The following is a 119,387-nucleotide window of genomic DNA, read 5'->3' as shown; positions in this document are numbered from 1 at the left end:
GCATTCAGCCTACTTTCATCCCTGTTTTTCCAAGTCCATACTTCGCTCCCATACATCAGGGACGGGACCAGGACTCCGTTGTGAACTGCCAATTTTGCCTCTTGTGACAAGCATTTATTTGCCAAGGTCGATTTAAGTGCACCGTTCACTCTGTTCCCGGCACTCACCTTCCTTTCAATATCTTTCTCAGTCATTCCATCCCTAGTGAACATACTTCCCAGATACACAAATTCCTGTACTTGTTTTAGTATAACTCCATTCACAGTGATTTCACATTTAGTCATACTTTCATTTCTTTCAAAAACCATCACATTCGATTTATCGACATGCATCAGCAAATCGCTTCTCTTGCATACATCGTAGACCTTTGTTACCAAGAATTGCAGTTCCTCTTTGTTATTAGCAAGGAGTACAGCATCGTCAGCATACAAAAGACGATTTATATTTAAATCACCCATTTTTGCTCCCATTCTTAAGCCTTTCATTTCTTTCATGCAGTTATCGATATACACGTTGAACAGCCATGGTGACATAACACATCCCTGCTTCATTCCTTTATGAATGTCAAACCACGATGTGTATGATCCGTTTACCCTAACACATGCTGTGCTGTCTTTATACAGAGAAGCAATAGCACGGGTAAGATTTCCGCTTACTCCGTACTCCGATAACACCTTCCATAATTTTCTATGTCAACTCTATCAAACGCTTTTTGCAGATCGACAAATGCGCAGAAAAGCTTTTGGTTTTCAGCAAGAAATTTCTCTGTCATGTTTCGTAAAGCAAATATTTGATCCATTCGTCCTCTTCCATTCATAAAACCGCTCTGAATATCCCACACTCTATCCATTGTAACTTTTCTTACTCTCTCAATCAGTATTCTTCCATACATTTTGCCAACAGCGCTCAAAAGGCTGATTGCTCTATAATTTCCGCATTCTACTCTTGAACCTTTTCCCTTGTATAGAGGCATAACAACATCCTTTCTTCAGTCTGGATGAGTGTATTCTTCCTCTAAACATCGGTTGAAAAGTTTGTGCAGCCATACAAAAATTATTTCACCACCCGCTTTTATAAACTCTGTAACAACATTATCAAAACCTTGCGCTTTTCCATTCTTCATATATTTGGCAGCAATTCTTATTTCTTCCATTCTTATCTCTGTCGTACCATCATATGCATTTAAACTTACCTGAGGAGGTGCTACAGTGCTTATATTTCCTGTATGTGTTTCATACACCTCCTCAAAGTATTCCTTCTATCTTGTTTTTATTCCACTATCATTCGTCACCATTTTTCCATCTTTTCCTTTTCCTTTTATAGCTTTCATACATCCACTTTCATTACTGTCTCGGGAATTTTTCACCGCTTTCCAGAATATCTTTATATTTTCTTGGAAGTTCTCGGTCATTTTGATTCCCTCTTTTTCTTTCAACGATTTCTTTCGTTCACACACACCTTGTTTCACCCTCTTCTTACGTTCATTATATATGTTTTTTAATTCTGCATACTTACTACCAATCGCTTTATTCACTGTCAGCAGAGTTAACCATGCTTCCTTCTTTTCTTGCACTATTTTTTTTATTCCATCGTCCCACCAAGCATCACCATTCTTTCTTCCTTGTTTCGTTATACCGCATACTTCCATCGCAGATTCACACATACCATTTTTCTAACATTCCCACATTGCATCAATACTCATATTTTCCACACATTCATCAATCAGTTCAAGATTTACGGCCCTTTCAAATTTATCTTTTATGCAATCATTTTGGAGTTTTTCAACTTTGACTCTAGAAGGAAATGTCAAATTGATAAGCATAATTTGTGAAATTGATGCTCCTTACCAAAATAAATTATGTATTGCAATTTATTGTCAATTTTTAATGGAATTTTATTGTAACTAACATATTACAACAGAGATGGAAATCATATATGAAATTCCAGGCATTAACAGGGCTTACGATCTGTTATCGGTTAGTTTAAGTGGCCACTTTATGTACAGCGTAACACTTCAACTCTCAACACTTGCAACTCCAGGTACTCACAGGTCCTAAACGCAGTTCCACCTACCACCACAACTACCACCACCCATACCATCACACCTCCCAAAGTTCAATCCCGAATGTATAATGGAATGGACCGCGCACTATTCATTGTAGACGTAACCAAAGTACAAATAGACGGCGTCACCCCAACCAACTTGTACGATATTGACTTCGGTCGATTTCTTCATAGAAATAACATCCGGACTGCCTGGAACGGAATTAAGTCCGTCGGTCGTAACCGTGTTTCTGTGCAGTTTAAGACGGCAAACGAGGCCAATGCGTTTGTAACATCTGAGATAGCCAAAAAGGCTAATTACAACGTATTTATCCCAACTTTTCAAGTTACCAAACAGGGTGTTACCAAAGGCATCCCTTCGCACTGGTCCAAACAGGACATTGTGGAGAATGCTGAGGTACCTCATAGATTTGGTAAAGTAATCAAGGCTCGACGACTAAACTATAGATCGAGTAATGGTGACGTAGTCGAATGGAAACCCTCTAACACGGTGGTTTTTACCTTTGACTCGAAATCTCTACCTTCCTATATATCCATGTTTAATGTGTCCCTCCCTGTAGAACTCTATGTGTTCTCTACTATCCAGTGTTTTAAATGCTGTAAGTATGGACATACAAAAACCGTCTATAGATCCCCACCGCGCTGCTACAAATGTGGATCCTCACACAATGGGGAGTTCTGCACGGTAGCATTGTAAGATATAAAATGTCTTAATTGTTCCGGTAACCACTCTGCCACCAGCAAGCTGTGCCCTGAGCTGAAAAGACAACAAAATATTAAACATACGATGGCTTAAAAAAGCATATCGTACGTAGAAGCAACAAAAATGTTCGGAAAAGCGACGATTTCTTACGCAGAAATCGCCCCTAAAACAACGAAGCCAAAATCGATTCCTCAACCCTCCCCATCAACATCCAAAAACAGTGGAGAAAAAATCAAGGTCAAAAAAACCGTCCTCCAAACCCAATGCTCATCACGATCCCTCACTCCTTTTTTCCCCGAATGGACAACTTCCTTCGGGATCTAACGGGGGTGCTTTCCCCAGCACAGTACCAACATCAAATAACACACTGATTTCCACCATATTGAGTATTTTACTTTCACTCCTCCAAAACAACCCTCAAATACCGTCCAACGTCACCCACCAACTTCAAAATATTGCCTCTCTCCTTAACTACTGTCATGGCTCCTCAGGTGAAGATTCTTCAGTGGAACAGTCATAGTATCGTAAACAAAAAAGAAAATCTTCTGAACACCATTCAAGAAGAATCTATCTCTCTTGCGGCTATTTCGGAGACATGGATTTTTCCGGAATCTACCATTAGATTCCGGGGATTCCACTGTCTTTGGGATGACCGTGAGGATGGGAGGGGTAGCTCTGCCCTTCTCATCAGAAACTCCCTCCCTTTTATCCCCGTCAACGTCAAGCCTGAAAGGTGTTCCTTTCAAGTGACAGCTGCAAAGGTTAATGACTTGACTATTCTATCCATATACATCTCCCCATCTAATAAACCCCCGAAGTCAATGTTGTTATCCATGTTTCAAAAATTGACTCTTCCGTTCCTTATCCTGGAGACTTTAATGCTCACCATGCCTTGTGGGGTGCTCAGACATGCGACAGGATGGAAAACGACATTGATGATCTCTTAGATGAGCTGAATATGTGTATCCTTAATGATGGCTCCCCAACTCGCTTTCAACTCTCAAATCAACAACCCAGTGCAGTGGATTTTACAATTTGCAGCGCTGCAATAGCACCATCTCTACAATGGTCAATTAGTGATGATACTCTTGGTAGTGACCATTGTCAGGTAGTGGTTAACATCGTGTTCAGCCATAGATATTGCCAAAGTGGTCTACCCCACGAGGAAAGACGTAGACCGAGATACATCACAGAAAAGGTTAAGTGGAGGGACTTCTATGATGACATTGAACTCAAAGTGAAGGAGCTGCCCACTCCGACGAATAAAAATGTAATGAAATGCTATGAAGCATTATCATCATACATCGTCGATGCAGCAGACAAACATGTTCCTAAAAGAAAAAAAAGCAATGGGAATAAACCCCCTCCAGCCCCATGGTAGGATAGCGAATGTGCGGAGGCAGTTTCGAAAAGGAAAAGGCAAGCCAAAGTTTACTCTTCAAACATGAGCCTAGAAAACCTGTTAACTTTCAAACAGGTTGAAGCCAAAACAAAAAGTCTCTTGAGAAACAAGAAAAGAAAGGGATGGAAAAACTTTTGTTGTTCTTTGTCACGAGATGTGCCAATTTCGGCCGTTTGGAACATGATACGTAGACTTAGAGGCTCTTTTACTCCTTTAGTGAAACGTCTTGAGTCCCTTGGGTGGGTTGAGGAGTTCGCCAACAGGCTAGCCCCCCAGACCGCAAATAACTGGAATGAGTCTTCCTATTGGTACCAGTTTATTAATAGAAGCTGGTTGGATCATAGCTTTAGTTTAGATGAACTGAATACTGTTCTGACTCAGCTCCAAGGATTGACGGTATCCTATATAGTTTTATCCAACACAGCAGCGATCCTACCCTCTCTTACATCTTGTCACTAATCAATATGATCTTTGAATCAGGAAACATCCCCCTTCATGGAAAATCCAATCCATCATCCCTATCCTTAAACCCAACAAAGACCCAAATTTTGGATCTTCCTACCACCCCATAGCCCTCTCCTCCACACTGTTGAAAGTGGCGGAACATATGGTGAGACAGCGCTTGGACTGGTTTGTGGAGAGCTCGAAAACTCTTCCCGAATCTCAATTTGGATTCAGGAAAAGAAAGAACACTATTGAAAGCGTGTCAATTCTGACATCCGAGATCAGAGCCACTCTGACTAGGAAAGAGTTCTTAATAGGTGTCTGCCTGGACATAAGTGGAGCATACGACAATGTTATCATTCATATCCTAGAAACTAAAATGCTGCGAATTTGAATCCCGCGAAAGCTCACTTCTTTCATAGCAAATTTGATTCTTTCCAGAAAGGTAGAAATCAGTGTTCGCGGTCATGCTGCGGTGGAGAGAGAGTTGAGCAAGGGACTGCCCCAGGGGTCTGTTCTGAGCCCAATTCTCTTCAATATCTATACGCATAACATCAGCGGCATTGTTCCTATGGAAGCAAGTTTGCTTCAGTACGCGGATGATTTTTTCATGTATGCAAGTGGGAAGGACCCAAAGAATCTAGAAAATGTTCTAAATTTAGGTATGAGTAACATCAAGAATTGGTTAGTGGAACATGGCTTAGATCTTTCGACTGGTAAAAGTAACGCCATAACCTTTTGTAGACAGCGGAAAATCCCAACCATAAAAATTCAGCACGGAGATGAGATAGTCCCGTTTACGACCCAGATTAAGTTCTTGGGAGTAATTTTGGACACTCATCTTACATGGAGCTCATACATAAACCGTATAGTAAACAAGTGTCAAGCCGGATTGAATACGTTAAGAGCCGTCTCGCGAGTATGGTGGGGGAGCCACCCTTTTATACGGAGACTTTTTTACACTGCGTATATCCGGAGTCATCTCGATTATGCCTCGTTCCTTTTAGAACCGTGTTCAAAAAAGAATCTCCAAAGACTAGACCGGATTCAATCCCAAAGTCTGAGACTAGTCATTGGAGCAATGAAGTCCTCTCCAATTAACGCTTTACAGGTAGAGGCTTCTGATGCCCCACTCGGAATGAGAAGACAATATTTGGCGGATAGGTTTTTGCTAAAATGCTCCATCCAAAAAAGTAACCTACTCATCAAAAAATTAAAACTTCTCGCTGATTGCGTGACATCATCATCCTTTTGGTTCTATAAACCGCCCCCTTTACTAGTCAACCGTTTTAATTTTTACAAATCATTTGAAGTTAACATTAACCCTAAAGAATTTCTTCCCCTTTATCGTTTTCCATTTAATGTTTCTATATACGCCCCAAAAATTGAATTCACATTCGGAGTTGAAAGCCACCTACAGCCCCGGTGTACATTCAACCGTATTCGGTCGTCAAGATGGATAGGTTGGAAAATTATCTACACTGATGGATCTCGGTCAGATTCGCCATCCCACACGGGTGCGGCCATATATTGTGAAGATAACGACTCCCAAAGATTGTACAAATTACACAATAATGCATTTGTATTTACAGCAGAATGCATTGCAATCAGAGAAGCTGTCAAGTACGCTTTAAGCTCACAATATAGCAAGTTTCTTAAACTGTCGGATTCTCTGAGTGCCTTACAAAAAATCAAATCTCCCCCATCCTCTTATCCCGAGGACGAACACTGCGTGGAAACTCGATTTCTTCTTTCTTTATCAGAGGCATCCAATAAAAGTATTTTTATGTCTTGGATCCCTATCCATTGTGGTATTCGCGGTAACGAGAGGGTGGACGAGTTGGCAAAAGAGGCGGTCCATTACGGGGATCCTGCCTATAGTAATTTCCTACCACTAGGTGATCTCCTTGTTATGACAAAGTAGAAGTAACTTCGCACATGGCAAGAATATTGGGTAGCCTCCTCCCAAGCCAAGGGAAGACACCTTTTCCAATTGAAACCAAATGTAACAGAACAACCTTGGTTCTCCAAAGTGATTCTGAACAAATTCAAGACATCTTTTATATGCAGAATGCGCATTGGACATTGTTGTAATGGTTCTCATTTGTTTAGGATCCATGTCCGGGACTCTGCCATGTGCGAATGTCAGCTTGAGGAGAAAGATCTTAATCATATTTTCTTTGGACGCACCATAAATGATTGTTATCCTGAATTCCTATCTGACCTCTCCAAAATCAGCGTCCTATTCCCTACTAATATTTTAACTCTTTTGTCCCACATTCTATTCTTTTCTAATCTAGGGTTTCTCAGCAAGCACTTTGACAATAATAACCTTTTAGTCCATGCTAGCCAATTCTCAAAAGAACCAGATTTTAATTACCGCCTTTACAAATAAATACATTAAAATAAATCCATATTTACCTAAGCCGTTACTAGGTATTACCAAATATTTTGTCTATTTTTAATGTCAATTACGATTCGATACCACGGGTTAAATTTAAATGACCGAGCGGCGAATTACCTGGAATTCCAAAACCCTTTCTATTGAAAATAATTACTTTAACAATAAATATTGACCCATATGTTTCGCTGGGGAAAAACATAAACTTTTAATAATAATTCTCAAACCGATAGCCATTAAAATAATATTTGTACTTACCAATTTACATTAAAAAAATAACAAAATGAAAACTCGAAATAAATTCCTCAGTAACTATCTTCATCAAAATTTATACATCTTCTTACGGACGCGCGCTGATTATTCTAACTTGGCATATCGTATATAAACATAAAACTTCAATAAATTTCTACGCCATCATTTTTTTTATCCGTGCTCGTGGTACATAAGGCCCTGCACCAGTGCTCCACGTACCAACGATTAATTATATATGTATGAAGGCAAGATGGTCAGTTTTACGCTTCAGATTCCAGTAAAGGAACTATAAAAACATTGCAGCTTAGAACTAAATTTAGAAATCAATATTTCACATCCACCTTGTCAGGAATCGAACCTAGGACCTCAAGTTTGGTAGGTGGACGTGCCAACCTCTACGCTAGGAGGCAAATCATTTTTAATTTTTTAATTAATGATTCCTTTTCTAATCTTCATAGGTATAAGTTAGTTGAATGATTTTGTTTCTAAGTTTCGTGAATTTTTATTTTTAATTAATTGGCTTTATATTATATACATTATAGTCTTAGTAAATAATAATTTAGTTTTATAAGAATTATTATGCAATTCTAATTATTCATATTCTATTTGAAACCCCTTAAGTCGGATCGGAGTTCCGCAATCGCAAGTTGCCCTAGGCTAAATCTTATTTATATTTTAGACACGTATGTATGGCTTGTATCCATACGCAGCTTCTCTTGTCTGTGATTGTCTATGTTTTGCATTTTAACAAAAAAATATATATCAAAATTGTCCGTGGTTTTCAGGTAGTATAATCTGTGGTAATCTGCTTGCTGCCAGATTCGGTGTCTGAATTGCGGATTAGAAAGCTAATTTGCTTATTATTATATATTCGGCGCCTACTTTTAAATACGACACTTTTATTTATAAAAATAAAATTTCGTCGACCATGTCGAATATTTCGAAAAGAAGGAAAGATTTTTCACGAAATCGATATAGGGTAAGGATATTGCGATTTGGTTGTGACGTCAACAATCTAACACATTTTTTCATGTGATCAAAACGTTTCTTAAACAATAATTTCACAAAATTCATTATATCTAACGACTTTTTCAGATGATGAACGACCATAGCGAATTTCTGCAAAGAATAACGAAATCATTATACTACGGAAAACTCCCGTCTTTGCCCTGCTTGAGCCTTCCTGTAACAGGTGATTACAAACTACAAATAAGAATTGACAAAATTAAATTAATCTTATGTTTTTTTTTTAATATTTCAAATCAAATTAACGTAATGGATCATTATTACTACTAGTTTCAATATTTTCATAAAATATGGCTTAATTTATCTGATAAATTGAAATCCTGGAGTTATTGGCATTGCAGTAGTATAACTCCGCGTATATTTGTGAAATAGGGATTGTATTTTACAAAACTTTGTTAAGAATCTTTCGTCACTTAATGTTTTAACCATAAATAGTATCTTCAATCGATGAATTTTACTGTCAACGATCACTGAAATATAGATTATTTATGAAGAAATGGAAGAATGGTTGTTCAAACATAGTCAAAATTTAATCGGGTCATGGTCCTGTGGCTAGTGTTGCGGACTCACGGATCAGAGGTCTGAGGTCGAACCCCACTCTACCCCAACTTGATTTCCATTTTCTTACTTAGTTATTTATAACTCGTTGAAAATGGCCACCAAAATGGAATTTTTAATGTAAATTATAAGGACGCTAATATTTGTTATTTTTTTCAAAAATATTTTTTATAAGCCAAAAAAGCTTAAATTCAATCATGTATGTAACAAGAGCAAATAAGAATGTGGCTTCTAAACCAAGGGTTTATATTACATGCATAGGCGTACAGTCCATTAAAATCTTGAACAAACCTTTGCTTGTGTGTGCATAACTGAACATTTTCAAATAAAATGTTCTAGCGTGCCTACTTACACAAACAAAATTAGTATGTTTACTTGGTGCACTGACAGGCACTAACACATTACATAGGGTTAATAAACATTTGAAAACAACTTACATAGGTATGCTTTTACGTTTCTTTTATGTGATTTTTGGTGTTTTTATTTATTTTTTAAATCTTTTTTATTAGTTAGAAATTATTTAACATGAATTTTTAGTGATCACTGGTTCTCTAACAATAATTTGTGAAAATTCATTAAAGAAATGAATAAAAATTTGTCTTAATTTAATTTAGACGGATAGTTTAGATTTAAGGATGTCAGGAATGCACTTTAAAACAAATAAGCCACCCAGAAAACTAAATAACTTTGATAATCGGGTTGTGGTCCTGTGGCTAGTTTCTCGGACTCACGGCTTAAAGATCCGTAGTTCGAATCACACTCTACCCCAACTTGATCCTCATTTTCTAATAGTGAGTTATTTATAACTCATTGAAAATGGCCCTCAAAATTTAATATTTGGGTATATCATAAGAACGCAAATATTTATTTAAAAAAAAAAAACTGTAATTATGGCTACCGACACAAGCAGAAAAAAAATTAGGCGCACTTACGGATACCAGTAATTGAAAAAGAAACTCGCTGCTTTTTAATTTTTGTTAATAATTACTTGTGTTTTTGGTTTTGTAACATAATTTTTTCTTTCTTATATGTATATGTTTCATGTACTTAGGTTTTAATTTTATTAAAGAAGGTAAAATCCCCAACGTGTTACTAAAAGTGGCGTTTGGATTTAGCTAAAATAATTTCTATGCTCTATAGTCTATAGGTTATGATGATCTTTTTATTTATATTTTTATTGTTGATCTCTAGAATTGTCTGCAGAACTGTTCTCAGAAGCTCAAAAGGGAAAATCACTAAAACGTCTCCATGTGGATGATGCTGCTGAACTGACTAGAAATGCCTGTGTGTCTCCATGTTCCCTAGTACTTGCGCTCCTATACCTAGAAAGATTGAAATCCCTCAACCCTGAATATGTGTCCCGCATCGCTCCTTCCGAATTATTTTTAGTATCTTTGGTAAGCTATAGTTTCTTTATCCTTTTTTCTTTCTTAGTAAGTCTCAGAAATCTTTGTAAAAGAAAAGTATGTATGATAGGTGCACCAAAGTCAAGGGTCCATGTGGAATGCGCGGTTGAAATTTAGTTACATATACATAACATATAATATTCAAATATTGAAAATTGTACGTAAATTATAAAATAAAATGTTTTCAGATGGTTTCCAATAAGTTCCTCCAGGATGATGGTGAAGAAGACGAGGTGTTTTCCGAAGAATGGGCAACATCTGGTGGTATATCGTCGGAAGCTCTGCACCGCCTAGAACGGAATTTTTTGCACGCTATTGTAAGTGGGATTTTCCTCGAAAAGTATACTTTATATATTAGGTGCTTGCCTATGAAATTGTCATTTTTACAAACTGGCCAATTTGAAAGTGGCAACTTTCGTTAGTGTAGGAATTTCAAATTTAAATATATTTTGCCATATATCCATTTTTTTTCTTTGTTATTTATTGTTCAGATATTTTCATAAACTTAATTATCGACAAGATGAAAATTCACATTATTTTTTATGTAAATTCTGCTGCGATACTAATGCGTTGCAGACGGCACACAACATCAACGATGTGTACGAGCAAAACACCGCAAGCGAATGCACTGCACATTTTTGATTTGATAGTTTCTGTTTGGGAAATTTTGACCGTAAAAATGAACCCCATGGAAGATCAGAGACTAAGGTTGAAGACAGGGAATTAAACAAAACAATATCAAGGCATTTACATAAAGTCGACAAAGTGAAAACCGGGTATCCTTTGAGCTGAATGAACACCAGCAAGCTCGCATCTATGCCTGAATTGTTGAGCCGGCACTGCACAATACCAAGGAAATTTTAAGTCCGATCGTTACTTGCGATGAGACATGAATGTTGTACGACAACCACAAGTATCGTTGCAGTGGTTGGATAAAAGAGCTCCAACTAAACAATTTCATAAACGAAAGATTACCCAAAAAAAACTTATGGTAATAGTATGTTGGTCCTATGTCTCACAGTGAAGCTTACAGTAAAACAACCGGAGCTAGTCAATCACTCATCGTCACTACTGCTTCACGACAATTCCTGGCTACAAACTTCACGGCAGAAGGTTTCTAAGCTCCAAGAACTGAAACTGGAGACTCCGTCACCCACCATGCTCGCCAAACCTCTTTCCAACTATAATTTTTTTTTTAATTTGGATAATTTTTTACAATGGAAAAAATCCAACTCCGAAGAGTCATTTAAAGATGCCTTCATGCATTTGTTGACTCCCATCCACAGGACTTATAGAGCAAAAGTATCAACTACCATTAAAATGACAAAACTGTATAGATATGGGGCAATATTTCGATTAATTCAATGGGCCTTACTTTTTACCAGATTTATAAGTACGTATAATTATCATACAATTCATTTTTTTCTCTCTTCAAAATGGCAATTTCATAGTTAAGCATTTTCCTTTCAATCCCTAGTCAGTTTTTAGCATGATAAATTTAAATGTTTTGACACCAGTAATATTTTTTATAAATCTGATTACTAAAACAGAAGTATGAGCTGACGACAGAAAGTTAACTATGAGAAACTTTATAACCTAGTCCTATTTACAGGATTGGCGTATATTTATTAGCGAGGAGCGATTCGAGTCAGCATTGGGACGGCTGGAACATCAAGTGGCCATAAAGCAATCCAGAGTACGGGGATGGTTTACATATACAGATTTAACCAATATTACCAATAACATAGAATGTTTGGGACTAATGAAGTGTTTAATGACCGTTTATGTTGCATTATCAGTAAGTTATTTAGCGAGTATTACAACATTAGTAGCCTCATCACTGATTGTTTCTCATAGCTCAATGGCAATCTTAAACAGGCCTAGTTTATTGAATATGTTTAATGTTTACACAAGTAGCATTTTCAGTGAGAATGACATAACTAATTTAAACAATAATGAAAACAGTACCTTGGTCAATGATATTTTACACTTTGAAGAAAAATTAGAACTGGACATTGATTTCATTGATATAAACCAAAATAGTATAGCAAGCCCCTCCGATTCTAATACATTTTTCTATGACAATAATACTACAAATATTGATTCAAGTTATTTAAACAAATTTTGGTCATGCACAAAAAAAGATATTTTAAATACACTCTTAAATAATTTATTAGATCCCAGCTTCGCTAACTATTTTGCAACAATAATGAAAGAATTCATGTTTAAATATGGTGAGATTACGGATGACAATGTTCTTAAAGGTACACACCCCATAGCAAAGCAATGGAAATATCAAGAAAACAGATTTTATTCAATGTTAGGACATTTACCAAAGTCAGTGTCTATATCATGCTGATGGATAACATTGTATTTTAATTCTCAGCATTCTTAAAGCACAAAAGTAAATATGTATATTTCCATGTGACAAATGTTTCACAAAATACATACATTATATTCAAAACATGCAGATTCATGGGCACTTCAACAGTTACATTAGGTTCATACTGTAAATGGGTTAAAGTAATCAAATAACCCAACATATTATATATTTTTTTATTGGATATACAGACATATTATGTATGGTTACAAATAACAGTTTCACCTGTTGCAGTTCATCACCAGTCCTAACCCTTCCTGACAATATAACATATATATACACACCCTTCCACTACATAATAATAACATATTATGTATTTTACCTTTAAAAAGATTGTATTAGTTTAATCTAATAAGTGAGAATAGTTATCATCACAGTATATATTTGGTCCAACTGTTTATAAAATATTATTTAAAACTTTAATTGAGAAGTGTTAGGTGATTGATGTTTATGTTCTTACAGAATTATTTATTTTATCACAAGACAAGCTACTAAAGTTTGACCTCTGAAATAAAATGTATTTTTATTTAATAAACATCCTTGCCAACAACTAATATACATATTTTGAAAGTTTCTTTCTCAATGTAAATAATTATGTACTACTTATAAACCAGCCGTGAAATATTCTATTTTTGGATTTTTTATATGAAAATGCTGCGCATTTTAAATGAAAACATATTTTAATTTAAAGAAATGTAATATTAAGTACCTAGGTATCTATGTCAAATATAAAAAAAATAAAAACCCCTAAACCAGAAGAATTTTACTGTCACTAATAATTACTACCTACCTCAATTCTAAATGTATCATACATATTTCTTGTACTCTTAATATTATGGAAAAATGTTTCGATAAAAACTACATTTTAGTTGTTAAATGTTTTATTTTTAAAAGTAAATGTAAGATTACATTTTAAAATACACTATACATGTGTAAAAATAACATTTGGTAACATGATTTGTAAATAATAAGGTGCAAGTAAAAAAATTCAAATGTCATCTTAATTCACAGTGATATGTTAACATATACAAAAATATAAAAGGCGTTGATTTAGTTGTCAGTAAATCTTAAGTAGGTATTAATATTCATTAAAAATAACTGTCTAAATACATATAAAGATTGAAAATTACAATCATTTAACACATAATATATTTATTTAGAAGCTGCTTTAATCTCCGGTTGCAATTTAGTATCGGTTTCTATATCTGGTTGGGACTCCACTTTGTTTTTCGGTGTTGGCTTCGGTAGGTCCTTAATAAACAGGAGAGGAATCATTCCAAGTAAGCAACCAATAGTAATGCCTAGTACTCGACCCTGTAAAAATATTTTCATTTTATCCAATCCATTAAAATACTACAATTCCTGTATATCAATCAAGTTACACCTATTTTTGTGAAATACTTTTCTGCTAAAAGTTGGAAACTGAAAAAAAAACCCTTTTTCTTTTAATTATTAATTTGACATCATCATCATTATTCCCTTTCCGCACCTAATTATTATTATGGATAACTTATGTAGCGCCATTTTCGTAATATAATACCTCAAGTCATTCTATAGATTTATAAATTTAACAATTTATTTTGTTATCACATGCTACGGATTCATTCAAACGATTTAGAGAACAAGTGGGTTTTAAGTTTTTTCCGCGTAAGACAGCTGTCAGCTAGTTCATCTGGAATGCATAGTTCCCTTAGATATTCCGGAGCAGAGTTGTGCAGTGATTTATACATAAGCCAGCAGAGTTTGTATTCCACCCTCTGTGGAAAACGTAGCCAGTGTAATTTCCGAAGTAGTAGAGTGATATGACTGAACTTAGAGATTCCGAAAATAAGTAGGCGAGTCATTTTGTTCATTGGTAGACCTGCATAGATATTATTACAATAATCGACTCTAGACACTACAAACGCATTTATTAATTGACGGGCAGCATCAACCGGTGAATTTTTGTGTATGCATTTAATTTGTCTCGGCTGGTAGAAGCATGAACTTATCGTTATACTAATTTGAGCGTCAAGAGAAAGGTCAGAATTAAGTAAGACTCCCAGTAGTTTAACAGTTGGTAGTCTTTTTTTTTTTTACTTCATCCTCCCACCTCAGTCTAAGTCTTCCAATCCTTATTTTACCCCCTGAATGTCCAGTCATGACTCTCTTAGTTACTCGCGCACCAAGCATTATTTGTACGTGTCCAGCCCATCTCAACCTGAGCAGTTTTATGTGCGTTGAGATACTAGGGGCTGTATAATTCAGCATTTTGCCTAATGCGCCACTCTTCTCCATCTTTCACGGAACTACATATTCAGCAAAGAACTCTCCTTTCAAAAATATCCAGCATCTCGGCGGACCTTACTGTCAGGGTCACTGCCTCGCATCCATATGCCAATACAGTCCTAATAATGGTCTTGTACAGGGTTATCTTCGTTTTCCTATGGACGCTTCTTGACTTAAATACTGGCAGCAAGGAGAAATATGTTCTGTTGCCTGCCGATATTTATTTCTGCAGTTCCTCGTTACATTCCGTAAGAGAGCCTAAGTATGTGAACTGGTCGACTGCCTCAAAGGATTAACTATCTCTGAACTGCACGCTACCTCTTGCTCTGTTGGATGGGTTTTGGTAGTGATAAACATTGTTTTATCTTCATTAATTCTCAAGCCCACCTCGCAGTGGTTTACAGAGGGTAGAATATTTCCTTGACAGCTGTAAAGGATCTTACAACTATATTTAGGCCATCTGACTACCTGACTACTCTTGAAACATATATGGGAGCCAGTATCAATTAATGTTTTGCGGATGACATGTTCCAGCACTAAGTTAAAGAGAGTAGGAGCCAGGCTATCCCCTTGCATAAGTCCCTGTGTAATCGTAAATGCTTCCGTTAATTTCCCTTCTGCCTTAACTTGGCTTCTTGTGTTGGTTATTGTTGCTTGTATATACATCTGTAGACTGGTGAACCAGTCTTATTAGTTCAGGCGGGATATGGAATTTTAAGAGAATTTCGTACAACTTTTCCCGGTTTATACTATCATATGCTTGCTTGAAATCGATAAAGAATTGGTAAATATCAATGTAGAATTCCCAACACTGCCAAGATTTGACGGATTGTAAATAATTGATCACATATTATTTTACTATATAATTTAATTACTATCATAATTTACCATATTTGAAGCTCTACGGCTTGCCGGCATATCCAACTGCACAGGGCTAAGTGTTGGTGGTTGAAAACCGATACGTTCAGCAAATCTTTCCACATAGAAAGCTGATCCGATACCGATGACATCACTAAATGTGTTTCCGAGTGCGGCAGCAGCCATTGTAGACAGATAAATGTATGTTCCGAGGACATGGTCAATGTAGTCGCCCTGGAAGATCCATAAAAGTGAATAAATAATAATAATAAATCTAGATTGTTTTCTGCAATCATTAACATATAAGTTAATTGCTGTTTCTTACGATCTATTAACAATATTTTGTAGTTAAAAGGTGGGATATATTTATTGCAAGAATTTAAGAGAAAATACAGAACCTTAAATATAATATTAAAGTTAACAGTATTTTAGACATAAAAATATAAAGGTAGTAAAATACTTACAGCAACAATCATTATGAAGTTATCTAAGAATCCAAAACCAATAAAGGGAATAGAATTCGCAACAGCCACTAAAAATATTTAGAAAAATATAAAATAAGGTACATTGGTAATGTTGTAAAATTAAGAAAAAAAAAATCTGCCCCTCATATTTTTAACAAAATAAAAATAGAACAGAAATGTAGTATACATGTATGTGTATAGAAACAATAAGAAAAACCTACATCTAGAACAGCCCTGGCCAACCTGCGGTCATGTATGACGACTATATAAGAGAAATCAGAATGTATTTAAAATCACATTTAAGTTATTAAAACTAATAACATTTCTATAATTACACGGAATGCATATATTCTGCTGATTTATATTTTAAAATTTTTAATTATTTTTAAAATACAGTTCTCTATGTAAAATTTTATCAGATTTTTCATAAAGAAGCTACAGTTAGCCAAGTGTTTGTTAATTTGTCTCTACATAAGCAATATAAAATGGCAAGTCTTATACAACATCATCACTCTGCTTCTGCTGAGGACAAAATACTCATTTTTAATGAAAACTTTTACCAATAAAACCTATCAATATATTCAATACTCATTTTGACAAGACTTTGTCTTGTCAGATGACTGCTTGCAAGACTCATTAAAAACAGTAATTAGGATAAAATGCAAAAGTATAGCAAGTACTTTAAGCCTCACAAAAATATTTTTATTTCCCTTTCTGCTCAGTTACCAAAATATTAAAAAAAATTAAATGCCGGTGTATTTTTTTCTTGATACGTCAAAGATGCCGCTTTCTACATTAAATCATGTGAATAAAATAACTGGTGGTCATATTATGTTAACCGTATTCTGTAAAGGGAAAATAGTATTTTTTTCTTTAAATAATATTTAAACGTTTAAGATATGAAATAAAGTGACTTTTTTATACAAAGAAATAAGTTGCTGTAATCGGCTAGTTCCTTATTTTACTAGGAATGGGCTGGACATGCTTTATCGGTACTTTTATTTATTTTTCAAGTGAAACACAATCGCTGGGGACGATGTTTTTTCTTTTTCCATAAATACTGTTAGTATAAAACATTAATATTGATAATAACATATAATAGTAATCTGTGCACAATCGCTTATATCCACCATTCACCATTGGATAGAAGCCCCGGATTGAATTCCTGAGACGGTCAACATGAAACGGCCGTATCACCCTGTAATATTGTATCATTATTAAACTAGCACCTGAAGCATGAGACAGATCGCCTTGGTTTCAATAAATTCAATATTGATATTTTTTACTACTACTACGGTCATGCCGTTTCTCCGTAGGGGTAGGCAGAGAGAATGGACCGCCACACACGTCTATCTTGGCACATATTCCTAGCTTCTTCCACATTCATACATCTTGTCATACATGCCCTTCGGTTCTGTCTGCTTTTGACATGACCAGATTTAAGATTTTGGTTTATCTGATCATACCACATCTTTCTTGGTCGTCCTCGTCTCACGTTACCGTTCATTTTCGCCATATATACTTGTTTTACCATTCTTTCGTGGTAAGTTTTTATGATTATTTTTTGACATGTATGTTATTAAAATAATTCTTTTAGGTTTTTTCTTTTCTAAAAATTGCCTAAAATTTCACCTAGCGGCCTAGAAAAGATTTAGTAAGTCTTTTAATCATAAGTACAACTTCGCACATGGCAAGAATATTGGGTAGCCTCCTCCCAAGCCAAGGGTAGAAGCTTCCAACTGAAGCCAAATGCAACAGAAAAGCCTTGGTTTTCCAAAGTGATTCTGAATAAGTTTGAGACATCCTCCATATGCAGAATGCGCATTGGGCACTGCTGCAATGGTTCTCACCTGTTCAGAATCCATGTCCGGGACTCTGCCATTTGCGAATGTCAGCTAGATGAGGAAGATTTAAACCATATTTTTTTTGGATGCCCCATAAATGATTGTTATCCTGATTTCCTATCCGACCTCCCTGCTATTAATATCCCATTCCCTATTCATATTCTAACTCTCCTGTCCCCACCCAATAAACGTGTATTTAAAATCCTATGTAAATATCTAGTTATAAATTGTGTAAAGCTGTAAATATGTTATATTATTATATGTATATATTAAATACTAACATACTAACTTGTATATTTTATATTACTAACACATGTGTAAATATGTAAATAAAAAAATACTCGACACTGGCCAGAACACCCGAGTTGAGATGTGAAAAGGCCATGAAAAAACGAAGAATAAGAAATCGTAAGTAGTTTTATACAAATTTGTTTCAGAAGAATTGAAAAGATATAATGAAGTCTTTCATTTTTATAATTAACTCTCTCACCATTCATTCTCACATAACATTCAATAACAAACATGAATGTTTTGAATAAGAAAAAGATCACTACAATCCACGAGGACTTAGGATTTTAGTTTGAAAGAAAATGATTGTACATCAAATGCTCAAAAATATGGCAGCAGAAATGAAATGATGGATGAATGGTAACATTCTTAATATAATACTTACAGTGAAATAGATCATTAGTTGTTGGTTTGGGAACTGTAGCCGCTGTGAAAAAATAATGCTGTTTAGTAAGGTAACATCAAAGTAATATTTATGATAAAATCCTTACTACCTATTTAATAACAAAGGAGCAGCTAGTTCATAAATATGTGCACAACTAGCATATCTTTATTTCTAGTGTTGAACCTATGGAAATCTCTGTTTCTCCTAAAATCAGCAATCTTTTTATGTAAATACATCAAGTTTTCATAAATATATTGACATGTGACTGTCAATATATTGTTTTTTTAAACTTATCTCCAAGCGATTCTCTGGGACTCTTATTGTAAATAGCTCAAACAGCTCTCTTCTGCAGCACGATATCTGCAGCACTTCCCCACAGCAGTATACCATAAGACATAACACTGTGGAAGTAACTGAAATATACCAATCTAGCTGTTTCAACATCAGTAAGATGTTGAATCTTTTTAACAGCGTAGGCTGCAGAACTGAGTCTGTTCAATAAATCAGATATATGTGAACCCCATTGAATCTTAGAATCTAATTTTACGCCCAAAAATACAGTGGTATCCACAATATCCAGTTCTTTATCTTTGTTTGTTTATAGTTTGTTTGATATTATGAGTTACAAGTCTTTTACATTTAGTATTTTTTTCGTTCACTAATAAATTGTTGGAATTAAAGCGTTGTTTATATCATCAATAGCCAATTGGCGTCGTTTTACTTTAAATAGAATCAATGTATCATCTGAAAATAATACAATCTCCTGATTTTTATTAACAAGATGAGGTAAGTCATTAATATAGACGAGGAATAGGAAAGGTCTTGATATGGAACTTTGTGGTACACCCATTGTAACAGTTGATCCTTGAGATCGTGTACCAGCTACATCCACCCTCTGGATTCTATCACTTAAGTATGAAGAGAGAAGATTTAATGCAGAACCTCTAATTTCATAGTGGAAAAGTTTCCTTACTAATGTATCATGGCGAACACAGTCAAATGCCATGGACAAATCACACAATGTAAAATATGCCAATGGCATCGTGTGACTCTTCCCAGGCATCGGAGATATGTTTAATTAGTGCAACGCCAGCATCGGTTGTCGATCGACTCTGCGTAAAGCCGAATTGTTTTTTATTAAGCGAAAAGTGTTTTTGAAGTTTATTTAAAATCATTTTTCCGACACATGACACTCAATAACTCGTAACCAATGCTCCGTTATAGAAAAAATCCAACATTGTTACTATTAATGAACAACTCAATTTCTAAATATTTTTTTTTTCATTTCTTGGACACTTATTTTGATGAACCAGATTAATAAGCTTAATAAACTTTTAAGCTTTAATTAAATACAATTTTGATGAAATATTTCAATGTTATTTATGTTCAAACTATTAACTTTGTGGTCAAACATTTAGATGAATGTTAGTAAATATTGAAATACTTAAAAGCATGGGCGACGCCTTGCAAAAGAACAACAAATTACAACAGGGATGGAGAATACCTTAAATAAGGGAATATGGAAGTCAAGGCATTTACAGGGCTTATGACCCGTCATTGGCTGGTTTAAGTGGCCACTTTACACACTGTGTAACATTCACCATTTTGCCTATGTTTGAACATCTATATTTCTTCAATTCTTCCATCTGTTGATTTTAGTGAAGTTAAAGAGCTGAAACCTTTATTGTTGTGAAGAGATTCATCTGACTGAATTATTTCACATACTAGGCAACGCCTGAAAACAATTTTTCAATTTTTAAACTTTAACCACTGTGTGTAAAGTGGCCACTTAAACCAGCCAATGACGGTCATAAGTCCTGTAAATGCCTTGACTTCCATTTATTTAATTTATTTATTCAGATATTTAGAACATTACAGAAAAAAGACCCAATTCATTCTAAATACAATAATAGATCACAAATTACAGTAGATAGTTATGTTATTGAAATAATATAACAAAATGTAAAAAGAAAAATTAAAAGTTAGAAAGTGCTTTCCTAAGGGAAGGCCCACTGTCGTGAAATATGTCGACATCCGAGGCGATGCGATTAAGTAGCAAGATTGCTCTACCAACCGGAATAACCATTGGCAGGATGGTTCTGCATCGCGGTAGGTAAAACAATCGATGCTGTCTTTGTCGAAGATAGTTATCAGGTACGAACAGACCTACATCCATCAGAATTTCTGAGTTATGTATGCGACCACCGATCACCTGGAAAAAGTGAACACCCAAATGAACGTCCCTCCTCCTCCATAATGACTGATAGCTTAGCATCCCCAGTAAAAAGTCGGTTGGGAAGAGCCAAGGATAATATCCACACTTTTTTAGGTACAGATAGCGCAGAAATTTTTTCTGCACTCTCTCCACCATCAAAGAGTATCGAGTCTCATGTGGCGACCAAATAATGGAACTAAACTCCAAACGACTTCTTACCAAGGAATTATACAATGTCCTCATAATCTGAGTGTTAGAAAAGATCTTGGCATTTCTAAGAACAAAACCAAGCATTTTAAGGGATTCATTACATAGATTAACTATATGAAGATTAAAAGATAACTGAGTATCAAACAACACCCCGAGATCTCTGGGCGTTGAAGCCCTTTCAAGCCTTACTCCGTCCATGAGATAACGATAGAATATTGTTTTGGATGCTCTTGTGTATGCCATTACAAAACATTTATTTTACCCTTTGCCCCCTTTTTAGATGAAAAATTACTCTATGCCCCCCTATATAATATTTATTTTTTTCACTAATATAAAACAAAAAAATGTTGTGATTTTTTTACGTACAGATCTATGGTATCATAAATAAGATTGGCGGATACTTAAATTGTTAAAATATTTACTAAATAATTCTAATGAGACAAATGCATCTGATATGCTAATATCAAATTATAAGTTTTGCAACAAAAACTACAAAATTTGTAAATAATGTCAAAGATGCTGTAAAATACAATTATTTTTTAATGCTTTTTTAAATTATATTCCCTTATTTAAGGTATTCTCCATCCCTGTTGTAATTTGTTAATCTTAATGACCCCCGAGGGGAAGAAATCCAATCTTTTGTCTATGAACATTTGGACAAACTCAAATATTGTTGCAAAAGAACCTTTCTTGCACAGCACAGGTTTGTATTTTGTGCTGTTCAGCTCAGACTATACTGTCCGCGTAATTATAAGCATACAAGGTTTTGAGTTTGATTCTCGGTGAGGAAAAGTTAAATTAAAAAAATATTCAAATAATAAATTTCGGTATTCGATTTTCATTTTCGGACTTTATATATTTCGGTGTTAAAAATGCTTCAAATAAAGTAAAAACATTCATATTATTTGACTCGTACTTACATAATTAAATGTAGTAAAACATCCACGAGGACCAAGAGTGGTAAAAAAAAAAACCAATACAGACTATTTAACTTGTAAAAATCTTATCAATGTGTGTTTAGTCTGACTAAAGGTTGGATTCAATAATTACATAAAACTAAGTTTTGTAACTAGCCAAATTAAGAATCAACAAAATACGTACCATACTTCTTCTTTAGCCAATCTTCCGGCACAGGGCAGTATGAGCCTGTGGGGTCAACATCTCCCAGTTTAGGAACCTTGCTTGGCCTACCGAACTTACTCCTCCACCTATGTGCAGCCAATTGCCCTAAAAAATTAAGGAAATATAAAATAAATAATTGGGATTCACTTAAATTACGAAAACTAAGTATAGTTGTAAACAACCTTCACATTCTTCCTTGATACGGTTTGATTCGAAACCTTGTAGAGCTGTCAGCAAGAATTTTCGTTCGTCGGCGGTCAATTTGCGAACCAGATCCTGGGCTTGGAAGTCGTTAGTCAAGGTACCCGGCATTGATGATGCAGGTTCTGACCGAAATACACTACTCGTGACAACACTTTTGTTTTCCACGGAATTAACGCATTTCGTCGGGTTAAGGAATCGTTGCTTTTCGATTCTTTTCGATAGAGCCAAGAAATATCTATCTTGGCGCTTCGATATAATGAACGCGGCATTTGTCAACAGCCGAGTCTTGCTTAACATTACAGCGATATTATAAAAAGTATAAACTGATAAACATCTTTAATAAATCTTTTATAACATCAAAATCAATACGTTAAACTACTACCGAGATCCTATTGTGAATAATATTTTTTTCCGCACATAAAATAGCAGACAGCAAAGAATGAAATCTGCAAATCGTATAACTCAAATACCACCGGCATTTATCAGTGATCTCAAAATATTGTAACACAGAATCGAAAATACACAACAGCCGTCAAAGCACAAATTATACTCTTATACGTCAAAGTGTGACATAGAGCACAGATAAAGAGCGATGATACCCAGTGTTGCCAACTCGTCACAAGCAAATGTCGCTAAACGGAGGTTCAAATGTCGCTAGAAGTAGCTAGATTTTAAGATGTCAGACGGAGGGGGGTGGCGACGAAGAGAGAGGGGGTTGGTGATGGGAGGGGGGCAAGAATTTTTGGCGATAGTTTGCACGATTACCTTCAAGTATAATTAATACTTTTAAGTAATAAAGAAATTTAAATTTGTTTAGGTTTTTATTTCATAGAAATTAAACTGGTAAAAGTAAGTAAATGTAAGTGGGTAAACAAAATGTATATTCTTAGTGCTACTGATAAAAATAAAGTGAGTAGTCAATGATTAGTACTTTAATATTAATACCAACAATATTTATTTGTGACGAAGTACTCTAAATTTAAAAAAACAGACACTATATTTATTATATTCACACAAAAAAAAACTTGAAATTACGGAACGCTTTTTATGTGCAAAATAGTGAAATAGCATCTCTATAACCATGTACATTATAACAAAAAGGTATAAATACATTATATATTTTAATACCAGAGTAAAATAAAACAAATTGTAATTTTTATTAAAAGCAAGTAATGTCACATAATATCATATCGTTATAAATTTTAATTTATTATTGATGAAAAATGCTATTAATAGTTTTTTTTTAACATTCCAATATTTTAAAATTTTTATAAAAAGTACACTTATTATTCACAAAAAATGTCATATTGATGGCAAATATATTTTATTTTAATAAAATAAACTTGAAATGTCTGTCTTCCCATTCCTTTCTACATTTTTGGGAATAAAATGTCTTCATCACAAGTGATTCGTTTTACTTTAACGTCTTTACTTTTACTTTAACGACTTTAAAGTCACTATAATTTATTTGTGGCTAAAAAAATAAAAAAGTCGTTTTCAATGTCAAAATGTCGCTTAATCTAGCGACAAAGTCGCTTTGTCAACACTTATGGTACCGTACACAGACTACAGATATCTGTGCCGTACCGTCCGTATTGTACCAACAGCGATCTACATACAGGCCTGAACACATAAACAAAATGGCCGCCGCATGGGGCTGTAGTAAATCTGTGCAGGAGTACAGCTGTCAAATGTTACTAGAGACGAGTTGCAATGAGTTGAGTTAACAGTATTATAATGTAAACCTTAAATTTTTGACGGAATTAATAATAAATAATTTAATTAAAACAATACGTATATTTATATCCGTATACATATATTATTCATTACAACATATTTCAATCATTGGAATGGTTTCAAAAATAGAATTAGACTTTTTTACTGAGTACCTATGTAAAAAAAATACAATATTAATTTGATTTGAATTCATAAATAAACCAATGAAAACAGGGTCATTCAATTTATTACACACATAATAAAACTACGATATACATATAAGTAATAGACAAATAAAAAGGTGAAAGACAGTAATGACGGTATCTACAATTACATAAAATATATCCCACCTGCCAATGAATAAAACAAAAAATTTAAGCTGTTTTATAAAATCTTAAAAACATATATATATATATATATATATTTATAATTTTTTAAAAGAAATATTTGCGTTCTTATAATTTGCCCAATTATTTCATTTTGAGGGCCATTTTCAACGAGTTGTAAATAACTCACTATTATAAAATGGGAATCAAGTTGGGGTAGAGAGGGATTCGAACTACGGACTTTTGATCTGTGAGTCCGAGACACTAGCCACAGGACCACAACCTGACTCGTACATATAGATACACATACAGATCGTACATATGGACATAAATATACTTATGAGCGTTCCTCACATATATTTATAAAAGATTTTTGGAAAACAAGTACTGTATATTGGTAGATGGCGTAATAAGGCATATGAGAAAAATAATTTAAAAAAATAAAACACAGCAGGTATCTGGAAAAAGAATATTAAAGTCGAAAATTTCAAACCACGTTTGAAAAATGAAAAAATGGTGAATCGGTGAATTTCTTCTATTAATAAATAAAAAAAAACACGTGACGTGTTGTTGATAGTTATTTAACACATATCTAATTAATTTAATATTTTATTAAAAAAAGAAAAGATTAAAAAAAAAAAAAAACATTCGCAATACGCTTTTTGCATTATTGTTTATAAAATTTGCTGATAACAATAAAAAATATATATTACGGAGTATTAACGCAAGCACATTTTTTAATCAATTAAAATTATTCAACCACGAGGTACTGCCGCCAGTGGCGATTGTGGAAAACTCCAGAAATAATCATTTAACACGACAATCCGGTGTTTTGTTTTTGGACGTAGTCTTCAAATATTGTTGTGTAAATACCTTTAAAAAGTATATTACAATTGTGCATCTGTCAGGTAAATCATCCTATAATGTGCATAACATCACTGTTCAGTGTTTTTGAACAGCGCGTACATGAATGTTACCAGCAACACAATGAAAACGACAAAATATTTTTTACTCTCAGATTAGACTACTGGTATACTAGAATATTTTTTTTGTCTTCGGGTCGTTTTTATTTGCATGAAGTAATTCTTATATTATCTCCATGATAAAATATGAGCTCGCCGTCACTCATCTGGAAGGAAAAACGCAATAACGTGTTTTTTATTTAAAAAAAATATTTATTGAAAAAGAATCATGACAAAATAAGTACAAAATTACAAATAGTTTGTACACGCATAAGTAATAATAACGTTTTTACCTCTATAATAGAGCGAAAACTCGTGTTTAGAGAGGGAGTTTGTTTTTTATTTATTATTATAGTGTAAATGTGGATATTTATTACATATTATTAACATCGCATTTTTACTATATAAAACAGATTCCTTAAAATTAGACGTTGTAATATATTGTTAGAATGATTATTTTTATAGCACTAATTTTGTGAAAATCTTCACATGGGCGCTGCACAATAAACATCTCAACACGTCTTAATTGGGATTCTGTTGAATTTTAGTGACATACGTGAGCCAGATTTCAAAATGTCTTGCAGCTACAGAGCTCACGAGGGGTTTAAATCTAACGACCATACAAACTTTACAAAAAAGTGACTTAAAAGTTTTTAATTAAAAAATAATCTCATCATTTAAAAATAAGTGATTTTAACCAAATATAAACGTTGTCAGATTAAGAAAAATATTAAAAGGAAGATGTGTGCCCGGAGCAAGGATGAACGGTGCTGTTGGATGCTCGATACCTTCGACCTCGGGACTGTAAACAAGGCCTGCCCTCTCGCGATAGGCGTGTTCGAAGAAAACAGGGAACGTTTGATTTTAGGTAAACTAATTGACGTTATGGTTTTGAGTGTCAATCCTGGAATTAATGAAAGGAGTAAGGACTTACGGTTTCCTCCCTTTGGCACTGGTCCAGAAAGACACCTTTATCGTTTGCACTGGTCACTTTGCACGTTTTCTTATATGTTGGTGATTCGAAATCACTGTCACGCTCGCGGTACGGTTTTCGTTGTTGTTCGCGATACGGTTTTTTTTGTGTTGTCACGCGTTGCTTTCTTGACTCGCCGTCAGGGAGAAGTAGGTACATTGGGATTCAAAACAAGGACCACCGGAATCAAAGGAAGGAATGGCTTGACACTTGAATAAAAGAAAATGAATCTGAAACAGGTGCACTAAAATCAACCTTGGCAAATAAATGTTATCGCAAAAGGCATAATTAACAGTTTATAAGTTTCATAATTAGCAATTCAGCCTAGTGCTGACATTTATGCATAAGAGTGAGGTAATAGAATCATAAAAACAAAGACAAAAGTAAACTGATAAATACAATCTCTCAGGCGAATGTATGCTAAAACAATATATCAAAGGTGAACATGTTAATTTATTTATTGTAAATACAGCCTAAGTCAATTACAACAGTGATACAAAGAAACATACGAGTATATGCAAGAAACTGAACAAAAAGAACAGCAAACTATGTAGCAAAGACAAACAAGGGCAATACAATAGTGGAATACAATATATTTATAAACACAATAAGGTGGCCTCCATGGTGTAGTGGTCAAGACGCTTGACTCACGCACGGAAGGTTTCGGGTTCGATTCCCGGTGAGAACACAATAATTAAAATGTGATTTTTCTCAAGCCTGGTTGTTCTGTAATGTAATTCACCACTGTAATTGGGCCCCTGTAAGAAATGAAATAAACATGTAAGATTTCGAGCTAAACCATGCCAATTCATCTTCATCCACTGTTTTAGTGGCGACGAGATCTATGATAAGCTGGAAGATCTATTCCAAAAAATTACAAGTTGTGTGACGAATTAACAAATCTACACATTCTGGACATTGGGGCATAAAAACAAAAGTTGCTATTAGAAGATTTAATAAATATCATATTTCTATTTTGTCGAGATTCTTGCATTATATAAGGCTGAGACAGACATTATCGACTAAATCAAGATATTTGCAATATGATGGAGTGCTGCGTTTGTTTGGACATGTAGAGCGAATGAATGGCAAAAAAATAGCTTAAAGGATTTACCATGCGAATGCACATTAATGAATGAAGAAAATAAGGAAGACCGAAAAAGACATGACTTAACTTGAAGAAAACTGTCATTAATGAAAAAACTGTCACAGAATCTGTAATTCAAGTCAAAATTTAGGCAAAAACTGATTTTTGTTTTTCACTCACACTTTCGAATAGTATTATGTACGTGTGACAAGCATGGATTAGAAACGTAATAAAAAATCGACGTTGACTTCAAAATCGGATATCTACTCACTGATTTAGTACAAAAAATCACTTATCTGTCAATCAATCAATAAAAGGCCCGCATATAGAATTAAGAATAGTCCAGAAGAAGCGTAGAATCATATTTGAATACATCGGACTGTGTCCAATAATTCCCCAACCATGCCTTATTTTCACTGCGCGCATTCGTGATGTCACCGCGTAATGTTGCTTGACGTGGAAAAAAAAATAATGACAATCTTAATTGGAAACCAGGAATTAGAATACCAACCGTCTATGCGATCTGTAGCTACAAGACGTGCTGGGATTATTATTTACTGTACAGCGCCCTTGAGGTGATTTTCACATAAGTGGCGCTATACAAATTAATCATCCAACTAACATATATATCCGTTCCGATGACTATTAATCAACTTTAAACATGCTATATTATTTTGGTAATGTATCCAAAATAAAACAAGTTTATTGGATTATAATTCTACTTTATTTTTTATAAAATATACAAAGGAAATAAGGATTTTAGTAAATAAGGAAACATTGTAAATATTTAAGTTAGTTTGTTTGAAAATGTCCTAACAAGACGAAACGCGTCACAATATACCCTTTGTATATTTTATGAAAAATTAGGTAGAATTATAATCCAATAAACTTGTTTTATTTTGGATACATTACCAAATTAAATATGTAATTCTACCAATTGTCTGCATACACAATAAATATGCTATATTATATTTAGGTAACTTCTTGGTAATGGTTGATATCTAAGGAACAACTTTTCTATAAAAATAATACAGCAAGCGTTTTCTTTATTTCGTAAGTCAAGCAGATGACTATTCATATCAAAACAAACCCATAATGATAATCCTATGCATAATTTAATAAGATATTGTTATTTGTCATAATATGCCTTCTCTTCTATTAAAAAAATATATATGGGCTTGCCTTACTGGTAAACCTTTAGCACGCTACTGCCTCAGAAAGTATTTTCTGTTTTGTAGTAAGTATATTGTGGTTTAGTTAATTTTATTAGTGCATTTTTGTCTTTTTAAAAAATCATATTTTGCTATTTTTAATTCTATCGTCTATTTAAACAAATAAATAGGTACTGTTTATTTAATCTGTGTTGGTATCTTTTAAATCACTTATCACTTTTAAAGTAGTTCTAATCTGTAATATAGATATAAATAAGTAAACTGATTGAATAGACATTTACTTTGTAGCACTTCATGATGAATTATCATTAACATAAAAACTTTGTACACTGTGAGCAATGTACTGTAGATATAATTTTCGTTTTGTATCACCCATCGATGGGAGGAGTGTTCTCCCGAAAATGTCGTTGTGTTCTGTTAATATGGTAAACGTGTAACGCTAATTACTAAGTTGTTGTTTTTATAATAATATACATTGTTTCTAAAGTATATTAATATTTATTTGTAATTACTCCGTTGGTTTTATTATGCTATAAAAATTTTAAAAAAATATTGTTATTTTAAGATAGTTTGTGTTTTACTATTTATTTTTAGACATATTTTATGCGTTTTTTTCTGATGGCAATTGTACTGTTAAAATTGTTTTTTTAGATGTATATAATGTATATTATAGAAACTTTTATGTTACTGTTTTTTTTGACGATGTTATAAAGTCGCTTTTGAAAAAAGATAAGGTTTGTTTTAGAATACAAATAAAAAATATTTTTACACTATTACGACTCAATTCACATTTTCTATAACGGCTATTTCTGACTATTTGAAAATCTCCCCAAATTTGAATATTTGTGTATATTATAAGAACGCAAATATTTTTTATTTATTTTACAAATTAAAAGCAATTCTTTCTTAAAATTACCGACATTCATGATAAAATGCCAAATATATTTTTGAAAGAAAACTGGTAACATATTTTTTTAATTTGAGTTTTGATTTATGTATATTTAGTTCTCATCAAGGTTTATTATCAATTACATTATTTTTATTTGTATATATGAAATCTACTAAAATAAACCCTATTTTTAATTTTTTTATGGTTAATTATAATTTATATTAATATTGACCTTGTGGTGTTATGGTCAGCACGTTTGCCTACCATGCGAGAAATTTCAGGTTCGATTCCTGACATGGCTTATATGAAATATTTATTTAAAGGGGTGCTTTCACACTAGAATATTTCTTAGTCCCTGGACTGGCACCCGAAGCGTAAGACTGATCATCTTACCTTCATGTAATAAAAATTTGGTGAACCAATGCAGTACCCTATGCGCCATTAGGTATGGAAAGGGGATGATGATGATATTATTTTTGTTTCCCTATCTTCAATAAACCTTTTTGGATAATTAATTATTGTATAAACATAAAAACTTTGTTATTACACTATTAGCAATATTCTGTATTTATACTTTTAGTTTTGTATCACCCATTGATGAGAGGAGTGCTCTCCCGAAAATATAATTGTGTTCTGTGAACATAATAAATGTGTAACGCTAAATAACTAAGTTGTTGTTCTTATAATAAAAGACATTAGTTATTTCTTAAAGTTTATCAATATTTTTTGTAATTTTTCCCTTGGTGTAATAATTAAAAAAAATTATTGTTATTTTAAGATCGTTTTTTCGGACAAATTTTTTGTGCATTTTTTTGATAGTAATTTTATGCTAAAATTGTTTTTTAGGTGTGTATAATGTATATTATATAAACTTTTATGTTTCTGGTTTTTTGTTAGAAATGTGATTTTATTAATAAAGATGTAATATTTCTAATCTGTGTTTTTTTTCTACTTTTGTTCCTAATCATGAATAATTCATAATAAAATTATTTAATGCACCAATATCGACCGCGTCGAACAATAGCGATAGATTTGGACATCACTATTACATCGATATCGATGATTGAATTTGCAATGTGGCGCAACACTAAATCAGTTACTGCATAATCTATGACTAAGCGATACTAGCGCTTCGTGCGTAACAGTGTAACTATAATTTAAGTGTCCTATCTATATATTAGTAATAGTAATCTGTGGTAGAAAGTAGAAACGTCAAAATATACACTAACTTTTTTCCACTTGAATATTATTTTTCCAGAAACCTGCTGTTTCAATGATTTTTTTTATATAATTTATTACACCATCTACCAACATACATTGCCTGTCCGAAAATCTTTTATAAAATATATGTGAGGAACGCCCTTAAGTCCAGAGTCGAAAACTTTCGATTCCTAATGTAAAATACAATGTAAAGGAAACATTTTTCGCGGTGCACAAATTGATCCCGAATTCTGAAAATTAATACGTTGTGTAGGTATGTGTTTTGTTTAATAAATCTTTTAGACATAATAATTTTATTTCAGGTTCATATATATTTGCAATTTGGATTTATGTAATACATCAAGCCAAAACTATTTAAAAAATATTTTGAGCAATCATTCTAACATAAATATAATACTAACTCGCTGTGACACCATGAATATTATATATTTTGTGATCGGTAAATATCTTAGGTCTCTTATGGTAAATGCATATAATTACTATTCTTAATTCTATGGGTAAATAATTATTAAAAACTATATACCAACCTAAATATAAATTAAGTTGTTATTTTAATGACATGAGTTAGCAATTCGCTTCACCTTTTCATCTTATTGGGGGAATTTTTTTAGTAAAATGATTTTCACAACGGTTTTAGTAGGCACTTTTATGGATTACTGTATGGAGTAAAATATTTTAAATGCATGGGCCCAAGATCGCTTGTTATTGGTACTTACATTTAGGAAGTAAATAATGCTATACTATAACTAGGTATGTAATTATATTTTTCTTTAAAAGCGAATAATAATGAGGTTTTTTGTTAGTTAATTCGAGTCAGCTATGTTATATTACTGCTGGTCAATAAATTTCATTTTTAACTTTTAGGATAACTCACACCAAGAACCAGAATGTTGGAAGGACTTGTGGCTTGGGTTCTAAATAACTATTTAGGAAAATATGTTGAAAACCTAAACACTGATCAACTGAGTATAGCCCTTCTCTCTGGTAAGACATATCTTCTTGTATTTTATTCTAGAAATTGTCTTATCAACCATTGAGGTATCAACCGTATTTTGATACTTTAAAATATTACACAATATTATATGTTATAATTAAGGGCGCTTTATAAAGTGATTCATAAATATTTATTTTAATTTGATTTAAAATTTAAGTAGAACTTTCAGTAAAACAATTTATTTTGTCATCACATGCTACGAATTTATTCATATGATTTTGGAACTAAGTGGGTTTTAAGTTTTTTATGAAACCACTTTACTCACAGTTTTGCCCTTCTGCTGGGAGAGCATTCCATGCCATAGCGCCTGCGGCTGCAAATGTGCATTCACCAAATTTAGTGCGCTGGTTGCGTACAGGTATAATGACTTTTCCTATCGCCGTACATGTAGCTGATCTAAACGTGAGTCGTCTGTCGGCTAGTTCATCTGTTACACATTGTTGTTGACTCGCAGATTTTCTAATGTACATTTTTGTTATTTTAAAATAAAGTTTTTTTTATTCAGTATTTTCATTGAAAAAAAGGAAAAATACTTTAAAACATATTATTTTGTTTTAAAGTAATTTTTTAATAAGAATAAGGGTTTGTTGCTATTCGACAAGAGTGCGCTTTTGTAACAAATTTTAAAAATAAATTACAAATAAATATAAAATAATAAATGATTATATTCTTCCGACATAAACAAGTTTTATCTATATTTGTTTCAACAGAGAGGGAAAATATTTCAAGAATATAGGGGATATAGAAGTCTAGGCATTTACAGGGCTTAGTACAGGTCATTGGCTGGTTTAAGTGGCCACTTTACATACTGTGTAACATTCACCATTCTGCCTGCATTGTTGAAGTTTTATTCCACTTTATATAGACTTAACAATTTAATAAACTGCCCAGATATTTTCTGAATTTTGTGAAATTTCAAAATTGGCCAGTAAAAACGGTAGTTGTAAAACCTAATGGAAAAAATTTCAAACTATTGACGTTTTAGAGTAAGAAGTATTTAAATGCTTTTATTTATATTTAACATAGGAATTTGTTTAGTCTCCCACCAGTCTGAAGATGTCGGTTTAGATGAAACCCGGTCACTGATGAAAAAAATATAACTAAAATGTTGTCAAAACTAAATAACATATTATTATTTGTATTATAATTTCTACTAAAACTTGTATTGACCTCCCGAGTACTTTTAATTTATATCCTTTGATGGTATTATAGGTGAAGTAGAATTGGAAAATTTACCACTTAAGAAAGATGCTTTGCGACAATTTGGAGTGCCTATCCAGGTACAAGCTGGATTTATTGGCAAGGTTAAACTACAAATACCTTTACGACAAATCAGATCGGCTCCCTGGGTCATTGTCATTGAACAACTCTACGTAGTAGCTACGCCAGTTAATTTATCAGAGGTAATGTCATTTGTATCACTTTATAGCTACGCTACTTTATATCATGATTTTTTTTGCCAGGTTTTTGTCCATTAGAATTGTGAGTCTCGTACATTGATTACCATGCTCAAGGAGCTGGTTTCAATTCTCAGCAAGTGTATTTTTTAAACTACGTATATATTTTGGAAAATGGAAGACCCATATTACAATTAGATTTTAAAATCAACTAATATTTGTTGATGTGGTAAACTCAAAAGATTTCATAGGAAAGTTTAAATATTTGTAATATGATCTAGTATTAAGATTCTAATATGAAACTAACTGACAGCTGAAAAGTTTAAGCAAATATTTTAATTTTAGAATAGAAAATTAATGTTTTGTTCCATTGTGATTTAGGGCCTAGACTGGTATTCGAAGCTTATGATTTTTCCCTCATGTAATAAGATCAAATGCCCTTCGTAACAACATGATCAGATAAAATGGTCTCCAGATCAAACTCTACTTCATCTTAACTTGGTTTTTATTGGAAATTTAAATTTCAAAATAAATTGAAAGTTTTTGAAAAACCCAAATTTTTCTCGATGGATGAAGTGAAAAGTGTGATTACACTGAGCCTCAAGAGACAGATTGGTGTGGGGATTTGTCCTCCTGAGTATAAAGATCTCTTTTAATGTATTTTATTGTGTTATAAAGAAATAAACATTAATTTACAGTGGGATAGTGAAACAGAAGAGTATATGGCTCAAGAATACAAACTGAGCTTACTAGATGCTTTGGAAGCGCAATGGCGTGCAGATAACGAATCTCAACCTGATGCTGGATACTATGCTTCGAGTTTTTCTTCTTGGCTCAATTATGGTACTAGTTTGGTTACAAATATAATAGAAAACCTTCAGGTAATTTCATTGCACACTTTATTAGTTATAAAAATCCGATTATGTATAACGTTTATTTTAATTCTGCCATTTGATATATGTATATTGATTCCAGCTAATCTCATGTAATATTGTAAAATCACTCATTCTTTTTTTACAGCTGAAAATCAAAGATGTTCATTTACGATATGAAGATTACCTTACTTGTGGTGAGACTAATGCTTTCGCATGTGGTCTTATCATGGAATCATTTTCAGCAGAATCTTGCGATTCTAATTGGCTAAGGAGTTTTACGACTCTTTCATCTAGTCAATCTGGTGGTTGTTCTTTTAAATTATTAGAACTACAGAAAATGGCATTTTATTGGGATAGAATGTCATTGCCTAGTGATATGTTGGCTAATCTAAGTCTCGGAGAACTGGCTGTAAGATATTATATGTTTTTGAATTTTAAAATATCAATTTTGTTTTTAACTGAAATTATTGAATAAACTTTTTTTAATTACTTTTTAATGATGATTTAACTTTTTAAAAAATGTTTATAGATTTCTATGTGTAAAATGCAATCAACTGACCACAGATTTGTCGTAAGTCCTGTTTCGGCTGTAGCCCAACTTCGAAGAGAACGCTCGGAGCAACCTTTAAGATCTCATGCGAGACCTAGATTATCATGTCAACTCTCTTTAGATCAAGTGCCCCTCATTTTAACTAATGTAAGTTATTTTTCAGTTATACGTGGGTAGTAAATCTAACTTAACTGTTTTGTTTAAAATTATGTATATTTGTCTTCTGTTGATAAAGAAGTTTTGGTTTTCAGTGTCAATATAACGAGATGATTGGTTGTGTCAGAGGATTATCATTAATTGGAAGGTTGAGAGTATTTCGGGAATGGAGGCCAAATACTTCTGTTCAAAATAATCCACGAGCATGGTGGATATATGCAGTAAAATGTCATTTTCCAGATAGTAATTGTAAGTTTTAGTATGTTTTCAAATTTGGATCACGTTATTACTTAAATGGAGGAGATACAGGGCTAAAATATTTAGAATAATTGTGTCACCCAATAAATCAGCCTGTAAGTTCCTGAAACTTGATAATTTACAAATTAATCATTCATGAACATAATATTTCGTTTAATCGATTCATTTTAATAAAATAAAAAAATAAATAAAACAACTTTGTTTTTAACTACTTATTTTTCATTTTTTCTACCGACCGGTTTCAAAGCTATACAAGCTTCTTTATCAAGGTATACTTCACTAATGAATTCTATTTTATTCTATCAGTATTATGCTACACATATGGAAATATGGTATTTTTGTATTTTAATTATAGAAGCGGAATTTGAGATGGATAGGCTCAAAACTAGACGGGAGTGAACTAAAAGAAATATTGTTTATTTGATTATTTTTTTCTTATTATGAACTTATTAAAAGAAAAAAAGACTATTTATTTTTTCCATATGTGAAGCATAATACTGATAATATAAAATAGAATAGAACTCATTAGTTAAGTATACCTTAAAAAAAAGAAGCTCGTATATCTTTGAAACCGGTCGGTAGAAAAAATATAAAATAAGTGGCTAAAAACAAAGCTGTTTTATTTTATTGTAATGAGTTTTTGAATGAATTTTTATTTTATTATAAAAGTTAGTGCTCAAAATATAAAATTTACATGTAAACATTGTTTTAGTAAAAAAAATATTTCAACAAAATTTGATTTTTTCTAGTTATGGAACCTAAACCCACCTGGGAAAGTTGTTTGGGTAGAGCAAGACTGTGCAAGCGTTATGTAGATTTATACTCGAGCCTTCTTATCACTCCTAGTGCAAATTTGCCACCAGAATCTAAAAACCTTAAAGATCAAGTTGAATGGTCTTCACAATTCCAAGAACTGAAGTTATTACGGGAGGTTTGTTAATTCTGCTTTATTATTGATTTCATTTATCATATTATCATTACTCTAAGACTAGAAATGATTGATTGCGTCTGTCCTCCGTACGGGCCCATTCTGCCCGCGAAATTCAGCTGCAGGACCCCCGACCTCAGACCTCCACCTCACCCGACTGCCGAGTAGCTGGATTACAGAATTCGCCACGCTTCCAGACGATGAGATTGCCAAAAACTTTGTATATATAAGGTGTATATCGATCAAATCCTCACCCTTAAATTTTTTTTTTTTTTAATGTTTCAATTAACAGATAAAATATTTATATTAATTCCAGTAAAACAGTTTTTTTTCAATGAATAAAAAAATAATAAAAATCATACCTTATAAGATTGACATTTTTTTTTTTTTTGTTACAAATGACAGATAAAATATTTATTTTAATTCTGGTAAAACTGTTTTTTTTTTCATTACTTTTTGATACTTTTGTCGCTGAATGACAGCTGACAGCTGTTGATCGTTTAATAGTTTTAACTGTTGATCGTTGAATAGTTTTTATTTTAGAATATGTTTAAAGTTTTTTTTATAGTCTAAGTCTAAGACCTTCAATTGAACATTTTTAAGTTACTATAAGTTTTTTTTGTGAAATTATACTATAGAAAGTGTTTTTTCAAATGTGCATAATCGTTATACTATTAACAATTCAATGTTTTTTACAATAAATTCTATCCTTTAAATGAATAAAAAGGCTTAAAATTAATATCGTGAAATTAGTGGGTGCTTAATAATTAATTTGATTGAAAAATCTCTTTAAATAAGTAATGTGAAATTTCCTAGCATGTTGCCTGCTAGTACATATAAAAAGTACCAAAAATCATCAATAAGTATTTCATTTAAGGCAACTTTAAAGGATATTAAATTATTTCTTTGTATTTTTTTATTTTTACTAACCAACTGAATTCCGCATAACAGTCAGCTATGCGGAGTGTTCCAAGTGGAGTAAAAAATGCTGAAGAAAATATAGTGGTACCAAAGGGAGAGGGTGCTCAAGGAAGATCGATGCTGATGCGCTGGTTCCCACAATGGTGGGGGTGGTCTGCCTCCCAATCTTCAGTTCCTTCGAGTAGTAACAGTTCCCCTAGTCTAGAAGGAGAGATTCTAGATGTCTTGGCTGATTCTATTGAAAATAACAGTTTACTGAGAAGAGACACACTTTTTGGTAGATTACAATTTAATCTATCAAAAGGCAGCTTACAGTTTTGCGAGGATCAATGCGAAAATAATGGAAATAGTAACATGTAAGTATCTTTCTTTATATCGATAAATAAAATTATCGCATTAACTAAAAATGATTAAAATTGTTTTAAAATTGAATTACAGAGTAAAATTAGAACTACAGTTCGAAAATGTTGGATTTAGTGTAGAAAGTAGACCAAGAACTTCTTCACATACTTTTAGTGTTGCTCTTGGTGCAGTGTACCTAAAAGATCACTTGACAGAAAATACACTATTTCCTATTCTTATTGGACCACAGGTAAATGATTCTTCATTTTTATTGGCTTCAATTTAAGATTACATAAATGATGCTTTTTGTACCTAATTATGACCGAAAAATAGAGGTGGGTGAGACCCTGTTACTGAGAGGGTACGTATCACTTGATCTGTGTCACCAAAGTGATCGGATCTTTTAAGTAATTCAAGGCTACGAGAAATGAGAAAGTCCAGTGGTTTTTTTAATGTTTATTTATTTGTTAATAGACTATCAAACTAAACCAAAAACAATATTTTGGAATTACTCCGCCTGTGACGTCTCAAGTTCTCTACTGTGAGTTGTCCTGATTGGTGGGTTGGCTTCCCGGTAACTGGAAATGTATCACAACACTCTTGAATTTTTTCATACATTTTTGAAGAACTTGGCCGTACAATTAAATGCTCTAATTTTACCGCATGTAAGAAAACATTTTTTATATCATATTCTCCGTTGCATTGATCTTCCTCATTGGATATAAAAAATGTTTTCTTGCACTCAGTAAAAATTGTAGCATTTAATTATTAGGCGAAGTTTCTTGAAAATGTACAAAAAAATGAATTATGTTACAAGTTCTTAAGAATTAACCAATGTCAATGTGTTGTGAAAGATTTCCAGGAAGCCAACTCACCATTCAGCAGAACTCATCGACTAGAACTTATGACGTCACACGTGGAGTAATTTAAAAATTACAAAACTTTTAAATAATCATAGCGCTGATAACGATGCATTATTATTCTTTTATTTTTTGGCTTAGTTTGATAGTCTATTAGCAAATAAAAAAAACTACTAAACTTCCCCATTGAACATATGTATTACTAGCTCATTCGGCTCATTTAGGTCACCACATCTCCGCATCATATCTTTCATAACTTTGTGTCTTTCGTGCATGTAAATAGTAAATATAACATCCCAATGCAAATAATAATTCATAAAATAGTATTTATCTATCACATTTTGTGATTTTTTTTTTTTTTTTAATTTACTTGTTTATTTTTCCATACATATAATACATAGAATTTTAATTACAAAAATACACTTAAAATACATCTTAAAATTAAGCTATTGTATAACATAAATTGGAAAAAATGCCCACAAAGACTTCAGCGTCTGAGTGTGGGCCATTCCTTTTTTAATTATTAATAAGTTTATAGCATATAAGTATGGTATGACATGACCATGAAAAGAAAGAAAAGAAAAGAAAAAGAAAAGAAAAAGAAAAGAAAAAGAAAAAGAAAAGAAAAAGAAAAGAAAAAGAAAAGAAAAAGAAAAGAAAAAGAAAAGAAAAAGAAAAGAAAAAGAAAAGAAAAAGAAAATTAATATATGCTGATATTATGAAAACAGGGTTTGTTTGCAGTATGCATTTTATTTTTAATTTTGATAGCTTTATTAAAAAAAGGTGTCTATCTAATCCAAGACCTCAAACCTACTTTAAACTGTACCAGTTATTTAATGTTTTGTAATTCCTTAGTTAGAAGATTGAAGGATCTTGGACCTACATGTAAGGAGTGCCTCTGTGCGAACTTTTTTTTTAAAAAATAAATATTTGTGTTTTTATGATTTACCCAAATATTTAATTTTGACACCCATTTTCAACAAGTTGTAAATAACTCACTATTAGAAAATGGGAATCAAGTTGGGGTAGAGTGGGATTCGAACCACGGACCTTCGGTCCGTGAGTCCGAGGTACTAGCCACAGGACCACAACCCGATTGTTAACATAGTTCTGCATCCTGGAACTGACAGTACACTATAGGATCTATTGCTAATACGATTTAAATTATTACTAAATAATTCCCTATTTAAGTGAACATATTTCAGGCACTGGAATAAATATAATTTTCTAAAACTATCTATGTATAATTCATTGCTAAGAAATAGTCTATGTTTTTTATACATTATTTTAATTAGTGTCAAGTAAGTTTCAAGTGACATTCTCTCACATAAGTATCTAATAACACACCATAAAACCGCTGAGCCGATATACCGGGCGATAAGAGATTTACAAAAAAACAGAATGGAACAAAGGAGCCAGTATTGGCATGTAGGTACCTAGCATACCATAGCATTTGTCCAAATTTTCGCGCATGCGCTTTAGCTTCATAAGGTTTTAGATTTATTTTTCGAGACTCGGAGAGATAAGAAGCATCCAACTTGTATAATGCAAAGGAAAAACGACTCTAATAACGTTTATCACAAAGTTTGAAGTAGGGAATTATTGACACTTGACCCAAATTTATGATCGATTGTCTCGGGTCTTGTTTTAGGTGTTTTGATATTTATATTGTTATCTCCTTTTCACACCTACGGGGACCGTCCTGGAAGACCATCGATGACGATCTTTCAGCTTTGTTCGGCGGAACTAAGGGACGCGGAATTGACGGAGGCGAGAGTACTGGGTAACGATAAGGTCTCCCGGAAGCGTCTGGTGATGTCCACATGCTTCACTTAGGAGTGGAAAAAGAAGAAGAAAATAAGTAAATTTACAGCTTCACCTCTAGACGCGCCTGTGCTCCGTCAATTTATTGATTGTCAACTATATATTATTATTCCTCTAATGGACAACTTAAATAGCTTATTAAATAATTCTGCTAAAATAAGGAACATGATGGTTTTTTGTCATCATCCTTACTGATAAAAGTCACCGCACGCGTCTGGTACCTACTGCAGATACAGAGCGCGTAAGCTAATACCTAATCTACCCACTAACCATGGAAATAAGGACATAATTATAGTCAGTCAATGAATGTACTAAATGAACTAGAGATACAAAAGACATGAAAGATACGAAAGACACTATATACATTTAGTTCGGCGCTCTTATCGTTCGGGAATTAGATGACTGAGAAATGTATCTTTAGTTCAATGTTTCCGACCTTGTCTGTATGACCGGGTCGTTCGCAAACTACACACCTCTACTGAAAAAAACAATGAATCAAAACATGCAATGTTGCTTGATAATTTTACTTTAATTTGTAAATAAAACTGAAATATATCAATTTCCTTCCTTTCCTTTTTGATAAAATATATGAGATTTTTCCTTCAAAGGGTACCATTAGAGAAGGGTTAGGTGGAGTAAAATTTCCTTCTACTACTGCTGCGTGGATGAAACATTCTGCCGGGAACTCAAGTAACCCGTCTCTTGTGAATTCGGGAGAATCTCTATTTCAACTTGTTTATGAAAAGAAACCTGTGGGATTGAATGTTGACTACAGGTATTTTATTGAAAAAATATACATAAATATGTACACAAATGTGAAACATAATAGGGAAATATCACTTTTTTTTACATTTTTAAAGTAATAAAGGTCTATGAAATACTGTCCAGTAAAAAAATATTTTTTTGCTAATTATTAGTAACATAAAAAATACTAAATTTGTAATTTTGAATTCTCGCAAAAACGGTCATTCCATTGGCCACGCCCCTAATACGCCACGATTCATGTTTATTTGTTCCTGCCATTGAAATTTGTGTAGAACAATTTCATGAATCTTGACGTCACAACAACCAAGGCCAAACACGTCGCGTTTTTCTACTAACATATTTTTATTGAATTTCTTTTTTACATTTATGTATGAAAACATTTCTCTACAATATTCATATTGAATTGGAAAATACAATTAATTATTCTAAATCCATTTCATATATTTTTATCGGTAATCGTAGTATGTGATATTTCCCTATTATTTAATAATTTTATTATGTTAATATTTTGTAGTAAAATAATATTTAAAACTGAGTATGGCCTAAAGAAATGCATGTTTATTTATAAAACTTTAATTTGCAGACTTTTTGTGAAATCTCAGTCTTTGGAAATTGTATATAACGCTGGAGCAGTAAAATGGCTGGTGGATTTTTTAACTCATCCTCTTTCGTCTGTTAATAATAAAACTTCCAACCAAATAGGAGCTTATGTGCATGTCAAAAATACAACCAAAATGCATCTTATCAACCAATGGGAACACATACTGCAGGGAAATCTGGTAAATTTGTTCAGTCAATTGTATAAAGATGTTTTTTTTCCACACATTCAGATAAATATAATGTAATATCTTCAGTGATGCTGCAATATTGCATAACCTGTTTTTTCTTGACAATTTTTTTTTGCTGCAATAAATTTACTATAGGGACTAAGAGCCGTTAGGTTTAAATTGTTGCTATTTTTGCTTAATGTAATAAATAATGATATTTATTTTGCTTAATAAAATCGTAAGTAATATTAACATCGCATTCACGAGATCTGTTGTTTGCAGATGATCTAAAATTGTTTCTGGAGATTTCCACCTTGAATGATTGCCGCCTTCTCCAGTCTGATATAAATAATATATTTGATTGGGGAACACAGAACCAACTAAAATTTAATGTTTCTAAATGTTATGTTCTGTCATATACGAGGGCATTAAAAACTATTTTTATACGGTACTGTATGGGAGTGTGTTCACTTAAGCGAACTGCCACTATTAAAGATCTGGGAGTTATTTCATACGCACATAGGCACTGTCTGTGACAATGCGCGCAAAAATGTTGGGGTTTGTTCTCCGAACAGCTAAGGTGTTCTTGAATACTCGTGTTCTAAGGCTTCTTTATAACTCATTGGTGCAGACTTGAGTGTGGATCTATGATCTGGGCACCCCACGAATTGAAGTACTCTCTTATGCTGGAGATGGTTCAGAAGATATTTCTGAGGTATCTTTACTTAAGGGAATAATTTTTTCGTGTTATGTATGCATTGAAATATTTTGTAATGTACATAAACGTTTATAAAATAAATAAATTGAAACATAACACTTTTTTAGGTTTCCCTGTTAAAAAAATCAATCAATAGCTATGCGTTATTGCAGTATCATCGACGATATATTGCTTTGTTATTATTTTTAGAGTGAACGAAGTTTTTGGCAACTTGAACTAGATATTTCTGCACCACAAATTTTGTTAATAGAAAAATTTACTGACAAAAATGGAATTGTAGTGGTTCTCGATTTTGGTAAAATGCATCTTTCAAATGGTAATCTAGAACAGATACAGACTGATCCAGTAACAGAAGAAGATGACAATGGTAAAACACTTGGTATTCTTTGTTTAACAGTTTATCTTTGAAAAGTAGTTTTCGAATATACAGTAACATTTTTTTTAGAACTGTTTATGACTCCTTGCTCTACTCCTCCCGGAAGTGAAGTGAGTGATATGAATTTAACGGATTGTGGAGCGTCTCCATTACCAACAGACTTTGCTAACACTCAAGCTAATACTAGCCTTAACCAAGATGCTTTGCATCATAGACTTTATGACAGGTAGCGCCATCCTTATGTTTTTTAGATAAAATTACTAATTACGTTTGATGAACTTATTTTAATCTCCAATAGCGTCTAATAGTTAAAAAAATAAAATCTTTTCCTAGGTATAAAATTGAATTCAGCGATTTGCAAGTATTAGTTGGAAGAATTAGAGATAATTGGAAGTATGCCAATACCAAAGGAACTTCATCTCTCCACCTACTCGATCGATTTAGTATATCTCTTCAGGTATGCTGTTGTTATTTATAATATGCATGTTTGTTTAAATTGTTTTTGCTTACTAGATAAGAAGTATTCGGTAACATTTGTTTACCAAACATATTTTAAGCGATAACAAATATGATTGGACAAACAAAACAAAAACGAATTTATCCTTTTTTTTAAAATAATATTTTAAATTAAGAATATATTGCATTTGTATCTAAATAATAATTTATGTAACTTTACATTTCTGTGATTTATTATTAGTTAAATGTATTACTCAGAATAGCTTAGATAGCACAATTTTCGTAAAATAATACGCTGCAACTGTGAGTTCTAAAAATTTAGCAACCTAGCTGTGAACAGATAAAATAAATTTCTCCATGGCCCTAGATGTAACTGGTTGAAGTGTAAGACATGCAATGACCATGATTCACATCACATAAGCGCCATTCATAGAAGTAAGTTTTATTTCAGGTTGAAAGAAGAGTAATTTACACAAACGATCCTAAATTTCCTAGTGTTACTTTGTGTGGAACTTTACCTAATTTAGTAGTACACCTGAGTGAACACAAGTTGATATCTATACAGTACCTGCTCGCTGAATTGAATTCTCCACTTACATGTGTTTCCAGCAGGTAAATTACCAGTTCCTGTAATAATTCTTTAATAAATTAGACCAAGAATTTACAAAACATCACTGAGATGGTCATTGAGGGTCACTGAGATGGTTTGGTCCTGTAGAACGAATGGATGACAAAAGATTAGTAAAACAGATGTACATGGCGAGAACGAATGGTAACATAGGACGAGGACGACCGAGAATGACGTGGCATGATCAGATAAACCATGACTAGTCATGTCAAAAGCAGACAAAAAAATGTTCATGTATGATGAGTTGTATGTATGACATGTGTGGCGGTCCACCCTCTCTGCCTACTGTAGGATTTACAATACATAATGAGGAAGTTCAGTGTTTTTTTTATGCTTTTTTATTTGTTAAAATTAGCGCTATGCTTTTTTATTTGTTAAAATTAGCGCTATGCTTTCTTAAAGTTTAAAGTCACAAGTTCTCTTTGGTGAGTACGGTGAGGAATTCACAGCACTCATTTGTTGATTCGAAAGAACTAGTGACGTCGTTCAAAGTAGTTTGTTTTTATTAAAATCATTTTTATAATTTTTTTCATACATTTTCAAGAAACTGTCGTACAATTTAATGCTCTAATTTTTACCGCGAGTAAGAAAACCTTTTTTATATCAATTTCCCGTAGCACTGAACTTCCTCATTGCATCTACTAATACCGTAACTTTTTTTAACAGTATCAGCACCATTCCATTAAATGATAACTGGAAAATAACTCCTCCTACTGAAGAACAAACTAATGAGATATCTGATACAGAGCAAACGGAAAGATCGTACAACCCATTATCACAATTACTGATGGTTCAGTTTGCTGTAGATCAGCTGGCACTTGAGGTATTTACAAAAATGCATGCATACTTTTCAACACCCTCCCTTGTAGGTAAATATTTGATGTTTCTCTGATTTCTTTACGTGTAGCTGATAAAAAAAATGTTATGTTAAAAAAATAATAATCGAGTCATAATAATACTGTCATTATTTTTTACCACAAATTTCATTAACATTTTATTATTAAATTTCATAAATATCTAGGAAATAAAATACCACAATAAATAAACTTGTTGGCACTTTTTATCTTTCCTGCCTTTGTGTAAATTTATGTTTCTGTTTTAGGTCCAATCTCAAGGTCGCAGTATTGCCGAAGTTCAAGTATGTGGTGTGAGAGCATCATTAATTAAGAAGCCATTCGATTTCGACTTATCTCTCAGTGTGCATTCATTGCTACTCGTAGATGCATTACAGACTTACGGTCCTGACTTTGAACTGCTTATAGCCAGTCATAAACATGTTGGGTAATAGGATCATTAATTACATACTTACTTTGTTACTTTGAAGTGGATTTAGCGCTATATTTCAATATCGTTCCTCAGTCTCGGCGTCATAGCTAGTGGCTGCCGAGAACGCAACCCTCACATAGCTTTATTTTCTCTTTCTCTTCCTAGAAAGTATGTCTTGGAGGCGCAAAATTAAAATTTTGTCAGGGGAGCTCCATGAGCTCCATGGGTCATGACCCTAGCTATGATCCTAATATACTTGAAAGGGCCTCACCAGGATTTTTGCTCATGGACAATACTTTTTTTAATTAAGTTAAATATTTATGTTTTTTTTATAGATGTCAAAAGAGAAAAAAAAGCATTTGTTCATGAATGTAACATTTATTGTAAAAAATTAAAAAAAGATTTTGATGGTTTTACATCTCATGTGTATGTATGATTTTGTTGGTTGTTAGGGACGGAGCCTCTACGCCAGTCCGAGGTGACATAAGAAACGAAGTTGGTCATTGAATGTGTGTTTATTACTCAGTGAATTAAATACAGATCTTGGTTATGAAGCCAGAGAGTATCGATGATGGTAACTGAACTTGACTGCATGATGTTACCACATACTGTGGTCTTTTTAAAAATCGTGTTCTTTTGTTATTCCTGTTCTCCGCTTTAGAGTGCGTAAACAAATTAAAAAAAGCTTTGTCACCACTTCACCTCCTGAATAGCAGTACTTTGCGCATCATAGATACCCTACTTCTGGGGAAGTAATCTTCACCCATTTACCAAGAGAAAAATTTCATGTATCACGAGACCATCTCACTGCAGGGGGGGGGACCCTGGATTTGCTCGTGCGACGAATACAGGGACTGTGCACTTGGTTAAGGCCTCGCTCCGCGCAGTGTTCTCCGCCCCGGGGGGGGGGTGGTACTAGTGTCGTCGAGAGAGGGGGCGCTGCGTGGACGCCACCATCCCTTTTGAAAAGTCGAGCGCCCTCATCCTGCTTCAGCTCAGAGGCCTGTGGCGCAGGACTTTATCTCGGCAAAGTTTTATCTCGCCTCACTTGCTTTACAAGGTGATTTTAAGAGTGTGGAGGACAAACAAGTGGTCGCCTTCCGTCCGTCACTCACACTGGGAGGCCGATCGCGGTTGAGCGAGCGGTACCCGTCTCTCTCCGCGCAACCCGCCGCCTTTTTCCTGTCCCGGGGGTATGGCGTGTACCAAACAAAATCCTTTGTTCTACATGGGACAACCAAAGGACGGGGGTTACCCTTGCGCGTCAAGCTCTGTGATTGGTTGGGATGGTACTTAACGTGTCTATGTGAAATCATAAGTACAATGGATTTTTTTTTATGAGAGAGAAGAGGAATGGGGTTCGTAGGTTATAAAAATTTGGGACTTTGAGAAATTGGTGTCCGACACACAATTGATTCACAATTTTTTTATCCAAAATTAATACTGACAGTTTAAATGTATTGGAATCAATAATATGTTTGTTTTCTAGGATGGATTCAGTATCTGGGAGTATTCGTGACAGTGAGCCTACCTCCCCTGTGTCTCCATCCTCTCCCCCTTCTGGCATACAGCACATGCCCCCGCACCCCTCCCACCCAGCCGCGCTCTCTCAGGCATTGCACCATCTCAATACCCAGGACCGATCTCACTGTGAGTATTATAATTTGTAATATTAATTTATTGTCAATATCTTGGAGTTCCAATTTTTGCAAATGAACTGTGGGCCTCATTTTATCGGCCTTATGGGCCTCTGTTATTTAGAATCTCGGTCATATAGAAATATTGCCCCTTTAGGCCTCACAATTATTTTTTTGTTGTTCGGAGTAATCTAATTGTAGGTATTAATAAATAATCTCTCACTCAAAATAATGCTACCAAAACTAGGCAAAAAGTTGGGTTATTAAAATTGAATAGGGAAAATTCTGTATTTTAAAATAATAATAGTTAGCTGTTGGCGACCGTAACATGTTTATAACTTCAGCCCTTAACAAAAAGGAAAAATCCATAATTTTATTTAAAAATAATATTTAAGTATATTTTGTAGAACAAAATTGTGCAATCTTATTAAGAAATCAAAAGTACTTTTACAAAAGAAAAATCAATTAACAGATATTGCCAGTGCAATGATTTAAAAATACTTAATATATTCTCGGAGTTATTTGTATAGTTGTTAAAATCATCTCGATAATATTTGAGAGAAAATATTTATTATTTGCATGCTTGTACATTCCAATGTCGCTATATTCGAGTTTGCGTCTCGATTGGCGATAAGACTGTACTAGCTTGCAACTGCGAGATAAGAGGAGATAAGAATGTATTTGAATGAGTGGGCCACTTGCATATTCGCAGACTCCAGCTAGACTCTAGCATAACGGGATTAAATTATGAAGATAGCAATGCACCCCGAATAAGCAGCTAAAAGCTAATACAGGTAGATACTGGAAGAAATCATACAATAAACGAACCTTTTGCATTATACAGATACAGGAAACGGGCCGGCACAGCTTCTGACCGAAAGAATAATTATATTGATAAATTTGGTCGGAGACAGATAAAATTTTTAAGCAGAAAATATGGATGTCTGAGCATGGACTTGGCTGGTTTGAGTGATCAGTTTATACACTGTGTAGCATTATTTTAAATAGTTGATTTTCCATTTTATTTCTAGCCGCTCGTTGGTGTGCTAGTCCTACTCAAGATGGGTTAGGAAATGCTGGAGTTGCCGGGATTGTAGATTCTGAAGCACTGATTGTTATAGAAGTTACAATTGTGACTGCTGACTGCCCATCCAACTTAGGAGAAGACCTTAGAATTGCTAATATCCTTTTCAATAATCTGGATATTATTGGTAATACTTATTCTAATATTTTGTCAAATCGTTTTAATCGTAATGAAATATATCTGACTCTTCTAAATATTTTTCAGCCAACCAAGAAACTATAGTAGAGCTGATTGGTTTTGCTAAACGTGTATCTTCCATCTCTCAACCTGCTCCGAAGAGAATTCCTTCAGAAAGTATAATCAAAGCCGGTGCATCAAGTACATTCCAAGAAGACAACTCAATTGAGGATGATGTTTCGACACTAGTTCGAACAGACATTACTTTTGATTTCCATCGCCTTAGTGTTCTCTTGTTAAGAGCTTCTTTTCAGGATGGAAATGTGATTGGGAAAAAAATTGCTACTGCAACTATGAGTGATGCTAAAATTCAGGCTACAGTCGGTAATTTGTCATTTTTATTAAACATTTTTTATTTAAACCTTAAATAACTAATTCCTTGAATACAGTTACAGTTCTAAAAACATATTCTAGATCCAGCGTAAGAACAACCTGCGTCCGCGCATGTCCCGCCTCCTCCCCCACTTATTAACTTAACACATTTACTCCCGATTAATCAATTGAATTAAATTAATTCATTAATTTTATTTCTATTTTAATTTTAATAACCTACTCACAATAAAAACATGAAAGCAATTTATACATGTAATGATGGTGATAATAAGTATGGTTATAGTATTAGAATATAAATGTTGCACTTTATGTGGCATCAGATTTATCAAATCGTTTATAGATATTGATATGGATATGTTAATAAATAATGTTTTTAATAAAATGCTTTGTGCCTATTAAATATGTACACACTTCTGTTTTAAATTTTGGTACTCCGGTTCTGTATTTATTTATTTTTTATCCTAAAATTGCGTTATCATTCACTTATTTTTTACTTTTTTTTACATCTTTCTAAATATTTTTTTGAAAGCATAAATTATATGTACTTTTTTTCGCTCCTTATATTTAAGTTAGTAGTAATTATTATTATACAACTATGTAGGACTATCATATGATTAATTGTAAAGGATCTTTACCGACAAGCCGTATTCATTGGCTTGGTGAGTCCTGTAAAAAAAATATAATTTTAAAAATAACTAAAATGTAAATAATAAATAAAAAAAAAATAAAAAAATGTAATTGATCCATAATTGAAAATATAATCATTGCCATTAAAAAAAAAACTAATCTTCCTCAAATGACCGAATGATTTGGCGATTTAACTTCGCCAGTTCTCGAATATCGAAACAAAGTATATTATGTTTTACGGAATGCACCCCAATACCAGTCTGCTCAGAAATTGTTGTGTGAATGGCACAAGTTTGCGAGATATCGGGGTTGTCAGACATTTTTTATTTATACATATTAATAATCATAGTGCGTGACCACAATTACTAAAATACAAATATTCAAACATTTATTTACCACTTTTAACACTCAATCGAATATAATTTTATTCTAATAATAGCTACTATACAATGATTTTTAATTATTTAAAATATAGTTTATATGTATTTAAGTAATCTCATTTTTTAGCAAACAAAAAGTTGAATCTCAATGGATCTCTCGGAGGGCTTCAAATAGTTTCTCTATGTCCCGTAACAACGTTACATCAGAGAATAGTGTCAGTTGGTCACGACCCGCTAGCACATCATAATATCACCCTTTCCACTGACTTGGCCCATTCTCTGGCACAAGAAGTCTATAAAGGATACAATAATAGTACTATTAACGAAAAAGAAGGAAAAGCCCTAAGTTTCAGTATTACTAAAACTGTTACCGATGTAACTGGCGACGGTAATTTGGATGCAGAATTAAGTGGTGAGCATTATATTACCTTATTATATAATACATATTTTATTTAGAATCTCAAATATTATTTTTATGATCTTTATAAAAATGTGCATTCTCTCCGTATGTTTCTGCTGGTGATGTTTATTTTCTCCTAAATTTAATTGAAATTACAAATAAAAATAACTATATGTGTAAAATATTTATTGAACAGTGGATATAAAAGGTGTACAACTTTGCTTCCGCCGTTTTCCTGTAGATGGCTTTAGCGGTAAGCAAAGGTCGAAATAAATAAATCATACACGTCATGCAATAAACTTGGGCATCTGTCAACATAACCTCATAGACACATTAGTCAATTGTGTCTACATCGTAAAGTTATTCTCGATTGAAAATGTCAGTTTACTAGCCAAATTCTCGTAATTTGCGGGAGGTCTTAATTTTTTGCATCAATATGAAGAAATCTGCGGCTCATCGGATGCTCTCAAATACTTATGGTGAGGCCGCTATTAGTGAAATAACATGTTGTGAGGGGTTTCAACGCTTTAAGAACAATGATTTTCACATCAAAGACTGGCATAGCGGTGGAAAAGAGAAGACGCAGAATTGGAGGCATTACTTGATGAAAACTCGTGTCAAAGTCAAGAAGAATTGGTGCGATCATTGGGAGTGACTCAGCAAGCAATTTGAAAACGTCTAAAACCATGGGAATGATTGTGCCGTACGTATTGAAACCGAGAGATGTTGAATGGTATTTGTTTGTTTGTGAACAGTTGCTTAAAAGGCAAAATCGGAAGGGATTTCTGCATCGCATTGTGACTGGGGATGAAAATTGACTTCATTACGATAACCCCAAGCGCAGAAAATCGTGGGAATTTCCCGGCCATGCTTCCACATCGACGGCCAAACTGAATATTCACGGCTCTTAAGGTCGTGATCTGTATGTGGTGGGACCAGCTCAGCGTGGTGTATTATGAGCTGTTAAAACCGAGTGAAACAATCACCGGCGATCATTATTGAATGCAATTAATGCATTTGAGCCGAGCATTGAAAGACAAACGGCCCCAATACAGCGAGAGACGTGATAAAGTGATTTTTCAGCTTGACAATGCTCGACTCCATGTTGCAAAAGGGGTCAAGACATACTTGGAAACGTTGAAACGGGAAGTCCTACCCCACCCGCTGTCTTCTCCAGACGTTGCTCACTCAATCAATGGCACATGGCCTGGCTGACCAGTACTCCCGGTCTCTTATGAAAAAGTAAAAAATTCAATCGATTTGAGGATTGCTTCAAAAGATTACCAGATTTTTCAACACGGGATTCGTACGCTGTCTGAAAAATGGGAGAAAGTAGTGGCCAGCGATGGACAATACTTTTAATCATAAATGTAAAACCAATTTTTTACAATAAGGCCTCGATTTTCGGAAAAATAAACAGCAAAAGCAAAGTTGCACAGCTAATATAAAAAGTTTTTTATTTATTATTTATGAAAAGCAGTTCAAAGGGTACAAATTTTCTTTAAATACCTGCCCTGCACTAAAATGTCTGTCTAAAATACAGAAATATAGGTTTTTAAAATTATTTTAATGTTCATCAATCTTTTAATCCATGTTAAAAATAATCATTTAAAAATTTAAAAACATATATGAAGGAATTTAATTTACAGATGAAATAAATGTTGGCATCGATGTTCACATGGCTTCTGTATGGTATACACATTCTGGTATTTTTATTGGTGAGATTCAGTCATGTGCTACAGAATTTAAACAGTATCTTTCAAATCTTGCAAGATCCATCAAAGCTGCAGCTACCGACATGGCTATAGGATTAGTACAAGCCAGGTATATAACAAACATTGTTTTATCTTTTTCATATTATTTTTAAATGTTCTTTGGTTTTAAGCAATTAATTTAATGAATATTTTTGAAAAAAACATATCAACTTTATTATAATGTCTTATTGAATAAAATAGACCCGTGATATATTTTTTTAAATACAGTATTTTTAAAGTTATAGTTATTAACAAAGTTTCTTACTCTCAATAGTTACAGAGAAATGATTTATTTTCATTACACTGATATTGACAGCCCTGATTGATTGTTCATTATTACAATCTGATTTACTGTCTTTTAGCACCTGGTGCTCATCCAATAATCTACATCTCAACTTAAGTAAGTGCAAGGTTATGAGATTTTTTCATCTGGAAAATCCAATCATATACGACTACTTACTGAACGATGAAATATTATCATCTGTGTCTAGTATATGAGATTTAGGTATTATACTTGGCACTAAACTTTCTTTTACAGTTTGTATTGAGCCTGCTATCAACAAATCCTTAAAACTCCTTGGATTTATTAACAGAAGCACAACTGACTTCAAAAATATCAATACCCTTAAAACTCTCTTCTGTTCCCTAGTTCGCCTGCATCTAGAGTATTTCTCTGTTATCTTGTCTCCATATTATGATGTTCACATCAAGAATATTGAATCAGTTCAACATCGATTTTTGAGAAAGATAGGCTGGAGGTTGGGCTTATCCAGAGACACATGTATAATGAGTTAGAAACTAGCTTAAATATATCTTCTCTTCATGACCGTCGAAATAAATCCGACCTTCTAGTCCTATTTAAAATTCTCAACTCACTCTTTGATGCGCCTGAACTACTGAGCTCGATAAAATTAAATATCCCAACTAGAAACCTCAGACAAAACTTACTCTTTCATACCGATAACCATAGAACTAACTATGGTTTTCATTCCCATATGCCCAGAATTCTTAGGTCTGCCAACAAACATACCACTCTTGATTTCTTTGATAGCAAGTTGTCTTCTTTCAAACGATCACTGATACAAATTCAATTATAAACACTTCTCTCCCGCTTCCACTCCTACCAAGTCTACTATATACCATTGTGTCTTTTTACTTTCCTTTATAATAATTTTCCATGTATAAATATGTCCTTAAAAATACTCGTTGGGCATGTAAATAAATAATAATATATTTTACATGTGTTTTAATTTACCAGAGGAGGTGAATCTTTGTATACCAATCCCCGTACATCTGGATCTATGGAATGGATATCTCCCAAACGACCTCGTTCAATTAGTATTGGAATACCTCAAGATTCTGAAATGTCTACAGAAGTTCATTCGACTATCATCCTTCTTAAGTAAATAATATATCAGAAACTTATTTCTAAATATGTGTGAGTGTACATTTGCTAACATGATTTATGTAATATTTAGGTTAGATGTGGTGCTTGAAACACCTGTGGTAGTTTTGCCCCGTGCGCCGATGAGTACAGAAGTATTTGTTGCTCACCTAGGAAACATATCAATCAGCAATCAACCAGGATTAACACAGTTTTATAACATACAAGTTCGAGACATAAATGTTTATTCAGTAAGTTTTTTGTAATTCTGTAAATATAATTTTCATTTGCATGTACATGTGCTCCTATTAAAAATGATTCTGTATTCCAGTTGAACATAACCAAACATCTCGCTAATAGCAATGGAGCGGAAACAGTTGATTCAATATATAGCTGTGGATCAGAAGGAAAACCAATATTACACGATACAACATTACAGCTAACTGTTGAAAGGTCTTCTGTTAATGCACCTTATGAACACTGTTTACAGGTGAAAAAACACATTTATAATTATACGCCCATACCCAAAATTCTAGGGCTTGTAATTCAAATCAATACCTGGATGATTTTGGCATACTGTAAAATATGTATTAATTGAACGTCCATCAATCAACAAATAAGAATTTTATTATTCTTCAGGTAATTGGCAAGGTTGTCACACCTCTCAAAGTATCTTCTACTCGACACCAATACGAGCAGATGTTGGATACTGTAAATGAGCTCAGTGTGATATGGCCGACCCCAGAAGCGGAGCAACCTCCATCATCATTCATCACAAGGAATCCTGACTCTACTGGAATCTCCACTCTTCGGATGGACCCTCACCTCTTGGCACAGATCTCTGGTGCACACTCCTTAGCGAGTCCATCCACTGACACTTTTCAACAATTAAAAGGTCTGATTTATGATAAGTATTTTCACATTTCTACTGTGCATTTTATTGTAAGTATGCCGACATTTTATAATACTTGGAAAATGTTTTTTTTTCCAGTGGATTTTCAACTTCCCATATTTACTGTTGAGTTACGTGGAGATTTTGGTAAAGGTGAACAAAGTTTAGTAAATCTATCATTCAGAGATTTTTTTGTCAATTATGAAAAATGTCAACAATTCGAAACAAACGTTGAGGTAATTTCTTATTTATTTATTCATTTTTACTTTTCATAAAATAAAAAACATGAACATATTGCACATTTTTAAGTGTCCTTACCGAGACGACAATTAACAATGTGCTTTTTATTTATTTTTTTACAAATGAGAATACATATTGAAAACTTTATACACAGACAGGAAATTTACAAAATTTCAAAACTATTTTATCCACTGTTTGAAAACATTGCACATATCTTTATTCTTTATCTATATGCCGGTACATTATTTTTATTACAAAACACATTTTCAAAAAAGAATTAAATCGGTTACGAATGGTGAAATCAGGCGAGAGTACAAATCTGAGATTGGTGTAATTAATAAGATTAAGAAAGGGTCACTAAGATGGTTTGGCATGTAGAATAAATGGATGACGAAAGAATGGCAAAACAGATATATATGGCTAGAATAAATGATAATTTAGGACGTGGATGACCAAGAAAGATGTGGCATGATAAATCAAAGTCACAAACACAAACGAAGGGTATGTATGACAAGATGTATGAATGTGGAAGCTGGGAATGTATGTCAGGATAGACATGTGTGGCGGTCCACCCTCTCTGGCTATCTCTACGGAGGAATGGCATGGTGGGAGATGAAGTAGTAGTATTTTTTTTTTAAAACTTCATTCATGAAGTATTGTAATTATTATTTTAATGGAGAGTGGAAGTAGGTTATAGATTTATTTATTAATTGTATAATACTCAAAGTCTCTTTAACCGAAAGTGGTACATATTGTTGTGATTGTTGTGCTTTATGATTGGTATGTGGTGTATTGTTGGGGTTATGTGTGTCGTTTGATTGTTGCATACTTACAGTCATGTTTTGAGTAAGAGTAGTTTTTGAATGCGTCTTGTCTTAGCATATAATTGTTTTAGTGTCATAAACTGTATTTTACTATTTGGAAATTATTTAAGAATATATTTCCCATTTTTTATTTTAGATGTCTTTAAGGTCGATCACTATGGAAGATCTTTTAAGGGATGTGGATCCAAAGCATCGGTTTATGATGGTTTCTCACAAGCCATTAATCCCTAAGGCAAATTTTGTTTCTAAATCGACCCCTGATTTGAGATCTGACGAGTTTGAAAATTTTAACACTACACCAATAAATGTGAATCTTTTGCATGTAAAAAATAGAAGTTCTCTCCCGGATCAGTTGCATAATATAAATCCTGTTGAGAATAAATATTCCCCTAGCAAAAGACCAGTGAAACAAGTATCATTTCCTCAAGATAATCTAGTACTGATTTCTATTAAATTTAGAGATCCTCTTCATCCACAGTTTCATGAGAAGTTTAAAAATGTGAGTAAATATTTTATTTATGGATTATTATATTACTTTTACTGTAGCAGTTCTCACATTGACAAATTTAACTGTATATTACATTTTGTTTTATCTAGGTTCGCAAAGTTACAAAAATAGATTTCAATTGTTTGGATCTCGCTGTCAGCGTGGATAGTTGGGTTGTAGTGTTGGACTTTTTTGGTATGGGATCAGATACAAAAGAGACAACTGAGAATATCTCGGCATCTATGAAACCTGAGAACAAATTTCATGTAGATATCGGTAAGTAGTATTTATTAAGTAGAATCTCAATTTAACGGGAGAATGTAATATACTATGGTCATACATATAATATATATAGGTATAAGGCCATATTCAGAAATACTAATTTACTGTTATCGTGATTTGAAAGTGGACTGTATTGGTTGGTTAGGATCCTGAGCACCTTGAAATATCACCCATTTGGGCCTCACAATAGTTTTTTTGTTCAGAGCAATCTAAATGCAATAAAGAAGAATTTGTCACTCAGAATAATGCTACTGAAACCGCACAAAATTTACAGATATAATATATTCAATATCTACACAAAAAGTTCGATTAGTAAGCGATTAGCATTGAACAGCGAAGAATCTGTAATTTAAAATAATAAAAGTCAGCTATCGCTGCTCTGACTATTACATGCTAGTTGATTTGCCATCGGGCCTCATATAATCAGCCCTGCGGACCTTAATGAATTTGTTCCAAAGCCTTGGCTAATTAGGATCTCGGATGTGCTGTATAAGTTATCCATAATACAAAAAAAAATAATCTTGATAAACGTTATCCATAATAATAATATTGATAAAAGACATGTAGAGCCTTATATATAGACCAAGTATAAAATTATGTCTAGACATAGGGGTAAAATAAGGATGGTATAGTAAAAAAAATTAAACCTAGTATAAAGTTATACTCGGTATAAAGCTATGATAGCGACCATAGTTACTTATTCCACGCTTATACCTGGGTCCATCGTGGTAAAGCGCTGGAATGAACCCGCGATCTGTCATCTGTCAAATTTTTCTTTTGTAAAATGGATTGTATTTATCTCAAATTTAAAAAATTTATAAAACATGCGATTTTTCCAGAGATTTTAAAGTAAAATATTGTTTATGAGTAAAAATGATCATCAAATTTTCATTTCATTTGGATAAATTTTATTTAGCAGATATTTTAACAATGATCCTTGTTATGTTTTGCCGTATTTATACATAAAAGGTTTATTGTAATCTCAGAGTAATAATGCGTAATCTAGAGAGGAGCCCAAACGTAGGAAAACCATTCTATGACTATTGGTAATTAGGTTAGCCACAGTTCGCAGCAAAACAATGGGCCGTACTCAGGTTGAGAATTGCCAAATGGATATTAATTTGCATTGTAATTACTTTTAAATATGTACCTGTGCATTTATCATTGCAGGGTTATTCCAATTTATTTTTCTATAATTCGCCTATATTTATTTTCATTATCAACAGTAAACATACTTTAATTCACAAATTTATCCCCTAAATTGAGAACAAATAGTATCTGAAGTAAATATGTTGAAATAAGGAATGTTTTTAAGCAACATAATACACGTGTCGGGACAATAAATGCCAAAAATCAATGTAAATCATGGGAAAATATTCGGAATCAATTACCTGTGAAAACTAACTCCTTTAACACCTTTGACGCTCCTACTGCTGCAATCAAACATACTACGATTCACCATAGTCGATTTTTATTTATTATAACGTAAATATCCAAGTTATTTACAAACAAGGCCAAGCACAGCTACAAAAGCATCCGATCGAACCGTTATGTTTATGTTGTCAAATAAAGCAAAATGGCCACCAATTGGTTGCTAGCCAACAAACCAACATCGCTTGCGTTCTATGAAACATAGTGATAGGGCTTCTTTCTAAGTTACGCATTATTACTCTGAGATTGTAATACATATTTAAATTTACATTCATATTAAGGTATGTAATTTGTTGTTTTTATGACTGTATAGTTTTATTTGTTTTGTTACTAATACGAATAACATGTTAGTATTTTTAACTGCACATACGCACGCAGCTTGTTCATAAATGTACGCTAAAATGATGCATGATTAAAAAAGAAATGATGGAATAAGCTCAGTAGGTATAGTTTTAAGTACTAAATGTTTTTATAAGTAATGATTTTTATACCGGGTGTAAATAAGTTATACCGGGTATAGTTATTCCTTAGTATAAGGAAATCGAATAAGTAAGGCCAATAAAATTATTTAGGATACTTCCTTTTTATCGCAATATAAAAAAAATAAAAATAATTGTAGCTGACGCGCTACTAACGAATTAGCAGGTCCAATACTTTCACTAGGTCGTCCCTTCCGCTGGTTGTAAGGCAGCGGAAACCGAAGAACGAAGCACACACTGTTTTCACTGGCAGCGAAAAGCCAAATCGACTCGTAGTCCTGAAAAGGGCTTTTAATTCCAGAAGAAAGCGCCGCGGTCGGGATCCGTAAGGTGAGAAGACCAGTAGTCGAATCCAAGGGCAAGCGAAGGTCTTGTAGAATAGTCGGTATCGGCGGAGGGTGGAGCGGGAGATGATTCAAACACGAGCAGTAGAATGAGACTGATTTATTTACTGGCGCTGCGGCCTTTTATACACAAAAAATATGCACGGCCTACACCGGCCGGCCAATAGCGAGCGGGAGTCAGCCGACCAATCCCATGGCAAGAGAGATAGCACGCTGTTGCCCGCTCTATCTGTCCCTCTCTCGCTACGTATAAGGACTACCTCCCTCCGCCACCCGACAGCATTAGGGTGTAGACCGCGCGGTAAACATTATCATTAAAAATTAATATGACGCGACGATAATTTTTATTAAATCCGAATAATAATAATAACGGAAGACGAAGCCTGGATGGCCAAGTCTTAAGGAGGATTCAATTCACAAAAGATCACAGTCATTCGTCATCAGTAGTCATGACGAGGAAGAGTTATGTGAATTCCAGGATTGTTACGGCAACGATTCGACTCACTGTTTATAACTGTGTACTCCAAGTGGGTTATTAATATTCCATTAACATGGGAGAATTACCATTTTAAATACCCACACTGGATGCGAACGTAGACATTCAAAGGAATCAACATATGACTGACCTCAGTCTGTCCGCGGGCTTAAACAGATAGTCAAGGAAGGACACAGCTAGTAGTTAGTTATTAGGTCGTATAAGAAACATGAGTTAAATTTATATGGTTTTCTAAATTGAGTATTGATGGTTTTCTCAAATTAGAGTAGGGTGGATTGATATAGGCCGAAAATACCTAAGTGACAAATCCATAAATTCTTTCATTTTACAAAAATAATCTCTCTTTGTAAACCGTCCATTTTAGAAAGTACCTTTAGGAATGTGATGTATAAAAATAACTTATAACTGGCGCCCGACACCCACAAAACCATAACATCTCTCTCTCATTAATAATCATAACTTTTTATTAATTAATTAATAATTACAATTTAATTTTTATTAATTAATTAATAATTACAATTTAATTTTTATTAATTAATAATTATTTCATTAAAAAAATTTAATGTTTTTAATTAAATTTTAATTAACTCGTTTGAGGGTTTCACATTACAATATTTATCTACTACATTTATTTTGGTAATAGATTTCCCTGGATTATGTGTAGTCTGCCTAACTATATACAACCTGTTCTAAAACAGATAATTTTATTTGTGAAGAAATAAACAAAAACATGACTACCGATGAATTTATTGTACAATTTTAAGTAACTTTTTTCTTTTTTGTGAAAAATGTTATAATTTTCTGACTTAATACTTTTGTGATAAAAAATGGTTACCAAAGTCCAGTAACCATTTTTTTTTGCCAATTTATTAAACTAAATCTGGGTCATTTTATGTATTTTGTTGCATTTTTGTCTAGTCACAAAGGAGGAGACCGAGAGTGAGATATCAGTCCGCTCTTTAAATGTGGTTCTGCTCCGTCCCGCACGGGAAGTGTGTCGTGCTAACATATCAGGGCTCCAGCTGCTGGTCCGTGGGGCTGAAGGGGGACGCCGCTTGTGGGGCTCCCTGAGCTCCATGTCCCTCACCGACCTCTCTCCTCACGGCCGCATTTGGAGAGAGAGGTTCCTCTCCTCTGGAAAAGAAGCCCTCCACTTCCATTATGAAAGGTATAAAGACTTGTTTAATATCATTTTACACTTTGTGTAAATACCCTAATCATTTTACTATATTTTATGTACTAATATTTTGACCCTAAAACTATTTTATAAAACAGTGAGGCGTCTTAATAATTTTAATGTAATATAACTATTTAATTGGTTTGTCTGGTCACACTTTCCTATTGTTAACTTATTTAAGTTAAGTATGTTTATCAATAAATAGTTTGGCAGTAGAATATTGTTTTGTATTTATGAAGTAATGATGAAACTTTCTCTACATTTTGTTTTTATACTATATTATTTACAATGAATTCCTGATTATCTTATTTTTTTATTCAGATTTCGGCCAGAAGATGCGGATAAATTCGAGTGCGATACAAAACTTTTGATAGAAATGAGTTCCATTGTGTATGTTCACACAAAGCGTTTTGTGGGAGAAATACAAGCTTTTTTCCGCGAATTTTCAAGATTGCAGAATGTTATAAGTCAAGCTAGGCAAAAAGTACGTATTGTATTAATTGTATTATAGTATTTATGTTTTAAAATAAAACCAGTTGTCTTGTATGAAAAATGTAAATAATATCTTTCACATTTTTAGGTGTCTGTATCTGCCAATTCTCCGACCACACGAATGAATCTATCCATAGAATGTTTATCGCCAGCTATTCTTGTGCCTGTCAGTAGTAGAAGCACATCTGTGCTGGTAGCAGATTTGGGAAAACTAACTGTCAATAATAGATTTGTAAAAGCTGGATCACCGGGGACTATTAGCATCATTAGAGATCCAGATGAACGTGAGAAATTATTTTATCGCATTAAATCAATTCCTCCTTGTGAGCTTGGCCAACGTTGTATTTTCATGTTTTAGCTATTCGAGAACTACTGGACGTAATGTCTATTCGACTTGATAACATGGACTTATACTGTGGTGAAAAAGTCGATACGAATGATGGATGCTTCAATTTGTCTAATAGAAATCATGTTGAAGATATTTCTCAAAATTCCTTGTCAATTGGGCCATCGAGTTTTATTCTTCGTCATGGTCCATACTTACTTACAGAAAAATGTGCTCTTATTTTACAAGTGGAAAGAAATCTCGAAGGTCTCCATAATGGCAAGTATTCATGTCTAGATTTTTCTGATAGTGTTTTTTTTAAATGGCTCATTCTTAAGTTATTCTTTACTGTTAAGGTACCTATTTTTATTTAATATAATCATACAATGCATATACATTATACTCCCAGGAGTTATTAGAACTCATTCATTCATTTAATTTAATTCTTTGTATTCAATTATATATTTGTTTTAGTGGCTGATATGAGCATACAAGGAACATTGAACACTCTTGATGGAGCAGTAGATTTGATTCAATATAAAGTCATCAAAGGTTTATTGTCAAAAAATCTTGGTGAAAATATTGATGACCTTTATTTACCAGATCCATCAAACCCACCATTTCATTCTTCTCTAAGTGAAGATAAAACATGGACACTCACATCAATAAGATTAGACTTACTTAATGTTACTTTAAGACTAGAAACTCAACATGGCCAGTTATCGCTAGCCTGTATTAACTTTATCAAGTCTCGCTTAGTAGTAGATACCTTCTCTGACATGACACAAGACATTGATTTGGTGTCGCAGGTAACATTATTAATTTCTCTTACTGCATTTTTATATTATGTTGAATGTCTGTATAATTTCTACATAGCTTTTTTAAAAATACATACATGTATTTAATGGTATTTCTTTATCTTAGGAAATCCTTGTATCCGACACTCGGTACAAAACTGACCCTGTCAACAAGAGGTCCAATGTTTTCAGTAGTATTGTTCAGCCAATGGGTTTACAAATTGACCACAATGGAATACATTCGGTTCAAGCTGAAGTGCATGCCAGGTATTTAAAAATTCAATTAATAATATTAATAATAATTAATAATATTTTCCCATTTATAACAATTCTAATCCAATCGATTACTATGTACATAATTGAATTTGATGAGAATGCTTTATTTTGCTTTAGGAAACGTCAAGAACATTCTGCGTATACAATTCTTGTAAACAATATGCGACTCATGGCAATTCTGGACTGGTGGCAAGCCGTTAATGAATTTATAATGAGTCCACCAACTGCAGATACTATTGATTTAAAAATTCCGTATGTATTTTTAATTTATAAAGTAAATCTTAAAAATAAGCACATTTTTGTTAATATTACAATATCATTTTAACTTATCATTTTCAGTTCTAAACCTACTCTCAAAGAAGGAATATCTAACTACAGGCAATCACCCGTCACGGAATCTCAATTTGAATTAAAACTGAATATAACTGAATCTCAAGTTGTGTTTGTTGAAGACACATCCCAATGGGATACTAATGCTGTTATTTTGAAGGTACGATGCTCTGAAAAGGCATAACATAAAGGGGATATTCTATTGTGTACTCTTTTTTTTTAATCCCAATTAATTGATTCTTTTAGAGCACTACAGTTATTTCTTATAAACCCGGAAGTGAACCTAAACCTCTGTCGTGTGTCTTGAATCATTGCGAAGTATTTTCTTGTGTACTTGGAATGGAAGAAGAAACAGCGCTGTCAATAATAGATCCTGTTACAGTTCAGATCGACTTGAATGCTATGAGAGTACTTCAGGTAGGATTTTGTCCACATTTACATAATATCTATTACTAAACACACATGTGTAGATATCGCCTTTATTCACTGCATTCATATTTTTTTAGGTTCAAATACCACAGCTAAGTATTAGGTTGTCTTATCACGATGTTAGAATGTTATTCAAAATGTTTCAATCTTTGCCACAACAAACTCGCAGTGCTCGAGCAGCTCATGATCCCAATGTTTTACCAGTTAACCAAAACAGAGAAAGTATACATAAATTGCGTGCCTTGGGATTTAGTGACAAGGATTGTGCAGCTGCTCTTTCTGCGTGTGATGGTCGACTCGAACAAGCGGCTTTATGGTTAACTGAAAATTCCATGGCGATAGCTACATTCCCATATCAAGCTCAAAATGTTGCGTTGCAAGATTCTCAAAACAATTCATCGTCTGCCTTCGATTGCATTCAGGTAAAAAATAATTCAGTAAAAATATCTTGTTTAATTCTCTTATGTGTGTTTAACCAACATTATGTACGTCATTTTCAGGTCAAAGCGGAGTGCATATCTATATGTGTAATTGACGACTGCCGTGATTCCGATGTTCCTTTACTGGAGTTGTCTTTGTCGGAAATGAATCTCTCTCAAGACTTGCGAGAATGTGATACAATGGGTGGAGGTGTATTGTCACCACAAAGTCCACCACTCTGTCTGAGTCCTGAATCACACATTACAGAAGAGCTGGAGAGAGAGACTGGTCCGGGCGGAGGAAAACTAACTTGTAAATTGACTAGTGATTATTATAATAGAGCGCTCTCAGGATGGGAACCATTTATAGAGCCATGGAAGTATGAATATTTTCTTTCCTAATATTTTTTTTATTATTTGATTAATGCTACATATTGTTATGGTGATAGTGAGAGATTGAATGTTATTCAAGTTAAATGTTTGTATACTTTTGCTTCTGATAATTATTTGACTTAAAACCAATTGGATTTACCACAAGTATGTTTATAATTACATTACATTCTAGGTGTGATGCATCCTGGGAATATGGGCTAGCCAATAACCTGAGGAGAAACAGATTACAAATGGAAGTAAACTCCACAGAAACATTAAATTTGAATATCACAAGTTCTTTGATTGATTTGTATGAGCTAGTAAAAACTAATTGGACCCAGGATTATTATTCCTTAACGAATCGGGGAGAAACATCACCAAAAACAAGCCCACCTGGTTACAGAAGACGATCTCCATTTGTTCCGTTTGCTTTGCTTAATCAAACGGGATGCAAGTTGTGGTTCACTACAATTGTTACAACTGCAGATATGTAAGATAACTACCAAACATCATTTTTCATGTTCTGATAATCTTGTCATTTCAATTATTTTTGAATTGTGTTTTTTGTTTCTAAACAGTGTCACTGAAAATATGTTGGTGGCCGAACCAGACGAGTCATGGGCAGAGGTATTACCGGGGCAAACGGCACCTTTTAAGTTTGGCAGTCGAGGGAAACAAAGGCACAGAGACTCGCATAAGTTGCGTCTACACCAGCTTTGCGTTCGTATTGATGGCTGGAACTCCGTTAGCCCGGTTTGCGTGGATAAAGTCGGAGTTTTCTTCCGACACGCAACACACACAGTTAGTCAAATTGAATAAACTAATTCTTTAAATATATGTTCCTACTATCCGTCACTAAACGTTTTCATGATTTTCAGAGCAGCGATATAGAAGCCAGAGTAGTATTTGCTGTTTCTTTAGAGGGTTCTGCACGGAAATTGGTTACTGTACGCTCTGCTCTCCAATTGGTCAATCAGCTACCAGAAACAATTGAAGTTCGAGCTGATAATGTTACAGTGAAAAGTCCATGTACGTATCCATCTGTTGGCTGGTAAATTTATTATTTTATTTTCCTAGGTGCCTGGACGCATGAACCAATGATAGAGAGTTATGGGAGATTTCCGATTTGCTTGCTGTGAATGGACCAATGGGCAGAACTGATCGATAATAAGCGGAAGCGAACCTCTGATGTCACACGCGGAGTTATTTCAGAAAAACAAAAAAAATTTAGGCTTAGTTTATTAGTCTATTAACAAATAAAAAATAAAAGAAAAACCACTGATCTTTCTCATTGTAGATGAATCTGAAAAAATGTATATGAGGGTTGCCTTTTAAGTTGGAAACAAAGTGTTTTATTGCTTTTTGAAATAATCGCCTCTCCGGTCTATACATTTTGCATACGTTCAAACCAATTCTGGGGACTTGAGTTTTGACAGCTGTAATTGTCAGTTTGTTTAGTGTTTAGCTCCAGTAATTTTGCCATATTTGTGTGTTTTTGTGATTGTTTCCAAAGTTTTTTTATGGTTGCTGGTAAAGAAGTATTTCCCATATAAGCCGAATCTATCTTTATTTTATTATTTTGATCTTAATTTAAGTTTTTAAATTTTATACTACTGAAATTTTCAGTTTTTTTATTTTGAATTTGAATCTCTATCCCTATAAGTAATCAGGCTAAATTTTTGACAGAAAATTATCATGGGCTCCTCACATAAATAAATTCATTAATCTCAAAATGCGAGATAAAAATTAACCCTCTGCGAGCCCTAGCAGGAGTTTGGTGGGGCTCCCATCCTCTAACACTAAAACTATTTTACAATGCTTCTGTAAGAAGCCAATTAGAATATGGCAATATCATATTTGATCCTATTCAAATATACTTATTGAATAAAATGTCTGTTATTCTATACAAATGCTTGAGAATCATCCTGGGTGCGATGAAGTCTTCCCCCACTAATGCTTTCCAATTAGAAGCGATGGATCCCGCTTTAGACATAAGATAACAATATGTATCTGACAGGTATTTCATAAAATGTTTAGCAATTGAAAATCATCCAACTCTCTCGGCATCTAAGAAATTATTAAATTCTATTTCATCTAACTATTCTTTACTAAACAGGCCTTATCCAGTACTCACCAAAAGTTTTGAAAACCTGTCCAAATTTGTCCCAGAAATATTCCATTATTCCCTCCCTTTATAATTTCCCGTACTTTCATCATATTTTTCCTCCAAATATTATTTCTTATATCGGTGTAGGGAATAAATCCCCTAACCCAATCTCCCTTTTCAACTCTATAATTGAATCAAAATGGAAAGACTGGTCATTATTCTTCACAGACGGATCCAAATTAGAAATGTCTGGCCTTTTAGGAGCTTCTTTTTACAGCCACGATGACGATCACTGTCCTCAATTCAAACTTCCTTAACCTTCATCAGTTTTCACCGCGGAATGCTTGGCTTTAAGAGAATCTTTTTCCTACATTTTGATCAATTTTTTTAAAAAATGCCTCATTTTATCTGACTCCTTAAGCTCACTTCAAAAAATTAGTAGCAATCACTTCAAACAAGTCCAATCCCAAATTATATTCCAAATTCGCGAAAAATTATACTTACTGAATCAAAAAACTTTTGTTTTTTTCCGATTGGTTTGACTTCCCCGCAAACCGCATTTTGAATGGCCTTGGCCCGCGCCGGGTCCCGTGCGCAGCGCTGCAAACCCAAGTGCTCGCCACTGTGGCAAATAGTCATTTTACAACTGTTCTGTAATTGTACTGACCATGTGTATTTGATTGATCACAAATTGTCAATGCTGCAGTGAGGGGTACAATGAAAGCTTTTAAAGTTTCTATGTTTTGTTATTTTCGCGGTTCGATTGTAAAGAAATATGAAATTTTAGCTTAATTCGTTTTTAAAAAATTAATAGTGAATATGTGAAACTGAAGAAAGACACAAGTCTTTATGAACAGTTTCGGGAAAGGGGTGGGTGTCTTCATTGTTTTGTAATTGATACTAAATTGCATTTTGTTTTAGTCATAAATAGACACGTATCAAAATATCATCAGCATTCACTTTGTTGCACCTATTGATACATTGTTACACCAACCGTAGTGTATCTCGATCTTTATTTTTGTTATATAGTAAGATAAGTTGACCAAACTTAAGTATCTCCTATCAACAGGTGTATGGTAAAATGAAATTAAATTTAAGAATAGTTTATTGAGTTCTTGTTCTTATAGTAACAGAACAATGACAACGAGGAAGTTCAATGTTTAAAAAAATAACAATTTGTTAATAGACTATCAAACTACGCCATTATTTATTGAATTTTGATGTATCATTAAATATTTGTATATAACCACTTACTGACTTTTCTATGTCTTTATATAACATATAACATTTAGTAAAATGTTTGACCACAAAGTTAATGCATTAAATATTAATAATATTTATGTAACATATCAGCACTGATTTCTTAATGTTTTGTAGTTTTGAAATTACTCCGCCTGTGACGTCACAAGTTCTCTATGGTGAGTTCTGCTGATTGGTGGATTAGCTTTCCCTAAACCGCAAATCTATCATAACATTTTATCATCGGTTGATTCACTTCAATTACATTTTTTCATACATTATTGAGAAACTTCGCCGTACAATGAAATACTCCAATTTTTACCGCCTGTAGGAAAACATTTTTTATATCCAATTCCCCTTAGCACTGAAGTTGTAGCATTTTTTAAGACAAATCTAAATATATATGACATATCGGCATTGCCTTAAAGGTGAAATACATGTTTTTAAGATAAAATGTTTATTTAGTTTTTTGGCTCACCTGGAAATTCTATTTTTTGAGTTGACTCTATTTTTTTTGGATGTGCGATATAATAAACTATTTTTTTCTTAATTAGCTGCTTGGTCGAGTTCATCTCCTGCGCGCTCTGTTCAGGTGAAGAGTGGTGAGACGTGGTGCGTCCCACTAGCCCACAACCCCACTCCTATGTGGGTCCGGCCACAGTGTACCCGCGCCTCCTTCCTCTACTGCGCACAACCCTTGGACTGGAGACTGGCAGCCCGTCAGGCGCCAGAGGATACGCTACAATTGCCACATGTGTGTCATTCCAATACACAGACATCCTATAGGTATCTCTATATTTTTGCATTTAATATGTGTATTCTTACCTAATTTTATGTATTACTTCATTCTTCTCATGGTTCCTCTCCACAGTGGAGGTTGGCTTTTTTTACTTCCATAGTCGCTCTCAATAAGGATTTGGAGCTACAGAGGAATCAGTCTCTTAAGTTTTCAAGGAACGAGATATGTCTTCTTCCTACACTGTGTTTTCTTTGAACTTTTCCATGCAATATGATATGGACTATTTCGTACTTCTCTCCCAGCATAAAATGTCTAAAGTACTCTAGCTTTTTTCCCTTAATTGTATTTATTATTTCTCTTTCTTTTTTTATAAGTCTTAAGATTTCTTCGTTGCGAACTCGGCATCCATGATATTTTAAACGTTCTTCTATAGCACCACATTTTTTACACTTCAATTCTCTAGATGAGAGTCCAGCTTTCTAGGCTTGGGTGAGAGTCCAGCTTTCTAGGCTTGGGTAAGAGTCCTGCTTTCGGTGATTACTTCACTATTTTATATTGATTATTTTGATATTACCCATTACTATTAAGTTTTCTTCTTACCTTTATCTTCACCTAACGGAGCATAAACTACTGCATTGGTGCCCTGGTGCGGCAGCTAATAGTCTTATACTTCAGATGACAGATCAGATGACAAGGACATTAAAATATTGAAGGGAATAAACACCCTTTTAAATTAATATTTTATGTCGACACATGGATTCGCATCTTATAACTCATGCATGGTAACCGAGGAGATGGATAATTTGAAAACAATAATCCCATAAATTCATTTAATCCAAATGACATTTGATTCAATCATCCATTGTTCAATGCAAAATAAGCCTATGGGCTGTGTAATTTTAAATAAAATCTTACCATGGTTCCACTATTGTACAAGTTTAAACTATTGTACAATTCCCTGCATTCAAAATATTTCATGACATCCCCGCTGCGCTGCACAAAATTGACTTATTTGATTTATTAGTTAAAACATTTATTTTGTTAATGACCATGAATTTATTATCACTATACCTAATGAATACTTAAGCTAGAACCTTTTTGATAATAAATTCCTCACTTAAGATAAGAAAATGATTAAATATAAACATGTCAATCATGCATCACTTACCCTTAGAGCATATACTCTAAGTGTAAATGAGGCGAATATACTGAGCCATAATTGGCAGAATGACGTTAGCGACACTTTTGGCGAATTGCATTTTTTAAAGGAAAAGTGTGCCTTATTGCCCCCTGCACCAAGTGTTAAAAACATCATAGCTCTATAAAATTCACCTGCCACATTTAAGGATATTTATTTTTATTTATAAAAAGAAAACAACAGCCATTACAGCAAAAAAAATACAATATTTACAAATGAACCAAAATTATAGGCCAATTAAAGTTTTCTATTTATTACTCCGCATCATTCGACTCTTAAAATAAAATATGTGGCTTTAAGCGTTTATACTTGTCGACATATTATTTTTAAGCTAAGCAAAACAATGTAACTGACAACTATGTAGGCGGTTACGCTAGCTCGCCACCAAAGAATAAACCTGTCAGAGTTTTAGGTAAAAGAGCGTTACCGCCACTATCTTAAAAGCGGAAGGTATTTAAACGACTCGGCTGTCATTTCAGTATTGGCAGTAACCAAGCATTATAAATCCCATTTACCGAATTATTTAAAAAAATATTATGGAACAAAAATATAAAGAAACAATTCTCCTGCCCAATTCACTATTTGTCACTTACGTTCTTCTGCCGATTATGGCTCGATATATCAACTGATCTCCCGATGAATGGCGAAGATTATTACAGTCCCATTTATTCATTTTACTAAAACGGGAATACGTTCCTTCATGGTTTTACAGACATATATTAACATGTAGTATGAAAATTTAGACACATTTTTAAACAAAAATGATTTAGATTTTATTATTCTGATGCACGAAATTCAGGTTTAAATCCTGGATACCGCGCGCTATGTTGCGAACACCGCATATCATTGCTGTCATAGGCGCTCGCAGACGTATGTGAGCTCCGCGGTGAATGAGTTAAATAAAATACTCTGACCATTTGCAGGTTTTGTTGTATAATACGACGAGAACATTATCCAATCGAAAGAGGACTACCACAACCAGGTCATGTTTTGACATTGAAGCCTCCGGTGCGTCTAATCAACTTACTACCCGTTGAATTAAACTACAAAGCGGCTCAAAGTGATCAGGGAATGGGACGAATAGCACCGGGGCAAACAGCTCCATTGTCTCAGGTAAAAGACAGAAAAAATATGAATTCTGTTTTCTTGTGATCTTCTGCTGAAAATTCCGTTAGTATTTATTATTAAATTCTGTCCATGATATAATTTACAGATAGATGTTCAAAAGACCATTGAGATATCAATCTATATGGAAGGTTTTCCCGGAGCAGCAGCTGTAGTTATTCCACCAACTGCAACAGCTTCATTTTCTCTTAGATTAAAGTTATCTGATATGACTGGTAGAAAACTGACACTTAATGCCCATATCTCCATCAAAAGAAGTGATACCATAAAGGTAAAAATATAAATAATACACATTATATTTTTAAAATGTCAATATGACTGATCTTCTAATTCAGGGGGGGGGCATACATGACTACAAGACAAGACTCACATTCTGGATTTTCACAAAGATAAAGATGTTCAATACCCCCCCACCATGGTCAATAGTCATGTTCTGATTACAAAATGAGTCAGTATTTAATGGCTAATCCAAAGGTCTTTGTTTTTTCTTTTAGGTTTGTATTTATGCGGCGTATTGGATTGTTAATAGGACTGGTGTACCGATAGTGTTTCGCCAAGAAGGTGTGCCAACTGAAACAGCTGGGCAATTTGAAGAACATGAAATTGCGAGGATGGTTGCACCACTTTTGTTCAGTTTTGCTGATTCGGATGGCAGCCCCACTGTTGTGGCGAGAGTTGGAGCTGGTGTTATCCCTAATGGACAACCACAGGTTAGTGATTTGAATAATACAAATAAATAATGTCTACGTAAATATGTAATACACTAAAATCTCGATTATCCGACCTAAACCAGCCGTGGCAAAGTCGGATAAGCGAAAAGGTCGGATAACACGGAAAATTATAAAAACGCCTTTGAAAATGTGTTACATAATTTTATTTGCACATCGAAAACATTTTAAATTATGTACACGTAACATAACTGAATGTAACGAACGAAAACTCAGCGAAAGAGCTACGTCAGCACTGAGGACTGAGGACTGTCGCCTGGCGTGCGAATATAATGCGTGCATTCGGGTAAAGGAAAGGGGCATTGCCCCGGAAGGTCGGATAACCGAAGGTCAGATAACCGAGACTCTACTGTATGTACATTGCAGAAATATTGAGCGATCCAATAGTGGACTTTTAATGATAATTCTGTTGACAGCTGATAATGACAAGCTTCAATTACAGCAGTTCTAAAAAGTGCATTTACATTTGCATATAGAAATCTTGCGGTTTAAAACCAATTTTCCATTATTAATTCAAACTATAATAATGAAATCTATGCTATCTTAAAGTTAATCAGGATTAGATGTACATATTTATTAAATCAGTACTAAAGTTGTTTATTTCAGGAAGACAAAATTGAATATGCTTAAACTAAATTTCTTTATCAAAACTTTGTCAATGATTTACGTCTAAATTTTGATCTAGTAATAATGGTGATTATATTTAATTCTATTTTTAGTGGTGCTCGGCATTTGCTCTAGGATCTGGTATCATGGTCCGTCGCCTTGTGGTTAGTAACATCGGAGGTGCGAGTATTACGGAGAGAGTTTCACTAGTCGGTATTGCAGTTCGGCCTGGTAGAGGTAGATATAGGCACACCAATATATGCACTATATCACCACGATTCCAAATCCACAACAATACTTCCTTTCATCTGCAATTTTCTCAGAAGTGCTACGCAAACATAATGGTGAGTTTTTAATACAAGTTGTTTTTAATATTGATATTTAAGCGAAGTCAAAAAAGGAACATTGATAATTAATTTAATTAATTGACAGGCGGATCCTGGTGCTGTAGCGTCCCACGCAAGTGCCATTCCAGGATGTTCAATGCCTTTCCATTGGCCGAGACAGGATCGTGACCAGCTTTTGTGTGTTCGCCTTTTAGATTTACCCAACTGTAATTGGTCGGGTGGATTTCGTATTGATACTAATCATTCCTTGCATATCAATATTAGGTAAGCCCCCTTTTCTCTTGAAAAAACATTCTGTATATGTCATGAATTCTATTAAAATAATATAATATATATTTTCTAGAGATAATAATGCCGCTTGCTTTTTTCTTCGCTTGGAGGTGGTTTTGCAAGGGGCAACATACTTTATTGTTTTTACTGATGCCGATACAATGCCACCACCGATACGCTTGGACAACTATTCACTCGTTCCACTTACTTTCCATCAGGTAACATGATTTTTTAAAATGTGATTATTATTACTGAACTGTTTTTATATTCATAAAACCAAATTCCAAAAAAATCTAAATATAATTACAAAATATTTTACAGCTTACCATAAGTTAGTAAGAGATTTTTAGTTAAGAGGAAAGGCGGTCTGACTTTTCTACAAACAAACATTTGTTTTTTTTACACACTACATATAGATATTTACCATTGACATTGTCTCTATTATTTTGGTTTTTTAACAAATTGTTTCTTATGGGAGCTAGGACCATTCAAAAACTCATAAAAGCGCCCAGCTTTATAGGACGTACGGTATACAAATATGATAAATAATTTTGAAAAACGGTAAAGCTACCGACACAGAAAATTTCATTCCGATACTCTTTCTCAAAAAAAAAACAAAATTGCTTCTGTTTTGTGGTGCGGAAAACGGGACAGAAAAATGTCGATTTTTTCGATTTTAGATAGGCATAATCAGTCCGACATACAGTTGCCTTTTTGCGCAATATCTAATGAAGTTAATGAAGGAGGTTTTTTTTTTTTAATAAAAAAGAAATATGCGTTCTTATAATTTACCTAAATAATTTAATTTTGGTGGCCATTATCGACAAGTATGCAAGTGAGTAACAGAAAAACAATGTTCAAATACCTGTTCATCAAAATTGTTTGGCACCGCATATCCTTTATATTGGATCCACCCATTGACATTTCTATCCCTATTTCATGCTACAGGCTAAATCACCTCATTTAAACATTAAATAATAGGATTAAAAATAAAATTTGCACATTTTTTCAGGTATCTTGCAAAGATGAATCGTTATTAAAAGCTCATACATCCAAACCTTGGGCACTAGTAGAACCGTGCGGAGTTGCAATGTTGGTCATCAAGGCTCCCGGGGGAACAGGGACAAATATAGATTTACACAAACTTGATGAAGTTAAATCGTTGACTTATCAAAATTTTATCTACATTGCCTTTACTGGGACTCATCAACAGTAAGTTCACATTATACCACTTCATTGTGATGGTAATTCAAGAATCCCTCTCTCATTTTTTAGTTTTAGGAGTTTTTTTTTTATTTTCATTTTGTTTGTCATTTGAGTCATATTTCGTAATAAGGTCCCTAAACTATATTACAGTCCCCTATGAGTTTGCGACATTTCAATAAATACATATTCATATCGTTACCTTAATTTAAATACAACGCAAGTTGTATTTTTTAAATTCATTCATTTTTTTCTGTATTTGAGATTATGTTAGAATATTTTTCGCCATACAAAATACCATCAAATAAAATAATTAAACTAACATACAATTTACCCTACCTACCTACCTATGACTGAACTGTAGGAAAAAACACCAGTTTGGCATAAAATACCTGATGAAAATTGAGACCGTAAAAATTGTACACAAGATTGCCTGGGAAATATACAAGACGATGACATAACATTACAAAAATAATACCAGACAACAACAACACTACCACATTAAAAGGAAAGACAGTCAAAAATACTATAAAATCTACTAAACGCTACAATGACCTAGCTTAATACAAAAACTGAGACAAATTTAAAATCAACCTGAAAAAGCACACGATCACTGCACTAACCAGACGAGACATATGTAACATGACTGGACCTTATCATATTTTTATATAACCCTAATGGGTTTTTTGAAATAGTAAATAAATAACCAAAAAATTCTTACAAAAAAGGCGATAAAACACATTTTTCGAATGCAGCATCAGTAGGTGAACAGTTGTACAGTAGTTTGGATAAAACACTTAAAAATCATGTATACCTTAAAACAAAATATTTGTAAAAAAAAAAACAATATACAATTAATTAAAAAAATAAATTTAAAATTAATAAGTATATACTTAATAAAAACAAACTAATGTTTCATACAAAATGACTGATTTTTAAAGTTTTTATTGTTTCGCTACTTACATTGTATTCAAATAAGGCGACGACATGCTTTGCATGTCTCATTAAAATTATGCGTTCAGTGTTAAGAAAATTTCAGGCAAGGATTGGGCTCAGAGCTAGAGTCTCTGCAGCTTGTCCTGGAAGTGGAGAAAAACGGGCGTGTGGTGCTGGCGAGACGGCGGGCCGGGGAGCGCTCCCAGCTGTGGAGGCTCAGCCCCCAAGGTCACCTACTGCACGAGGGAAGCTCCCCTCCACAACCCGCCTACGCTCCACCTGACGTCACTGCGCCACATGTTTTGGTATACATCCGCTATTCATAGAGAAAATAAGACCATTACTTACTTCTAAAGCCATTTGCTGGAAAACGGCGGAAGCAATGTTGTACGCCTAATACTATAGGGTGACCATATTTGTTATTACTACTTATATTAAAAAAATAATTTAAGAGTCCTCCCCACTAGGCAAACCTGTTTTAAAGAGGACTGTGCAGTGTTCAAAATTTATTTACATTTCAATTAAACATCATATTATAATGGAATATCTTGAAAGGTTATTTAATTATTGATTAAACTGACATTATTTTTCAAAGCCTTCCTAATGTGAAATACATATTTCCATATTATTATTGGTATGTACGATTTTAATGTATCTTTATTAGAGAGACGTTAGAGTTAGAGAAGTTGTTATTTTTGAGACACCTCTTTGTTCTTCACGTTCTTCAAAACAAATATAATCTTTTTAAATATTTATTTATTTATTTTATTTTATTTGGGATTTTTACAGCTATTACATAAGCAAAATAAGTAGAAAAATATTAACAATACTGGAGCCAATTAAAAAATCCACTGTAAATCTAAGACACATAATATATAAGAAAAGAGTTTACGTAATTGTATGTGTGTGACGTTTGCATTCATGTGTATGTGAATGTGTGTATGCACGAATGAATGAGGTAGAGGGTGCGTGTTTGTGGGTGCGTAAGTATAAAAAATAATTGTTTAAAACTTGTAATTACAAGAAAGAAAGTACAAGAAAGAGCTTGGTAAAAAGTTTGAAACCCTTTTGTTAAAATTCAAATCAAGAAATGTTATAAATTGTATTTTTTAAAAGTATGTTAAATTTCAAAACCATATTCTGAAAAAAGGCATTTTATTTTAAAAATTTAACTGATAATATTAATAATAACTACATCATTATTTAAAGTGGAAATCATAAAGGTTTTGCTTTAATTGTGTATAGTAATGGTATTCTATTAATTGGATAATTTTGTCTGCTACAAAGGTTCTGGATATTGATAGTCCAGCTCCGCAGCCTAGTACCATGGTAGGACTGTGCGTCAGTAGAGTGAATCCCAGAAGACCTTCTACACAAACTTGGTACTTTACCTCTAATGGAAGACTCCGGTGTGCTCATAACAATATCATTGTTCAACCTCTTGATGGATTCTTTGGACTAAGAGAGGGTGTGTATTTCTTTTTCTTTTTATTGACATTTCTTCACAATAGTTTATGCGGTACATTTATTTTTCACATATCTTTAAAACAATTATAAAAATGGTTTTATTAGAAATGAATTACTTTACTTCACAGTGTGGCCATGTGTTTGCAATAGCCAATAAATTGTAGCATTGTTATGTTGTTGTGGCAACCATGGGCAATTATGGTTGCAACCAGCAACAGGTTTCCAGTTTTTGTGGTAGCCATGTTTTTCAACGTTTAATGTGTTTTGACGTAATTATGACTGTACGGGGCTCAACTTTTTTTTAAATGATTTTTTTATTTATTTATTTTTGCACCACAACAGGCCAGGAGGCCTAATTACAGTGGTGAATTACATCACATAACACCCAGGCTTGAGAAAATACACATTTTAATTTTTGTGTTCTCACCGGGAATCGAACCCGGAACCTTTCGTGTGTGAGTCAAGCGTCTTGAATCAGAAACTTTTAAATCAGAAACAAAAACTAATTGCTTTTCGTTCCTACAAACTAATCCGATCACATCAAACGATGTCATAGAATGCCCACAAGTCAGTGGTGTGGACAATAAATTTCAGTTAAAACCATATTTCCTTTGCTTCTTGTCGTGTTTTACCATTCAGATATGTTAACATATTACAACAGAGATGAAGAACATTTTAGAGAAGGTTATTTATTTATTTATACGCCCAATAGGCATTATTAAGGACATATTTATACATAGAAAATTATTATAAAGGAAAGTAGAAAGACACAATGGTATATAGTAGACTTGGTGGGAGTGGAAGCGGGAGAGAGGTGTTTATGTAATATAGAAGTCTAGGTATCTACAGGGCTTATAACCTGTCATTGGCTGGTTTAAGTGGCCACTTTACACACTATGTAACATTCACCCATTCTGCCCATATTTGAACATCTACATTCCTTCAATCCTTTCATCTGTTGAAGTTTGTGAAGTTAAAGAGCTGAAACCTTTATTTATGTGGGTGAGATTCATCTAATTGATTTATATCACCTACATACTAGGCAACGCCTGAAAAGGGTTTTTTTATATTTCTGTACTTCTTCATGGACCAGGTGGATGGATTTATCAACAATATTTTGAGTCTGTCCAAATTTTTATAAATAATATTATATTTATAAACATTTTTATAAATAGTCCTTGTCTACAAAAATTTGGACCGGCTCAAAATATTGTTGATTCATATATGTGTTTTGATCACTCATCGAGCAGAACACAAGACCTAGTGGATGGTGTAATTTCAATGTTTCAGGATTCTCAAAATTACAAAACCTTAAAAAATCGTAGCGATGAAAATACGTTACATTAGTTAAAAAAAACCACTGAACTCCCTATGCTAAAGTGAGATTGTCGATTAAATATTGAACAAAAGGGAATTTTTTGATGCATCGACTAATGCAAATGTGTCTCCTAGTTTCTACTCGGTTAATTAAACTGTTTTGTTTTTCTCAGGTAATCGCGCTGTTTTGGGCCTTCCGGCTCCTCCCGGTCCTCATATCTTGCCTAATGGAGTTCCTATAGAGCAAGCTATCTCGAGTCAATCCTTGCGACCGGGGTCGGGCCAACTTCATGTCTGTGTTATAACCGATGGCCCCACCAGAGTTGTGAAAATCACAGATGTGAAACAGCCGGTATATTTACAAGATACAGTATTTAAAATAAACATTATCTAATGCTGTTTAAAAATACTTCAATTTGCAACTGAATAGCACTTTATGTACTCTCATTGTAAATACTGTTGGCAATAGAACCATAATTATATGTACAGAGGGCTTAATTCAAAGTAATTTTTTTCAAACCTGGGAGTTCTGTAATTAGACCTCTGGCCGGTTGCAGTTCAAAAAGCAAATAAAAATTTGGTCAGCAATTTGTAATTATTGTTTTTTTTTTTTTAGGAAGATAACTGGTGTGAAGGCCGTTCGGAGGGCAATGTGAGAGTGGAATCCAGCTTAGCAGAGATCCAACTAAGAGTGGCTGTCGGAGGGGTCGGCTTGTCCCTCGTGTCCCGTGCTCCACCACTTGAGCTGGTGTTCTCCCACTTTAAGGGAGTCTTGCTCGAGACTGTTTGGTCGGCACGTGGACAAACACTCAACCTCAGTGTGCAAGACGTTCAATGCGATAATCAGGTTACTGGCTGTTTTTATTGTTTTATAGCTCATTTTTATCTGCGATATTTTAATTATGTATGTCCAAAATTTTCTACATAAATAATGGAATTAACCCCCAGGGGGTTTTATTGATATGAATAGGTCTTTGAATATTACAGTATGAAGAGACCATTGCAGGAGACTGCTGCAAGACATTGCATAAATCAGTTTATTTTTAATCATAATAATATGATGCACACATAGTGCTGCGTGTTGTTCCAGATAGCGATATGGAATTGTTATTACATAAATAAGTATAATATATATTTATATGTATTTTTTAATGCTGTTCCTCTCCAAAAAAGAGACACGCTCTTGTGCTCTGAGATATTAAAGCTCTTCTGTGTTTAAATTAATATTTTTATTTTATGATGGATATTGTTTTGATAAATTATGTAATTTTGTTCAGCTCCTGGGGACGGCGTGCCCGGTACTACTCCACTCTACGAGAAGTCGCAGCAATTTTAATAGTTCCGTTGTATTACCTTCCATACAACTCTCTGTGGAGAGGGTTGCTGCGCCACCAGATACTCGGTACAATGCGCACATATTCAAGCACTTCATCATAACCCTCCGTCCTATATCTGTGCACCTCGAGGAGCGGTTGCTCCTGAAACTCTGTTTGTGGGCGGGTATTGGGGGAGAAGGAGAGGAAATATTAGACAAGGAAGAACCCGATGAGACTGATTTTGAAACACAGAAAATTCTCTCTGAAGTGACTGCTGCTCATGCAAAAAGATACTATTTCGGAGTATTGAAACTCTTTCCTAGTCAGGTAATATTAGTTGCTACTTCTTAAAATTTTATTTTAGTATTTTTCTCATGTATTTCTTAATGCGTAGTTATATTAAATGTATCCGGTTCTAAAGGCTGTACAGTAATTTTCTTAAATTTAATATTGTTATCATTTTGCCATATTCTGTGCTTACTTTTCCCATTTTAAATGTTGCTTTTTTAACTAATGCTTTAGCCATATTTTTATTTCACCATAAGGTTTTTTTTTTAATGTTTAGATCATTATGTTATGTTAAACTTTTCAGATACGACTAAGCATGCAGACTGCAGGGAAATTGTCACCACGATTAGCTGCTTTAAAGAAAAGACTCGGTTTAACACTTATCAAGTTTGAAGATGCTGGTGTAGAACTTGAACCATTCACAAAATGGCATCCTTTTGAAACCAGTCAGTTCTTATGGCATTCAATAATCAAGCACTATAAAGATGTAAGAATGTCCTCCTTTTTATGTGATATATTTTATATTGCAATATAAATATTCATGTATGTTGAGAGTATGTACAATTTATTTTTAAACTACACAATTATATCTGTTTTGTTTTGCAGGAATTAAAATGGCAAGCAGCTATTATTTTAGGCTCTGTAGATTTTCTAGGCAACCCATTAGGATTTGTGCAAGATGTTTCTGATGGTGTATCTGGATTAATATATGAAGGGAATGTTAGCGCTTTGGTTAAAAATGTTACTCATGGTTTATCTAATTCAGCAGCAAAAGTTACAGGTAAATAGTCTGTTTTCAAGTCAATTTATTTTAACTGTTCATAACTACTGTCAAGAATATAAAAATGATATACAAATGTAAAAAAATCCACTATAGAACATAGAAAGTATAATAATTTTTATCACTCCTCTATTATTTGGTCTCCAAATTTTAAAATTCATTCTTTCATTCATTGAGGCTATCCAAAGAAAATTGCTTCGGACTCTTACATTTCGAGATGGTCTAAGTGACACCTCACACACATACAATGATAAGTTAAAACGTTTCCATTTAATTAGTTTATCCAACCGGCGTAAATTATCAGACATTCTTTACCTACATAAAATGTATAAAATTATACATTCATTCGTAGATGCACCAAACTTAAATATACAAATTAATTTTTCTGCACCAAGTAGAAAAACACAACATCACCAACCATTTTTTTTGTCAATCTTTAAATCAAATATTGGTTACCAACTCACCCTTACCAAAAATTTAATGAATGTTTAATCATTTATTCCAAGTGGATGGAGGGTTGGATATATTTGAGGAATCTAGACAGTCGTTAAAAAAGAAATTGTTAACGGTCATTATAGGTTAATTAGTGTTTGTTGCCAACATTACTATGTTGCTATACTATGCATAAATACTTTGTCTTCTGTATTGGGAACTTGTGGGCTTTATGCCTGTTTTCCCGATCATGCAGAAAAAAATAAAAAAAGTTCACACCTAACTTTAAATTTTCATCCTTATCCTAATTCACTATTTCATTTATAATATTCTCATTTTTAGTGTTTTCATGTTGTATGCGTATAATAATTAATTGGAATAATTTATTTTGTCCAGTTTTAGACAAATATTTTTTTCACCTACTTTTTTATATTTCATAACCTGTCTTTATTTTAATTATATTTTTTAATAGTTGCATTACACACTGCCTACTTGGTTCCTGTGTAAAAGATTGTATGTAAAAAATAAAAACTTGTACATGGGATTGTTTGATATGATTTCTCATTATCTCTCGATTTCTAGATTAGTTCAATAGATAGAGATGTTTTTAAAGAATGGAATATAAAAGTGAACACTGTGTCCGGGTGGATTAAGAATACAGTTCTGTGTGTGAAATAGAACCAGAAGTGCTTTCGACTAGATGGCTACTCTCTGATAAAAATCCTGAATTATAATTAAGATAAGTTCGCCTCTTAATATAGTGGTCCTGGATTCGATTCCTGGAAAGGTCGACATGAAATATTGATTAAAAACATGGTTCTACACTGCAATAGTTCATGTTCCTAGACTGGCACCTGAAGCGTAAGACTGATCACCTCATCTTCATCTAACAGACAATTGAAATATGCTGCATTTGGTGTACCAATACAGTGCCCTATGCACCGCCGGGTGTGGACAGTGGTATGATGATTTTATCTCAGTATTTTAAGGGCTTATGTCTGGAAGTAGATACAGGCTCAATAATTGAAGACATAATTTTGTTTATTAGGGAAAACAACAGCATTACAAAATATATATTCAGCATTATATAAAGCCAATCAAGTGTTCCACAATAATACAATTACACAATCTACCGAAGTTCGAAAAGAAAACATTAAAAATTCTAAAAATAATTATGTCTGTGAGGGTGTTTGGTGTCTACACGTGTATGTGTGCGTGAGAGTTTATGGTTGGGTTTGTATGTATGCATTTGTGTGTGTTTTGAGTAAACAAAAATAACTTGCAAAAATATTTTTGTAGAATCGCTGGGAGATGGCTTGGGTCGTGTTATCCTGGACGAGGCTCATGAGGAGACACGAGCACGCATCCGGGGGCACGCAGGAGGGGGGCACCTGGCGGCCGGCCTGCGGGGCCTGGGGCTTGGCCTACTGGGGGGAGTCACCTCGCTGGTGAAGCACAGTTATGAAGGCGCCCAGCTGCAGGGGCTGACTGGCTTCCTGGCCGGGGTGGGAAAAGGGCTAGTGGGCACCGTCACCAAGCCCATGGTGGGAGTGCTGGACCTGGCTGCTGAAACAGCCGCCGCTCTGAGGGATACCAGTCGAAGGTAACACAGCTTACTATTAAACAGAAACAACTTGATAAATCAGAAATTATGTTCAAGACAAGTCAGCAATGAAATACAGGTAAAATCGAATAAAAATATGTTTTGTAAATCGATCATGATATTATGTACCTACATTTTTCCTTCTTCTTATCTTTTCTCTCCCTGCTGGAGTTTGGAAATTATTATTCCTTAAAAAATCTAATTTCTAACACGTTTTATTCTAAAACCTTACCTTCAGGAAAAATGGTTAATAAAGCTATTGAAAAATGGAAAGCAGGTTCGGAATCATCAGGAAAAATTCCATAAGAATCAGGTTATTTAGTTCTTGTAACATTTTAATTTTGTCAATCAGTGTTATTACAATAATGGATGTTAGACATTAACGTTAGTGGTCCGTGGTAAGTCCCTGGTATGAGAATTTAGAGAGTGAATGTATGTAACTGAAGCGACTCCGCCTAAAGTCTATAAACAAATATTTTTTGATAAACCAATGATTATAATATGTTTTTTTATCAAATTGAAATATTCTCTGCATTGTTCAAAAATGTATTAGATGTTGCGTGCTAAGTTCAGCAACCAGGAAAACAAGATATTTCCTACGAAAGATCAGAATACTCAACACATCCATGTTATATGTCAAATAACAGTATCCAAAGGATTCTCATTTTGTCTTTTTAGCTCTTATGTATAATGTTCATCTAGTCTAAAGTAAACAATAATGTAATGTGTATTTCATCCATATACAGTTCGGAGCGTTGGATTCCGGAACGTTCCCGGCCCCCACGCTGCCCTCTGGGTCCCGGAGGTTTGCTACCTCGTTACTCGCGATCCCAGAGTACCGGCCGCACACATCTCTACTCCATCAACTCGCGAGACTACCAGGAAGGTTTCCTAGCTTATGACGTTATCCGAGGCCACCCTTACGATATTCGAGCCCTCGTGTCCACTAAGAACTTGAGGATATTCACCTGTATATCTGGAGAGCCCAATATTGTGATAGAGACACATTTAAGGTATTTGTTTATGTTACAATTTGGAATGCATGCATTTTAAAAAAAAACATGTAACGAAATAAAATTGTTTTTCACAGCGATATTTTAAAAATGTTATTCAAGAAATACTTTATGTTGCATTAGATACCATAAATATTTAATTTTGTGACAATAACAAAATATTTCGTGCATTTTTGGAAAAAAACTATTACCTAGCTTCTTCCACATTCATACATCTTGCCATATGTCTTTCGGTACTGCTTGCTTTTGACATGACCAGACTTAAAAATTTGGTTTATCTGATATGTCCTCGTCCCACGTTACCATTCATTCTCGCCATAAATACCTGTTTTACCATTCTTTCACCATTCGCAACCCTGTCATACATTGATTTCCCACACGTTTGTCTAAGAGATCGCATTTTGACCGCGTTCTCTCTACTTTCATCCTTCCTCCGCCAGATTCGCATAGGTTGACATATTTTCATTAGCAATTACTGTGCTTAGGGCGCCGTTCATTTTGTTGCCTTCATTCTCTCTCTTTTCAACATCTTTTCCCGCCCTGTTATTTTACAAGTTCCCATCAAAATGTACAAGAGAATTTATGCATCATTAGTTTTATTCACGATACACTTGTTTTTACTAGGTTTATTGAAATTAATACATTTTTATTCACGTTTACACACTAGTCATCATAATTCCATTTCTGATTATTGATTAAAGGGACATTTCACATTAAAGCCCCTCTAACGTAAAATATTTCCATATTATTTTTTGTATGTAAGATTTTAACTCCTGTTTAACTCGATCGAATGATTACAGTAACCTGTTAAGCTGTCAGGCAGCCTCCAATGGGGCTGGTTCCCACTATATAGAGCTAACGGTACGCGTGGACGGTCCGGGTGGAGTGGGAGTCCGTAAACCGCAAGTACACTGTGACACGGCTGATCTCGCACGATGGGTCACTCACCAAGTCAACTATGCTAAATGTATGTTCCACGAGAAACTTTACACTCTTCAAGAGGTGGACTATGATTATGACTAAATAATAATCACTTAATTTAATTCATAATTAAAAAGATGAGATTTTTAATTGGTTAAAAAAATATTTAAATATTTTATTGGATCTTCTGTAAAGTTGGCTACATGTCGCTTAGTAAATTTTGCCATTCCACCGTCGTTATTCATTCTAACCAATTACATACTCAAATGTTTTATAATCAAAATTATATATTCAAATTCAAACTTTTTTTAAATAATTATGTGTTGTATTATAATGATTTAAAATAGTTAATTCTAATATCGAAAATGGTGCTCAGTACCATTAAGTCAATAAATATTTATAGTTTATTACAAATGGCTATTAATTATTTTACCCAATTTCCTTTTTTATATAAAGAACAAGCCACATTCTATCTCAAAAAAAAATATTATTCCATCTGGAAAATTCTTATTGAAAAACCACAAAACTAATCGATTACCTAACAAATTTCTCCCCAATACCATGTGAGAGAAGCTAGTATTATATAAAAAATTTATTGCAATTTTTTTTCATTCGGGATGAAAAATAAGTATCCTATTTTACTTTTCACCTCTCCGGCTGTCTCTATGAAAAAAAAACATGTCAATCGGTCGCTCCGTTGAGACGTTAAGGAAACGCAAACAAACTTATAATATTTTTTTTTATTAGAAAAAGTAAATATTAGCGTTCTTATAATTTACCCAAATATTTCAATTTTGGTGACCATTTTCAACGAGTTGTAAATAACTCACTATCAGAAAATGGAAATCAAGTTGGGGTGGAGTGGGGTTCGAACCTCGGACCTCTGATCCGTGAGTCCGCAACACTAGCCTCGGAACCACAACCCGATTGGATTAGGATTAGTATGGATTATTCTTCTTAGCCCCCTATTTATAAAAAAATATGCATAAAGCAATGCATCGGTATTTGGTAGCCTCCGTGGTGTAATGGCTATGACACTTGACTCACACACTGAAGGTTCCGGGTTCGATACCCACGAGAACACTAAAATTTATAATGTGATTTTTCTCAAGCCTGTTCAATATTCATGCATGCAAGCATGTCCTATGCTGTAATATTCACTTATATAATGGGGCCTGTGGCCTGTTGTGGTGCAAAAAAAATAACAAAAATATATATATAATGTCAATTCAGTCATCATTCATTCATTCAGTCAGTTCATCAATTGATTATTCATTACATTTCATTTGCTGTCGACTAGGATGATCAGTCATCCTGAAGGTCAAAACACACTAGAGCATCACTGCACATTAGCAGCGCTGTGCCTCAAAATTTTGTTGCTGCGGCGCGAAGCGCAATTACGTTCTAGTGCGGTTTGACCTTAATGAGGGATTTTTTAAATACTGCAGAGAAAAAACACATTAGTTAATAAGTATTTTATGTCGATACTTTCTGCAGTCCAACCCGAGGCTCTTTGTATGGTAGCTAAATGCACTAATCCAGGACAATGGTATTTAAAACAAAAATAAAATATTTATTTGTTGGAATATATGGAATAACGAAAAATATTTATACACTGGAACATGACATCAAAATAAAAAAAAATCGTGACAGAGATTATTCACTATCATTATCTTATAGTACAGCAAGTAAAGAGTGATATAGGGCATCCAAATAACAAATAGTATAACTATATTTGGTTGGGGAAAAAGTAATTTCGTACGTTTCACTTTCTTTCAATGCTTTATAAAAAGTGTTACAATCATCCTATTTATGTCGAATATAAGCTGTTCTATTCAATAACTTGTTTTCAACGAGAATTCAACTTCATAATGCCCCTCTCGTAGAAGCCCTCGTCCCTATTGGCAAAAAACTCAGAGAACCAATTTTCACAGGCCTCTATTGAGGCCAATTTGTACCCTCAAGCACGTTGGCCATAGACAGGGAAACAGGAAGTAGTCACTTGGTGCCAGGTCCGGACTATAGGGTGGATGCATAAGAACTTCCCATCCAAGCTCCCGGAGCTTCTGGCGCGTCATCAAAGATGCGTGCGGCCTGATGAAACACGATTCCTCTCCTATTCACCAATGCTGGCCGCTTGTGTTCGTTCGCCAGCTTCAAACGGTCGGGTTGTTCACAGTAGAGGGCAGAATTGAGCGTATGGCCATAGGGGAGCGGCTCATAGTAGAGTATTCCCTGCCAATCCCACCAAACACACAGCAACACCTTCCTAGCCGTCAGTCCTGGCTTAGCCACGGTCTGGGCCACTTCGTTGGCTTTTGACCACGATATCTGTCGCTTGAAATTTTTTGGTTGCTTTCGACGCATTTTTCCCTTTCAAGTAGTAAAAATGTAAAATATGGCGAATCTCTTCCTTTGAGACCTCCATACTCGACGATATTTCACGACTGAATACTGTCAAAAAAGCATTTGTAGTATACACTCACAACTTTACAACGCCATATCGTATGATCCAATGTGACCAATAATGAACGAGATATACTTAGTGGAAAAAAGGGGAGCGAAATACAAAATTACTTTTTCCCCAACCTGATATTATTATTACGCATTGTGAAATTAATGTTCCAAAATTTTTTTTCATTTAATTTTTAGACAGTGTTATTTCAAAACCGTGTAGAAAAAACGTGACAAACAAGGTTCCAGTATATATTTAATGAATTCAACTAATTTTTGCAGGTATAAACCAAAATGCACTATTTCCTATATTTTTATATTATTTCACAGTGAAACGATTCGATTGCAGTTGTATAATGTAAGTATGTAAATATATTATTTCTGTAAGTGTGAAGTGTTTATCTAACAAGATAAGAATTTTTACCAGACATCAAAAAGATAACTCTATTCTTATCAAGCTCTTTGAATAAATGTAGTGTTTGATTTTAAAATACTATTTATATCTATATTTTTCCAAGTCCTCACTATCAGCAGCAGGGAACGTTAATACCAACACTGTGATTCAGCTGACTTCTAACTGAGTAAATATTATTTATGTTCTTGAATTTGTACTAGTTTGTAATTTTGTTTCTTACCTTGATAAATATATATTATTATTGAAGCAGAGTAGGAAAATCTCAAATCAGCACCTGTTCTTTTCGCAAATGACATTTTTGGCCCGAAACAGGAGAGAAGACCCATTTAGATTTCAGATTGTATGTAGGGGAGAAAATAGTGAAACGAGCCAAATTGAAAGCACTGAGAGATAGTGAAGATGGCCCTAACCAATACACCTGTAGAGATGACTATTGGTGCCAGGATCATTTAGTTAAACGTTCTGCAAGACTGGATAAACGCCGTCATCTAGACTCATTAATTGCAACTGCAGAACCAGCTGCTCAAAGAAATAATACACGAAAACTTTTTCAAATCATGCGTAAGATCTGTAGTAAACGTTCGATCATCCCAGGAGCTGTAAAAAAACTGTGACGGAACAATCAAATTAGGCACAGATCACATAAAAGAAATATGACGTGGTCATTGCCTCCTTCCACCATCGACATCCCCATAGAGGCTGCATCAAACATTCCATGGGCAGTCAACATTCCTGATGGTTCTACGACATTGGCTGAAATAAAAATGGTCATGTCATACTTGAAAAATGAAACAGTACCAGGAGTTGACGATATACACCCAGATTTTTTTTAAAGCAGCATCACTGCTATTGTTGGCCCTTTACATCAACTAAGGACCAAGGTGTGGGAACAAAAGAGGTGCCCAAGAGTCTGGGTAAATGGGGAGATCACAGTTTTGCATAAAAAGGGTGATGAAGGGATACTGAAAAGTACTTGCATTACTGGAGAGAGTTCAAGGACCCATTATACTAGTATTAAGTGAGAACCAGGCGGGTTTAGTACCTGTTATGTCATGTGCGGATTATATCCACAACATATGTGTTCTGGACTCACGGCCAAAGATCCGAGGTTCAAATCCCACTCTACCACAACTCGATTTCCATTTTTCCAGCATAAGTTATTTACGACTTTTAGGAAATGGTCTGAAATCAAAATTAAATATTTGGGTAAATCATAAGAACACAAATATTTCTTTTTTAAAAAAAAAAAAAAATATGAGGTGCCTATACAACTAATCGAACTTATTAAAGCCCTTCACTCAAATAGCAAATGCCGAATCAGAATTAACAATGTTGTCACAGATTGGTTTGAGGTCACCCCCGGAGTTTGTCAAGGTTGCGCCTTGCACCGTTTCTTTTTATAATCTTATGGACTTCATCCTGAAGAAATCAATTCCACTAGATAGAGGAATATTCATCTCCACCTCCCAAAAACCCTGTGATCTACGGTATGACAATGATGCGGTTATAATTGACGATTCAATCGGGGGTCTTCAAGTCACTGTAGATAGGCTAAATAGGTATCCCACATGCATGGGTTTTAAAAAAACAAAATTTCTGAAACTCATTTGTAACACTTCGTGCCTTGATGCTCAAAATCCACTGACTCTATCAAACCAAGTCATCAAAAGGGTCGAGAGTTTTAAATACCGGTGAGTATGTTACAGAAAATGGCAGCTTTTAATAAGAACTGGGAGTGCGGCTAGGAATAGCAAGCGTATTCAACAGTATGGAGGCTATCTAGAGATTGGATATTTACTCAGTGAAAACCAAATACATCAAGCGGAGGCGATACGGTTAGCTGACCCATATACTGCGGATGCCTCCTGAGAGCCTTAGCCACTCTTGCCTACTTTAGAAGGCATCAGGTTCTTTACGTCCTGGATGTCTGAAACTGACAGTTTATGTCTAGGGGACGCATACCTGACCACGAAGGACGCACAGGAGCTGGCATCAGACAGAGATGCGTTGAGACTTTTTATGGACACCATATATGGTGCTGATGATGATGAAATATTTTTTTTTTCTCTATTTATACAGTTTGTCTTTCATCCAGATCCTGATAGCTTCTATCAAATCCATAACATTATAATATAATTTTTTTAATGATTTTCACAAAATATAAGAACCACTCCTAATATCATACATTATGATCATCTTAAATTAATGGGTTGCGGTCCCATGGTAGTGTCACGACTGATGATTAAACTACCATTTGTTTTTTTATTTTCTAACATAATAAAATTGTTTTTTTTACGACAATATGCCAAAAAATCTAAATAGTTGAGTAAATTTTTAGAAGAACACAAATAATAATTTTTTCTAAATTTTTAAAAAACCAGGCAAAAGAGAAAAAAAAGCCCTACTTTTAACTAATTAATCATCAAAATAAAATGTTAAAATAGTATGAGAATACTTTTGCAGATGGCATTATTTTATTAAAAATATCCAAAACGTATTAAAAACATAATTAATTGATCAGTTTCATTGTTATACCTTAACATTGCTATAGACAGGTATTTATAGATATAGAGCAATATGCATTGTGATTGTGTCGTTTTGGAATAAAATCATAATATAGAATATACACTTTTGATCTTGCAGACAGTTTATTCTTGCCGCAATCATGGAATGGAATACTTAGAATGTGCATGGTACCTATAGGTACCTATAGGAACACCTATTATAGTCCTGTAACTACATAAATACCTAGTACCTACCTATAAAGTCTGACAGGTAACAGCAGGTGACAGGTGTCAAAGTGACAGCAGCAGCTGTGCTGGTATAATATTATGTGTGTTGTAAATATGTATGTTATATTCTTGTTATATTATAATAATACATAAAATGTTGATTTTACAATTACAATTTTAATAAGATCATTCACTCATTGTTTTAGAAGAAATAAACTTCAAAAAATTTATCATGGCAAATAAAAATGTGGATATCAACACGGTTCCTGTAGCTAGAAAAGATTTACACCGACCTGAAAAAGAAGAAGTAGCCAGAGGTTTGTAAAAATAATACCCCCCCGAATGTTTATTTTGAGAAACCAAAATAAATGTTACTTAAAATATTATAGTAATAATAACAGAGGAGAGATGAGCTAAAATAAATTGTTTGGAAGCAAACAAAGCACAGATAGTTGTTTAATTCTAAGCCACAATGTTTTGTAAATACATGTTTTGCAAAATAATTTTATTTGTATTTTAAATTGACTTCTACATACATCTCAAAATAAGGTTAAACATAACTAATAAGTCAAATAGAACTAAAATATTAATAAAATAAACAGCCAAGGAAAAAAGTTTGAAACTTTATAAAATTACTAGTCAAAGATATTGTTATTTTTTAGGACCAAAATGTTTCCAAAATATTGGAAAAATATTAATTTGATATATTTCAATAGTATTATCAAAAAACGGGTAGATAAAATCGGAAAGATAACCTAAATGACGTCAAATCAAAGTTATATTTACAAGATTATTAGATTAATTCATTTTATTTGCCTTGTTATGTACTAACTATTACATATGTAAATAATGAGAAAGTTCAGTGCTATGGGAAATTGGATATAAAATATTGTTTCTTGCGCGTGGTAAAAATTAAATCATTTAGTAATAAGGCGATGGATGGTTCTCGAAAATGTATAAAAAAATGTATGAAAATGAACTAATTTGAACGACGTCACTAGTTCTCCGAAATCAACCAATGATAGAGCGTTGTAATGGAAAGTCAATAGGGTTCTTCCCATTTTATTTTTATTTAAAAAAATTGATTGAAAAATTATGATATCAAAGCAATTTTATTTTACGATGTCAATTTTCTAGCGCAGTTTGAAGTAAAGCTTTTTCAAATCGCTCGCAAAATCCTCAATTTGGTGCACAATGTGGTGTGACGTAACAGTCGTGTACATTTTTGACACATTATTGATTCACTCACCCAAGAGAACTTGTGACGTTACAGGCGGAGTAATTAAAAAATCACAAAAATCATAGCACTGATAACACAATATGTAAAAATATATATTTTTTAATTTTGGTGTAGTTTGATTGTCCATAAAAATATAAATATTATATAAAACCACTGAATTTCCTCATTAAGATAATTTTTTTATCCACATAATCATTTTAGCCATGATTCTAAAATGTAATTGGTATTATTTTTAGTTTTATCCAGAGGCCTTGTTAAGAATTTTGCTGAAGTTATTGTAGAAGTTGCTGACTGCCCTGATTTAACTAAAGAGCCCTTTACATTAGTTTGTCCAGGTAAAAAAAAAAAGCAAAATATGTTATTGTGAAAATCCAACAATATTAAAAATATTTTTTATTGTGGTTGGGATGGTTTCGATTCCACTCTATTACAACTCATTTTTCAACATTCTCAGAACTGTATTTATGACTATTCGCAAGTAATCCATATTAAATGAAAACGAAAATCTTTTTTACCAAAGCGAATTATTCTTAAACCACAGACTTGGATAAAAGAAAAAAATAAAGAATGTTTCGTACATACGCCGTTTTTTTAAAAATATTCTCAGTTGTTTTGATTAAATCAATAATATGTAAGGTCATCCACCTAAGAAAATCTTATGTTCATATTTAGCCTTAATATATTTCAAATAATTAATTTAATTTAAATTCTTGATAATTTTTTATATAAAATTAATGAAATGTTATTAAAAGTTTATATTATTAGTTCTTAAGATATGAACTATCTAAATAATAAATATTTGTGTAACATTATGTAAAAAATAAATAAATTGATATTAACATTCTTACAGGCCTCGGGGGAAAGTCTCAACTTTTTGACATTGGAGGAGTTCCATATCTTTTACCATTAGTCACACGTGAAAAGGTTTACGATATTTCAGATATTTGTAAATTAACAGGATTTGATCCTGTTTACGCTATAGGAGCTGGAGCAGCACCATGGCCTTATTTGGGAATCAATTGTGAGGTAATTTTTTCAAATGATGGAAACTTAAAAACTCATTTTTGGGATTTATATTAGTATAAAATAATGTCGTTTTTAAACAAGCTGTGATCATTATATGACTTTCCATTTATGATAATTCATTTTGTTTTAAATCTAAACTTAACTAATTGAACAGTTTTGGACCTAAGTTTGCATCATGCTATATGACAAGTGAATAGCAACCTTCAAAAATAGATTATAATGAGGAAGTTCAATGCTACGGGAAATCGGATATAAAAAAATGTTTGCTTACATGTAGTAAAAATTGGAGCATTTAATTGTACGAACGCCGTATTGCAAAGTTTTTTAAAAATGTATGAAAAAATTAATAAAAGTGGTTTTAATAAAAATGGACTACTTTGAATGGCGTCACAAGTTCTTTCGAATCAACCAATGATAGAGTTGTGATAGATTTCTGGTTTCCGGGAAGCCAATTCACCAAGCAGGACAATTCACCAAAGAAAACTAGTGGTGTCATGTTCGAAGTAATAAAAAATTTTAACAATTAAAAAATGTAGCAATTAGACGATACCTATGAGTAAAAAAAAAATTGGCTTAGGTTGATAGTCTATTAACAAATTTTTAAAACACTGAACTTCCTCACTGACATTACAATGTTTTTATTATTACTTGATTCAGAAGATAACTTATTATATTACATTCCATCCTTTTCAAATGATTTGGGGAATTTACTGACCATTCTTTTACACCAATATGTACATATTAGCTTGACCTCTTCCAAAGTGTATTATTGTAGTTTTGATGTGATTTTGTTTTATGCTATATTATATTATTATAAATCTAATGTTCACTAGCATAGATAAAATATGTGTATATTTTTTAGTGTAAATGCACAAGTAGAAACAAAAAGTGCTGGTTTGCAAATATCTACACAGATTGATAAATTATTTTAATTTTTAAGGGGATGATAAATCTGTCCGTCAAAAATGGAGTAGTAGATCAACAGACTAGGATTGCGAGTATTGTGCCTATTGGAGCCCCTAAGGGAGAAGGAAAATGTAAACTAGAAATTTTACCTCAAACTGAAACGAGGTGTGCTCTGTTGGCAAATCTTTTCATGTGCGAGGGAAAACCAGGAAAGGTGTGTTTTCCGATATGTTTATAAGATATTATAATAATAACCAAAAAAAATTGTGTTTAACAGGTTGACTGCCGATCATGCATTATAACATTGTTATTTATATTTGTCAATATTCCACCAGCAACTGTCGTGGCAAGTTCGCTTGAACGTCGTTATTCCTGTTAGTATATAATGGACATCATTTAAGTGATTTTGTAGGAATCAGAGAAAATCAGCATTCCTCACTCTCCACCTTTGGCAGAGCAGCAGTCAACCTGTTGAGATAAGCTCAATAAAATAAAATATCCAAAAATTTTGTAAGGTCACCCGATAATATTTTACCCAACATCAAACAATGAAACAGGATTATTTTATTAGGAAGTATTTTTGATTCCAGCCTTGATATTCAAATTGAAGTGTAAAGGCAAAAATGTTTCAATTTCTAAATTTGTGTTAATTTGTTTACACAGGTTATCAAAGTTGTGTGTAAAAAAAGAATCGGGAGTGATGATTTTATATCTGCTATACGAAAGACATTGCAGGAGCATTACAAAGAAAAACCCGTTGGTGAGCACATATTATTTACTTGAGAAATTAACAGAGATTAATTTAATGTTATATATAATTATATTTGTAACACTGCTTCTAATCAAAAATGTCCACTAAAGCTATGCTATGAAAAAAAAACAACAATACATTTACATAAATTATATTTTATATATATATAAAATTGTAATACATATTATGTATTTTATTTATTTATGAACTTATTGCATAAATAAGTACATATTTAATACCAGGGAATCTATATAAAACTAGTGAATTACAACATGAATACGGGGCGTCCTCTGGTTAGGATAGTCTCCATGTAACATGGCTCAGCGTGTTCTAAGATGGAAATTACGTATGTCTATTACATTTATATTTTTAACCTGTGTATACATACTTGATTTCTTCAACAATGTTTTGAGTATGTACAGAACCAGCCAATGACAGGTCATAAGCCCTGTAAATACCTAGACTTCCATATTCCCTTCTCAAAATGTTTTCCCTCTCTGTTACAACAAATTTAGTTCTAAATAACTCCTTAGGGAGGAAATCCTGTCTGCAAACATTAAGACCTACTCAAAATATTGTTGAATTAACTAACTGGTATAAGAAGTATAAAAGTTGGAAAATTGTTTTCAGGCGTTGCCTAGTAGATCACCATTGGTTCAGTCAGATGAATCTCACCCACATGATGAAGGTTTCAGCTCTTTAACTTCACAAAAGCCAACAGATGGAAGAGTTGAGGAAATATGTAAAGTGGCCACTTAAACCAGCCAATGACAGGTTATAAGCCCTGTAAATGCCTAGACTTCCAAAAGACTTCCCAGACCCTTCTCGAAATGTTTTCCCTCTCTGTTGCAACAAATTTAGTACTTGATTTATTTTTCAGGTTTGGGAGGTACTTTTCTGTTAAAAGAAGGTAAAAGCAAAGAACACATAATGCCAGACTTTTCAAAAACTCCTTTAAACTCTGATGAGGATGTCGACAACTGGCTGAATTTCTTTGATATGTCCGCTCCACTCATCAATGTTGGGACACTTATTTCACATGATCCTGTAAGTGTAAAGTTGAAGCATGCCATTTTCGAAATTAGTTCATTGTTATTTCTTGTAGATGGGGGTCCGCGCTAAATAAACTCCCGACGTCATTTACTACTAAAACTATTTTAATAATAGTTATTTAAATTCTTAATGTGCTTAACGTTAATTCGTATCACTGGTTCATTACGAGACAGTGTATTGTCGAAGCTTTAACGATCTTTAAAAAAAGTAAATTCATGAAGTAATGAATGAGTACTTGTGATCAAATTGTTTTCAGGATATGGATTTGAGAGTACAACACTTTCATACATTCAGTCATCATGGAGAGGGAGGACATTACCACATAGATACCACTCCTGACACAGCCAGCTATTTAGGATACTTTACCATTGCGGACACAATTGTTAGAGTTGATGCACCAGAAGTTACACATAAAATTGGAAGGGACTGAAAATGTCTTACATTAGGAAGCTTGGGTTGTAGAATTGTAGTCAGAATGCAGAAGAAATTCAAAACGCCACCAACCATAGTATTGAACTATTGACCGATACTGCTCTTTATACGCTACTGAAATATGCGGCCTTTTTAAAACAAATAATAATTTTGAAAATCAGTGCTACTGTCTAAAAAACTCATCATCATCACCATCATTCCCTTTCCGCACCTAATGGTGCATAGGGCACTGCATTGGTACACCAATCGCAGCATATCTTGACCAGTTTTGTGACATGAAGGTAAGATGATCAGTCTTAAGCTTCAGGTACCAGTCCAGGGACAATGAAATATTCCAGTGTGAAAACACCCTTTTAAAAAAATATTTCATATCAATCATGTTGAGGGGGGGGAGAAAGGTGGATAGAAACAGATTTCTTAGGATCTGGTTCCAGCCCCCTCCCCCAGGATGCCAGTTTTTCATCCCTTACTTTTTACTTTTGCCTTGGTTGAGCCCGCGACCCCTCAGAGGGTCACAACCCACAGGCTGAAAAACACTGATTTAGAGATAAAAGGTTGTTTCAATTCGTTAATTAATGGTTGTTGTATTACAATAGATATACTTGTTACCTATAATTTAGTTATAGGTTAAATGGTACATAATTTAGTTACAGGTAGATCGAGGCTTTACTGCCGGAATGCATTAAGTCATTAAAACAAGTTTCAACGCATTTCAACACTTTCAACGCATTATTTCTCCCACAATTTTCTTTCAGTAATTTTTTTTTTAAAGCTTTGAAAGAGTAATCTTTATTCTAGGCATAGCATTAAATTTGAAATCAACATCTTGCACCTATATTAAAAAATATTTGAAATATATAAAGACTGTTGACTTAATGCCTTCTTTCAGTATAGCATCGAGATATGCTTACATATTTATTGTATTATGTGGGTATATATGTGTGGTTAAAAATACAATATTCATATTACATAGATATTATACAAAAATCAAATAATATATTTTTGGTAAAAATAAATTAACTTCCCTTATACTTTTATAGTAACTAAGTACACAAATAAAAATACATTGGGCTATTGTTTTATTTCTTATTTGTATTTATTTTTTCATGTTACTTTAAATATTTATGTTTCCTAGTCTCGATGAAATATTTGTTTTTTGAATAACATAAACTGTATGTTTGTCATTTATTTTTGCTTCCAAGAACGTCGTTCGTCCTTTAAACTATGTGGGATTGGCTCAGTTGAACACATATAATAGTGATGGACATGACAACAGGGACGGAGAACATCTTAGATAAAGGAATATGGAAGTCTGTGAATATACAGGGCTTATCACACAGAATAGTGATCATATTTGGGATACAAAATTATTTTCAGTCATAAGGAAATCGATTAAATACATTTTGTGGTAGTTTTTATGGAATTTATTAGGTATATATTTTTTTATCGTCATATCATCAGCCTAACTTGTAAAACTTGTAAATTCCAAACTTACTGTTTTTCAGGGGTAAAAATAGTTTTTACTTCAGTAGCAAAGTTATATATTTTTTTTTTTTAATAATGCAAAACTATGAATATACAAGTTTTACACACATGTATGAATTATTTGAAGTCCGAACTGAAAACGTCAAAATATCATTTTTGACCGTTTGTGGATTTACGATTTTAGCAAGTTAGGGTGACGTTATTTACAAATTTATTAATATTACTAAAACACAATACAATTTTACAGTAAAAATATTTATAATACTAAAGTAAGAATCAATTTACGATGAATAATTTACTGTTGAGATTGTAACTATTGTGAGATTATAAAATGAGGTAATTCTAAAACCCAGCGTACAGAAATTACTGAACATTCAATAAAACATTCTCAACAATAATTTAGTACTTTTTATTTATAAAATATATAAATAACTTAATTTTTAAAAAAAATCTAGAATGACTTAAAAAATTTGTGAATATTTCGTCAAGCGAAATCCAAATAATAACTATTAGAATAGTGACACTGGAATTCAAAAGATCTGATGTGTTATCTACAAATAGTAATATGTAAGTGGTTGCATTATTTTATGAATACATTTAAGTTTTCAATTTTTTTTTTTTCTTTTTAATAAGATTTTGATGAAGAATATTTTTTGCTACAGCCTTTTGTTTTCCAGTGCTGATACATATATTTATTTTAGCTAATTAGCTCATAGGTTTGAAAAATATCTGTATTGTCAGTAAATATTTATCCAATGAAGAAAATATGAATGCTATTATTTATAGCAGAAAAAGACATACAGAAGCCCACGGATGCACTATTTTTACATTCTAAGCCAACTATGTGTGTATATAAATATGAATTGCGTTTTTGTGTTTAGTACCTATATGTATTGTATTCCAATATTCCCAACCATTGTAAATAAATTTTACACACTTTGGTCACTAATATAAAATTAAATATTTATTAATAACACTTGAGAACACAAATTTCGTTGACTTAGACCCGACACTTGTTTTTGACTAACTTTTAGCTTCTGAATCCAAAAATGAAAGTTTTTGTCTATCACATCAACTTTTAAAGCTACAGGACAACCCTCTCACTGTCTCAAAAGTCGTACAGAATATGCATACAAAGGAGAATAATTGGAAAAAAAAAATCTGTTCACAGAGAATAATTTTACTCATACAAAGACTATATATAGTAACTGTAAGTCAAATTGCATACAAGTTGTAAAGTTCAAACGAAAAACATACACATTAAGGTAAAAAAAATAAATCCGAGCTCCACTTTGAGCTATCACAGAACGATCGCCATTCAGTTGTGTTATAGGCTGGGATTCCCAACTCCTCTATTAAACCATGTACAATGCACATTGTAATGATACGCAAATCCAACGCCACTTCGGAAAGTATTGCAGAAATGCACTTGATCGAAAATAGGATACCTTAGCTCCCTTTTCAAGCAAGTTTTTCTCGTACACTCTTAATGCTAAGAATTCTAAAGTGTTTTTGGATAGTCCCAAATCATTCAACTCATACTGATCAAATCCCTTACAAACGAAGTCATCTTTAATTTCAAAATCTTCATCGTTGATGTAATTTCGATCTTTACTAATTCTTTGAAAACTGGCACTAGGATGAATGAAGCGTTGGTTGTATAGCTGATGGTAAACTAGGATACTTTATTTTACATTGGTTTTTCTTGTTATATCCTGACGTTCTCACTAATTTATTTTATTTACCCATAAAAAACAAAACGCATTTGAATTTACACAATGGGTACAAAATATTGGTAGAAATAAATATATAAAATGTGTCTCAATCATATTTTTATAAGAGGTCACTTTTTAAAATTAACAGTCACTTGAATGATCTCTGGGCTCTTGCCATATCATAGTTATACCAAATGGAAATTTATCTCGTGTTCCTTCTTCTACATACGTAAACTTATATTACTGCTTGATAGATTCACTGCTTGATCTTATGAATGGCCTGAGATTTATCTTGATCACCAATTTACATTTTAAAATATGCAAAATAGGCCTGCCTGACAAATTCTCTTGTCACATTTGTCTTTTGATAGAAGAAAACTACAGTTTTGGAATCAGCATGTCTATTTTACTTTAAAACAGCTGAAAAATTGAACTCGACAGAAAATTTGGTAAAAATTGTTCCCCAGTGTAATCTAGTCAGAAATAATAATGTTATTAATTTGTAATTACAAATAATGTTATGGCATCTTGGGACGGAGAATGCCAACATTTTATAAGACAATGCAGTAAAAAAAAAAACACAATGGAAGCTTATTCATATAATATTTTTTTTTAATCAAACATTATTCTGTAATTAACACAATGCCAGTTGAGGTTTTCAAATTTTTTTTAGAAATAAAAAAGAGATCTCAGTTCAGCTGTTAAAAATAAACCAATGGTGGAATATATTATTGGTATAGGTACATACTTTGAATAAATTACTGATTGAGGATAAATACTTTTATGGCAATGTTATGATAGTACTTATTTTAATAATTAAGTACCAAGAACTGGTAGGGCTTAGTTTGGATATTGAATGTTATGTTACATATTAATGCAATAATAGTTATAATTTTAATCTATTCAGATTAGTTAGGTACAAAGAATAGGAATATCTCCGATAAAATAGTCATAACTCCAAAAATTCTGATTTCGATTTAAATATACAGAATAAAGTATGAAAAAAAATCATATGCTTAAAAAATAGGCATAATTCTAGCTTTAAGATTTAACCTCTTAGTGGCTTTATGACAAACTTATTAACTTATTTGAACGCAGCCATCCTTAAACAATGCCATATTTTAACTATTTTTTTACGACAATCACGATTTTCTTTGAAAAATGTAATAGCATTTTTCAAAAACAACTCTAAATATATTTGAGTGTTGATTTTAAGAATAAAAAGATAAATAAAATAAAAACATGACTTTAAGATGTATTATTTTAGTTTCTGGGCTCTCCTAGAAATTGTGCGTTTTTGAGCCATGAGTATTTTATCGGATGTGCAATATTTTATTCATTGATTTATCTTTCTGAATTCATTCCATCAACAGGCTGTTGACAAGCTTATAGAGTGCTTTTTGCAATATCTTAGTGTTAAAAAAAATAAAATATTGTGATCATGACCCAGATCTAATAGTGGGTACTAGGACAGAAAACATAAAAAAAGAAAAGAGAAGAGAGTTGATCTGAGGAATTGAGTCTTCAATATATTAATTAGGTTTGGCATCCGGTTTTTGGATTATTGAATGTATGCAAGACAACAAAATGTTAGTCTATTTATATAGATGTTAAGAGTTAATTTTTACATAAAATATGAATAGTAATATAAAGAGTTTAGATGAAATATTTTGATATTTTAACTTCACATATACAGTGAAAAATGCTTTTGCTCAGTATTAGAATTTACTTGAAAATTAAATTTATTATATTTTTTAAATACAACATGGAATAATTAATCCGACATTCGAGAATAATTTCTTTTTCAAAAACAGGCTATTTTCGTTGGTCAACTGACACCAAGTATTACTGCCATGGAATAATCGTTAAGTCAATATTAAATTAATAAGGAGAAACACATAATAAACAATATAATTATTCCCAAATGTATGCATTTTTCCATAAGGGTTTTTAATTATTGACTTAATAACTTATGTTTATATCACCGAGAAGAAAGAGTTTTTTTTATAATATATAAATAACTCAATTTCTTACAACAATTGTATATTAATTTACTACTAATTAAGTACTCAATTCCCATCAGATTATATTAATTTGTAAAGTATAGTTATTCATAAAAATGTAATCTAATATTTAATTCTTTGTTCTGAGCTTCCCATGTTTAGTCATTTATGATTTATAAAAATATTACAAGATACTTTTTTCAAAAAGTGCTGTCTTCAAAATTAAAAAAAAAAAACTTCCAAATTGCGACAAAGACTTTAATATTCCAGCAGAACAATTATCTCATTTAAAAAAATATATTCCAAGAGTAAAATGAAACATTTTAAGATAATGTATTACTAAGTACTTTTATCGCTTCATGTTCAAAGTTCAAAGCTAATTTTAAACTTATAGTGAATAGTCAAGATAAATACAGTATTTTTTTTGTATCAAATGTAATGTTGTGGTCATTACCTATGTATTTCGGTTTAATGAACATATTATACACGAGTCTAGAATATAAAAGGCATTTAAGTTAAGACTTATTAGCGTCAGCTTGAATTGTAATATATGTACACATAGTTTTAAAAATAAAATATATACTGTTGTTTTATAGAGAATCATCTACAAATATAATAGTAAGTATAATTGACAAAAAACATATTGAATATTTCAATTATGAAAACATAAGAATATAAAACATTAAATTTCTTTAATAATTTTAACAACAGCCATATTAAATACATGTTAACAACTACACATACTTACACAACAAAAGATATCACGATCGGAAAAATCTCACGACTCTAATGACATACTGGCGACAAATGGGACATTCACTGAGTCTCTTCCCGCAAGCGATACACGTAGCGATGTGTCCACATTCCAACATCACGCATTCCATGGGAGCGTCCATACAAATCTTACACAACTCCTCTGGATTGGCCTTCTCCAAGTCTAAAAGGAATAATTCATCCTTTTATCAACATAACAAGTAAATAAACGTATCATATGTATCATAATCATCATTTCTCTTTCTGCACCCAGTGGTGCATGGGGCACTGCATTGGAATGTAAAGGTAAGGTGATTACTCTTACACTTCAGGTGCCAGTCCAGGGACAGTAAAATATTGCAGTGTAAAACCACCTTATTTAAGAAATATTTCATGTCGACCCTCCCAGGAATGGAACCCAGGACCTCGAACACAGTAGGTGAAAGGGGCCAATCACTATGGCGGACTTTTCTCCACTCGATTTTATTTTTCAGGATCTTTACCTGAGAGTAGCTATCAAGTCGAGAACACTCGTCCAGAATTCTGGTTCTATTTACACAATAAAATATAGTTCTGCGTATGTTCTATTATACGCACAGAACTAAATTCTTTATCTGTCCGGACACAGATTAAGTTCTCAAAAGTATAATAGATAAATATTCAACTGAAAATGTATTGGATACAAAAATCATTCAGCTAAAATTTAATATTGAAAATAACAATGGTCAATGAGATGCCATTTCTGGCATCTCATTCTTCTTTCGTCTAGAAAATTCAATCATGTTAATTTGAGAATAAATGTTTTGAAAGATTAACAGTTATAAAATTTAATAAATGATAAATGTGAATAACAAATTCATAATATAGGCTCATTTAAGAAATAGATCAATCGATAAATTAACATAAGGTGGGTGATGTTTTTTTATATAAAATTACATAAATTAAAAAGAGGATATCTTAAAAAAATAATTAGTTAAAGTAAATTGAAAATTACATATTAATATATTTTTACACATTGTGTGATGTTTCCAAGCACTCCATAAAGGGATAAGTGCATAAAATTACATTTGTTTAAATATCAGCAATAAACTTGTAAAAATAATAAATATGGTATTTCATGAATTTAAATACAGATTAGAGGCATTTAGTACTCAGGTACAAAAAATAACCTATGAACAAATCCAAATAAGGTCACTGTTATCTTACCTTCTCTGGATTTTGTACTTTCCCTCCAAAGTCGTTTGGCTCTTTCTAAAAGTTCATTTCTTTCACAGCATCCTTTAAAATCAACTCGGTTTAAAATTAAAAGATCTTTTAGTTGTTTTATATTTAAATTTTCAACTTCAGACAAATTTTTTATATCATTTAATTGAATCCTTTTAGATACTGGGTTAGGGGCACAAAATTTGGTTTCTTTCAAACTAGAAGATTCTCCCGAAAGGTCATCGGGTATTCTGGAAGGTATATTCAATTCCGATGTGGCACGAGCCGATGCTCGTAAAGGGACAGGTGTTGATACTTCGGATATTATTTCGGCACATTCTAAAAAGAAATATTGGTTGAGTTGATATAGGAATGTATGTTTACTGAATTCTAAAACTATTAAGAGTAATTTAAAGACTTTTACTAAATAATAATATACCTGGCGGTAATGAATCTGGGACTTGTCCTAAGAACTCCCAGTCATCGTCTACATCTTCGATTTCAACACAGTCAGTTGTATTTCTTTGTCCCAATGGAGAGTCATCATCGATGTCCACTGTGGCAGTGGAAGTATCAGTAATAATGCACGGTGATGGCGCCATATTGGAATGACTTTCTGTAGCTCCATCTCTAGAGGGAATAGTTATGTTGGACGTTGGAGAAGTAGTCGGATGGGGCCTAGCCTGGGCTTGCTGGGGGCTTGATACTGGCCGAGTTGGGGTTGAAGGAGTCGGTACCGGAGAAGGGGTTGTCCCCGAAGTTGGAGTTCCCGTACTAGTGGATGTTGTTCTGTAGGGTACAGAATGTTCCGGAGCTCTGTTAGCACCGCCACGATTACCGTTGTTGGAACCTAGATTAGATGCTGATATTAAAAACGAAAGTTTAAAATATGAGTAAATAATAAAAAGGCTAAGAAGATAATTCGTTTCATCTTTTAAATAATAAAAAGGCTAAGAAGATAATTCGTTTCATCCTTTAAATATAAGAGCATAGGAAAAATTGAATCATACATATTTTAATTTTAAAAATATGTTGATAGTTTGAAATTTTACAGTAAATATTCAAAAACCTATTTATATTGAAGCACATTGCGGAATGGGACATGTATAGTGTAGTGTACATTACCAGCATTTTGTTGTCTATTTCTTGAGTGTGAGCGGTCTCCATTATTAGAACCAATATCAAATGCTGAACTCAAAATATTATTGAGGTTATTTGTAAACCCTTTTAAAGTTGCAAACGTAGATGAGAAATCACTGTTTGAATTTTGAGGTGGAGGTCTTCTCGAAAAGTCGCCACTATTTACATGAGTCAAAACCAAATTTATTAAGTCTTCTTTTTCTATAAAAAAAACAGGATGTTAATATAAAGTATTAAACACTGAAACTGTTAAAGAATCAAACAGACTTAAAAGATTCTCACCGACACATCCACGAGTTGAGATATTTTGACGATGTAGGAAACATTGTAAATCCCGGACCCGCAGGTGGTCTAAGGCATTTCTTCCGAGAGGTCTGGTAGAAAGAACCATGCAAGCCCCGCATATCCCGACATTGCGACCCAAACAGTTATTGCAATAATAACGATCGCATTCGAAACAAACTTTTTTGCGCTTGAATACAGTAAACTGCACAGAACAACTTTCACAAGGCATTTTGATTAAAGAGGCTTGTACATTAAATTCATAAATCGTTTATCTTTTGTAATTGTTCGTGAAATTCTGACAAGCAAAATATTTGTGACCTTGTACAGAAGCAGTGAAAGATAACTCTTAACATTTTCGATTTCTTGAAATGGATATTTAGATTCCCATGAAAATATTTTTAAAATATCATACACTACACGGGGAATAGAATCAAAATAATAAAATTTTCACCATAATGACATTTAGGATTTAAAAATGAGTGACGAAGTTGAACAAAGTGACAGAGATTGCGAGAATATTTTGACTTTGACATATGCAGTCGGTGTTACCATATAAATAAAATCCCCGTCGCTAGAAAAAGAAAAATGAAACGATGATCCAATACCTACTATATAGATCCTAGTCGGTGTTGGATGATCCCATTCTTTTCTTGTACAAACATTTCTGCTACTATTTATTTATTTTATTATCATATCATATTACATACACAAAATTTTAATTTATACAAAGTTGCTTTGACTGCCTAAGTAGGGTTATTTACTCCGTTTTAAGACAGTAAAAAAAAAACAATAATAAATATATAGGAACGGCTATAAAGATAGAGGACAAAGTGAAAAACAAAGTAAAAAATGGAGTAAAAACATGGTAAAAAATGTAGTAAAAACATAGTAAAAATGTAGTAAAAAAACGAAGCAAAAAAAGTAATAAATGTAGTTAAAACATAGTAAAAAGCATTAAAAATGTAAACAAATAACTAAGTACTACAAAATAATAAAGAGGAAGTTCAGCCCTATGGGAAATTGGGTATAAAACGTGTTTTATTACGCACGGTAAAAATTAGAGCAATAAATTGTAAATTTCTTAAAAATGTATGAAAGAAATTATTTTAATAAAAACGAAATAATTTGAATGACGTCGCTAGTTCACTAAAATCAACCAACAATATAACGTTGTGATAGTTATATGTCGGCCTCGGGTGTAATGGTCAGCGCGTTTGCCTACCATGAAAAAGGTCTCGGATTCGATTTCCGACATGGTTGATTTGAAATATTTATTTATAAGGGTGTTTTCACACTAAAATATTTCATAGTCCCTGGACTGGTATCTGAAGCGTAAGACTGATCATCTTACCTTCATGTAACACAAAATGATCAAGATACGCTGCGATTGGTTTACCAATGCAGTGCTCTATGCACCATTAGGTGCGGAAAGGGAATGATGATAGTTATCATATTTCCGGAAAACAAACTAACAGACGTGAACTTAAACGTCACACGCAAAGTAATTTCAAAATAAAATTAAAATTAACATCATAGCGCTGATAATACGACACACAAAAATGTTAAAAGTTGTAAATGTTTACCCATATCTTAATCAGCTCAGGTTAGTCCCTTTATATTATAAACATGAACCCATAGCAACAATTTATTTAACATATTACATACTTGAATTTTATTGAACACGAATGATATGACACTTCCGAAAAAATCATTAAAATGAATAACCATTTCTTTTGAAATGTCATGTTCGAATTCATATCTGGATTGTCTCGAAATCTCAAGTCCGAAATCATATTTCGACTGTCTTGAAATCTCAAGTCCGAAATCATATCTCGAAATCTAAAGTCCGAATTTATATCTCGATTGTCTCAAAATGTCAAGTCCGAAATCATATCTCGATTGTCCCGAAAACCCATTTCGAATGTATTCATTCGAGATATCTCGATTATTTTTCCGATTAGTATGGTGAACTCGATTAATTGTAAGCATTTCGAAATGTCTCGATCTTTTTAGTAATCGAATATTTCGACTATATTAATTCGATTATTCTTAATTCGAATATTTCTCTGTCAAACAAAGGATGAAAATTAAAATATTTTTGTTTCATATTTATTGTTTAGGTCACGCATGTAAAACTACAATCAGCTGTTTTATTGTGTTGATATTTCAGATCGGATGGATTTGATATCAATTTTATTATCATTAAGTAGGTACACAAATAGGCTAGCAGCAGACCCATAAACAAACGTCACTTTATTTTATTGTTGAATGATGCATTTTATTATTTAATACACAGTTTTTTTATTTTACCTGTGCTGACATAACTACAAAAAAACAAAAGCATTTTATTTCCACCATCACACACGTCTGAAAGATCCCAGCGCCCATTACGTCATTGCGAATTAGTTGGCGATGAAAGTAGTTGAATGAAAGTAGTCGGCGTAAAGTTCGCCTATTGGTCTATTTGCATTCGAATGAATTTATTCGTTTGGAAATTACTAATTCATTCGATAGCTCAGGCTTAGCAAATATCTTGCATCATGACTGTCCCAAAAAAGGGAGCGTTATGGGAGTTAATATAAAGAATTCTGGTTTCTGAGACTGGTGTACGACCTTTAAAAGCTGAATATTATAGTCTGGATGATTCCCTTCGAGCCTTCGCGGGAAATGAGGTGTGCAGGGGTAGTCGGTCACCTGGGATGTTAAGAGTAACGTAGTGGGACTGAGAAAACGGATACATGGACAAAAAATCAAAGGTATATGAAATAAAGGAAGATTAAGTCATTTCTATATATTTTTAATTTTTTTTATATTTTATTTTTGCACCACAACAGGCCAGGAGGCCCAATTACAGTGGTGAACTACATCACAGAATACCCGGGCTTGAGAAAAATTACATTTTGATTTTTGTGTTCTCACCGGGAATCGAACCCGCAACCTTCCGTGCGTGAGTCAAGCGTCTTGACCACTACACCACGGAGGCTGCCATTATATTAATATTCAATTATATCAACACAACATCAGCCATTGCCTTTAATGTTAAAATGTATTATAAAAGTATTATCATTTTTATATTCTTACAAAGTAAAAAAAACATAATCTATAAACAATAATATTTAAGTAAAACTATTGAGGGCGAAAAATGAATGGGTAATAAGTTGTATGCCCAACATTGATTTTCATGGCTTATACTCGCAAGAAAAACCTGGTTCATTACACAAATACTATAAAAAAAAATTAAGAAAAGGTTTATCACCAAAAACATAAATAACAGGCAATAAATGTGAAACACATCCCTTAAGCTAGGGTTTCCTAGGAAAGCGGTGCCCATATTTTAACGGTGATAAGGTGGACAGCTGTCGTAATGGTGGTCCTAAGAAACCACTCTCTAGTCAGCGTTACCACGGCTACGGTTAAGATACGGGCAACGCTGTCCTAGGAAACCCTAGCTTAACTGTATACTTTATTTGACAAAATAGAAGATTCCTATACTATATTATTCTATCGTACTATCTCAATCTTATAAATATTTTTTCTAGTCCTACTTTGCAAGCCAAAGTAAAAATGTTTAAATTCAGTTTGTACCAATCTACATTATAATTTATGTGAGTTTTCCAGTTTTTATCCAAAAAGGATTTGTAGAACACGCTCATTTCATCAGCGCTAAGAGTGGATTGATCCAGTGTTTTATTTGAAGCTATGAACTGATCTCGCTCCTGTAAAAAAAAGAACATATAGTTAACATGATTTAGAAGACATCTCTCACAAGACAGATACGCTACTTATCTCGTGCGAGTATCGGTAAATGGCTATTTTCGAGGTTCTAATATGACAGAAAATAATAGAGAATCCCATTTTTTTGTGCTTTTTTTTTATTTCTAGCTGGTTATAAAAGTAAAACATAAACAAATAAATAGAATCGGGATGTGGTACCGTGTTTAGTGTTCGAACTCACGGATCCCATACGGATCCCCCGACTTGATTTCCATTTTCTAATAGTGAGTTATTTAAAACTCATTAAAAATGGCCCCCAAAATTAAAGTGTCTGGGTAAATCATAAGAATGCAGATATTTCTGTAGAAAACAAAAAACTCCTTCATAGACATTAAAACATATGCACAAAGTCATCCAAAAAGATACCGTAGGAGTAATTTAAAAGTATGCTATTTAATTGTTACAAAGTGTAAATTAATAACTGAATTAATAATATTTAAATACATAATAAAAACAAATATCGACTGTGCAATTGTTTAAATACCCCCCTAAATTATAAGAAAGTAAAATTTCCAACCACTATAAATAAATATAGAAAAGTACATTCATTAATGCAATAATTAAGTTAACATATTACAACAGAGATGAAGAACATTTAAGAGGGGGTAATATAGAAGTCTAGGCATCTACAGGGCTTATGACCTGTCAACGGCTGGTTTAAGTGGCCACTTTACACACTGTGTAACATTCACAATTCTGACAATATTTGAACATCTATATTCCTTCAATTCTTTCAACTGTTGATGTTTGTGAAGTTAAAGAGCTTTAAAAAATTTGGACAAACTCAAAATATTGTTGATTAATCCACCTGGTCCATGAAGAATAGAAATGAAGAAATGGAAAAAATAACATTTTTAGTCGTTGCCTAGTATGTAGGTGAAATAATTTAATTAGATGAATCTCACCCGCCTAAATAAAGGTTTCTTCAGCTCTTTAACTTCAAAAACATCAACAGATGAAAGAATTGAAAGAATATAGATGTTCAAATATGGGCAGAATGAATGGTGAATGTTACACAGTGTGTAAAATGGCCACTTAAACCAGCCATTGACAGGTCATAAGCCCTGAAGATGCCTAGACTTCTATATTACCTTCTCTTAAATGTTCTTCATCTCTGTTGTAATATGTGAATATAAAGAGCTCCCCGGGAAGTTGAATCCAGTCCTTGTCTACAAAAATTTGGACAAACTCAAATACTGTTAATAATTAAGTAGTAAAGAAGTGACCGAATTAAACATAGTTTTTGCTGATAACTTATTATGTTGTACTTGACATCATTTTTTATTTAATTAAAGCAGGCAAAGTATTAAATACATCAAAAAGATCGTTGACATTTTTGGAATTCATATGAAATCACATTAATGTAGAGACCTGAGCATAGTTTGTTTGAAAAGGGTATTGTGTGGAAAGTACATCTAAGTCTTGTGGTCGTAAATGGAATCCTAAAGTTTATTTCATTTCCCAAGCATTGACAATCTACAACATTATTCACAATATTATAAAGTGTAACAACAATCAGCTACTATGCGTCTAGTTGAAAGCGAGGATATATGCAAATTTTCTAATAAAAATCATATGATATTTCAGAAAGGGGTAGACCCATCTTATAGTTAATATATCGTAGGAACTTTCTCTATGTTATCTATATTTACATTATAAATAGATGACTAGATTCGAGATGCATATTCTGAGACCTCACCAGTGAGCAGTACAATAATTTGATTGAATTAATTCTGTTAAAATGTTTAGTATTTCTAATGACAAACACAAGAATTCGCATTGCTTTGTTTGAAATTATTTCACACTGCTGTGAAAACTAAAGTTTTCTATCAAATATGGCGCTAAGATCTTTGATTGATTCAACTGGTGTTACAGCAGTATTATCCATACAATAGGTAGATACTATTGGACAGCGTACGAGATTGAAAGACATGAGATAACACTTTTTAACATTCAGATACACACCATTAACTTGATCTATTGATATTTTACTGTAATGTTATAAAATTATTAAAAATTTTCACTTTCAGAAACATGTTTAAATCATCAGCAAAAAAAGATATTCAATGTTTTCAAATATCAGCGCAATATCATTTATAATTATAAGAACTCCCGAAGAAGCTGAAAATTCATTTGAGAAATATGAGTATTTTAAAAAGATTTTATTAAACTTGACACTGGCTAGAACACCCCAGTTAGGGGTGAAAAAAGCCAAAAAAACTAAGAAGAAGAATAGAACATATTTTTTATGCATAATGTGCATTTTCAAGGATGTCCAAAATCAGCAGTCTTCTATTATATAAAAAAATAAATAAATGAGCTAATTTTCCAATGATTATGTATTTTAATTGGTGACATTGTTATTGTTAGATTTATTTAAATTTAGGACAAACATGACATAATTTGAGCTCTGTTTGACATTCCCAAATGATTTTTTAAAAAGGTGATGTTCTGGAAAAAAACAAGATATCGGGTAAATTTAAATAATAGAAACTATGACATAACTTTACTTTAATTTAAATACAGAATGATAAAAAATATTACCTTCATAAAATTATTATTGTGATTACTCCAAAAAGACTGATTCCAAGATTGGGCATACATCCTTAACTGTCTGTACTGTTTTTGAATGTCAGTTTCACAGGACGGGTTATAAAACATTGTAGGCCTTAGGTTTGACGATTTTTCTGGGGGGCCAATTAAATCATGATTTATATTTTTATCCTTTTCTCCCCTAGCTACAGAGCAATACTTAAACGCTTGAACGTATCTTGGATTGCAGTGTAAACTGGAAATTAATCGTGTCATGTTTTGTTATGTATGCATAAATATTTACGTCACATGCATAAATAAAAGTTTGATATTGATTTATTATACGGTACTACTATCTACTATAATATTATTTTATAAGTTACGCACGAACCACCAACCACAATATTATAAATCTATATCAGTCTGTGATCTATATCTGTTGTCTGTGACCACTCTGTGATCGTGTGATCTGTGACGGAAATGGAAATGAAAAATTTGACGTTTATGGGGTAGTTTGTTATTTTTTAATTTATTTATTAGGGATATCAACAGTGATACATTTAAAACAAATATAACAAATAAAATATACAGAGAATAAAACCAATAACAGATATCCACAGAAAAACATTAAATACTCGTACAATACATACATATGTTAGAGTGTTTGTGTGAGTGTGAGTTTACGAGAGGGTGGGTGAGTAAGTGTTATAATGGAATGAAGGTGGACATGTGTGTAAATATCATTGCACAAGTGTAAAAAATATGTAAAATATTAATAATTAGAGATAAAATAAGATTGTATTATAGAAACTAAGTATACGACAAAAAGTGTGTTTTAAAACAGGCATTTTGAATGTTAATTTGGTATAAGCAAAGGAATCAATAAAAGTGGCGGGGGAGAGCTACCCCCACCACTCCCAGGCAACCGGCGCGGGTGGGACGGCTGACTCACGGGGCCCGACGCGCATCGCTTTATAAGGCGTGTAACCGACCAAATAAATTTAATTGAGTTCCTAACTCTGAACAGTTCAGACGTGTTTTATTCCGTTCTCCGATCTGTTCACCCTCCTGCACTTCGCTCTTCGCTCCGCTCTGCCTGCTGACTGCCTTCGCCTCTCTACACCACTTGGACCGGGTGGAAAGTCCTTTTCAGGGCTATTGAGGTTGACTTGTGGTCGGCGCAGCTGTGCCCCTACCTTCCGACTTTGTCTTTGACTCTGTCTGGGAGGGCGGCTTCCCACTTACGCCGGAAAGCTTGACTGCGGTAGACGCGGGTGACGAACCAGCGCACAAACACGTGGTAACGCGTACGTTACAGACCCCTATGTCTAATAGTAGACGGCGATCTTCTAAACATATAATTGAGATCGGTATTCCTGCATCTCCAGTTAAGATGTCTAAGAAATGTCCATTTAATTTTCTCGAACCTTTCTTTATGTGTGACATATTGTGGAAACCAAAAAGAAGAGGTATACTCGAGCAAATTGCGAACATAAGCAAAGTAGACCATTTTAATACACGCGATATCTTTAAATAACTGACATGTATGAAGTACAAAACCAAGATTTCTATGTGCACGGGTCAGTATGTCATCGAAGTGATTCTCAAATGTAAGTTTTGCTATCAAGAATAACACCCAGATCACGTACGGTTTCAACTCTCTGAACAGGCTGGTTTTCACTTTGATACATTGACGTTAATACGATTTTTTAAATAGTATTCTGTCAAACGGTTTAGATCATATTGAAGTTTATGACAGTCAAGAGGATTCTTAATTTTGAGGTATATTTTTTTATCATCTGCGTATCGTATATTAAAAACTTTGCGTTCATAAATATCATAGAGATACGCGTTGTAGCTAACGCGCTACCGGCGTCGTGTTGTGGTTCCGCTGCAGTCACTAACGCATCTCTCTTGAGTGGGCGGTAGATTCCGTTGTCGTCTGGGACGAAGTCGATGAACCGGAGTCGGATTCGGCGCGTCGGCGTTTCTTCCAGACCGAAGAGAAGCAGGCATCAGGTAGATGATCACTCGTGTGACGACAGCAGATCCGGCTCGAAGGACCAACAATGTAGCTAACGCGCTACCGGCATCGTGTTGTGGTTCCGCTGCAGTCACTAACGCACACGTCCCGATCCACTGGTTGTAAGGCAGCGGAGGCTAGGCGATCTTGTCAAACTCGTCAAGGCCGGAGATGTAAGATGTTTTTCAAATCTGGATCTAAAAATAATATTCAAAATTACCGTCCCATTTCAATTCTTTCAGTTTTTTCAAAATTATTTGAGCTCATGGTTTATGATAAAATTTATCCAAAAATTCTTAAAAATATACAAAATTTTCAGCATGGTTTTCTGAAGAGGCGCTCTGTTTTAACCAATATGGTAAATTTCACCGAATACGTCACTTCCAATATGGATGACAGAACGCAAGTTGATGTCATATACACAGATTATTCTAAAGCGTTTGATAAGGTGGATCACCGAATTCTTATGCGTAAATTAGAATATCTGGGAATTCACGGTGACTTATACAGATGGTTTATCTCTTACTTAGATAATAGACTTCAGTCAATTATGATTGAAGGATATCAATCTGATTTCATCTCCATTCCGTCTGGTGTACCACAGGGCTCACATCTTGGGCCACTTTTATTTAATGCCTATATTTATGATATTCAGTTATGTTTCAAAAATGCCCATTACCTTTGTTATGCTGACGATAAAAAAATTTACCTTAAAGTCAAGTGTAGAGATGATTGTGCAAAGTTACAACAAGATTTACATGCATTATCGAATTACTGTGTTGTAAACAAACTTTATATCAATGTGTCTAAATGTTACAAAATATCTTTCACTCGTAATAAAAATAAAATAAAATATGACTATATGATAAATGAAAATACAATTAGAGAAGTAAACGAAATACGTGACTTGGGAATTATTTTGGACTCAAACTTAAATTACAATAGTCATATAGAAACTATAATTAACAAGGCATACAAAATGACTGGATTTATCATGCGGCTGTGTAAATCTTTTAAAAATTTAGGTTCATTTATATTGCTTTACATAACATACGTACGCCCCCATCTTGAATATTGCACTGCTATCTGGTCTCCTGTTTATAAATTAAATATTAATAGAATCGAGAATGTTCAAAAAAAATTCCTGAAAAAACTAGAATACAAATTTCATTTGCATTTTCCAAATTATTTAGCTTCATTAAAATTTTATAACCTTGTTTCATTAGCACACAGAAGAGATATGTTTGATCAGATCCTGCTTTATAAAATTGTCAATAATAAATTCGATTCCCCGGAACTCATTAATCTACTTGCTTACCGTGTCCCCTCCAGGCCAACTAGACTCTCTGATATTTTCTATATTCGTAAATTTAAAACTAATCATCGGAAACATTCTACAATCCCTCGTATATGTGAAACATTTAACAAAAAATTTAATAGTCTTGATATATTTAACACTCCATACAATATGTACAGAAGAGAATTAATAGGCTTGATTCATGCTCTTCATTCATAATTCGTTTAATCATTAAATCAAATGCAATTTTCCACTCTCACTTTCCTTCAATCATCCTTTACCACTCCTTATCAATTTCCTTTCCACTATCTCCTTGTTTTGTCCATATTTATCTTATTTTAATATATGGTATATTTATTATTTGTATAGTTTAAACTTCAAGCCGTCGTCGCTTTATTACAGTAGTATTTAGTGAATACATATAATTGGATGGCAGGCCCTACTATGTATACATTTTATATAAAAAATTTTTTAAAAAAATATTCATTTAACCTGTACATCTGTTTGTATTCGAAATAAATAAAATAAAAATAAAAATGTCCTCAGAAGGGCCTCTTACTTCAGGTTGAAGTTGCCGGTTCGCCGTGGTCAGGAATCCGTAGGGAGAGAAGTCCAAATTCCAAGTCCAGGGTGAAGCGAAGGTGTCAAGCAAAGTGAAGTAGAATCGAGTAGAAAGCCGGGTCGGGGAGAAGCGAGTAGAGATGAGTAAAAGCCAAACGTCAGAGAAGAAGTGTCGTTTATTTTTGTCTGTACACGTTATATACCGTTCGCGCTACGTGCCCCACCATTCACCCCGCCGAGCGGGTCTAGCCGTCGTATGCCGCGCGGAGAGAGAGAGAGCGATAGAGAAGGCCGCACGCCCGCTCTATCTGTCTCCCTCCCTCCACGTATATAGGCACTACCCCCTCCAGCTCTCACGGCATTCTTGCGGCGGCAACGCAGCGCGAAACGATGAACATTCAAAAATATACTTAAAACTAATTTATGAACTAAATGCCTATTCTAAATGTCTCGGTATGGAAAAGGCCACCCCCGAAAGTGACAAATAATAGTCTTTATTGGAGGGGAAAGATCTTTGTACGTGGTTGTTTTTATTTTTTAAAAATATATTTGGACCCCCGTATTTAGTAGCCTTACGTGTCATGTACAAGGCTAAGGTACTCGGAAAAAAAAAGTTTTTGTTTGTCTTGGAAATGGGATGTTCGATCACTGATTTTGGTTTATTACCTTTATGAGTCCAATCACCATTGTTGCAAAGTTCAAGAACAATGGCGCGTGATAACTACTTTTTACTACAGTGTGGATATCTGTTAAGGATATTCCATCTTTACTGCATTCTGCTTCAAGATTATGGCGTTGCAAACTGAAAAATGGGCACTGAAATAACAGATGTTCTATACTCTGTGAAGAAATATCATCGCATGGACAATAGTCATCATTCCTTAATTTAAACCTATATAGATAACTTCTCATAGCTCCGTGTCCGGTAAAAATTTGGGTCGTTTCGAAAGTACTTTGGTGATGTTGACGGAAGTTTGTTTGACGTGGTTGTTTATTTCTGCGTATGCGTGTTTGTCTTCTTCTGAATTGATGCTACGTTGCTAAAGCTGTTTCCCATTTCCTTCTGTTGATGAGATCCCATGTCAGTTCAGTCAACCAATGTTTGTAGTTGCACCTACTTTAGCATTAAAATCTCCCAAACTCATAGTTACTTCTTGACTTGGAATCAATTTAATAACATTGCTCAAAGTCGGAGCATACACTTGAATAATATTCAATCTTAAAGGGTGAGAGTTCAGTTTTATACTAATGATTCTGTCGCATGTTGGAGTATAGCCTAAAATGGATCTTTGAATATTTGGTGAAACTATGAAAGCAACTCCGCTTCTACTTTCTACTTCTGGTCCAACCAAATAAACGGTGTTTCAATGGACAATGGTCAGTCGTAAAAGTGCATTCTCCTTTCCAGTGTGTCTCGCTGAGACCGAGAATATCTAATCCATTTGAACTCATTTCTTTTTCAACTATTTCTATCTTTCCAGGCTTAACCCTTAGACTGCTAAACAACGATATATCGTTGTTGTTAATCCCTATCATAAAGTTCTAACTAGACTGATGCTGACGTCATAATCCCCAAAAGGGTAAATAATTTCGGGAACTGCTTGTTGCACTTAACCGTCAGTGGTATAAAACATTTTCAAAATATAAAAAATACTTATTCGACGGCTTATTATTTAATTTCGTACCTATTTCAGCCCTACGGAAAATTTAATACAAAAAATGTTTTCTTACGCGCGGTAAAAATTTGAGCGTTAAATTCTGCAGCAGAGTTTCTTGAAAATGAATAAAAAATAACTAAAAATATTTTGATAAAAACGAACTACTTTGAACGACGTCACTTGCTCATATGAATCAACCAATGATAAGAGGGCTGTGGAAAATTTCCGGTTTGCTAATCGTCAATGGAGCAACAACAGAACTAACCGAGAAGACGCGGAAGAGAACTTGCGACGTCACACGCGGATTAATTTCAAAATTACAAAACTTTAAAAAATCATAGCGCTGATAATACGATAATAAAAATTGAAAAAAAAAAGCTTTGTTTAGTAGTCTATTAACAAATGAATATATATTTTTTAGACCACTAAACTTCCTCATTATAAATTTATTTATGATGTTTAAATTTGCAGTGCTTTTAAAAAAAGAGAAACGACTAAACACAGGAAGCTTCTAGCTAGTCGGGACCTGAATAAGTAATTTTTTTTAGATTGCAAAAACAGTGAAATAAAAAATAAATCAATGTTAACATTTAGAATTTTACTAATCACTTATATGATATTTTAGGAAAATAATTATATTCTGTGTTTACCCCGCTATTATACCCGATCCAGTGATTACAAAAATATTGATGTATTTCCGTAATGAATAACTAATTGAATACTTTACCTTTAATATAATAATTATTATCTAGTGAGGTTCCGATATCACCGGAAAACCCCGTAATTAAGAATATAAACAAACAAGTAAAGAGCCATAAAATATAAAAATAATGCACCATGGAACCTAATGACTAATGATTGACAATTAGGACGTTTGAATACTAAAAAATCATTTGTTAATTTATTACAATGGGTACCTACAGTAATGGGAAATTTAAATGTTTTAGCTGTTCATTAAGTAGTAATTATTACTCTACAAACAAAACGTAATTATAATTATAAAAACTCTATTATACAAAACGTAACTGTGGTAAATGAGGTATATCAGCTCGATCTTGAATCAAAAATACTTCAGAAAAAGCTCCTTCGATTTAGAGCTCTTCATAAGTCATTTAAACTATCATCACTATCACTTAGAAGTTGATCGTTATTGTCTAATTGACTTTCGGAATAGGTTGAGCTGCTAAGGCTCCGAGTTTCTCGGCGAGGTACTATTATTTACATATCACTTTCACTATCCGTTATCATTTTGAATGATATATTTTGTAAATTTTTTCACAATAAAAAAGACGCTTTGCAGAGTTAACTTGTCAGTTAGAGTAACAAAGTAAGATTAAAAATATATATTAAAAAATATGTAATTTACCACGGCTGTTTGTAATTTCGGCAACTGTTGTCTATCTCGCTCAATCCATTATGCGTGAACTGGCTATTAGTGAAACGGAATATTTTTCTAGGAAGTGATATCAATTTGTGAGACAATTGATACAAAAGAGTGTACAGAGTGTACGAAAACATTTTTTTTTTTTAATTAAAATTATATTATAACATCTACCAAGAAATAATATCACTTCTTAGTACATTTACCAGTTACCTTTAACTTTCAATCTAAATAACTCCATACAAACATTTGGACATACTCAAAATATTGTTGATTAAAAAAAAAATAACTTGCATGAAAAAATTAAAGTATTTTTAGGCATTACCTAGGAGGTGAAATAATTTATCTAGATGAAACTCACCGAAATCAATAAAGGTTTCAGCTCTTTTAGTTTGCCCATGAATGTGGATGTGTAAACATACGCAGAATGGTGAATATTGCGCAGTGTGTAAAGTGGCCATTTAAACCAGCCAATGACAGATCATAAGTCCTGTAAATGCCTAGACTCCCATATTCCATTGACAAAAATGTTTTCCCTTTCTGTTGCAACAATTTTCAAGACATATTTTACTCAATTTTTGCTAAGCATTCATTGATGGAAGTGGTAGGTTTGATAATATATAACAGGGCACTTTGCCCCGCAATCAACAAAAAAACTATCATTATAGTGTCGTTTCAATAATAACTATTAAAACAATGCGCCTTGAGATTGCTGTACGAGATCATTTTGATGCGGGCGGCACAAGTTATCTATCTTGCTCACTCCATTGGGCTTGAATTAGATATTTATGAAATGGAAGATTTTTCTTGGAATTGCTTTTAATTTTTAAAACAGTAGTGTGTTTGGAAAACAACGTATTCGATCAAATATTTTTTTAATGTATTAATAATAGGATTTCTGATTAGATTCTTGAAAAACTGCGTAGCAGCCTAAGGGTTAAATAGACCTCTTACGTTCCATGTAGCGATTTTTTCCCAAATCTGAGAGAAAGTCTATCTTGCCTTTCTCTACCAGTAATACAATTTCTTTAACACTTTTTTTTACGTTCAGTAATACTTTTAAACACTTACTTATTTATACTTTCGTGATATTCAAAGTTAAAATTATTATGTACCACATAATATTATTTATAATAAACTGAATTTTAATAAACTTAGACTATAATGAATATAATATAAATTACATGTGAAACTAATTAGTAGCTACGAAGATTAGAAAAGGAATAATTGATTAATAAATTGGAAATGATCCGGATCTTAGTGTAGTAGTTGGCGCGTTCGCCTATCATACTTGAGGTCCTAGGTTCGAATTCTGGCAAGGTGGATGTGAAACATTGTTTTAAAATGTGGTTCTACGCCGCAGTGTTTTATAGTTCCTGGACTGGAACCTGAAGCGTAAAACTGCCCATCTTGCCTTCATACGTATTATAAATAATCTCTGGTATGTTGCGATCAGTTGCGATTGAAGCACTGATTTGTTTTTTTTTTTTTTTACCTAAGTCTTTACTGACATGAATGTTTCCCAACCTGAAGGGCCACTGAATTTAGTTTGGTGTACCTGCACTATTTGCATTACCACCATTACAAAACTGAAGTTAAATATTTCAAACTGAATTTATTTCAAAACTTATCACTTTCATAGGGAAAAAGACTAGAATTAAAAAAACCCTAGCTTGAAGCACTGATGCAGTCATGCAGTGTCTTATATACCACGGACGCAGATAAAAAAATGATGGAGTGGGAATTTATGAATATATGTCAAAAGTTAGAATAATCGGAGCGCGTTCATAAAGAAGATGTATGAATTTTGAAGAAACGAGGTTTATATGTATGACCGAGGAATAAGGTTTGGGTTTTTCATTTATTTTGTTTCCCAAGCGGAAAACATGAGTCGATATTTTTTAATGCCAATGTTATATTTTATAATAAAGGTTTTAGAATTCTAGGTAATTCGTCACTCGGCCATTCGAATTTTTCTCAAGGTACTGACTTTTGTTATTGTATTTGGTAAAGGTTCAGGTAAATATTTTTTTAATGGATTTAGTTTTAACGGCGGTAATTAAAATAGGGATGTTTTCAGAGTTGGCTAACGTGAACCAAAAGATTATTATGACCAAAGTGCTTCTATTGTTTGAGAAATCACAAACACAAAATAATGTATTGGAAGGTTTCATTAATTCGTATTAAAACATTTTTTAATATCGCAGCGTTATTTCCCAACACAAATGAAGGTTGACTTTCCAACGAAAAATACCTGCTTATTTTACAGGAAAATTTAGACACGTACTTATCTATGGCTCGGATCAATCTCATGTTTGGAGTGAATATTAGATATAGCAAGTTTTTTATCCTGTCGGATTCCCTGAGTGCCTTACAAAAAATTAAATCCCCCTCATCCTCTTATCCCGAGGATGAACTTTGCGTGGAAACTCGATTTCTTCTTTTTTTATCAGAGGCATTCAATAAAAGCATTTTTATGTCTTGGATCCCTAGCCATTGTGGTATTCCCGGTAACAAGAGGGTGGACGAGTTGGCAAAGGAGGCGGTCCATTCCGGGGATCCTGCCTATAATAATTTCCTACCACTAGGTGATCTCCTCGTTATGACAAAGGAGAAGTAACTTCGCACATGGCAAGAATATTGGGTAGCCCCATTCCAAGCCAAGGGAAGACATCTTTTCTTATTGAAACCAAATGTAACAGAAAAGCCTTGGTTTTCTAAAGTGATTTTGAACAAATTTGAGACATCTTCCATATGCAGAATGCGTATTGGACACTATTGTAATGGTTCTCCCCTGTTCAGAATCCATGCTTGGGACTCTACCATGTGCGAATGTCAGCTTGAGGAGGAAGATCTAAATCATGTTTTTTTGAATGCCTCAATAATGATTGTTATCCTGAGTTCCTATCCAACCTCTCCGATAGCAACATCCCGTTCCCTATTCATATTCGTACCCTCCTGGCCCCACCAAATAAACGTGGATTTAAAATTATATATAAATATCTAGTTATAAATGGTGTTAAGCTGTAAAGATGTTATCTTATTTTATGTTTATATTTTATTAAATACTAACTTGTATATATTATATTACTTACACATGTGTGAATATGTAAAAAAAAAAACAAAACTCGACACTGGCCAGAACATCCGAGTTGAGAGGTGAAAAGGCCATTAAAAAACGAACGAACGAGTGAATATTAGGTGACAGGTGATCGGTGTGCCCATCTAACCAACGTGTTATCAATATGAACATAGTCCAATTTTTGGACTATAAAAAAATCTATGCATCTATGAATTTAAGCTCTGGTTTCTTTCCTCTTCAGGCCGCAGCGCACAAGTTTATTTGCCAAATATCACGATATTATGGGGTGTTAAAGTTTAAAACGACAGGTAGGATAAAATTATGTAATTCATATTAATCGTATCCTTTATTCCATGCTCCGACACGTTACAATGTTTTGCACGCAATTTTTACTTTTACGTTGTTATTCTAAAAATATCCCACTTTGACGTTTCGTGTTTTTATTTTAATAATGTATTTATGTTTTACATACGGAAGTTTAAAATTTTAATTTCAAGCCTTCTTCATTATATCCGAATCAAATAATGATATATTTTATAGCAGTAAACAGTCAACATTAAATATATTATTTTTAATTGGCCTACTGTATATAAATGAAAGATTCTGTCAGTAAATAATATAATTAGACCAATTCAATAATTAATTAAATTAAATTTGCGTTTCTTTAATAATAATAACAATAAAATATTAGTTTTACCTCTATAAATGTATCTGAAAATGAAGTTCAAAAAATAATGATGTCTAGTCTAATTGTTCCATGGGAACAGGTAATATCCCGGGAAAACTTTTAATCTACAGAAATACGTTTATTCTGACTCCATTAACATTTTCAACATAAGTTCTAGTACTGGAATTTTTCCGACTCATTTAATAGAAGCTCTCATAAGTCCTATTTACAAAAGTAGAGAAAAAACTACTATTGTCAATTACCGACCAATATCGCTTTTTAATATGATCTTTAAGTTAATCTAAAAAACAGTATAAAACCGTTTAATGATCTACTTGGATAAGGATCATATACTATCCAACTAACAATATGGCTTCAGACCCAAAATAGGAAC

At 33.3% G+C, this 119,387-nt stretch overlaps 7 protein-coding genes and 1 long non-coding RNA gene across 11 annotated transcripts in view; 4 read left to right on the top strand and 4 right to left on the bottom strand.

The window, feature by feature from the left end:
* Positions 1-8,023: 8,023 nt before the first annotated feature.
* Positions 8,024-13,394, top strand: LOC148285774 (protein CNPPD1). The gene is made up of 5 exons (XM_088226776.1): positions 8,024-8,245; positions 8,362-8,458; positions 10,042-10,247; positions 10,445-10,573; positions 11,869-13,394. Exons 1-5 carry the CDS (start codon positions 8,195-8,197, stop codon positions 12,613-12,615), a joined length of 1,230 nt encoding a protein of 409 aa, XP_088082902.1. The 5' UTR covers positions 8,024-8,194; the 3' UTR covers positions 12,616-13,394.
* A 105-nt stretch (positions 13,395-13,499) lies between these two features.
* LOC148285773 (transmembrane protein 65) lies at positions 13,500-26,586 on the bottom strand. Of its 2 annotated transcripts, none has more exons than XM_088226977.1 (6): positions 26,433-26,586; positions 22,270-22,395; positions 18,744-18,785; positions 16,227-16,294; positions 15,793-15,996; positions 13,500-13,950 (listed from the first exon to the last, which is right to left on the bottom strand). In XM_088226977.1, the coding sequence occupies exons 4-6, from the start codon at positions 16,236-16,238 to the stop codon at positions 13,789-13,791; spliced, it is 378 nt and encodes a 125-aa protein (XP_088083103.1). In that variant the 5' UTR covers positions 16,239-16,294; positions 18,744-18,785; positions 22,270-22,395; positions 26,433-26,586; the 3' UTR covers positions 13,500-13,788. The 2 variants fall into 2 exon arrangements, with proteins under 2 accessions (XP_088083103.1, XP_088083020.1); XM_088226894.1 differs by lacking the exon at positions 26,433-26,586 and adding an exon at positions 22,473-23,125.
* Positions 26,587-30,795: 4,209 nt separating this feature from the next.
* On the top strand, positions 30,796-82,839 carry Vps13D (vacuolar protein sorting 13D). The gene is made up of 62 exons (XM_088227965.1): positions 30,796-31,093; positions 31,705-31,824; positions 33,047-33,237; positions 33,930-34,112; positions 34,252-34,515; positions 34,636-34,803; positions 34,908-35,061; positions 35,820-36,001; positions 36,950-37,275; positions 37,358-37,511; positions 40,554-40,720; positions 41,294-41,489; positions 42,385-42,562; positions 42,641-42,797; positions 42,905-43,028; positions 43,479-43,639; positions 44,322-44,478; positions 44,758-44,936; positions 46,411-46,571; positions 47,590-47,769; positions 47,847-48,143; positions 49,287-49,571; positions 51,209-51,383; positions 52,572-52,715; positions 52,792-52,948; positions 53,029-53,187; positions 53,337-53,592; positions 53,689-53,825; positions 54,790-55,152; positions 55,251-55,416; positions 59,091-59,340; positions 59,671-59,833; positions 59,930-60,125; positions 60,200-60,445; positions 60,641-60,975; positions 61,091-61,230; positions 61,357-61,491; positions 61,579-61,729; positions 61,816-61,986; positions 62,076-62,420; positions 62,499-62,797; positions 62,983-63,279; positions 63,368-63,590; positions 63,668-63,818; positions 66,690-66,921; positions 68,996-69,185; positions 69,286-69,468; positions 69,692-69,907; positions 70,645-70,875; positions 70,964-71,142; positions 71,222-71,366; positions 72,161-72,360; positions 73,391-73,592; positions 74,575-74,755; positions 76,245-76,423; positions 76,688-76,918; positions 77,349-77,714; positions 77,980-78,162; positions 78,282-78,456; positions 80,188-80,491; positions 81,238-81,504; positions 82,305-82,839. Exons 2-62 carry the CDS (start codon positions 31,728-31,730, stop codon positions 82,525-82,527), a joined length of 12,507 nt encoding a protein of 4,168 aa, XP_088084091.1. The 5' UTR covers positions 30,796-31,093; positions 31,705-31,727; the 3' UTR covers positions 82,528-82,839.
* Positions 80,388-102,557, bottom strand: LOC148285770 (E3 ubiquitin-protein ligase RNF34). 2 transcript variants are annotated; one of them, XM_088228161.1, is made up of 6 exons: positions 102,016-102,557; positions 101,719-101,934; positions 101,033-101,443; positions 100,597-100,932; positions 99,386-99,574; positions 80,388-80,504 (listed from the first exon to the last, which is right to left on the bottom strand). In XM_088228161.1, exons 1-5 carry the CDS (start codon positions 102,245-102,247, stop codon positions 99,399-99,401), a joined length of 1,371 nt encoding a protein of 456 aa, XP_088084287.1. In that variant the 5' UTR covers positions 102,248-102,557; the 3' UTR covers positions 80,388-80,504; positions 99,386-99,398. The 2 variants fall into 2 exon arrangements, with proteins under 2 accessions (XP_088084287.1, XP_088084210.1); XM_088228084.1 differs by lacking the exon at positions 80,388-80,504 and adding an exon at positions 91,480-91,666.
* LOC148285771 (beta-keto L-gulonate decarboxylase-like) lies at positions 85,324-96,850 on the top strand. Of its 2 annotated transcripts, XM_088228553.1 has the most exons (9): positions 85,397-85,460; positions 87,938-88,142; positions 88,233-88,343; positions 89,503-89,601; positions 90,117-90,292; positions 91,233-91,412; positions 91,862-91,958; positions 92,830-92,996; positions 93,259-96,850. In XM_088228553.1, the coding sequence occupies exons 3-9, from the start codon at positions 88,259-88,261 to the stop codon at positions 93,430-93,432; spliced, it is 978 nt and encodes a 325-aa protein (XP_088084679.1). In that variant the 5' UTR covers positions 85,397-85,460; positions 87,938-88,142; positions 88,233-88,258; the 3' UTR covers positions 93,433-96,850. The 2 variants fall into 2 exon arrangements, with proteins under 2 accessions (XP_088084612.1, XP_088084679.1); XM_088228486.1 differs by lacking the exon at positions 87,938-88,142 and having other exon boundaries at positions 85,324-85,460.
* Positions 102,558-104,812: 2,255 nt separating the features above from the next.
* Coa8 (Cytochrome c oxidase assembly factor 8) lies at positions 104,813-108,765 on the bottom strand. Its single transcript, XM_088228672.1, has 2 exons — positions 108,337-108,765; positions 104,813-105,734 (listed from the first exon to the last, which is right to left on the bottom strand). The coding sequence occupies exons 1-2, from the start codon at positions 108,598-108,600 to the stop codon at positions 105,528-105,530; spliced, it is 471 nt and encodes a 156-aa protein (XP_088084798.1). The 5' UTR covers positions 108,601-108,765; the 3' UTR covers positions 104,813-105,527.
* Positions 107,221-107,833, bottom strand: LOC148285769 (uncharacterized). Its single transcript, XR_015822693.1, has 2 exons — positions 107,758-107,833; positions 107,221-107,268 (listed from the first exon to the last, which is right to left on the bottom strand). It is a non-coding gene; the product is annotated as an uncharacterized LOC148285769 (long non-coding RNA).
* A 9,659-nt stretch (positions 108,766-118,424) lies between the features above and the next one.
* Marf (Mitochondrial assembly regulatory factor) overlaps positions 118,425-119,387 on the top strand; it is a 16,489-nt gene continuing 15,526 nt past the window's right edge. Inside the window, exon 1 of the mRNA XM_088227520.1 lies at positions 118,425-118,634. The gene's annotated coding sequence lies outside the window, so the exon portion shown is untranslated. The remainder of the gene's footprint in view (positions 118,635-119,387) is intronic.

Source organism: Micrasema longulum, unplaced genomic scaffold, assembly GCF_059751315.1.
Source record: "Micrasema longulum isolate JH-2025_06_02 unplaced genomic scaffold, ASM5975131v1 h1tg000007l, whole genome shotgun sequence".
NCBI lineage: Eukaryota > Metazoa > Arthropoda > Insecta > Trichoptera > Brachycentridae > Micrasema > Micrasema longulum.
The sequence above is the reverse complement of the archived record's forward strand: the minus strand, read 5'-3'. Positions and strand labels throughout refer to the sequence as shown.

Coding starts and splice junctions, on each gene's coding strand:
- LOC148285774 (XM_088226776.1), top strand. CDS start 8,195: ATGTCGAATATTTCGAAAAGAAGGAAAGATTTTTCACGAAATCGATAT. Junction 8,246..8,361: donor TTTCACGAAATCGATATAGG/GTAAGGATATTG, acceptor CGACTTTTTCAG/ATGATGAACGACCATAGCGA. Junction 8,459..10,041: donor CTTGAGCCTTCCTGTAACAG/GTGATTACAAAC, acceptor GTTGATCTCTAG/AATTGTCTGCAGAACTGTTC.
- LOC148285773 (XM_088226894.1), bottom strand. CDS start 22,791: ATGTTAAGCAAGACTCGGCTGTTGACAAATGCCGCGTTCATTATATCG. Junction 22,396..22,472: donor TATCAAGGAAGAATGTGAAG/GTTGTTTACAAC, acceptor TTAATTTTTTAG/GGCAATTGGCTGCACATAGG. Junction 16,295..18,743: donor AACTAATGATCTATTTCACT/GTAAGTATTATA, acceptor AAATATTTTTAG/TGGCTGTTGCGAATTCTATT.
- Vps13D (XM_088227965.1), top strand. CDS start 31,728: ATGTTGGAAGGACTTGTGGCTTGGGTTCTAAATAACTATTTAGGAAAA. Junction 53,188..53,336: donor CTTATGAACACTGTTTACAG/GTGAAAAAACAC, acceptor ATTATTCTTCAG/GTAATTGGCAAGGTTGTCAC. Junction 66,922..68,995: donor AATACACAGACATCCTATAG/GTATCTCTATAT, acceptor GACCATTTGCAG/GTTTTGTTGTATAATACGAC.
- LOC148285771 (XM_088228486.1), top strand. CDS start 88,259: ATGGCAAATAAAAATGTGGATATCAACACGGTTCCTGTAGCTAGAAAA. Junction 91,959..92,829: donor TTACAAAGAAAAACCCGTTG/GTGAGCACATAT, acceptor TTTATTTTTCAG/GTTTGGGAGGTACTTTTCTG. Junction 92,997..93,258: donor CACTTATTTCACATGATCCT/GTAAGTGTAAAG, acceptor AATTGTTTTCAG/GATATGGATTTGAGAGTACA.
- LOC148285770 (XM_088228161.1), bottom strand. CDS start 102,247: ATGCCTTGTGAAAGTTGTTCTGTGCAGTTTACTGTATTCAAGCGCAAA. Junction 101,444..101,718: donor AAATAGACAACAAAATGCTG/GTAATGTACACT, acceptor CATCTAATCTAG/GTTCCAACAACGGTAATCGT. Junction 99,575..100,596: donor AAGTACAAAATCCAGAGAAG/GTAAGATAACAG, acceptor TATTCCTTTTAG/ACTTGGAGAAGGCCAATCCA.
- Coa8 (XM_088228672.1), bottom strand. CDS start 108,600: ATGACACGATTAATTTCCAGTTTACACTGCAATCCAAGATACGTTCAA. Junction 105,735..108,336: donor ACAATAATAATTTTATGAAG/GTAATATTTTTT, acceptor TTTTTTTTACAG/GAGCGAGATCAGTTCATAGC.